The sequence below is a fragment of the Carassius auratus genome, chromosome 34 (assembly GCF_003368295.1).
Source record: "Carassius auratus strain Wakin chromosome 34, ASM336829v1, whole genome shotgun sequence".
Classification (NCBI taxonomy): domain Eukaryota; kingdom Metazoa; phylum Chordata; class Actinopteri; order Cypriniformes; family Cyprinidae; genus Carassius; species Carassius auratus.
In genome coordinates this window covers 7182970-7284340 of record NC_039276.1, presented here as the reverse complement: position 1 = coordinate 7284340, position 101371 = coordinate 7182970, and the positions used below count along the sequence as shown (strand labels likewise).

The 101371-nt window shown below is 37.2% G+C and overlaps 2 protein-coding genes across 13 annotated transcripts; one reads left to right on the top strand and one right to left on the bottom strand.

The window, feature by feature from the left end:
* The first annotated feature begins 749 nt into the window (after nt 1-749).
* On the top strand, nt 750-87436 carry LOC113053035 (microtubule-associated protein 2). 12 transcript variants are annotated; one of them, XM_026217634.1, is made up of 19 exons: nt 750-824; nt 32478-32550; nt 42695-42765; nt 53553-53799; nt 62451-62555; nt 65340-65414; nt 67263-67478; nt 69325-69612; nt 70729-73455; nt 73651-73851; nt 74349-74486; nt 75358-75416; nt 76177-76362; nt 76579-76723; nt 77240-77296; nt 78190-78509; nt 84531-84612; nt 85608-85720; nt 85804-87436. In XM_026217634.1, the coding sequence occupies exons 4-19, from the start codon at nt 53586-53588 to the stop codon at nt 86017-86019; spliced, it is 5142 nt and encodes a 1713-aa protein (XP_026073419.1). In that variant the 5' UTR covers nt 750-824; nt 32478-32550; nt 42695-42765; nt 53553-53585; the 3' UTR covers nt 86020-87436. The 12 variants fall into 12 exon arrangements, with proteins under 12 accessions (XP_026073419.1, XP_026073418.1, XP_026073422.1 ...); XM_026217633.1 differs by having other exon boundaries at nt 69322-69612; XM_026217637.1 differs by lacking the exon at nt 62451-62555 and having other exon boundaries at nt 69322-69612.
* Nucleotides 87437-88230: 794 nt separating this feature from the next.
* On the bottom strand, nt 88231-93286 carry LOC113053034 (myosin light chain 1, skeletal muscle isoform-like). Its single transcript, XM_026217632.1, has 6 exons — nt 93057-93286; nt 91937-91964; nt 89796-89939; nt 89408-89581; nt 88877-88954; nt 88231-88722 (listed from the first exon to the last, which is right to left on the bottom strand). Exons 1-6 carry the CDS (start codon nt 93183-93185, stop codon nt 88694-88696), a joined length of 582 nt encoding a protein of 193 aa, XP_026073417.1. The 5' UTR covers nt 93186-93286; the 3' UTR covers nt 88231-88693.
* Between the last annotated feature and the right edge of the window lie 8085 nt (nt 93287-101371).

The window sequence follows — 101371 nt, the reverse complement described above, 5'->3', positions numbered from 1 at the left end:
GTGACTTGAATATTCATCTCTACCTCACATTAAACTGTGGAACGGCTTCAGAACACTTGAAATACAGTGCACAAAAACTTGATTGTGCTTTATAATGTTTATATGGCTTTCGTGGGGCTTAATAATAACACAGAATACTATATACACTATATATGATTTAGATCGGTCCCGATCCAGCAGAAAAGAACAGTATCGGAGCGATACTGATACCGAATATAGCATCTGCGCACCTTTAATTCTGATATGCTGATTTGGGGCTCAAGTAACATTTCATGTTTATTTTTTTTTTTTTTGTGGAAACCTTGATATATTGGTTTTCAGGATTTTGATTTATTAAAATTTGAAAACAACAGCATTTATTAGATTTTTTGGTAACATTTTTGTAAACATTATAGATGTCTTTACTGTAATGCATCCTTGCTGAAAGAAATTATTTATTTTTTAAAATTATTTTTTATTATTGAACATTCAAACACAATTGTTATTGAAGTTAATGAATATATATGTAGTAGGCTGTGTGTACTATATATTTTTTTACTTAATTATACAATGATATTTTTTTTAAGAATGTTTATTAATGACACCTAATTTAGCGTTGCTATTTTGCCTCGATACATTTTATATAGTATTTCTCTGGATGTCCATATGAAACACACCACACTGCAGCAGTTACATTGGCTCGTCCACACTGTGATTTACGGTAATTATTCAGTAGTGGGCGGGATTACGCGGCAGTGGGCGGGATCCAGTGTGGGCGGTTCCTCACCACCGGCGTTCACTGCGCTCAGAGTGGAAGCCTGCAGCGGACGCAACACGCAGAACAGGTAAAGCACTATGTTTCATTATTTACAGAAAGCCATAATATCGAGTTTAAACAGTCAGCATGATTTGCCTATGCGCATTTGCATATTCTCTGAAGTTTTCTGACACGTTGCTATTTCAATTCCTCTAATCCGTGCTTTTGAAGATGGTAACGGGACAGAAAATCCTTATAGCTTGAGAAAGGACGCTTTGTTCCATTCACTGCATTGGTGCTGATAGAGACTGTTTCAGATTGCTAAGATATATCTAACAGTCCTTATTCCCTTTAGATACATTGCTTAACTTTTGAGAATGTGGGCCAACTTCAAATGATTCTCACAGGAGTACTGAATTTCTTTACTTTTATCCGTTTAAAAATGCTTCTTTGTCCTGAAATCCCTTGATTTTTTATGTTATCCTGTTTGTTTTTAAGGGAGTGTATTATTAATAAAACTGATCTGACCTGCTTATGAAAAGGAGGAGACCTGATCAAAGACATGATTTGGTTTTGTCGCAGGAGAGATTTTGCAGTCCAGCAGAGATGGTGCTGAAACAACAGCTACCAAGTATCCGAGCACTGCTGAGTTATTCTGCACCTAAACATCCTCTTATTTTTACCAGTGCTGATTTTGATGTCCTATTGTTTAACGTTAATGTCTCTGCTGAAATGTATGTCTATAACAGCTGTTTGTGATTACCTTTGATCAGTGTGTTTTCCCCATCTTTAAAAACCTGCCATCAAAGGTTATGCTCAAAAAGATCAGAATCAGTTTGTGCTTTGCACACCATTGCCTTGAGACTATGTAAAATACTCCATCAGTGATGACGATGCTGTTTCTGATAAGACATGATGCATTCCTGCATTGGCAGTATGCCGGCTCATGCTTATTCATGAAAACAGAGCTGTGAGGTTTAATGCAGCACCCTGCACTGGATAACTGATATCTGCTCAGTCCTTGTGTCCCTATATCCATAAGTCCATTGGCATTCGAGTGTTAGCATGTCTTCATGCCACGCCACTGGTCAGACATTTTGACCATCTGTTAGTAGACTGTTCTTTTCGTCAAATAGAACAACAACCTGCATTCACACACACACACACAAACACACACTGGTAGGGACTTTCCGTTGACTGCTGTTGCTTTTATATCGAGTTAATGATTTTCTCTGTTCATTCTATTAAACGTAACCCTAACACAAATCTTTATGCATTTTTGAGATTTCATTAAGATGCTATTTTATCTATGTTTAATAAGCAGTTTCTTCATAAGGACGCTTTCCAGGTTTACTTCATTTATGCAAAACAGGACCCACACACACATTTTTTATTGAATAAAAAAAATGTGAAAACAGCAAATATCTTAGATATAGTCTAATCCATTAACTCCCACTCAATAATATGTGTACTGCGCAAAGAAATGAAAGTCATAATTTGCTCAGTCTTGTGTCGTTCTTGTGTCGTCTTTTTTCTGTCTAGCACAAATTTGGATATTTTGGTTGTATATTTGACTATAATTATTTGGTAATTAATTAATGTTGTTTGGAAAATTTTTCAAATAACTTTTTTATGGTTTGCCAAAGAAAGACGACATGAGAGTTGGTAAAATATTAGGATAATTGATTACATCATTCTTTAAGCAGAAAGGCAGAAAATTAATCAATTAAAATAATAGTGCTATTAAGCATGGCACTAGTAATGCCAAAGTCATAGGTTCAATTCTCAGGGAATGCAAGGACTGATTTTTTCTTTTTCCTTGAATGCAGTAAAAAAATCTGCCAAAAACATGATTGTAAATGTAATTAACCTCATGACTTTTGTATTTCCTTTTAAAGGAATTTGTGTGAATTCTATTGTAATATAATATGCAGTGAGTCAATTGTCACCCACACTGTTCATTTTTTTTTTTTGATTTTCTTTATTTAAAATATTAAACATAATACAAGATTATATCCAGTGTTATATCCAGTGAGAGTTAAAGAACAAACAAAGAGATCCAAATTACATTATTACAACCTTTGTGCAAACAATTGCTCCGCCTCCACTTCAGTGAATGTTATGATTACATTAACATTTTAAAGAGAATGGTCATTGCCATTGTCTAGTTTTCTGTTTTCAGTTTTCTGCTTTTCCGGGCTCAGAGAGCACCTTTGTATGACAGCCTGTCGTAGTGGAGTCGTTATTGTGTCCTGGTTTTACCTGTTGTGCACATGGCAAAGGGCTGGATATTGGAGCACCACTACTAAGTTTCAAACCGTTTTTTGTTAGTGAATTATGTAAAAAAGCACTAGCTGTGTTATTCAGTAGAGACAATGAGTCATAAACTCTTGCCTGATTAGATTTGCATGGTATGATGTTGTGATCATTGATTTCCATTGGTTGCGAACGCTCTGAAGACACAGGTATGCCTAACGCATCTCAAATGAAATGGTAGCGAGGCACTAATCCCAGCCACCTTCCCAGGACCTCATGCTCCCTGGATCATTGAGGATGTAGGTTCTAGAACATTCCCTGAGTCAGGTGGACACGCTCCGCTCAGGTCCTGACATGATGGGAGCCTTATATTCTGTTAAAAAGTTTAACTTCAGGACATATGTTTGTATGTCAGTTGCTTTAATTACTCTGATTCTAAAGCAGAATCTGGCATGTGGTTTTTAACTTGCATTAGCAGAGCTTGAAATAAGTGAAATAATGGGGATTTTGGTTAATTTGCCCTGATTGCCTGCTGCAAATAAGATTTAAATCAAAGCTATTTCTACTATACTATTTGAAGTAAGGAAAATGCATTGAATGTTCTTTGGCATTTTGTGTAATACATGGCTTTCACAGCTTTAACAAGGCTTTGTGTCTTTGACAGGTTTGACCTTTGCTACCAGATTAATTGACATATATTTTGAGCAGGTACAGTCAGTGTGTGAGAGCATGAAGTTCATTCGGCTTGTGTAAATGAGCACAAGTGTGTTCGGAGGGTATAGGCTCTTACTGGAGAAATGTTAATGGCAAGTGAGCTGTGGAGCTGTGGACCCTAAAACAATGATCTCACTGTTTTCCCCGTGGACTCCCTAAAAGCAGGTCACTTCTACACCCAATTACTGCAAGCATCTAACACTAGATAACACACATTCCACAAATGTAGAATAAGTGTTGCCTCCGCAAACGTTACATTTTTTGTTTCCATTATAAAGAATTGAATCGCACAGGAATAGATTTGAAAAAAAATTTATCACTCCGCTCTACACGTTCAGATACTACTGCTACTACTACTAATAAAAACACCAACAATACATATTGTTATTTTAACAATGATTTTGCACATATAATATATTAGCTCGAATTGTTTGACTAACAAAAATATACAGTTATATTTAAATGCAGTGGAATTTTATTCATTTATATTTTACGTTTTTTATTTATTTATAAGTGATTAAATCTATTGAATATATTACTTGTATTAATATTATACAGGTTATATTATTATTATTATTTTAACAATAATTCAGCATAGTATATCAGCTCAAACTGCTTGACTAATCGAAATAATGAATTTAAATTACATATATTTTTATTTATACTTTATTATTTGTATAGAATATTTTATTGATATTAATAAAACAGTATTATTAGTATTATTATTAATTTATAATTTTATAATTTATCCTCATATCATAACATGCATTCATCACCTATGGTATATTTGATCTTATTGACTAATTAGAAATATATGATTAGCAGTTAGATTTAAAAGCATTTACGGTGTATTTATTATATTTATTGAATGCATTTATTAATTATTATCTGAATATAATATATTAATTATATTAATAAAACATAATATAATATAATATAATAAACATATAACATTATAATATTTTATTATTGTTTATTTTTATTTGATATTTACATTAATAAAAATAATCATTATATACATTATATTTTATTTATTTATTGATGTGTGTGTTTATTTATCCATTGAGAAAATGTTAACTGACCTTGTGTGCCGGATGGAAACTTTAGTGTCTCAGGTTAGATGTTGTCATTGCAGATTGCCTTAAGCTGTCTAGTGGTGTAATCTGTCTGCCACTGTTTGACTCTGAGCCGTCCATGGGCTCTTCTTCATCCGTAACCCTCCCCCACTAAGCTTCAGGCAGAACAAAGGACTGGCATCTTTCTCTATACCTTGAACCTACACTGCAGGCAGCTGAGGAGGAGGAGGCCGGTTATCAGCAGGAGAACCATCACACCATCTGATCCATATCCCTATAATTTCCCCAGGGTTGGAGGGCAGCGTTAGCAATAAAGGTCCTTCACACCCAGTTTATAATAATTTTATGTGCCTGATCTCTGAAGGAGAACATTTCTTTGCAGTGCTGGATAACAGTTTCAGTTTGGACATGATGAATGGGTTATTGTCATAAAGGCAGATGTTCTCTGTAAGCTCATCTGCCTGAAAGATAAATGTGTATCTGGGAGTGTTTTAGTGTGCATGTTTCACATGGTTCAATGATGTATTGAGCTGGGCAAATGTAGTGCGTGATTCAGAGCTAGGCTGATGGGAGAGTAGGCATGAATGTGTTTTATCAATCTGAAAGTAGACTGATGATCACAAGCTACTGTATGTTTATGAAAGTTCAGGTTCAAGACTTTTAAAGGGACATTTAATAGGATAGAAAAATGAACACTCTGTAAACGTTCATGTTTTCCCAAACCTATGTAACATTCTTGCTTATATGGAATATAAACAGGGAATTTTTGAGGAATATCCTTGCCACTTTTTATTTTTATTTTTTATACATATATTGAACTGGAGCTTTCAAGCTCCAAAAGACAAAAACACCGTAAGTATATAAAATAGTTTCTAGACTATACAAAAATTAGCATTACAGTTAGCTGAACTTGAAAGTCATATCAGACAGATTCATAAAGGAGGAACTTCTGATTCAAAATAAAGATTTGTTCATTAATTGGGCATTGTCATTTCTTTCATCAACATAAAGCTTATATATAAGTCTAAAAGATCGGGAATATAGAGCTTAAATAATGTCATTTTCATGCTGATTTGAATGTTATTTTTGAGTTTGACAGCCCCAGTCCCCATTTACTTTCATTATATGGAACTGTCCACGTTATTCACTTAAAAATTTATATTTTGTTTGAGATAACGTATCACCCACTTTAAAAATGCCATTCAGGATTTTCATATTTTATATGAGAACACAGCCAGTGTAGAGTTGCTATTAATTCTCATAAAATATATTATGTCACTTTTCATTGCTTTCTTTGAACTTTTTACATGCCTTGAACTGACTACCGTACCTCTTCATACTGTTAGACATGTGACTGCACTGTTACTCCATGTGAAATAGGCACAAATAATGATACTCGTATTAGTTACGGAAGTGTTTGGGTGATGGTGTTAATTGAGTCTGCTGTAGGTCTTGAGTGGCAGAGTGAAGCTCTCTGAAGATGCTTCTGTCTGTTATGTACAGGTAGCACGTAACGTTTATGGCACAGATTTACGTAACTTGTGATGTTGACGAACAGCTAATCCATGAACAGACACTCCCCTCTCTGTATAACTGCAGCCTCAAATGATCCCTTTCCCTGCCAAAGCCTTATGTCATGCAGTCAGTGTGTGTGTGTGTGTGTGTGTGTGTCCCAGACCAGGATCTGCTCCAGAAAACATTTTTAGAGAGACTTCAGGAGTCACCTTCTGAATAAATTAAATAACTGTCATCCTAGAAAAGAGACTTAGGTGGTTTACATTACAAGCATGACGAGTAAGAAAAATCCATCTTATCAAACAAGAGGTGAAAATGAATATCTATTTTTATGCTAATCCTTGAAAATGTAATGTTATGTGACATTTTATAAAACTGTAAATGGACATATTTTTTTTAAGAAAAGTTCATTTTGGCAAGCCAAAGTTTCTCCCACTTTTAAAATTACCACTGAGATGGTCATACAATATACAGTTAAAATAGTAATATTGTCAAGTTTCATATTTTAATACATTTTAAAATGTAATCTATTCCTGAGGTGGCAAAGCTGAATTTTCAACAGCCATTACTACAATCTCCAGTAACATCATTCTTTTTTTATTATTAATATCAGTGTTGATAACGTTTGTGCTGCTAAACATTTTTGTGTAAACCTTGATACCTTTTTACGATCCTTTGATGAATAGAAAGAACATAACAGCTTTTAAAACTACTATATATATAGAGAGAGAGAGAGTAAAAATTTAAAAGTCTCTGCTGTCACTTTTGATCAGTTAAACACATCCCTTCTGAATAGAAATGTTAATTTCAAGTGTAGAAATGTGAGATATAGCATATTCTAGTCTTTCTTCTTTTAGCTCCCTTTCGTTCCTGCAGTGGATACTGGTGGTTTATGGAGCAGTATGTGGGTGTTGGTTTTGCTCTAGCAGAGGAGCAGGGTGAGGCAGAAGCTAAGCCTGTCAGAGTCTGGGCTCCAGACAGCTGTATCTGGCTGCTTCAGCTCAGCCTCGCTGGCAAGGCGTTTGCACGCAAGACCTCCAACTGAGCTGTCACTCCAGTCAGTGCTGAGGCCAGAAACATACTATAGGCTAGTACACAAATGCAGATGCTATTACTTGGCCAAGTTGCACATGGATAACGTGCACTTAATACTCAAGCAAACCTATGCACTCTCTAAGCATCTGAGGAGAGTTACAAGATATTCGGTTGTTAAGTGATGATGTAAAAAGCGCTGTTTCCGGGTCCAAGCCTCAACTCGCTTCACTTGAGAATACGACCTCAGCAGCCGTTTATGAGCACTGTTTATTCATATTAATCATTTAAGCTAAATGCTTTAAAACTTACGGTATACACTACAGTTTCCGTGCTCACAGCGTCCCAAACACAAATAATTTTTATATATAATTTTTTATATTTATATTTTCATTGTCTGCCTATCTGGGACTTCGGTATGAAGTTAAAGGTTAAGATTATAACTTTTTCGCTAGCATTCTATCACATTGTGAGTTTATATTAGCACCTTTTGTTGTTTTCTCGTGGTAACTGATAGAGCGTTTGGACACGGAAGCGCTGCTATGTGACGTCAGACTTAACAAGCAAATATCATCTACAGATAGCTTTTTAATAGGAATTAATCATTTCATTTCAAGAGAATGCATTCAACTGATCAAAAATGACAGTAAAGACATTTATAATGTTACAGTAGATTTCTATATGAAATAATTCCTGGTCTTTTGAACATTTGAAATATTCATCTTTTACACGACAAAAATAAATTACATTTTCTACACACATAAACAGCACTTTTAAATTGTAATAATATTAAAAAAAATTTACATTGTTTTTGATCAAATAAACACAGCTTGGGCGATCATAAGAGACTTCTTTAAAAACAATAAAACATCTTACTGACTCCAAACGTTTAAACAGTAGTGTGACCTACTCAAGATTCTCGTTGACCTTAAGAAGCCGTATACGCTAATGTCTGCCTCTTCAGCAATGATGGAAATAACTTGCATTGCTTATGCATTGTGCTGATACATTTTGGAATAGAAGTGTTATGTAAATATCATGTTAATAGTATAAACAATGATCTATATTAATGTAAAAAAAAAATTGTGTTAACTGTGATAAAACCGTGGAATGAGAACAACAATAAAACAATATATATACAAAATAAAAGCTAAAATCTGAAAAAAAATATTAATGGAACATTTTCTGTTACATTGTCAGATTTCCCATACCAGACTCTTGGATATCTCTATTGTGTCCAAAAGAACCACCCAATTAGATTGTGTCTGACGATAGAAGTTAAAGGGGGGTCAAATGCTCGTTTTCACTCAATATCCTGTTAATCTTGAGTACCTATAGAGTAGTACTGCATCCTTCATAACTCCAAAAAGTCTTTAGTTTTATTATATTCATAAGAGAAAGATAGTCCGATTTTTCCCGGAAAAACACAACCGACTGGAGGCGTGACGTGTGGGAATCACGAGCGCCAGTAGGCTTTTGCGTTGAGAGCGTTTGGAAGCTGTGACTTTACCTTGAGGAAAAAAACATCATCCAAAACAAACCATGGCTAACAGTCAGATTCGGCCTTTTATTTATGATCCAGAATCAGATCCCGAGGCTGAAACTGAACGAGAGCAGCAGCAGCAACGACTCGCTCCGAGCGGGGCTCGAACCCAGGTCTCCGGCATGGGAGGCGGACGCACTAACAAGGAGGCAGAGATATTTTAAGCAGTTTTACTCACCGCCTGCGGTTCCAACACACGACCGTGACCCTTTTTCGTTGGGATTGCATCATCCTTAAGAAATAAACGATACGCAAATCCGGCGTCAAACTGGGCCTTGTTTGTAAAACAAGCATCTTCGAAATGCAGGGAACAAACACAAACACTTGCACAACTCCGTTGATGCTCTGTAAAAATAAATTCCGTCCAATTTTTTTTTGGTAATCTGTGCAGGGTTGTCTTGCCCTGGCAACCAAAAACACACTCCTTTTGTGACATTTCGCGAAGCTCTCACTCTGATCAGTGAAGTCTGTTGTGCTCTCAGTGCTCTGTTATACGTGAGCGCGCGCTCTTCCGGCAGAAGTGCCTCAGGACCCATATAAGGAAATTCCGCTCCATCTAACGTCACACAGAGCCATACTCGAAAAAAACTTTCCGAAACTTGTGACAAACCGGAAGGAGTATTTTGGGAACAAAAATACTCCTTCAAACGTACAACTTAATTTTTGAAACTTTGTCCATGTTTAGCATGGGAATCCAACTCTTTAACAGTGTAAAAAACTCAGTATGCATGAAATAGCATTTCACCCCCCCTTTAAGTAAAAATTACTCTAAAAATTGGAAAAACGTAAAATATTTAATATTAATAGCAATAATAACAACATGTATGAGAGTCTAATGTTGGATGTCTCTGTGTGCGTGTCTGCATACTGAATGGAACACAATATTCTGCTGTAATCTCCTCTTTTGGCATTGATAAGGGTTAATAAAGATGTGTGAAGCTCATATGATAACATTGCTGCGTTGCGTTTGTACATTTTTTTTTCACCAAACAGGCATTCGATTGAAGATTCCTTCCTGTTTGACTCTTTTCATTTTGTTTGTGCTGTAATGACCTTGTCCAATTATTTGTGTTTGTTAATTATCAGCCTCCATTGAACACACATTCTTTCCGTTCGGCTGGTCAGATCTTTTAGCGGTGCACTGAAATGCACTCAACAGCTGTGAGGCATGAAAACCACGAAACTTTAAAAGGAATTAGAAGGAGCATAAAACTTTCTTCTTTAAATGAAGCCTTTTATCATATAAGCATTAGTACCATTGGTTAATGGCGCAAAGCTCTAATGGTCTGAATGTATGCGTCACCATGGCAGCTGCTGCCATGGAAACAGTAGCCATGTGACTCTAGAGTAATGAAGACTTTGGAACACACAAAGAAGCCTCTACAAAGATGTGTCCATGTGGAAGAAAACGGGTGAGGTCCTGGCATCGCAGTCCATTTAGGTCGCAGAGGATGGCCTGGACTTTCATTTCAAGTGCTAGATTGGCTGCTGGGGAAATCCTGCTACTGAAGTGAAATGGGGTTAAGGCGTAGTATAACTGACAGTTGTGACCCACTGAGAAGCTAACATTGCTCATTTATAACCTAGAGACTTTGATTTTAATAACAGTCAAGCTTCGTTTTGCAGATATGATTGCTATTCTAGCCCTACTGCACCAGTTTTTCTGTAAATGCTAGTTGCCTTGCACTTAGGGATGGGAATGTTGTTCCAACACTCATCAGAGATGCTCACAAGTCTCTGAGCTAGAGTCCAAGTCAAGTCTCAAGTCTCTGAGCTAGAGTCCAAGTCAAGTCTCAAGTCTCTGAGCTAGAGTCCAAGTCAAGTCTCAAGTCTCAAAGCTACGCTGACTTATGTTATTCATACAATACCTACTCACAAATAAACATCAAAAACAAAGCCGGCTGCAATGAATTTCTGTGCAAAACAGCTTTTACTACTAACTCTTCCACACAAGAACATTGTTATCACACAAGAACATTTTGATAGAGAACCAAAAATATTTAAAGTAGATAAAATTAGAATAAATAAAATGGAAATGTCTACATACTATTACTACTGTAAACTTTGCAAATAGGACATCAGCCCCTTCAAGTCAATGAACAATAACAAAGTGGGCTGCAATGAATATCTGTGCAAAACGTCATGGCTCCGCTCCTACCCAATGACAGAGGCACGCAGGTTTTTTTCCACTGGAGTACTCACTTGAAGGATGCGTGCACAACTAATAACTAATATCATCACGCTATAAAGGGTTGGCCTGCGCTGGGTGCGCCCGTCCCCCTATAACTGTTCTGTCTCGCGGAGGAGCTCATTTGTGTGCATCTGTGTGAAACACGCGCTCTGAAACACGCATAGGAAAAAAGAGCGACAGAAAGAACGGCTCCCCTCCAGCCGTGACTCGGCTCCCATCGTTCATGTTTATGAGCCGTTCAAAAGAATCGGTTCGTTCGCGAACGTCACAACTCTTACAGCGAGCTCATCTGACGTTTACTAAAAAATAACATTGTTCACGAGTCCCGGAGCTCGAGTCCGAGTCGAGTCTGAAGTCTTTCGAGGACGAGTCTCAAGTCAAGTCTGAAGTCACTGTTTGTGCGACTTAAGTCGCACTCGAGTCCGAGTCTCAAACTCGAGTCCCCATCTCTGACACTCATTTACAACTTGTAAGTTACTTTCCATTAAAACCAAACTCATATTCTTTATTAATAAGATCAACAACAGGAACCAGTCTTCCTTCATTGAAAAAAATATAGTCAGTATCAGAAGAAATGTGGTTTCTTGTTGTTTTTGGCAAATAAAGTCACCACAAATTGGCACTTTATGGCTGTTTGAGACCTGTTATGGTATAAAATTAATGATGCAAATAAAATAAATGTATAATACCAAGGTCAGAGAAGGCAAAAGCTGCAGTATACAGTTGAAATGCATGACTTGTGGCGATATAGATCTGCTATTGAGTTTATATGATGCAGTATGAGACATAGCCAAAGGGCTGCTTTATATGGCAGCAAGCACTCAATTTCGTGAAGCTCTGTTTTATAACCTTATAACATGTTGAGGTTTTCTTTGCTTCTGAGAAACAATCGCCTGATTAAATTTCAATTGTGACTTCTATTGTTAGGATTCCTTTTAAAAAACAGTTTTTGAATGAATGTTCCTGGTTTAGTCGAGATCTGCTCTGATCTGACAGAGATCTGACAGCTTCTGTGGCATCAGTGTTCCTCTCGCAATTTGTAAAAGCAAACAAAAGCAGCCTACTTTTTAGTAACTTACTCAGCTGGGCATCCTGAAGTGTTTAAAAGCAGAAACGTGAAGAGTGAGAATAGTAATTCATTCATACAAAAATGTTTGTTATGATTTGGGAAATGTGAAATGGGAGCATTTAGAATTTGTTCCATGCAAACAGTAACAAACTTAATGGACAGACTATATATTTTTAATTGAATTGTATAAACCCCAAACTTTTGAATGGTGGTATGTACAGTATAGTACATTGCTATTAGTTGGTCACAATGGGGCTCTTTCATATTAGTAATAGCAAGCAACAAAAATGTATGTATAATTAAAGAAACAGTTTTATCTTTTTAAAACGTTTAACACACTTCTCACTTTCTCACAAAGCTTCATTATGTCCAAAAGAGTGATTGTTTCTCCAAGGCAAGAAGAAGACAGCGATTAAGAAATATCTTGCGTCTCTTTTATGAAGGAATGCTTTTACTGTGTTGTGTGACAGACATCTGAGAGACTGCAAGACATTTGAGGAGCAGCCATGGCAGGCGTAGGATGTACCTTGAGCAACTGCTTGATTGTGTGTGGGCTGAAGACAAGTGTGTGTATGTGTGTGTTGGAGGTGAATGTGTGGGCTGAAAGACGTTAATGTGTGTTGCGTCCTCTGTGTGGGATGTGAATAGGTGCAGGTAGGTAGGTGGAGCCGAGGGGTACAAAGTGACCATAGTGACTCATTTTGCCATTATCCAGAATTCCACACTTTTTTTTTTGTCTCCAAACAGTGTGGCTAGAAGGGGTGTCAGAGCTGTGCGGGGAGATGTGACGCCCATGTGTAGGCAGCAGTGTGTGGGCTGCTGCTCTGTAAATGTGTATTGTTAAAGAGCCAGGCCCGTGAGATCGCTCTTCCCTCATCTGTCGGGGGTGGAACACTCTCAAGCGTGCCACAAGCGCAAGGTGGCTCGAGGCTTCTGTGAATCGTGACTGAGTTTTCAGTACAGAGTTTCTGACCACAATTTGGGAGCACAAACGCTAGAAGTTTCACAAGCTTCCACTGCAAAATGTTTTTAGCTTTATTGTGCCTAAACTGACCAGAGACATTTTTTGAGTTTTATTAGGTATGTTAAAGCAATGGTTCAGTCATTATGTTGTACCTGTAAGATTTGTATTTTTTTTCATGTAAACAAATATTTGAAGAATTTAAAATGAGAAAAGTGGCATAAATGTAGTCTATAGAAGTTGTGGTCCAAATTCCATTTTACTGCTGCCATACAATAGTTTTTGTGAGAGGACAGATTTAAATTGGATCAGTGAACAATTAATTTTATGATGCGGTTCTTTTCTGTGTTGATTCGATTCACAAATCAAACTGATTCAAAGTGATTCAGTCATGAATCAGAAATATTATAACAATTTAATTTACCATCCAACAATTTAAACGTTTTCCATTTGAATACATTTTAAGACTATAAATAATAGATTTTTAGATTGTAATTTATTCCTGTGACTGCAAAGCTGACTTTTCAGTAGCAAGTATCCCAGTCTTCAGTGTCATATAGTTCTTAAGAAATCCTTCTAATAAGATTTGGTGCTCAAGATTTTATTGTTACATTTTATTTATTTTTTGAAACGGATGCATTTTTTTTTCATGATAGCTTAATAAATGTAAAGTTCAAAAGAACAGAATTTATTTGAATATGATAACATTATAACATTATAAAGTCTTTGCTGTCATTTTTGATCCATTTAATGCATTACTGCTGAATAAATGTATACGTTTCATTAAAAACAAACAAACAAACAACAAAAAAAAACTTTACAGTTTTGTATTTAAAATCACAAAGCAGGAAAAAGAGCAAGGCAGTTCCCCGTGTTGCAGTCCATACTCCTTCAGTCACAATGTATGTCAACATTTCCAGTAAATAACTGCCTAAATTCTGTTATTTTATTCTCACCCAAATCTATTGTATTAATTCAGAAGGCTTGAAATATAGTACACAAGTTGTATGGATCACTTTTTGATTCTTCTATGGTGTTTTTATTTTCTTTCTGTGGTTCTGGAGGAACAAGAGCCATCACTTGAATTCATGTTTTCATCCCCTGATGTTGGTGCTGGAATAGCGTATAATGAGAAGTGACAAAAAAAACGTCTCGACTGACTTATTTTGCGCTCTTGAGTTTTTTCCCCATATTGAAAACAGAAGCAGCTTTGTTTTTTTTGCAGTGTCAGTGCTCTGTTGTGCTTATCCAAGGCACAAGTTTCTTGAGGCATCTCTAGCTGTCTATCCAGATGCCAGAGGAAGGAGAAGTCCTGAGAAAAACATGTTTGCATTTCTTCCAAGTCAGCAGCTGTTGACAGGCCATGCTTATGAAAGTCTTTGAAATTAACTTGATTTAGGATCAAATGGATCAGTATACAATGGCGTTTTTGTATATGTGTGTTTCCCCTCTGAACTTGATTAAGCAGTCCATAGTTTCTCCTCACACAATATTGATTGTGTGGTTTCTGTGGAGCGGAGTAGTTGAACCAGTCAGAGTTGCTGGGATGTTTCAGTGGACTACATCTAAACCCCCCCATAAGACAAGCCAGGAATATGAAATTTCCCCAAGAGTTGGTTCTATGTGGCTCTATGAAGAGTGAAAAAGCTGGCCTGGAAAAGACAAGTGAGTCTGGAGTGACTGAAAGAAATGAGGTGAAAGCACAATGAGATTAGCTGTGTTTACCTCAGAAATAATCTGCATCAGTTTATGAATGGACGTGAGAATGTATTTAAGTCTGTAAAGTTTCATCTTGTATGTGATGCTTAAATAGATGAGGAAACAGTCTATCATGGGACAAATAAACAGACTGAAAAAATCCAGCATACAATAACACATCATATTGTAGACCAGGGGTATTCAGTAAGATGTCCGGTCTCTATATTTCCTCTATATTTCCTTACCAATAGAGTGTGTGTATATATATATATATATATATATATATATATATATATATATATATATATATAAATAAGCAGTCCATAGCGATACAGATAGATTTAAATAATTATATGTTCGTTTTAAATATGCTTAAAAATAAAGTGCATCTCTATTCGACCAAAAATTGTGTAAAAAAGATCAGTATAGTCATTTTCCTATATATTTTTACTTTGTGTTCCACAGAACAAAGACATGTTTTGGAAGAACATGAGTGAGTAAAATATGACCGATTTCCATTTTTTGGATCAACTATCCCAATTAACAGAGCCAAATGCATAAACACACTTTTTAAACCCAATATTTTTGGTGTTTCGCATAGTTGTGCTCATTCTGTGGGACATCCTTTGAAAAATAAAAACATAAAATCCTTTTACATTTTGCACTGGTAAAGCTGCTGGAGTCACTGCTTGGTTTCCTGGCTGCGGTTTTCGACATATGCATCCCAGAGGTTTGGAGTTTGACTGCCATGAAAGACTGTCCTACTCATGGAAAGAATAGATCTCTCAGTGGAACGCTTTTTATTAAACTGACCTGACGTCATGACCTCATTGACCTGTTTGGCTCATGCATGCTACCAGAAGAAGGTGTCAGGCAATGGCCTCCTGTATTGGTCCTGAGACTGTATTAAAGCAAGAGAGTAAATAGTTGCTTTTAAATTGTTTTCTCTTTACAGTTCTACAGCATGTTAAATAAGATTTCATGCACAGTATATAGTCACCTCCATTGAAAGAAGTCTTCATCAGGGTGCAGAGAGAGGTCAGAATCTCATGAGGTACATGAACGCAGGTGATTAACGACTAGATGTGAAAATTGCTTCAGACCAAAGCACCACAGAGGTAATTAGCAGTAATACAATTGTGAATTTTTAATGGCCATGCTGTTCCTTACAAATGGGCGCACAGGAACCTTAGACAAAGCATTACTTTGGCTTTCTATACAAATATCAAGGGATAACCACATTAAATACATAAAAATACATTAAAAAATACATTTAAATTTGTTGTCTCAGGGTTGAGCAAAATTTGTAATCAATGAATGAGTTCCTTTTTAATACATTTTGATCCTTTTATGAAAAAATTTGTTGATTTTCTATTAATTTGAGCCCTTCATCCCTTTTCATTGTCATTTTGAATCAAAATTGGCACACTTCACAAGAGATTAGAAGGAAATTTGAGGCAAAAATTATATATATTTATTCTACTTCCTTTCATTTAAATTTAAATTGTATTTCTGCAGCCAATTTCAGGCACCAGATTGGATTTCAAAAGCCATTCTCAATACAATTCTGAATGACATACAGCCCTGGAAGGCTGAGATGCCCTTTCTGTTAGATGCAGGTAGTTCACAAAGCACTGTGGATTGTGAAATCGAAACAGATTTAATATACAGGATTTGTGTAATAGCAATGGCTGCTACAGTATATTTATCCACCCTCTGAGAGGCAAAGCATCAAAGTGAGTCATCTGAGGGACATTCAGGGCCCAGGAGAAACTACTGCCGGTGGTTTTTGTTTCCATCCGTCTCTTGAAGGTCTTTCTAATGCTGTTATTTGTTGCCATGGAGACTGACTCTCTGAGTGTTGCCCTGGTAACAGTTCTGGTTGCCAGCCACCCACTGCTTGAAGCAGAAGAGTCTTTGCACAACCCGCTTTGCTCAGTATTTAGGAAAGGGTTAGTCAGCTGCTAAGCTGGCCAAAACAAATACCACAACGTGTCGGTTTGTGAAAAGGAGCGAGATCGTCAACATCTTATTATTTTGCTTTGATATTATTGGTTTCATTTGAGGACACATCTCATTACTTCTCATTGTTCATTGCCTTAGCATTTAGTTATTATCATGCTGGAAGGCTTCACATTGTTCAGCAGTCACTTGTTTCTCCGGAGACATTGCTTTGAATGAATAGCCTAAGTGAAATTAAATGAGGATGGCTGTAGACAGGTGATGAAGTTTAGTGGTTTAGCATCTGGTGCTGCTGTGTAAATGATATCCCAGCTGGGTCTGAAGTGAAGATGTGGAGAGCCGCGGCCGCCGCATGGATGGGAGGAAGTCATGTGTGATTTTGATGGTTATGTATACATCCTGTACCTTTTAGCTGTCGGGAAGCTGCTGTCAGTGGTCTCTTTCCAGATGAGGTGCAGATCCACTTTGTCCTCTTGTGTAAAAGGACACAAACTTCTTAGTGGGACATCTGTTAGTTGGCCCCAAAATAAAATTATGTCTGCATACACAATTAAAAATACTACATCAATTTCGGCAACAAAAACCACAGACTTCATTGGTTTCCACTAGGGCTGCAACAAATGATTATTTTGTTAATTATTCAACTAATCGTCAACTAATCATCAATTATTTCACAGATTAATCAGTAGGGTCTGATAGATTATTCAGATTTTGGGATTAGTTAAAATATTGGCCACTCACTGGACACTTTATTAGGTACATCTTGCTAGTACCAGGTTGGACCATCTTTTCTCTTCAGAACTGCCTTAATTCTTTGTGGGATCGATTCAACAAGGTGTTGGAAAGATTTCTCAGAGATTTTGGTCCATATTGACATGATAGTTGTCGCAGTTGCTGCAGATTTGTCGGTTGCACATCCATGATGTGAATCTCCCGTTCCACCTCATCCCAAATGTGCTCTGTTGGATTGAGATCTGGTGACTGCATGCCATTTGAGTAAAGTGAACTCATTGTCATGTTCAAGAAACCAGTCTAAGATGATTTAAGTTTGTCCATATTTTTTTTTTTTCATTGCTGTTGTTGTAATATCTGGGAAGCCAGAATGCCCATCCATCAACAGAAACATTTATTAGCTGAACCCTATTTGCTTTACGTGTTATTTATAGCAAACCATATTAAACATGGTTCATATGGTTCAAGTAGAATGCCATCCCAGTGTGTGCCGAACCGTGTGTAGAGAACCAGACAGTTATATTTTTTCAGTGATCCGTCCCATCCCTAAAATATACATATAAACCACTGTACCGTGCTGCTTATATTTATCATGCAAAAGAAAAATATAAAAGCCCCTTCCCATGCCCAAACCGTGCTGCCTGTGGATGAGCATCTTGAGTGTCCAGCTCCAATTCACTGTTGCTGAGTGAAAGGAGAGTTTCATAATGTCAGGACACGCATTTATACAACACTTTATTCAAAAGGAAGAGCTGTGCGTAATAAGTCATTACGTTATTTCTGCGTCATTGCACATGCGCAGCTGTAATCAGGCCATAAAAGTTAGGCCCGACAGGACCTGAGCCCGACCGGTTCCGCAGAGCTCCATCACAGCAATGTGGTAATGTTTAGGTTCTTTCTACGAGCAAGTGGCAGTTCAGTACCCCTGTGAATGGTCTGGAATCAAGAGAAGCACAATGGGAGAGAAGTTCTGAAGTTGAGTGAGAGTGAAGTGATTCATCCTGGCAGACAAAACTCCCCCTTCCATGTGTCTGTCAGAATCTTGTTCAGGCGCTGTTTATGTGAGTGCAGTATTTACAGTATGCTTCATTAATCTGATTGTTTGTCAGGATCCATCATTTATATCCATTAATTAGCTCTTAAATAAATAATTCAGACATGGATCATTGCTAATGAAGGTTCTTGTGGATCCAAAGTATTAGGTTCCACTGGGAGGGTCCTGTAGCATCTAAAGTCATCTGGTTATAAATGATGATCGTGTGGTTAACTTCTTCAGGGCCTGTAAAACTTGACCTTAGGGTTCTCAGCCATTATGAAAAATGACTTGCCACACCATGTTGCATTCCACTTTTGCCTGTTTACCTTTATGTTCACACAGTAGCTGAGGTTGCAAACTGTTTTGCACTTTTTATTAAATTCATTCTCCATGGAAGTACACCGCGTTCAAACGTTTGGGGTTGGTATTTTAAAGTTACAAAAATGTTCTTTAAAAAGTTATTTGAAGTCTCTTAAGGCTGCATATATCTGATCAAAAATGCATTAAAACTATTATGAAATATTTATAACTACAAAATGTTATTCTTTGATGGCAAAAATAAGTGTTCAGTGTCACATGATCCTTTAGAAATTATTTGAATAAACCTTATAAATGCTGATTTGGTGAGCAATAAAATTTCTTATTATCAGTGTTGAAAATAGTTTTATTTAAAAAAAAAATCTAAAAAAACTTTTTTTTTCCGGAAAAAAAGAAATAGTGATATTTCTAAAAATATTTGAAATAGTGATAGAAAAGATGTTAAACATTCTGTAAATTTAATGAATGCTTACTGAATAAAAGTAGTAATTTATTTAGTGTATATTGTCATTTTTAATTTTCCAAATGTTATCTATATTTGTTGCATGCTGTGTGAATTCCATGCTTTTTTCCAGGCCTGCTCTTGTTTAGCTGCTGTAACACCTGCATTTCCCTAAATATAATGAATGAAATGATCACTTAAGAGGAGTCAGCAGTAGTCAGTTTGATTTCAGTGGCATTGTAGAAACTAATTTCATCTGCTTTGATCACCTCTCCACATCTACAGCTGGAATCTGGGACTTCTTCTGTCAGGAGTGAGCTATAGCTAGTGAAATCCTCTCTCCCTGGATCTGTGTCTGGGGCTGTTACCATAATGATCTCATGGGGCTTTTTTTTTTTCTTTTTTAGGCATGTGAAAGTGAGGGTGATTTACAATTGGGGAGGAATACTTAAACACATTCACAGACTGCTGATCAGTTCTTTTTGCTGTTGTATTCCATTGAGCCATTACAGCTGGTCTGAACCTGTCTCATGTAATGTAACGATTTTCTTCCTGAACTGGTTGTATGTGGACAAATTAGCTGATTATTGATTACCCCTGCATTGTTAGTGTTGAGCAACATATATATGATTAAATTTAGTCATGACGGAAGATTATAAGGTATAGACAGATCTGGACGAAAACAAAACAGGTTAAAAACAGTGCTATCCTCCTTCTGATTAATTTCCCCTAGCACAAGGATACTGTCAAGTTGAATTTTAACCTTTACTTCTTTAGAAATGCCCCAAGCTGCTATTGTCCTTGACTGCCATCTTAAGTAATTTTGTTCTCAATTTCGGTCTTCCTTTCTTCTTGTTCTTCTTTCAGTCATGTCTTTCTGGATCCACCCCCTCTCTTGTAAATCTTTCACAGCCTCCTTCTCATTCCCTGTGGGGGAGTCCATATGTGAGGAGGATATTAGAGGAGCTGGGGGTGGAAGCCCATTTAGTAGAGAAGCACGGCTGTTTACGAGAGGAAAACAGACCCTGTTGAAAGGACCATTGTCTGCTGCAGTCTGTGTGTGTGTGTGTGTGTGTGTGTGGATGTGGCTGTTAAACCATTGCAAACTATTTTATATACTCCTAGAAACACACATGAACAAATTGATGCAGGGAAAATCATTGTATAGCAATTAAACTATGATTTGGCCATCTGGTGTCCGGTATCTGTGTTTTCTGTTGGACTGGAGCTGGGAAACGGCAGCTGGGTCGGGGTCACATTTCCTGCTTTATGACTGAGGGTCCTTCAGTACAAAACATGCATCACATAGACAAAAAAATCCCAAATTTGTCTCCTGAAAAAAGAAAGAAAATTCCTTGCTGGAAAATCCATCTTAATATGGTGGCTTGTACATGCAGCTTGTTTGTAGTTGTTCCAGGATGGTCATTTGGTGGCCATTACCTGGTGCATGGAAACAAAAAATTAAAAGTTCAATGTAATAATGGATAATTTGCCAAAGTGGCCAGGCTGGTATTTGACTAATGACTTGCTTAAACCATGCACTGGCAGTCTGGCGAGTTGAAAAGACAAGTTTTGTTTGCAAACAGTATGTGTGAAAGATGAGTCAGTGCCATTAGATTGCTAAAAGCCGGGAAGACACCTTCATTATGGATGCAGTTTGCAGAGATGAAGGATTTTGCCTGTGGTGTGTCTTTGAAGTACTCCAGGTTCCTTAAGAGAAGAGGACAGACCTTTTCAAATCTCTGAATGAAGGTGAATGGGAGCAAAGAAAGTGAGAGAAATGTGGAAGAGAAATTGCACAGGAAAGAGTCAGACAGTGGCAACCAGAACAGAGAGATGATCAATCTACAGCTTTAAGCCAGATACTTTGTTTACTTTGCATTGAAGAAGACAAGGCTGTATCTCTCTGTACTTTCTTTCCCTCACACACTCTCAGATGTAAAACTTAAAGTAAACCTAGTAAACTGCCTACCTAGACATTTTAAGTCATCATGTAAAAATGTAGATTTCAAGGCTTTCGATATTTTACTGTAAAAGTAAAAAAAGACTAAATTGAGATTTTTTTTTTCAGTGTGCATCCTAAGATACCATGATTTAAAGGCACATTTTGAGGCAGAATCGCATGTCTCCTATGCAGATAATTATATCCTAGAATGCATTGCTACGAGTTCAGTTAAAAATGTCTCCAAGGTGGATATGCAAACTTTAAATATACATATGTGAAAATGTCAACTGGAATGAGATGTCCGAATAGCTCTCAGAGGTGAACTGGAGCTTTTCGGACATCTCATTGCAGTTGTCGTGCTGGTGTAGAAGTGGGATCTCTTTATATGGAGCTAATCAAAGGGAATGTCCTGTTATGTTAGTTGTTGTGTGCAGTTGCAGGTCGGGCCAACTGGGCAGTGTTGGGCAGCCGCACCCTGGAGTTCAGTGATGTGGGCAGGGTAAGCGTTGCTCTGAGCCATAACAGGGCTTGGTGCTTTTTCCATTCTACTTGAATGCTTTGAAAGCAGCTAATGACCTCAGAAGAAAACCTTTTCTGGTGAAAAACACAGATTAAACCATTAAAAACTAGTTAGCTGGTCTCAACCATGCTGAGTCCCATTTATGCTATCTTATGATGATGAGTAAGTGATGATCAAGTTTTCACAAGTTTTTTTTATCACTTTAACTTTTTATTTCTGCATGGTTTATATCAGAGTTTTATATGTCATGCTGTCTATACACATTTCATTTATATTAAGGTAGTATTTTTATCTTCATGTTTTACACAGCTTTTTCTGGCCTTTGTCATCACATAAAATCCAGTTTAAGTTGCTATTTATGTGTTTGGAAACATGGTACCTGATTTCTAACTGGCTTAAGGAGTACTAGCTGCTAGAACATCTTAGACCAGCAACAAACCAGGTTATGTCATTCATGTTTTTGAATCATGGTAGCCAGCTTGCTTTATCCAAAACACAATTACCAGTTTAAACTGTATTTTCCAACAGGAGTCCCTTTCTTTCTTCAAGAATTGCCCCTTTTTACAGTCTCCCACCCTCATATGTATAAGTCTCTGCAATGAATCTGCCCATGGGATGAGTATTTCACTTGAGAGGAATTTCCTGTGCTCTTCACAAAGCAGAACGGAGGCAGGGAATAAAAGGCAGAGATGGGGAGAGAGAGAGAGAGAGAGAGGAAATAGGAATTTGGAGCTCCTTTTGACGCCTTGACTTGAGCTGACTAATTTACTCCAGCTAGATCTTTACTTCTCTCCTCTCTCTTCTCTCTCTCTCTCATAAAGTGTAAGGTCATAAAGTGTAAGGTCATAATTATATGTAGGTGCTTGTGCTGAATAGACAGGTTTATTGCGGAAGCCTGTTGACTTTTGACCGGTCAGGTCTCCACTGGTCATCTTTGGTTCTGTTTGCTTTTACACCCACTCAGAGTACTGCAGTGTTGTTACATCTTTGACTCTGTGTGTCTCGCTCAAATTGCAGTGCATTATTATATTTGCTTCTGAGGCATTTTCTTTGCTGCTTTAGTGTAGTGGTTAACAAACTGAGCTGGTAATCTAAAGGTTGTAGGTTCAAACCCTGCAAGGGGAGATCCATAGAGTGTCACATTTGTACCCTTGAGCAAGGCACTCAACTCCTCCATCGTGTTATTTAATATGGACTATCCCGGAAATGCCATTTTAAGGAGTGTTTACTCTGAAATTATTCTGCAGAGACAATGTGTAAGAAAGAGAGCCGCACTTAATCCAGATCGAGTTGATAGACTGGTGTTTCTTGCAAACAATATTAAGAAATGAATTAGGCTAGGCTATATACTTTACTCCTGCTGCTGTTTAAGTTGTCACGTTATTGTTTGTGCCTCTTCTGAATCGTTTTTTTCTCTCTTTTAATTTAGCCTAATGTTGTGGGATATGCATGGTGGCACTTAATATAAGTTGATATTCTAAATTTATAACCTGCTGTTTGAAACATTAAGTAAAAATAATAATAGTCCAGATAGTCCTGTTTATGACTCACTGTTAAACATTTGTGATTGAATCTCTATTATGCTATGGTGTTTTTCTTTTTTGTGTTTTTTTTTTTTATGCGCGGGGAGGAGGGCACGTAGATATTCAAATATATTCAAATACATTTCATGATATTCGATATCCGTTTGAATTAAATTTTTCTCAAAAGTGAAAGCCCTAATGACAATTTGATAAGATGTACACAGTGGAGAAATCGTGCTTTGCTTTCCTTTTGACCATACATTGCACATTACTTTATAGCTTGATACAATTAGACTGCAACTAATTCATTGCAATTAACAGTAAGCATGCTGTGATGACTTAGTTAGTCTTGGCTAGTGTGATATGACACCATGAAGGCTTTTATAAATAAATCACTGTTGCAACTAAAGTGAGCCGTAAGAGTTATTTTATAATCAGTAACTGTAGTTATGAGTCTCACACATGAATAATAATCATGTTATGGTAATGCTTGTGATCCTTCTGGGTGTTAAAGAGTGGCAGTTGTATGGTATTTTCCCTTGTCATGTCTGTCATGTGATCTGACATCATCCTCTGGCTCCTTGGAGATTTTTTCCGCAGCTCTCAGGCTCGACTGTGGGCCATTTGTCAGTCTTGATGTTTATCTCTTTAGAGCTGAATCTCAGAGATGGCAGGACTCCAGGCAATGAGATGAATGACCCAAATCCCAGTGGTTCAACTGTACTTCTGCTTCACAACTAAATCATTTTTTCTTTTGTCAAAAACATAAACAAACATTTCAATGCCATGGACCCACAATTAATGATTCCCATTGGGAAGGATCACATTTAAATTATAAAGGCAGATGAAAATTCTGTCATTAATAACTCTCATTATCTCACCCTCACGCCGTTCCAAACCCATAAGACCTTTGTAACTTGTTAATCTTTGGAACACAAATTAATTTTTTTTGATGAAATCTGAGCGCTTTCATAGATTATTGATTATTATCGTTATTTATTGATTTACTTTTAAAACCCCTGTAATAGACAAAAGTGGTTAACTGAGAAGGAATCTGTTTAACTAAAGTGGGCATTTCTAACTGATCACATCAAGCTTAAGTCTTAGTGAGAGATGTCTAATACCTGCTGATAACATCTGACAGCTGTGCCATTGGCCATCTGCTGTCCAGGAGGCTCTCAGATAGATCCTAACAAGAGGCTGCCAAACTGAAATCATTCAATCAATCTATCCTTCCATCCATCCATCCATCCATCCATGTCATACTAATTTGTTTGCTTTTAGATTTGCTTTTCCAGATATTAATCCTGATGTGAGATGTGAATATTTTTCAAATTAAATCCTCTAATTAATTCTGTGCTGTTCATAACATCTAATAATCATGAGCCTGGGTAATTTCACTTCTGAGCTCAATGATGAATAGAAACTGAATAATCTTTCCAAAGTCTGTTGGAATGTTTGGCCCATTTTTCAGTTTTTGTCTGATTTGAAATGCATGGATAACATTGGATTTGGGCCTTGTGAGCTCTCTCTGAGCTAGCTTGAGTTTTCAACTGTCTTTGATGCATTTCTATATTTTAGTTTTTTTCTTAGCAGCTTAGCTTATCACTTAGCAGCTGCGCGCAGACAGCAGTCATTTTCTAGTTGAATTGTCCAACAGTGAAGGGACACCCAGCAATCTTTTGAGAATAGAAGTATGTTTTTACGAAGGAGGGAGAGGTATCACTGAGCTCTGCTACATTAGTGCTATGGTCACTAGTCTATGTGTTATCATGATATCCTACTTAATTGAGATGAGAAATAACCCTGCCGAGAATCACTTGTTTGACAATTTTTATAAATGCTTTAGTTACAGTATGGCTGAGTTTGCATTCAGTGATTACCTCACCTGTCAATGTACTTCACTTCAGTTCATTTCAGTTGGTCATGAAATATTTACTGTCCCTCTTACTCAGGGTCTAATCATATAAGCTGTCCCAGAGGTTTTTTTTTTTTTTTTTTTTTTTTTTTACAGCATAATATCTATCATGACAGTGTGGTTTTTCTTCTTTACAGTAAATTCTCTAATTCCATTATGTTTTGTTTAGCATTGAACAACAGTTAGTTTTGGTTTATTTATTTATTTATTTGTTTGTTTTCAGGCTTTATTTTGTGTGCATCGTGGTTGGAATTGTTCAATCTATTCGCAAGTTATATTGTTATTTAAGTAGGATGTGACGTGGCATTCCTATTGAATGTACTTGATTATTCTATCAAATGACTCATTATATAAGTTACATAATGATTCATTCAGGAATGAAGCAAGTGAGTCATTGAATCATTTACTCTAACGAATAGTTCATTGATTCATTCACTTAACCAATTTGTTCAAACACACTAATTCATGCAGCAATGAGTCTGTTGTTATGAAAGAGTCATTCACTCAGTCTGTTCATTCAAAAACACTGATCCGTTTCGTAACCCCTCTACTGTTTGTTTTTCAAAGAAAATCATTTCTTTGGAGCTATTTTCGTAACACAACAGACAAAGCAACTGGCAGTATGTTGCCTAAAATGTAAGTTACTTAGTATTTACTTGTATAAAAGCAATATCAAGTTTGCAGTCATGCTGTTGGTTTGTATGTCAACATGGCTGTGAGTCAGCCAATGATATTTGGTAGAACTCTTGCTCCTGCGATGTTTGTTTAATGTGATATCGCTTATGGTTTTATCTAATGCACTTCATAGTAGTCAGTTACTCCAGAGTAATCTCTGAGTTTGTTTTGCCCCAGGTTGCAGATTTTGTGGCTGATGGCAGCTGTCGCTTGCACGATTTCACACTGTAGTGTGTCACAGTGTGTCTTATGATCCCACTGACCACTAGGATAAACCAACATGTTTGAAAAACTCACTGTGTTGTTGTAAATCTGCGTGCATGTCCTATAGACTTTATATCCTAGTGCATCTAGCAGTAAATCAATTATTCAATGCAAACCATACGAGTCAGGTGTTAACTCAGTGACCCATGGTTGTTGGAGAGGTGATTATTTCACACCCTGTTAAAAGATTAAGGTCAATGTTGTTGTCAGTGCTTCTACAAACAAGAGCTTGACAGAATTAGTGTCCAGTTCAGGCACCTCGCGGGTTTGTTCTATCCCATATTTCTCAAGGATTACAGTATATTAGGTGGTCAACACTTTAGAAAAGGGTTCATCCAAATGACCATTGGCTGCACTACTGATTTTTATAGTAATTTTATATTATAACTGTCATTAAAAATAATTTTGCACCTCGGCATAAATTCAATATATAACAAAAAATAAATTCCAAATGTAAATATGTGCTGCAAAACTACATACAGCTTTAAAGTTTGTATTCTTTTAAATCAAGTTAAGTTCGTTCAATGCTAAGAGGTCATGTTGTCACATATTAATCTTCATCACACGTCTTTACCTGATATGAATTTGTAGGTCAGAGTTCACCACTCCTTCATACTGTAATTTGGCTTATATTTCTCATAATTTTGTTAATTTCTATACCACACAGCAATTTAAATACTAAAATCTACCAGAGTTTGTGTGAAATTGTTTGAATAATGTTGTTTGTTTCAGTCTTTGTGCTCTTGACTTTTAGCCAATTAGAGCGTGTGTTTTGTGCCTGTGCATGTATTATGCAATTTTGTGCGGTTAACCTGCACATATTGATTAAAGGCCTGGTCCAGATGAAAGCCCTGTTATGTTAAAGTTTCTTTTTTTCCCTGCTCTGCTCTTAAGATCTTTAGTGGTGAAACACCTCAGCCTCTCTCTCTTCATCCATCCACATTCGCTCGAGACCAATTAGTTTGTGTGGAGACTGTATGTAGATGTGCTTGTGGGCTGTTTTGGAAGAAAACTTAGGGGATAGTCTTGGCAGAAAGCTTAATTATTGTGTGAATATGACCACTGTGTCATTTAGCCCTATTGTCCAGAAGCCAAGCTATTCCACTTTAGCAGGTCACTTTATTTAGGGCTGTCACTTGAAAACACAGAGCAGAAAAAATGGCGGAATTGTGCAGAAATTATAGTAAAATGTGTTTAATAGAGTTCAAATTACCCTAAATATTTATGAGGTGGGCCGTTCGGCTCTGTCTAGGTGTTTTTGTTGTTTTATCTTAGAATGCCAAAGATTTTCTGGAAATTTATTTTAGAATTTCAACTGAAATGTAACAAGATATATATTCATGTTTGGAGATCGAGGTACCATAAAGAGACGTCCAACCCCAGATTAAATAGACAAATGTACACGAAAGCTTGTACATGCTCTCTGACTCCCGATAAGCATTTGTGATTTGCATTTTACAGACACTTTTATTCAAAGCAATTTTTTCTTTTACCAGTATATGTGTTCTCTGGGAATTGAACCCACAACCTTTTGTGCTACTAACACAATGCTCTACCACTGAGCCACTGAACAGCATACGGAGAAACCTTGTTGTACCTTCAGCGGTTTCACCATAAGATTAGACCTCAGCATCAAAGACAAGATAGTTTCTCATAAGAGAGGAGAGGCCTAAATTGCCACTTGATAACAAATACACCAGCTTTGTAAGCAGAAGTGTGTGATATAATGAAAAAGTCTGATGTTTGTAGGTCTCAGGTGGGAGTCCTGTCAGTTTACTCATGTTTGGCGGTCTTGAGGCTGTGTATAGAGAGGGGATTAGATCCAGGGTGCAGCTGCTGTTTGCTGGATTAGAGGATGTCTCTCCTCTTCACACTCACCCCACAGGAGGCCTAACCTTAGGGCAGCTTGTCCTCCTCGATGCAGTCTGGAGTTTGTGTGGGGTGGAATAGCCATCAGGCTAATTAGGATTGATCCACCATAGCAGAGGCATGGTTCAGTCTGTATACATGAGCATCTGCTGTGGGGACACTATGATATGCTGGTGTAGGGAAGATTATGACTAGATCCTGCTTGGGAGGAGATAGATTTGTTGTTCTAATGACTGAGAATAGATGTGGGTTGATGTTCAATACTTCACGTTATATTATTGCTTGATATTCATTGAAAGGTTTTTATAATTTCACTTAAAAGTCATTATAATATAATGTCATATATTGTAATACCATGACATTACAGTTTCATTGAAATGATAATATTTATTTATTTATTTAAATCATATTTATTTACTTTTCATTTACTGGGTTTATTAGTAAAAAGAAGAAAAAATATCATTAAATAGATTTTTTTTTACAGTATTATTTGGATGTTATATTATAGTATATTAAATATATCAGTGTAGGGAAAATGGATGTGTAAGGCAACATAGTTTCCAAATATCAGATTTCTGATTTAGCACTACATTAAAGGAAGGAATTCTTAGAGGAAATTCTGTTATCATTTATTCATCCTCATTTCATTCCAAACTCATTCTGGATGCACTGTCCCTTTGAGAAGAACAGTGCCTCCTTTATTTCTAATAGGTCTCAAACGATTGATTGGAACTGTTTAAGGTTGGAGGCCTTGTTCTTAGCCATCACTCTTGGGGGGGTTTCTATTCAGTCAATATGTGGATAATCATGTCCACAGTTTGAACCGCTTTGCACTCTGCAATATATGTTAACAAAATTACAAACCGCTGTAATTGTAACTCTTTTCTTATTTGTGTACAGTTTTGAATGCACTATATGAAATAAAACTCTATAAGAAGCAAGTCAGTGTCTAATCTTCTTAATTATATGAAATGTTATATATAATTTATATGAATATAAAATCATTTCAAAATAATTTAAATCATTATTATTTAGTTTATGTAAAATGTATATTATGTCCTCACATTTGAAACCCCTAATCTTTGTAACTGAGGTGAACTACAGATACCCCCTCCTCATTGTGTAGGAACCACATGAATTTTAATACAGCTTAACACTTCATTAGGGAAGACAGTCAGGGAAAACAATGCAAATCAGTATGCAGACAAATAAGAGTGCTCATGTTTGCTTTACATGGCTCAGACATACGTGTTTTTGAATTATCGTGGCCCACCCTCATCCTACTCTATGCGGCGCTGACACACCACACACGGCTAAACCCATCAGACACGCTATTTCGGGAAGGCAGACACCCATGTTACCAAGAAAATGCATGAATATGAAGCAGGCCTCAGAGCCTTGGAAGCTATGAGCATGAAAGAAGATTGATTCAGTGGTCGGGGGACAATCATCTGTATGAGGTTTGGGGTGGGGTTTTTAGGAGGGTTAGAGGGTTCTCTGCCCATCTGCAGTGCCTTCAGAATCCCACATTTGTTGAGATGATGATGATGATGATGATGATGGGAGAGAGCATGAATAGCCCAAGGGGAAGGATGAATGAAGACAAATCTTTGTTCTGCCCTAATAATGACGGTCAGCAAAATATTAGCAAATTGAAAGAGAGAGAGAGAGAGAGAGAGAGATAGAATTGGGCTGAAGAGAATAATAAGAAGTCAATGTTTTGAAAGAATAAATCAAATGAAAATGATTTTTTTGTCATAATTTTTAGCACTTTTAAAAACTAAAAAATTGTTAGTTACTGAAATAAAGCTGAAATAAAATATAAAATTAGATGGAAAAACATAAAATGAGAATTAAAAAAAAAAATCTAGTCAAATTGCAAAAAGCTAAATGACCAAAACTACAATTAAAATATAAAAATGAAAATATAAAAATAAAAGCTAATTTTAAGCATTATAAATATTATAATAATATATAAATAAAACAAAACACTGTATGCTGTATTTTTTTTATCATTATGTTTATTTATGTTTTTATGTTTGACATTTCAAACAAAGATTGTAAGATTCTTCATACAGCTCTTTTCCATTCAGCCAGATTTCATAGTGACTACGGATGTCAAGCTCAAAAAAGGACACAAATATAGCCATAAATACCATGGTCCAAATTATTATCTATATTCCATGTTTCATAAAATAAATAACAGTATATGGGTTTGAAATTACATGAGGTTGAGTATAAAATGACAGAATGTTCATTTTTGGTTAAACTATCCCTTTAATTAAACAAATGGGGCACTATAAATTCCAGCTGAATTAAAACCTGACTTTAAATCCTTGATGGTTCGGATCCAATATAAGGATAAGGATAAGAAGGATGAGAAGACTTGTTCATGGTTGGTCTAGTGTAAATGTGCAACACTGTAGACCCAAATGTTGTCTTTACTTATATGATAAGGTAATGTTGACTAAACATTAATTACAGTTTTATGTTTTGGGCACATAAATCAAAAACAAAATAATTAGATCATTAGATCATTAGAATTAGATAATTACAAAAGACTAGTCTCTCTTCGTTTTGTCTGTAAAACAACAGATAAAATAAATTATAAGTAAATAAAAAATACCAAAAAATAAATAAAAATAGATCTCTCAAGGTCTCAGCATCTTCAGTTACCAGTTTGACTTTATTTCATACAAAAGAGACTAAGATGTTCATGTTTTAGTGAAAAGTAAAAGTTTAGTAAAGTTTGGTGTCACCGTGATAGAGATCATTGTTTGCTTTAGTTGGGCTCTTGAACCTTGATTTCTTAAGTCTTTCTAGAGCATATTCCATAAAGCAACAAAAGCAAGAGAAAATCTGATCAGATGATATTGGTAACTTATTGTTGATGATACAGTCATTACTTGATTCAATTGAGGGAACAAGTTTATTCAATCAGTTGAGTTGAGTCAACTTATTGAGGGTTCAGTGTCGAATAAAGGCCTCATTCACCTTCACTAGTAAACAGAGAGCTGTTTGGAGGACTTAATGCATTGTGCATGAGTCAGCGAGGGGAGGGAGTCAATATTGAGCCCATCTGAACACCAGCTTCTGTCATATTTCCAATCAAAGTTTCCTGTCTGCATTGCTCTAGTATTTCATATGGTCTGTGACAATTGTGGCCAACATGGGAATAGTGAGAGAAGAGATTCTGTAAAGCTGAAAAAAAAAGAGAAGTAAATTAGATTAAATAGATTGGAGCTCCCTGCTGTGTAAAAACAACAAAGTGCAACAAATTGTTTAGCACACTTTCATAAATATTCTTACAGAAGGACTGAGTTGGATCTCCTCAACAGATTTCTTTTGCTATTATCAGGGACTTATTTATTAAAGTACACTATCTATCTTTCTATCTATCTATCTATCTATCTATCTATCTATCTATCTATCTATCTATCTATCTATCTATCTATCTATCTATCTATCTATCTATCTATCTATCTATCTATCTGTCTGTCTGTCTGTCTGTCTGTCTGTCTGTCTGTCTGTCTGTCTGTCTGTCTGTCTATCTATCTATCTATCTATCTATCTATCTATCTATCTATCTATCTATCTATCTATCTATCTATCTATCTATCTATCTATCTATCTATCTATCTATCTATCTATCTATCTATCTGCCTGTATGTCTGTCTGTCTTTCCGTCCCTCCGCCCCTCCGTCCTTCAATCTATCTACATTTTTGATAAAGGAATGTAGATCCCACCTTACAGTTAAAAGCCTGACATTATATTCTTGTTTGTGATTGAAGCTGAAAAACTGTTTATGATGCCATTATTGTCAGATTTTATTTTGAGAGCTGTACCTGTATGGCTATAAATATTGTCCAAGGGTTGTTTCAAAAATGCTTGCCAAGTGGACTTACTTGCATTTGAAGAATCTTTGGTTTGATGTCAGCTTCATGACCAATGGTGTGAGTTTTGGGTGGGGCTGTGTGCTTGTGTTTGAGTGAATATCAGATTGTTTGGGAAAACCTGTTTGGAACCTATCATTTTCTTTAACTGTTAAAATGTAGAGATACTGTATTGTTGAAAAAGCCTTCATTGCCTTTCTGCAATGTCATTCTTTAGTTCTGCACTCCGTTATAGCTTTAGAGCATTTGAGCTGGTTCTGGAACATTCTACTCACTCACTGGGTCATTAATTTTTTACTTTGCTCTTGGTTACAGTCTATAAGGCTGTTAATTATATTATCATCTCACAACTCTACCTTTCTCTCTCTCTAACACACACACATATCCCAACCCCCCACTTATACTGCTCTCACACTTGTTTGAAGGTGGCAGAATGAAAAGCACATACTAAACTCACACATGTGCATCTCTGTCCATCGACGAGAATCATGTGTTGTAGCTGTCGAGTTCACGTGAATTAAATTAGGCAACTCTGAGGACACCTTGAGCTCACCTGCTACATTTCTTTACTTTTCTCTCTCTCTCCAGGTCCATCTGTGTTTCTCGCTCTTCCTCTGTGCTACACGCTGAAGAACAGGATCCTACACCCAGATCTCATCAGGTAGGCTCTTTATCCTTTTTTGTCGCTTTTCTTTCTGTCTCTCTCCTGTTTCCTGCCTCTCTGCTCACCGTGCTGCAGAGATGCTGCATCACTGTGTGTAACGCTCTGGCACATAAGGTGTGTGAAAATCTGACAGGCTGAAATGGGCAGTACCAGCATTCTGATTTAACAGCCCTCTGTATATTTACATTTCCTCCTCCCCTCTTTTTTTGTGAATTAACACTTAATTTATAAATCATTTGTCTGTGTATTGTTTTCTGCAGTTTTTCAGCAGCATATATGTACCCATTAACTATTCATGCTCTTGTAGCTCTACATGCTTGACACATTGAAGCAGATGTGTTTTATGTGTGTCATGTAATTCTGTGTGTGTGTGTGTGTGCATGTGTGATTGCTGTTCAGGATAACATGCTTGTTGGATTCAGGGTGACGTGATGATGTTTGTCTAGACACCTGCCATTAGCATCATCAGACTGTCTAGGTACATAATGGTGATGGTGGCAGTGATTTAATGATGATTTAGGTCACCATGGGTTGGTAATATAACAAAAATCATATATCACACTCTGAGTGATTGTATATCATGATAACTGTATACATACATACATGTATACACTCACCTAAAGGATTATTAGGAACACCATACTAATACTGTGTTTGACCCTCTTTCGCCTTCAGAACTGTCTTAATTCTATGTGCCATTGATTCACCAAGGTGCTGAAAGCATTCTTTAGAAATTTTGGCCCATATTGATAGGACAGCATCTTGCAGTTGATGGAGATTTATGGGATGCACATCCAGGGCACGAAGCTCCCGTTCCACCACATCCAAAAGATGCTCTTTTGGGTTGAGATCTGGTGACTGTGGGGACCATTTTAGTACAGTGAACTCATTGTCATGTTCAAGAAACCAATTTGAAATGATTCAAGCTTTGTGACATGGTTCATTATCCTGCTGCAATTAGCCATCAGAGGATTTTACATGGTGGTCATAAAGGGATGGACATGGTCAGAAACAATGCTCAGGTAGGCTGTGGCATTTAAACGATGCCCAATTGCCACTTAGAAGCCTAAAGTGTGCCAAGAAAACATCCCCCACACCATTACACCACCACCACTAGCCTGCACAGTGGTAACAAAGCATGATGGATCCATGTTCTCATTCTGTTTATGCCAAATTCTGACTTTACCATCTGAATGTCTCGACAGAAATCGAGACTCATCAGACCAGGCAACATTTTTCCATTCTTCAACTGTCCAATGTTGGTGAGCTCGTGCAAATTGTAGCCTCTTTTTCCTATTTGTAGTGGAGATGAGTGGTACCCGGTGGGGTCTTCTGCTGTTGTAGCCAATCCGCCTCAAGGTTGTGTGTGTTGTGGCTTCACAAATGCTTTGCTGCATACCTCGGTTGTAATGAGTGGTTATTTCAGTCAAAGTTGTTCTTCTATCAGCTTGAATCAGTCGGCATTTTCGCCCACAGGACTGCCTCATACTGGATGTTTTTCCCTTTTCACACCATTCTTTTTAAACCCTAGAAATGGTTGTGAAAATCCCAGTAACTGTGCAGATTGTGAAATACTTTGTGAAATCCTAAATGCATTGAACCAACTGCCATGAGATTGGTTGATTAGATAATTGCATTAATGAGAAATTGAACAGATGTTCCTAATAATCCTTTAGGTGAGTATATATATATATATATATATATATATATATATATATATATATATATATATATATATATATATATATATATATATATATTAGTGGTGGGCCGTTATCGGCATTAACTTGCTGCGTTAACGGGAGACTCTTATCGGGCGCTAAAAAAAATATCGCCGTTAATCTATTCTCAAAGTTGGGTTGAGAGTTGGGTCTATATTAGGGGAGCTATGATGACTTTCACCTTGATATTTTAGTGCGGATGTATACCTAACCGAATTGCAGTGTAGGGGGCGAGAACGAGTCTTTGAACCTGTGTGTATGCCTACAGGGCTTGGGCGCCGCGTTACTTTCTGGGACGTGGCGGCCATGTTGATGGCTTCGCGAATGTAAACATACAGCAAGTTGAACGAGAAGAAGCAGAGTTGGGAGAAACAAAAAGATGTTAAAATCGCAGAAAGGTTGTGGGATTTATAAGGATAAATAGGGATGCCAGAGACCAGTATGTGGACAAAATCGGCACTATTAACGGTTTGGATCCATATGAAATTCCCAACAAAGTTTGGAGTACCGACGACGACTTGCTGCCGCACTTTTGCATTACAGATATCCTCGGCTACCTTGTTTGTTTTGGGAGCGCACAGTGACTCCAAGTCACTGGAGTCTCATGTGTGGTTCACAAACGGATGGGTTTAGGAGCTGCAGATCATAAAGCCGGCAAACAGTACAGTAATCCGGACAAAGGTAAGCTGCGCTCTACCTAGCTGCCTTAGTAACTGTTAGTGCTAACAACCATTCACACATGGTCTTTTAACTATGTGTTTCAAAAGTGTAGTTAGTAGCTGTCAACCCTCCCATTTTTTCCGGGGTTCTCACATATTTGAGCTCTTTTGCTGCTGTCTTCCCGTTTTAGTATATTTTCCAGTAAAATATCCCGTTAGCCCCTCCATCATACCTGTCAAGTCTCTGTGCTGTTGTCCTGTTGCTACTCCTTGCCCTTCCAACGAACAGATGTTTTCAAAGCATCGTTTTGCTTACTTGAAAGCAACCTTAGCGTGATGTTGGGCTTTTTAAGATAACAGCGTGGTTGTTGTGAGAGCACGATTTCATGCCAATCTGTAAGCAAAGTCATGTCAGACCTAGCTTCACAAATCGCTTAACGCTAGTTAATGCAGCAGTTTTGTAATTCGGATTTCTGCTGTCAGCAGAGGGTTAGCAACAGGAAGATGAATGTTGAAATTACCCATATTTTGGATGAGTAACCCAGGAAATTTCCCTTATTTTCAGTGTTCAATGTTGACTTAAGCTATATAAATGAATATTCAGATGTTATGGTCTCCGTGGTCGCGCCTCCAAGCAGGAAAGCAGTGGAAAGTTAATCCATTCTCATTTTATTTTCCCCATGGCGATTATATGTTGCGCTGTTACACCCCACAATACAGCAACGGTTTACCATGGTTGAAATAGATTTTTAAATAATCAAATTAAGACACACGGATGAGAGGGAGTACATCTAAACACTGCACAGGAGTCCGAGTAGCGGTAAAGGAGGCCATCAACATGGCGGCCACGCCAAGTAATGGTGTCATGACTCCCAAGCCCTGCTGGGTTTGCTTCAGGGATTTTTTTTTTAATAAGCTTCCCAATGGAAACCATTTTGGAAACAGGAAACAACCCCTTGTCTAATGCACCTCCTGGCTTTGGAAACCCATTTTAAAAGACTTACTTTTAGTCATTTTTTTATTTGGGTAGCACACATTCTGAATGCCTTTGGCAGAATTCAAATGAGCCATTTTAATCTAGATTCAAATTCCAAGGTTACAATGAGATTAATCTAGATTTAAAAAATGAATCTATGCCCACCTCTAATATATATATATATATATATATATATATATATATATATATATATATATACACACACACACACACACACACACACACACACACACACACACACACACACACACACACACACACACACACACACACAGATGCCATATCAGAGTTGAAAGCTGCTCACGAGCTGAAATATTATCAGAGAATAATAAGACATATGTACAGTTACTGTAAAGAAAAGTATGGAGCCCTGCACACATGACATGCAGGAAAATAATAGTAGCCTAAATTGGTGCACGATTTACTAATTTGTTTCCTCAATGTACTAAAACGTGCACACGATTACTATTGTGTCCCGTAACCGTAATTTATCAAATCGAGGGAACACAATAGTAAATTGAGGGAATGCAATAGTAATCATGTGCACATTTTAGTACATTGAGGGAACGAATTAGAAAATCATTCACAAAATATATTTATTTTTTCTTGCATGTCATGTCCGGGACCTACTTGAAAATCCTGACTCTCTGGTACATAACGGTCAATCTCTCTGGTCAATCAAAATCCCAGGATGTCTTTCGAAAAGAGTAGAGGTGTGACCATCATGGCCTCCTAACAATCCCCATATTCGCTGATTGGCTTCATCACTCTGTCTCCCCTACACCAGTAAGCCTGTGTGTGGTGGGTGTTCTGGCGCAATATGGCTTCCGTCGCATTATCCATGTGGATGCTGCACACTAGTGGTGGATGAGGAGACACCCCCTGTCTGTGTAAAGTGCTTTGAGTGCCTAGAAAAGCGCTATATAAATTTAATGAATTATTATTATTATAAGTTGGATGGACTATTTTATGGTGCTTTTTATTCAATTTTGTCATGCCACCAAACAGAATGAGGTGCAGTGTATTACATCTGTAGCTGTACTGGAGTGCTCGCTGATCTCAGAATCTCACAAGAGACCATTTTGTCACCGAAGTTGACATTGACAAGAGAGTTCTTGGTTTGTTATGTTGTTAAATTCAATCTTTTATTTCTTTGCCCACCCCTTTACCAATCTTTGTGGTCATGACGGAAAGCATGAATCAAATGCAACGTGACCTTTTCTCATCCATTTATCTGTGTTCCTCTTTCTGAATAAGGTCAAGATACAGGTAACTGTAGTCTTCATGCATCATGCCAGAAGGCCTGTAAAGCAGAGGAAGAGTGTTTCACTTGCTGTCTGTCTTGTTGATATTTTCTTTTGCCTATTGTCTTCATCAAAAATACTAAATTTGAGTTTGATTATTTTAAACTGTTTTCACAGCTGCCATTGCAGCACAAACTCCAGTCATTGCCTGTTTGATAGGAGAAGCACATGTGCTTGTTTCTTAATGGATGTGTTTGTGCATCCTTTTGCAATTTTTCAAGCTAAAAAAAAAAGAATAGTGCACTCAAAAATGAAAATGATAAATTTACTCAAAATATTAATTCACACTCATGTCGTTCTAAACCTTTTATCAGATCTAAATCTTCCGTGGTTCACACAAGTTGAATTTTTGTCCTATGAAAGAAATTATATATGATGACAGAATTTTGGGGCTGAACTATTCCTTTAAACATGCTCTTTATTGAAGAAAATATTAAGAGCTTCTGTTCTGTATGATGCCAAACATTAACTGATGGGTGCACATTTTTTATGTTGCTGGGTCATTCCATGTGTCATTTAGGATATATTAAAACGCTCCTCGGTGCGGTGTAGAAGCATGTGAAGAGACAGAATTGTTTACTTGGCAAGCACACTGACTCTTTCATTGGGAGGCACTGCAGCAGGGAAAGAAATGATGTAATGTCCAAAGGTGGGGGGATTGGTCACCCCCTTCTTCTCTGTCTGGCACGGGCAGAAAAGACAGACAGGAAGGGCACGGTTCTCAACCTGCTGATCGAGAGAGACTGATACTCTGTTAGCGTTAAGTGAAAACTACAGTCACAGCTACCGCTCATGTCAGGAATGGTGTCATACCAGGTTCTGATCATACTTAGCTATTCAATGCATTCCATGAAATTATACTGTGAATGGTTTCAGAGCATTCCCATACTTATATTCCATACTTAAGCTGCTTGATTTTAAAATATCTTCTGTGTTCAGCAGAAAAAATAAAGCCATACTGAATCATGTTTGGATGGATTATCCCATTAATATTTATTTGATATTTGTATTCATACTCCCTTTTCTCATAATCGGAGCATAATTGATCCAATCCCATCTGTCACCAGGATAGATTATCTAAGAGACTCAGTTTCAGGTATTTGTCAGTTTTGACGATGCGTTGCATTTTCCTTATAAAAAAAAGTCGGATTTGTTGTTGTTAAATTTGTTGTTAAATCCATGAATATGAGACACAGAATGAGAATTTTCTCTCATACCACATTAAAATCCTCACTGAGATGATCACCGCAAAAAATGTCAAAAAATGTAAAATAATTTTTGATAAACTTTGCTTTGTCTGTCTGTCCATTTAAATATTTAAACAGTCTTTTGTGGGGAAAGCTGCCACTTAAAACAATCCCACATTGTCTTGATTTATCAGCAAATCTACACAGAGATGTGATATTTATTATTCCTTGCTTGTTAGCAAATAAGTATTCTTTAATAGAAGAAAGCTGTCTTCACATCTTGACAATCTCATAATTTAGATATTACGAAAGCCCATAGCTCAGACAATATTACAATATAATGAAAGAAAAATTCAAAGTGCATCTAATGAGATTGTCATTTTTATTAGTATCTTACCAAGAGAGTGAAATAAGATGACTGACTTTGAGAAAAAGGCTGTTTAATATTGGTTTAGTGATATTTTTATTATGATTGCAATTTTCTGATGCAGTGAGGTCTTTTAAAGTATGTCTAAGAATACAGTGTGATCTTCCCTACGCTCTGTAAACAGCAAATCAGCTGCGATCATCCAATCATGAATAATTTTTTACATTATGTTTTGCTGATAGCAGTCTTTGAAGGATGGAATTCTTTAAAGTCGATATGAAATCCAAATTGACCTTACTTATTTTCATAGAGGAATAGTTTTGGAAGGAATGACAATTTGAGTTTGTTTCTTCTTCAGAACAGATTTAGAGAAATTTAGCACTAGATCACTTGCTCACCAGTGGATCTTTTGCGATAAATGGGTGCCGTAAGAATAAGAGTTCAAACCTCGGATAAATACATAAACACAATAATCCACAAGTGATCCGCACACCTCCAGTCCAAAAATGTCTCGTGAAGTGAACAACTGCATGTTTGTAAGTAACAAAACTGTCATTAAGGCATTTTAACATTCTATTGTCGCTTCCCACCAAAATACCAGTCCATAATAACGCTTCCTCCAGTGGTAAAAAGTTCAACAATTCACCTCTTTTTGCTAGCAAACAGTTCTTGATTTGTGCCTGTTTCTCTTCTGATTCAGACAAGAGGACTTTTGGATTGGAGTAAGCAATATTCTGGATTTTAGCCAGAAGCAACAGTTTGAAGTTATAAACATCTTAATGATAGATTTGTTTCTTACAAACATGCTTTTCGCTTCACAGGACGTCAGTTGATGGACTGGAATCATGTGAGGTAATTGTGGATTATTGAGATGTTTTATCAGCTGGATTTCGTGTTGACTTTGCTGCATACATTAAATTACTAAATGCACCAGGTGGTTGCTGGAAGTGTTTTCTCATGGCATGAGCTGAACCGAATTACAAATGAGAGCGAATAATGGAGGGAGACCCACTCTATCAGCTTAGATTTTTGTTTATAGACATCCTCTCTGAAGATGTTCCTCTCAATCTCTCAGTCAGGAAGACGACAGGCAGATGAGCACTAGATCAGGAAGTTCTTATCTCAAAGCGGTTAGGTGAAGTCTTCAGAGACTCTTCGCTCTTCTATGATGCCATTTTATAAACCACTAGCTCACTTCTGACATATAATGCTGAAGAGCAGTAAGTGAGGGAACATACAGTAATATAACACATGTTCTGGTGTGTATAAAGAACGTATGCTGAATGTGTCGTGTTCATAAACCATTGTGCTGGGGTGAGATAGCAGTTCAGCAGAAGCATATTTATGCCATCTGCCAGTCTTCCTGCTTTAAACATGTAGATCTGATCTGAACATTCAGCCATAAAGCAGCATGTTGTCACGTGTCTATTTTTCACTCTGGCTTCTGCCTTTTTCAGGTTTTTGAAAAATGTGCTCATAATTTTCTGTAAAGTTGCTTTGTAACGATTTGTATTGTAAAAAGCGCTATACAAATAAACTTGAATTGAATTGAATTTGGAGTTTCTCCAAGTTTATACAGTTCTTTTTTTTCTCTCTCTCTCTTTCTCTTTTTGGGTTGTGTAGTGAGTGAGTTTAGTTGAGGGAGGCACAGGGCTAATTTAGACACTGCTTGCTCTGAAAATCACATAATGACATCCTGAAAAGAAAGCGAGATGGCCACACCAGAGCCTGCGGTTAGCTAAGATCTTTTCCAGAAAGCACTGGGCCCACCCTCCTCCCTCTCGCTGTCCTCCCCTGCCTTCACTGCTTTATGCAGGGTCCAAAATTAACACTCGACAAGTGCCAATACCAGTAAGAATTGGATTTAGTAAGTAAATTCAACGACCATTCATTTTAGGAAGGATCTGCAAAGTAATACATTCACTGCAAATAATAATAATAACAACAACAACAATAATAATAATTTTATTTTTGAAGTAAGGTACAGTATATATTGAACATTTTGTATAGTTTATATTTAATTATTTTATGGCAACTTTTCTCTTGATTTATCAGTCTTAGTTGCTTAGTTGAATGTATCTTGTTGTAGGATTTTATTTTCTGTGCCTGCTAGGGTGGTATCACTCTGTCTCATTGGAGTTCTTAGTGTGAACATGCTGTGAAAAACCCCCATGTTCATGCATTATGAGTCAGTGCGTAGAGCGCCTGCATATTATCTGGTGGCAGAGAGAAAAAACGCTGCATTTTCCAATTCATATCCCCGAAAGCACAAACAGAAAGTCAGAGTTCTGACTTCAGAGTTCAGAGTTTGACCCTCCAGAATAGGATACACAGTGTAGATAGATGGATAGATAAAGGTACTTTTAGACCTGCATTTTGTATTATTTTGCCAAATTATTAACTTTTGTTCATGCATTTTCTAGCATTAATATTTTTTTAACCTTAAACTAAAATAGCCAATCAAAAAAAAAAAAAAACATACATTATAATGTTGTGATGACTAAATTAATTTGTAGAATTTAAAATGATTAAATGCAAATTTAAAGGAATAGTACACCCAAAAATGACAATTTATTGAAAATGTACTGACCCTCCAACATGTAGATGAGTTTGTTTCTTCATCGAATCAGTATTGAAGAAATTTAGCATTACATTACTTGTACACCAATGGATCCTCTGCAGTGAATGCACGGGTGCTGACAGAATGAGAGTCCAAACAGCTGATAAAAAGATCACAATAATCCGCATGACTCCAGTACATTAATTAACATTTTGTATGGTGAAAAGATTTGTAAGCAACAAATAATAATACATCCTCCATCCATCCATCCATGCATCCCTAGCCTGATGCCACCATTGCAGTGCTGTTTTATGGGGTTTATGGATTATGGATATACAGTATACACCAGTATATCCATTGTTTCTCATCAAGCTTTTCTAGGAGTTCTATTACTGAAGACACTCTTTATAACTCAATCACTCGCACAAACAGTCCCAAAAGCTAATGGGATTATGGAGTTGTTCATGTTTATCTGGAATCAAAGCTGATGTATAAGTACATTATGCTCCATAATAAAGAATGTTGAAGCACTGTGAATAGAGTAAAGCAGAGGTGACTGTTGTGTCAGAGCCGCTGTCATATGCTGATAAAGAGCTCTTTATTTAGTTCAGGCCTTTGGAGATGTTTTCTTGTGCCTCCATCAGAGACTTGTGTATGCCCACAGATGGCTTTCAGGATGATGAAGTGAAAATCTATGTCAGGCTTTCTTTATGGCCACGGAGTGTGTGAAGGAGATAAACGCTGTTTCAAAACCTTTGACCTGTTTATAGTCTATAAAGGCAACTTTATACTAAGGCAGCGTCTTTAATCATGAGTGACTGATTTTGAATAATGGGTTAAATAACAGATATCGAGTTAACAACATTTACAATTTGGATTAACTATTAGTATGAGTTCATTTTTCTGATCAGTAAAACTTTTTTCAATATTTATAAATGTTTCTTAAGCAGAAAAATAGCATATTAGAATAATTTTTGAGGGATCATGTGACACTGAAAACTGGAACTGAACATTCAAAGCATGATAAGCATTCATATCGATAGCATGCATATGATGAACATATTGGTTGTGTAGGCAAAACAAGAGAATGTTTTGTTTTCTATAGGTGTGCCATTTAACACTAATGTGCGTGCTATAATCTCTGTGGTTTTTCCAGGTGTGTGTCGTACGCAGTTGTACGCTGATTACCTTGGTTGTGATCTCATTAAATTCTGCGTTAGTAACAGTCCCATGTGTTCTTCCTCACACATTTATACAAATATTTTCTTTATCAGTAACAGCCTTAAAGTATTATGTATATATTTTGCAGCTAATGGAAGTGTTTCTGTGATCTGATCTGTTTGCAGGTGTTCAGGTGTCCTGAAGCCACCTCCTAGATACACCACCAATAATCGCTGGAGTACCACCATCTAAACAGGTACAAGCCAATCCCTGCAGCACATCTCTAGCATGGATGCACACAAATAGCATATCATCCAGGCACTTTTTGCGTACTAGTAATTTCAGAAGTATTAGTTCTGTTCTTACATAATGTTTACGATGCACACAGCAATGAACACCTTCAGCCCTTGCACTCCACCTCCACATTTTGGTGAAGTGATTGTGCACTGGCAATAGCAGTGATGAATGGCATAGTGTGGTGAAACCTGCCCCAGTTTGGCCACAAAGGGGATGCTTATGAAGACCCTTATCAATAAAAAAGTAACAAATCTGACATATAGTCCAATTAACATTAGAGAAACATTTCAAATGAAGGTCATAAAACTGCAAGTCCCTATTCTGCAGGGCCCTGTTCTCAAAGTCAGGGTGCACAGGATTTTATCAGTCTACTGGAAGCTGTGTTTACAAGTTCCCAGGTGGCTACAGTGTTACATCTGATTTCAGATTATTCTTTTCTTAAATGTCTTGTTAAAAAATCAAAGTGGGATTGGTAGTTTTCCATGATTCCCAGACTGCTTTATCTTGTCCGATGTCTAATTCACACTGCGCTAACCAAACTACATTTTTATTTTTGTTGGATATTTTGCCTGGTCTCTCATTTTTTATTTTTCACTAAATGCTTCATATATACATCCAAAAACCTTGCAACCCTGAAATTTTATACAGCTTGTTGTATTTACAGTAGCATATAGTGGTGGAGAGAATGTTTTCAGTCTCCAGTACACAGGAGCTGTGAGTGGGTGTAGAGGGAGTCAGAGCGCCCTTCAAGCTGCTGATGAGCGTGACGCACACCTGTGAAATACCAAAACAAAAGCCAGTTATTAAGCAGTGCTTTGCTTTTCTCTCTGCTTCTGTTTTCATGTGAAGCTGCAGCAGAAGGGCTTTCATTAGCCTTCCTCTCCCTGCTTTTGAATGCACATCGGGCCCATCGAGAGACGGAAAAAGGCAAAGGCTCTTCCGATCGGTCTAATGAATGTTAACATGTTTGTGTTGATGGGTAGGACGTCGCTTGGCAGGTCAAAGTTCACATGTGTGGACGCCCACCTTAGAGACATGTGAAAGAGATGAGGTTCCTGTCGTTTCTGTCCCCCCTCGGTTGAATAAAATACGTGCAGCTGTTGATTTTTGCAGATGTTTGCAAATGAGTGTTTACATGTTGATGAACATGTGTGCTTGTTTACAGAATGCATGTGACTAATCTTTGCCGGAAAAAAAAAAAAGGTTTAATAAAAAGCTAATCTTGTAATATTTTGGATTAAGCCACCATTTTTATTTTTATGAGTCAGCCAAGGGTCACACATTAGAGGATACTCCAGCAAATGTATCATGCTCTGTGAATGAAGATTTTAAACTAATTTGGCATCTATACACATCATAATTTAATAAGTTTTTCTTCTTTTCTGCGTTTTCGCTAGCGTATAACCCTCGCTGCCGCACTAGCATCCATATCAAGTGCAGAGCAGTTCATCGTGTCACGACCACACTTATGCAAGCTTGTTTTTAACAGGTTTCACAGCAGATGTGTATTCTAGCATGCAGGCTTTAATTGCACATGTACAATGCTATAGCAGTATCATTCGCTTCGCAGATTTGAATCACTGTGAATTTTTTAACTACTCAAACTCCTGCAGCAAACAATAATAGTTTTACATTTTAAAATAAGAGGAAAGCCAGAGGGAAAACAAAATAATAAGGTGTAGATAGACACTTGTCATTCTCCTGTGGTGAGTCTAGATGAGTGATGTTACTGTTGCTAGTCCAAAAATCCAGAAGAAATGTGCAGAATTTCTAATGGAATTGTCTTAAGGCATCCTAAGAATCATAAAGGATCCTCAAATCACCTGCTATGTATCTGAAATTCTGAATCAGATATACTGAAATCAGACTTTTAGATTATTCAAAAGGATATATGGTTCTTTGGTTATCCCATTAGGATCTTCAATGTGGACATGAAATGGCATTTAGAACTCATTTTTTATTCCATAAAATGGGATTCAGCTCTCATTTCCACTGGCATTAAGAACTCATTTTTACTTCAGAACTCATTTTGTATGTAATTGTATCTATAAGGAGTTGACTGGATTGTGAAAAGTGGGTCTCCTTTCTAAAATTTAGCTAGACCTCAATGTGAATTGGCAGTGAATTGTTGAGATCTACCCCTTTTCCTGAAACAGCACGTGATACAAACACTTTTGAAAAGTTTTGTGTGGGACATTGCATCTAAACTTTTATTTGAGATTGTCTTGATATGTCTCAATGGACTTTGTCGTCTCTTTTTCAATTTGACTTTTTGATATTGTTGATGCAACTTACGATAATAACATTCATTATCCAGCCATTGTGTGTTACTTAAAGGCAAGATTTTAAAATATGTGCATTATCTGCATAAGCACTCTAAAATGATACCAAAAATGCTAATTGGCTATAAAAAAAGGTTTCAGAGATGGAGTTTGTATAGAATATAAAAATATAAAACATAAAGTGAGTTGTGTGATAAATCAGACCAAAAATGGACAACTTTCAATAGATATACTGTAGTAAGAGCAATGATGCAGACTAAATGCCTGAATCTTTCAAAAACCTTGGTCCTTAAAGACACTGTGGGTCAGCCCTCTCCACATAGTGTAGAAACACAATAAATGTTTGACAGGAGACTGAATGCCCAGTTTGGTAGATTTCTGTCAGTCGTGAGTGAATAATTCAAGAGGAAACGGTACTTCAGCTGTGTTTCAGTGGAATCACTCTATGTTGCCCATTCCTCTTTGGATTACAGACAGCCTCTTTTTTCAAATAAAACGCACAGGTTTATGTTAACCTCTTCCTGTAGCTAATAAAAAGACCTGTAAAAAAACCTGTATCGGTGTACTCATTTTGCAATACTGTGCAGTAACACCTGAGGACTGCTCTCAGTCCACATCTAACGTAGTCCAGTTGCTATTCCTCTGCATGTGTGAGCCGAGAGCTCTGCAATGTATGGAGCTCTGCAATGTTATTCCTCTGTATGGAGAGAGGAAGAGTGAGGGAAGGAATCAAGGATAATACCTATTTAACCTGCAGTTAGCAGCAACTGCCAGCATACTCTTTATGTTCGACACACTTTCAGTGTGTAGAAGATCTTCAGTACTAGACTTGGCAAGCTGAGTCTTTTTAACCACTTGACTTGGAATTTGGCACAAACCCATGCATTGGTAGTGATGCATGCAATCTGACTGACAAAAAAAAAATCTGACTATTAGGGTTTGACAGTACTGCACTGGAACACTACCCAGCAACAGTATACCTTTATACCTTATCTGCTTCTAAAGGATGCATATTAGTACCTTGAAGGGATAGTTCACTCAGAAATGAAAATTCTGTCGTCATTTGTTCACCATCACGTCATTCCAAACCTGTATGGCATTCTTTCTTCTGCATATAATAAAGGTCAACATGTCTATTATTGTTTTTAACCTCATTTACTTTAATTACATAGCCATACAGGTTTAAAATGACATGAATGTTTATTTTTGGGCGAACAGTTCATTTTGGGGTACATATTAGTACCATTTAAGGGTACTGTCCTATCCCAGTGACAAAATGGCCTTTTACACTGCAGGAACCTTTCCATAGTACCAGAACTAATTGTGGAACTACCCACTTTTGGGCATTTTTGCACTGCAGGAACTAGATGTTTTTAGTACTTTAATGCTTTAACTTTTTGGAGAACTAAATTAGCTCCTACTCCAGAGCAGGGTCTAACCAGCACAAGTTGTACTTACCATGACATAAGTAGACATTGATTGGCCAGACACGTTCGAAAACACCCTTACCCGCCCTTTTATAATTTAAAATGCAGTGTCACGTCATAGTACACATGGTAGGTACGAATGCAACCCTTTTAAATGGTACTGGGAAATTGGTTCGCACAAAATCGTACCAATACTTTAGTACTGTTCATTTAGTTCTGGAACTAAGGCGGTGCGAAAGGCCCTAAATATTGTACCCCTAAAGGTACCTTTTTTCCTCCTGCATTTATAAAGTTTGTTGTTCTCAATTTGTCCATTTCGATCACTTTCAAACATCTTGTCAGCTGCAAAACAGCCCTTACTCTTAAAGGTTCCAAAAGGGGAGTTCTGCTGTGATAGAAGATCAATTTTGAGTTTCCCAACAAACTTTTCAATTAGTAGTTCTTAATAAAGAACAGTTTTTTTGTGTGTTGGAATGCACTATACAACTTTGAAATCAAAAATATTTGAAAACACTAGGCCTCATACACTTGCCTATTTTGTAAATGGTTACAGAGAAAAAACTGGGCATCTCACACCAAACGAATGAGGATCACAGATTAACAGACTTTTCGAATCATGCTACAAACAACTTCTAGCAACAAAACGTGACTCATTGGTACGAGACTCCTGACAAATGAAAGTGACATGTGTTCTAAAATCTGCTAAAAATATCAAACCTCTTTGACTTAATAGAATCAAAGTCTGAAGCTAAAAAAAATAAAATGTAGAAATTGGTGAATTCAACTTATAAGCATTTCCATATGGATTTCATGCATTTCCATATGAATTCTACTGCATATTTTTTGCTTGCATATTTGTCATGCACGTTCGAAACGTTGTACAAAAGGGTTTAAACAAGGGTTTGAGTCAGGATTTCTACTGTTGTGTGGGTTCGGATTTAATGTTCATCCAGATGCAACTGCCTTTTTCATTTATTCAAATATTGTTTACTGTCAATACGTGCCACATTCCAAGGATTAATCCTAGCTGCCGTGGTGCACCTATTCAAATTTGGGATCTATCACAAGTTATTCTGAACTTTTGGAATAGAAAAGTTAAAGTCTTTGAATGTCAATGAAACTGCTCATTTTCTTCTGGGGTAATTTAATGCCATGCTCAGGAGGGAGTTCTGACAGCATGAACAAAATCCCTACCAAAACTGTTTGGGGCTTTGACTTCACAGCTTTACAGACACCCCTAAAGGTTGCAGGGTTTGGATAGGGTGCACACATCTCACTGTCTGCTGAGGGACGTGTGAGTGCCAGGGGCAGAGATGTCTGCCAACTGGCTCTGGTTCACCCAGGGAGAGGTTGAGATTTTTTTTTTTCCTGCATCCCTTTCTGGGAAAAAAGAAGGTCAGAGCTGTCACTTCCATCTGGGTTGAAAGAAATGGCTCGTCCGACTGCCATCCTCTCTCAGCCAATTAGAGCGTGATCCTAAGCACCACACTTCATCCACCAATCGCAGCTGGACTGCATGGGGTTCAATTTTGGCATGGCACTAGCTACAGGCGGATTATCAGCTACAAGTTTGGTTTCTCTTTATGCAATGTGACAGCTGCATCAGCAGGTGATATGAATCATCTAGGTTCAGATGCATTACATTTATTAACTGTTTATGTGTCTTTTTGCTCAGTTTTTCAAATTTGCTCAAGAGTCAAATGACAAATTTAATCTGGTAGGTACTTGGTAGTTTATTATTACAGTTAGATTTAGGCAATAAATTAACTACACCACGGTCGTGGGCTCACAACATCACAATCACAAAGCTCCCAACAACTCTTTTAATCTTTATTTAACTTTGCAGGTAGAATGTTTTACAAGAGTGTGATTAAAAAACACAGAGAGGATTTAAAAGCAGACTAGTGAGTAGATGAGTTTTCATGAGAGTTTTGATGTGGCCAACATCCTCTGTAGTCCCATTTAGCCACTTTTTAGCAAATTTATTTTTCAAGAGAAGTAAAATCTTCCACAAGGGAGTATTACTGATATTCTGTTTCATGGAATAAAATGCAAAAACTACTTTGCATTTATAATTACCACAGACCTTTTTGAAGCATTTAACTAGAAATAAATTCAAAAAACTGATTGACTTCAGAATGATGGAACAGGAAGTGATAAAATCCTAACTTGTTTCTTGGTTTTGGCCTACAAAATAGGCCATCCCTGCAGTACTCTATGCAAACGTGAATTCTAGAGCAATAAGACAGTGCCTTTAGCAATAAGACAATTGGCTCTTGGGCTAAAATGTGGGACAACTCTTTTATTCTTCTCTGCATTTTTTCTCTGCTCTTGTTACCTAATCAAAATGTATAATATATAATATATAAATGGCTCTGTGACAAATTGCTTATGCTCCTAAATTGGAATTTGAATAAAAGCATTTGCTAAATGCATATATGTAAATGTGTGTTGAAAGTTTTCTCCCATCCATTTTTCTACAAGTGGTCTGTTTGTTCCTCTTTACACAGTCTTTGGCTTCATTAAGTCATCACAGTTGTTTTGGGAGAAGTACTCTGGACCTGGCTTCTGCATCTTTGCTAGTAGGTCGGATTTGTTGGCTGGCCTTACGCTTAGTACTTCCACGGTGCCAGAGAACAGTGATCAGTGTTCAGAAGCCTGGTGCTCAGGACTGGTACCATGCCCAGTGTAGCACACCTGCTGTCGCTGCAGTATGTGTTCAGACCCCCTCAAGCTTATTTAGTGTAACTGCCATTTCTGTCCACCTGAGGGTGCTGTTTTTCAGATTAATATTTTACTGATGCTGAGACTGTAATGGTGCTCAATTTATGCCTTGTTGCAGTGAGATTGACATAATTGTGTATTTATGAGTACGCCTGTTTTTCTAAAGGCCTGATGCTGGTCTAAAAGTGACTTTGATCATGTACAGACTGTGCAGTGAGAGAGAAAGTGAAAGAGTGATATTGAGCCATGACTTGTTTACTGTGGGCAGTGCTATCTGAATCTGACATTGCCAAATAAAAAGAGTCCTCGTCAGTCCCCAATAAATAACTCAAGTCATGAGTCAGAGGTCTTCAGCTGCTGTGAATGTCTATGTGTTTCTTTGTCACTCTGAAGAGATGTTCACAGGTAGGCCTACAGTGATTTGCAGCAATAAAGTGATGAAGTCATTAATCTATCTATGACCTCTCTGTGAGATTTTGGTAATGCTTTACAGCAAGGTTCAGTTTGTTGTCATAAATTTAAAAAGTATTTTTTTTTATTGCATTTATTAATCATGGTTATTGTTAATTTATACTAGTGCATTTCTAACATTATATGTTGAATAAATAACCTAATGCATTTATTTAATTTGTGCATATGCAAAACGTTGTCTCCATAATGCTAGCATGTTGTGATTGATATTCAGCATGTTACTGTGTGGTTGCTAATCAACAGGAACATCTATACATGTGTGTTTTTAATCATGCAGGAGTTTCTTTCCATATTTTTCTGTGACCGTTTTCAAACTTTGTAAAACAGTTTTCAACTCCACATATCTGAAACAGTGCCAGTGGGAGTGCTGCATTAGATTGAATTTTTAGTGCTAGGTTTAATGCTTTCCCACAATTCCCTAGTTAATCAAATCGAACTCAGTTGGGTTCTGTCATGACTGTGAGACATGAAGCTATCAGACTGTAATCTCAGTGGTCTTCAGCAGACGAGGTTTGCTGTTACATGATTAGAAATTCAGCATATATGACTGTGATGATATTGCTGAGTCACTCGTGCGAGTCTTCATTGCCCTTGGCCATGGCAGTTGGAAGTTTAAATTAAGCTAAATTTCGTACATCTGAAAATTTATGTCACATCTGCAAAATGATTGTACATTTGTGTCTTAAAATTGCTGTAAATACAATTACTGTAGGTAGAAGTCCCATTCTAAACAAATATCTCTGATATCAAAACCAGGCATTAGAATCAGAATTAGGAAAATCATTTTATGAATATTTTGATTTCATCCTTTATTTTATGTATATATTTTGTAGCTTTTATTTTTATTTTTATTTATTATATTTCATTTTACATTTGATTTACTTTAGGCATATTCTTGTCACTTAATATGGCTTGGGTCCCTTCTTCAATGAAAGTCTATGGGTTCTTTTGCCCATTTTGTGGTCTGCTTAGTAATAGCACATGCCTCCTCATAAAACCAAATGATTTTATGTCTGCTGGACATGCTGAAATGCAATAGTTAGGGTTTGGCGATTTGTCCGAATCCCTATGTAACCCTACATATGAGCAACGTGATGCTTGCCTTAGCAACACCACTAAATTAAAGGAACATAATACATAATTTTGGATTTCTTATCTGTTTCCTTCCACCAGGAATCAAAGAGGTTTGATGAGGAGTTACTCCAGGCAATCAGGCAGAAACTTTTCCTATAATCAACCAGTGGAAATAATCCCAAAAGCCTTGAGGAAGACCTCCAGTAACACTGAGTAAGGGATTGAGATTGAAAGGGAGCGAGAGGGAAGGAAGGCGTCCTCCCTCAAGGAGTTACTGTCAGTCAGAGAGAAGGAATGAGTCGTGTATGATCAAAGCCTCCATTAGCAGCACAGACAGACTCCCCTCCACCAGCACACACTGAACACTTGTGCTACCCAACAACCCCACAGAGCTATTAAAATATCATAAACCTTTCTGGGGACAAAAAGTCATCTAAAAATCCACTTCAGGGTGAAACGGAGAGCAAGAGAGAATGGACAAGAGATAGAGGGCAGAGTTTGGACACGAGCAGACACAACAAATTAAGATTTACAAGCTACTGCTGCACTTTAAAACTCCAGATTTAATTTCTGGCACACTGGAGCGGCCTGCCCTGCCCTCTCTTTCTCATTTTTTCTTTCTTATTTATGAAGGGAAAATGCCCTTGTTGTGGCATACATTGTATCTTCATTTCCCATGTACCTTACATAGCCAACAGGAGATGGTGACATTTGCTATTACCCACCAAATTCAGTGGAAACACATGCTCTGTCAAGTGTATCATCAAAACACAGGCTGCTCTTCAATCCTTCACCCTTATTTTTCATATATGTTGTGACAGGTGAGGAAGATGTGAAGAAATCTGCTTTCAGAGTGTGATTTTTCAAGTTAGTACAAATTATATCTGACACCTACCAATGTTGTCCTGTTTGCAGCTTAACAACTGCCCATGTAGAAAGGAAGAGACTGATGTGTCAACCAAAAAATTTTGTTTTTAAAGTTGAAATTGATTTTATCACTTTAATTTACTGGCATGGAGAAATTCAAATAATGGCATAGCAGTCCTGGTTATAAGGAAAATGATTAATAGCATCTCTTTATTTTCCCATTTTTCTAAAAATTTAAATTTTAAATAACAATTTTAAAACAATTTAATGCATATAAATAAAAATAATGGTAACACTTTAGAATAAGGTTCCATTAGTTAATGTTAGTTAACTACTTTCGTTAACATGAACTAAGCAAGAACAATCCTTCTACAGCATTTATAAGTCTTAGTTCATGTTAATTTCAACATTTACTAATGCATTATTTAAATCAAAAGTTGTGCTTGTTAACATTAGTTAATGCACTGTGAATTACCATGAACTAACAATGAATAACTGTATTTTCATTAACTAACATTAACGAAGATGAATAAATACAGTAATAAATGTATTATTCATTGTTTGTTCATGTTAATTAATACATTAACTAACATTAACTAATGGAACCTTATTCTAAAGTGTTACCAAAATAATTAATACAATGAATATACTGTATACTATATTTATGTTAATGTTACACATTTTGGGTTTTGTAAGTTTTATTTCTTCTTATTTATTATAAGACGGTCAGCTGGAGTGCTCTGGGAATCCACCAGAGGGCACTCCTTTTTTTACATCATTATCATTGATATGATACACCATTATGCTTCTGCATTCGGATCCCAACCTTCAGCTCCCTTGCAGTCTCATGACAGGAGATTTCACCACTTTATGGATCCACCAGTTAAGTTAATACATCTCCACCAAGGAAACTGCTCGATTGAGAGCTATGTTCCCCACATAGCTCTCAAACTTTCTTGAACTGGCACATCTAAAACCTTATGATGCTATGTCTTATGATATTTTTCTGAGGGTGGCTTTCTAAGCGGATTTGTTCCCTCATGCCATTTGCTGAGTCTGGTTGGTCATTAGAGCAGTATATAGATTTGGTTTTACCACTGAGCGGATCGCAGAAGAGCAATGCAGCGAGACTCGAGCCAGAGCTTTCCCTATCCAATCTTTTTTTTCTTCGTTCTAAAAACAAAATCCGTAAACACGAAGTCGTCTCAAGGCTTTTAGCCTGATAGCCAGGATTGCTCTGTTTCCTGAGCTTCTTACTATGCCAATGTTTGGACTGATTTTGTGTATGACCTCATGCCTCATGTCTGACTACAATTGTGGATTACTCCTTTTACACCATTAAACGTCTGCATTTGGATACTAACCTTTGCCTCCCTTGCAGTTTTGTGACAATCTTAATATATTATAAAATATAATTAATTCCTGTGACAAAGCTAAATTTTTTGGCAGCCATTGCTTAAGTCTGCAGCGTCACAGAACTCATTCTAATATGCCGTTTTGGTGCTTAAGAAACACTTGTTATTAATAACGTAAAAAAAAGAAATGCTAAATATAATAAATAATTCAAACCTTTTAGAACATTACAAAATATACTGTCAATTTTTTATCAATTAAATGCTTTCCTTGAATAAAATATTAATCTAAAAAAAATACTTACTATACAGCATATGAGATTCTAAATAATAAAATCTCTCAATTTAACACACAATTTACTATAATATTGTCAGTCTTTATTGTTAATATATTATGTACACTGCATTCTGATATATGCAGTGTATACTATGCAATATTTAGTTAGTAGTAATCTTATATTTCCGAATATACCTTCATTCATTGAATGGTAATCTTCCTAAAAGCTGTTCAGTCAGTGTATTAACATTAAGCATTTTTCTGTCTTTCAGGAGTAAGGAGTGACCCCCTCTCCTCTGGTTCAGATGGCAGATGGTCGGCAGCCTGAGGACAGTGGCCCCCAGTGGTCATCTCCAGGAGCTCAGGGCTCATCCTCCCCAGGTGGGCATGGAGAGAACGGCTTCTCCTCTACCTACAGGACTTGCCAGCCTGGCGATGCCCATGCTGGTTCTGCCGGCTCCTACGCCAAAGAGAATGGCTTCAATGGAGACCTCACCTCTGGACACGCTGTGACTGCTGGTGAGAACCAGTGCATTTCACATGAGCTTGTGTACACAGGCATCTCTGGGACTTGTATGACTGATGCCATCAATTAGTGCTGGATGATTAGCTTCTGAATTTCCGATTTTGTACACTGCATATGAAGTGAAAGATGTTAAGGATTTCCTTTCCAAGTTGTCATATGATAGAAGTCAAATAGTCTTGTCTAGGCGGACGTGTGACTTGCGGCGTAGCGTCTGGTCCATATTGCTTTTGTCTGGCCAAAAACTGCCCAGTAAGACAGGAAGAGGCTGTAAGACTGTGAATGTATGCATATATCTGTGTGTATGTGGCCTGTTTTTATTTGCTGTTTTAGGGTTTCAGTGTTACTTATAAATTAAACTACAATAATAGACTTGCATGGAGAAAAAATATAATGGAATGTGACTCTCTTTGAGTGGATCAGATTGAAACTGGTGATTTCAGCCAGCAGTTGACATTTTTTGTGCAATATGCACAGGTCAGACAGTCTGTGTGTCCACTGGGTGAGTCGTCTGAGGTTGAAAGTAGAGGTCAAAAGGTTTTTTGCATGAGTGAGAGCGTAATAAAGTTACAAACTCATAAAGTTTCTATTGCTGGAGGCTCTACATGATTTGAAATGTTACAATAGATATAATAATTATAACATATACTGTAGTTCAGAGCAGCCAGACTACATATTGTCTGCAGATGGTTTATCTTAATATTTCATAAAGCATAACACAAGCTCCCTGGATTCCATTGTGCATGACAGCTATTAATGTAAAATAATGACATAATGACAGGAATGACATAATTAGCCAAGAGTGAAAAATTATCTCTGGTTTTTCCCATTGTAATGATAGACTAGGGTTAATAACAGTGTGTTGCCATTTTAGGTCATGATGTGTCATACACTTGAACTTATATCTCCAAAGCAGCTTAAACTTGTTTTTGAGAACCAGAAAGTATAGACGACTCTGGCATGGAAGGAAGTAAGTTAGGCCAGAGCTTTTCTGTCTGGGTTTTTTTGAGCCCTCGGGGTGTACGAGGAAGAAAATGAGGAGGCGCTTCTCTCATGTCAGCACAAAAAATGTAAAAGGAAAGATTGCAGGGATGCTGAACAGAGGTCTGGCAGAGTAAATTGCAGGGGAGCAGCTGCCATGGCAACCCTCTGATAGTGAGAGCTTCTGCTGTAAACCCTGCTCGTGGGGAGGGAGTGCTGCTTTTAATGACCCCTGATGGATCATAACTGCCTATTACACACACAAAAACAATACTGCCGCGTTGCTTTAATTTGTAAAGGTATATAAATCAATGTTAAAAAATTTACTTCTGGTAATTGTTTTAAAATATTTAATACTTTTATTCAGCAACTATATATTCAGTTAGTCAAAAGTGACAGTAAAGACATTTTAAAATTGTCATTTTTTAAACTTTTTATTAATCAATAATCTTAAAAAAAAAAAAATATATATATATATATATATATATATAGGAATCTATTGATTTTATGTTCAGTTTATGGCAGTTTACCTTTACTGTATGCCAATGCTGATAGTTAGGTGTACTGTACAGTAGGCAACATATCATATATTTTTCTTAGCAGTGTTTTGTTTGTTAAATATCTGTGCTTTTCAGTAATCTCTGTTCTCTGTATAAATCATCACCGTTCCATTGTCCCCTCAATAAATACTTAATACAGCGTAAAGCCTGGCAAAAAGCATCACCGCACCGATCCCTGACAGTGAGTGATTGATATGGACTTTCTGACTCTAACTCTTATGATCCTTCAGCCAGGGATGTGTGTTAAGATTGCTCATGCATTTCTCATTAACAAACCTGCTGTTATAAATCACTGTGAGGCAAGAAAACAACTTGTTCCTTTTACTTGCGTCTATGTTTTTAATTAATGATTCCAGGTTGTGTCTTCATATTTCTGAGTTCTCTATCGACGTGAGCAAAACTGCTTGATTCTAAAGAGCAGCTCTAATGATGTGTCCCTGTGGAAAGAAGGACCTTCCCTGAAAATAGTTTCCCTGTCTCTGTGACTCTGTGATGGTGAGATTTTCGAGCCGAAGGTCATTGGCAAGGCCAGCAAATACAAGGGCCCTTCAGACACATAAGAGGTGCTAGACTGAGATACTGACAGTGCGACATACGTGTATGACTTTGCTTTGCATAAAGAACAGGACACTTGAGAAGCAGAAAGGTAGAGAGATTGCTTACTGAAGCAGCTGCTAACTTAAATTATAGGGGCTGGACTGAAAAGCGTTTATTTAATTTTATTAAATTTAATAAAAAATGTATTACATTTAATAATAAAAAACTTTGACACATAAGTAGCCATAACATAGTCTTGAATTATATCTCGAATACTGAATCTTTATTCAGGAATTCATTTATTGTTATGTGTTCATTAATCGCTTTATTTTATTTTTTCCCACGTAAAATAGATAACATCATACATTAAGATTTAATTTATCAACCAATCGCAAACAAAAAGCAATACTTTTACTGTATTACTTGACAACTTAATTAAAAAGCTCAATTTACAGTGCACTAAACATTTTTATAATTTCAGGTTGAACAAGAAGGAATCAACAATGAACAGTAGTATAATTATGCATATTAATATTAACCTACAGTAGATTATAAAAAAATAATTTATGGTTAGTTCATGACACCAGATGCATAAATTGAAATGAGCCTTATTGTGAAGTGTTGCTTTGGAATATTTCATGAACTACAAGCTATGTATCAGCAGTTTGGATCCACTGATTTAGAGAAATCATGAGAAAGCAGCACAGGTGTAGAGAGTCAGAATATGGCTGTTTGTCACTCACACACTGAGGGCGGCAAAACCCACAGCCGAAGCATGCTGAGACCATTCAGATTGGGCCCAGGCTGTGTGTTGCTATGGCAACAGCTCTGCTCTTTGGCGGGGGAGTCCTGGCATGGAGTACCACCCGCCCCCCTCCTCCTTCCCGGCTTGCTTTTGGCAGGCAGACATGACTAAGAGTGCACAGGGAAGCATTTGTCTCCAGACAACCAGATAACCGGCACTTACTTTTTGGTAAGAGCTTTGCTTTTTCCAATGGGATGTTGGTTAGAGGTTCTTTCTAGGTTTAAGTGGCATAGGTGCATGAGAATGGTTGTTGACATATTTGTACTTGTGGTTTAGTACAGATTTTGTGTGTCTGTATTGCATGTTTGCTAAAAGTGCTGGCAAATAGATTTGACTCGGATTTCTGCAACCTGTCTAAGGGCAATTTATGACTGTCCATGTGAATAATAGATAAGTACTATGCAATATTCTTCATTTTCTTGTGTGTGGCTGTGTTTGAGCAATTTTTTGGGGTATTTACTTATTGTGTGTGCTGATGTCTCAGGGATGTGAGCTATTGTGTGCTGGTGGCAAACCCGTCTGATCAGCAATCCGAGCACATCTCTTGCAGACGGGTGTGGACAGCGCAAGGGGGGGAAAGAGGGGGATGCTGGGTAGACACACAAGCACATCTGTCAGACACAAAGACGCTGATAGACTGGTCAGATTTGGCCTGAAAGTGAACCCATAGAGACACTTACAGACATGGTGTAATGATAAAGTAGGTGGACAAAGAGGGAGAGAACAGAGGGGTATACTGAAAAAATATAAAGTGAAAAAGATGACAGGCCGTATAGTTTCATCTGTTTTGTCATTAGACTAGAAAGAGCTAGATATATGTATACAATGAATCAATTCACTCGGTCTCTGGTCATGTTCATATTTTCTGTCCTACTGTTGAGTCATACAGTAATTAGCTACAAAGATCAGCTTATGTAATTTGTTATTTTCAATTAACCATTACATAGTAAACATCTTTTTTATGCAGTTATGCAATTTATCAGATTTTAGCAGCTGTATTTGTAGATTAAAAAAAAAAACTCTTGAGTGAAGGAATAGTTCACTGAAAAATTCTGTCATCATTTATTCACTCTGATGTTCCAAACCTAAATTTTTTTTTCAAAGCACAAAAGTAGAAGTTTTTGTAACACTTTACAATAAGGTCTCATTGCATTTTCCTGTTAATTACTGTGAAGCTGCTTTGAAACAATCTGTATTGTATAAAGCATTATGTAAATAAAGGTTACTTGACTTAAGTTGTTAAAGGGGTCATATGATGCGATTTCAAGTTTTTCTTTCTCTTTGGAGTGTTACAAGCTTATCGTGAATAGAGAAGATCCCTAAAGTTGCAAAGACTAAAGTTTCAAAACCAAAAAGATATTCTTTAGAAAAGTTAAGACTCAACCACACCCTCTTAAAACGCCTTGTTTAAAGACGACCCCACATGTCTACATCACGATGTGGGAAGAATTGCATAATGCCACCCAAATGTTTACCCAAAGAAGGCGTAACTTTTATTCTCACTGTTGCTGCTGTGTTTTGTTATGAAAGTGAAAATACTTTATTTGGCCTTCCAAGAGAGAACACAACTAGAATTAAGTGGTTAAGTTGTCTTTACAACTCTGTTCCAAAACAGTTCAACAAAATATTCAGATGTGTGTTGCACATTTTATAGAGGACAGTTTCCTGATCCTGGGAGAATAGACTACAATGCCGGCTGTTCTGACTCACAGTCTGTAAGTATGTTTTAATATTTAAAGAATTTGCCACTGATGATTTTAATGCAAGTTTTAAGCAGAGTACAGTAGCACTTGTTATTTGTCATTTCTTCGATCAAAAATGCAGACATGGTTTTATATTTAAGCATTACAATGCAACGCCATGTGTAAAAAGACAGCATAAATCATTATAATCTGTAATTATGTCCCTACTTAATGTGACAATTGCCTTGTGTGCAATGGGTTTTATTGGTTTTGTCTTATTGTGCCAGGAGATGGCATCAAAGTATGTTAAGGGGCGTAACATTTCCGTCCCACGCTTGAGGAATTTGGCCAATCACAATGCACTGGATAGCTGGCCAATCAGAGCAATCCCACGTTTTTCAGAACAATGAGCTTTGTAAAAATGTGTGCATTTCAGAAAGGTGGGGCATAGAGGAGAAAAAATTGTGTACTGTATGTGGAAAATAATGTTTTTTAAATGTTAAACCGCATAAACACATTTCAATACACCAAGTACACAAAATAATGTTATTTTTAGCAGCATCATATGACCAATTTAACCTTAATTAATTAACTAACATTAAATAATAATGAAAAATAGATTTGTTACTGTACTTATTATTCCTTGTTAACAGTAGTTAATAACTGTTCATTGTTAGATAATGTTAGCTCAGGTCCTTTAAAAAATATTAACAGATACAAATTTTGATCGTAATAATGTACAGTATTAGTAAATGTCGAAATCTACATGAACTAAGATGAATAAATGCTTTTTATTGTTATTGTTTGTGTTAACTAATGTAGTTAAATAATGTTAACAAATGGAACCTTATTATGTAGCTCTTTTCCTTACAATGAAAATTCAGAAAAAGGAATATCATTAAAAATTTTAAATAATGAAGTAGTCCACATGACTCATGCACTATTCCAATTTGTTTAAAGTCATACAATGGTTTTTGTGATTTAAACAAATTAAATTTGTTATTTTGCTGTTCTCGCAGCTCTCAAATCTCATTTTCAGCTCTCTAGGTTTTATAGAAAAGAGCTGCATTAAAGATTGTGTGTTGTATGATTCATCTATGAAGTTCAACAAAATGATTCAGTGACACACTGCTCTGTGAAAGACGTTCAGTGTATAATGACTTATATTTTATTCTGTTCATCACATAAAACTATTGCATAATGTCAGAAGATTTGTAATATAGTCAAAATTACTTTTCTGCTAGTTCTTTAATATTTCTTTTGCCTTAGAAAATAAAACATCAACCGGACTTTATTTAAAAATTCTGATTTTAAGTGAAAAAAGCAACTTCATACAGGTTTGGAATAGCATGAATGTGATTAAATAATGACAGAATTTTACTTTTAGAGTGAATTATTTACTGTGTAACTGCGGGTTGATGCCGTACCGCAAATTCGAGTCTGGTGGGTGAATATTATTCTAATGGGATCTGAACAAAACTCTTTTCCCTTTCTGTGCATGTGTGTATGTAAGTGGGTAGGCGGATGCCAGGGCTGTAAGTGGGTGGAAATAGTGCACAAGAAACAAAGGCGGTGCATCGCTGACTCCCATCATGCAGTCTGTTTGCACTGGAGAGAGAGTGGGAGTAGCAAATGACCCTTAATCACTTCGCATCACTTCAGAAAGCTTTGACGTAAGCCACGCTGCTAGTTTTTCTCTGTCGGTGCGAATGTGTCGGCCTTGTGTCTGAGCACATGTTAGCTGATCATTGCAGCACCAACTTCAATTAAATCAAAATACCTTGTCTTGTGCTTGCAAGTTAAGAGTTTAATATTGCAAATACAACAAAGATTTATGGCTGTTTACTAGATTATGGGACACATTTAACTCATACTCCTACACAGTGCGTACACTGATTTGTAGGCACTGTCTTTGACAACCTTCAGCTTTGGGTAGCCTTTGCAACACCATCTAGATCCGTCTTTAGGTTCAAATTAGAACTGAAATGTATGTGTTGTGTTGTAAGAATGCAGAAAGTATGTTAGTGTCTTAAAGAGCCAAGGGATACTGTTAATAGCACTGTTTTAAAGCAGAATCTATCCCTGGATGCATGTTGCCAGCCAATCCGTGGGCTGTATTCTGCCTACTGCTTAATCGGTTGCAGTTTCTTCTTATACCTCGTCAATCTGCCGTTACCATGACAATTTACTCTCTCTAAGTGTTCCCAATTTTTTTTAGCTTTCTGCTTTTTTTGGTTTAGTTAGAGGTTTAAATTAATATCCTCTGAATGGACATAGATAAAACTGCACATTGGAAGTAGGTGTGAAATTATATTTAAGCAATTGTAGAGAAGAATAGTTCTGTAGACTGACTCAGTCTTTAATAATGTGCACTTATGCATTCTTTTTGTCTAGCTGCTGATATTACATATATGTATTCTCTAACACTGTTTTCTAACGGAAGTGACAAGCGATAAGAAGGGAAGTTCCACCAACAGTGAATCTTATTGGTCCACTGTGTATTATTAAACATCAAAAAAAAAAAAAAAAAAAATTGTATTAGCTGTGATTGTCACTAGTCATTGAGCAGCAATCTTAACTTAAAAGTGATAAATTATATGTCACTGTAATTTAGTAAAAAGTTGTATGTTAAAAAGTAATGTTACAAAAGTTGCTGAGTCCTCTTGTGGACACATTGGAATTCCTGTTTTTGAAGCACATGTAAAAAAAACTCCTGCCAGCGGGCACCTGGCAGTATAAAAATGCGCCTGCTGAATATGTCACCAAATGATGTTGTCTTCAGGAGACGTTTGTTTGTTAGCAGTGTGACTATATGGCTGAAAAATCAGGACACAAGTGTTTCAAGAAGTGCGTGCCTCCATGTCACAGGCTCTTGACACCTGAGGACATGCACGACTTGTCTGTGATGTAACTTGGTGAGGAGCCCTTCTCTCGAGTGCTCGAAACTCTCGAGAGATATCTGTCACTTCCTTGGAAATCCTCACCAGGTGGTCAGGCATATGCCTTGGCATGGAATAGTTGCCATTTCATTCCCCAATGTGTCCACAAGAGGACGCAGCGTAGGTTCCCTAGAAGGGGAACATCTCATGTAACCATGGTTCCCCAAGAGGGAACGAGATGCTGCATCCCTTCACCATGCCTTCGGCCTGCCTGTTTCACATCTCCTTCAAACAGCTAATTTGGTGATAAATTCAGTAGGTGCCCTTTTATACTGCCAGGCACCCGCCCATGATGTCACGGGCTACATGGACCAATAGTATAAGAGTTTTTTTCACACATGCTTCAGACACCAGTCCTGCTGCTATCATTCCCCAATGTGTCCACATTAGGATGCAGCATCTCGTTCCATGGTTACATGCATAACCTGAGATGATTTAAAAAAAAAAAATGCACAAATGTTAAGCAACACAACTGTTTTCAATATTAATAATAAGAAAGGTTGAGTGCAAAATCAGTATAGTAGAATGTGACACTGAGGACTGGACTAATGGCTGCTGAAAATTCAGCATTTCATCACAGGAATAAATTAAATTTGAAAATATATTAAAATAGAAAACATCTATTTTAAGTGTAATAATGTTTCACAGTATTATATACTATGTTATATAACTATTTTACTGTATTTGTAATGAAATAAATGCATCCTTGCTGAGCATAAGAGACTTTTTAAAAACAAAAAAATTAACCCTAAGTTTTTAAATAGTAGAGTAAGGGTATTATATTTTGAGAGTTGCTTGTTCTCTGTCTTTGTTTATGGAAGGCTCTCATTAATATTGTTTCAAATCATTTGATATTTATTATTAATGCCAAAAAAAGACCTTGATTGTGTGTGTGTGACAGTGTGTGGGTCACCATATGTGTGCACAGCGGTCTTATAGTGTTCTGACAATGTAATACAGTCTCATTCTCATTTCTTTTCAGCCTTTTGTGAGGACTGCATGGATTATTTGATTAGTTCATTATAATGAAAGAAGTGATGAAAATTTCTCTGGATTGATTTAGAAAGTATGTGTGAATATTTGCCTGTGGACATGCTCATGTGGGCATCTTGATGTATGTGTGTATATGTATGTGCCGCACAGAGCAAGTATCAGCGCGGATCGTGCAGGAGGTTACAGCCGAAGCAGTAGCAGTACTGAAGGGAGAGCAGGAGCTGCATCCGGACACTGCCGTCAGGCTGCCATCAGGTAGGCCTGCAGGAGAGCATCTTGGGATACTGGAGGTTGGCAACAATCAGCCCTGCTCTTAAAGGACTTAAATGGGTTGGTGAGACATGCAGAGAAGAGAAGATAAAAATGGAAGGCATTGGGAACATTGAGGTTTTCTTTTTTTCCTGACTCAAAGGCTTTTGCAGAAGGAGCAAAGTGTTACGCAAAGTCTACGGAGATTAGTCACAAGTATTTTTACACTCTATAATCACATAATCCTGGCTTTTGTGATTTATTTTGACACTGAAGGTAATTTAGAGTTCACCTAAAAAATGAAATTTGTCACTGTTTAATGATTTTAAACTAATACTTAAAATACTCTTTGCCAATTTGTATTTCTTTTTTTCTTGGAACATAAAAGGAGAGTTCTGAATAATGTATGGTTTCCTTCATTTATGTACACTACAATTCAAGAGTTTGGAGTCAGTAAAAGTTTTATGAAATCAATACTTTTATTCAAAGATTCATTCAATTGATCAAAAGTGACAGAAAAGACATTTATAATGTAACAAAAGATTTCCATTTCAAATGAATGCAGTTTTTTGGGGGACTTTGTCTTCAAAAACTGAAGGAAAACCCACAAAAAATATTAAGCAGCTCATCTATTTTTAACATTGATAATAATAAGAAATATTTATTGAGCACCAATTCAGCATATTGGAATAATTTCTGAAGGATCATGTGACTAGAGTAATTATGTTGAAAACTCAGTTTTGCATCACAGGAATAAATTACATTTAAAAATATATTATAATAGCAAGCTTTTGAACGGTAGTGTTCTTTTACAGTTATTACCAACTGTTGCATTTACATTTTTAAAAAGGATTCAAAGGCACCATAAAAGTATAAGAAAAGCAGTCCAGGTGTCTTGTTCTTTACATTGCAAGGATTCTAAGACCATACAATACATTATGTCATGAACATACCAAAATATAAGTTATTAATTGTGTATTAACAGTGAGTTGAACTTGAGATTTGGATCATTCAGATTGTGAATGAATCATTCAGACAGGCTTTGTTAACTGTATCAACTAATTTATTAGTAATAGCTAGATACTGAAATAACTCAAATCAGACATCACTACTTCTCACACACCAATGAGAGCTAGTGCAGATTTCAAGATTTTCAGTTCATTTTCTTTTTCAGGTGATCTGTTCCTTTGAATGTTTATGTATTTTCATGGTTGTCAAACACAACATGGAAAGACAGCACTCAAATAAGTTTTATTTTTGCTTTCCTATCAGTGCATGTGATCATATCATATCATTTGTTCTGTGTGTCTGTTCCTCGCTTTGTGTGGAAACCATCAGGAGGGTGCTTTCTTTTCCCTCATAATGGCATTTCTGCCTTGACAGCTGGCTTGTCCCAGCTTCTCTCTGCTTGATTTCTGTACCCACCAGCCCCTGGCTCTTTGTGTTTGTGTGTGTGTGTGTGTGTGTGTGTGTGTGTGGTGCAGAGAGGGTAGAGAGGGTCAGCATTAGGATGAGCCCTTAGCCCTCTCTGTCCTCTACGGCTTCCTGGAAAAAGGGGTGGACTTTTTTTTCCTGGTTTCTGTGGTCATGCTGCATGTCTTTTGTGATGTGGTTTTGTCTGAGCTTTCTTGATTTTCAATTGTTCATTTGTGAGCATGTGTTGCTACTGTTATAGCAGTTTCTGTGTTTTGACAGTGGCATTCTGAGGACTGTGCAGCATGCTGGTGACGTTAGTTTATGAATTTATGTAAACTTATTGTAGTACTTCATGTGATAATGCAAAATTTTTCACTGCTATTAGAAAGCTAAAATAGTAGAGATGCATTGCTTATAATGGCACACATGAACTTAGATCATTTACAGTTTTGCTAATTTGAAGTTATCCTTTATTTATGTTACAAATTCAGTCCAAAATGATCAGATGCTTCACTGTCAGACTTAAAAAGAAAAATTAAATAGAATCTATAGCTCCAAGTTTCCACTTGCTGTGGCAGAATTAGTCAGCAAAAATTAGATAATGATTTCTGCACACTTGATGTTGAGTCAGTCTGTCAGAAGAGCTCAAAGAATTAGAGACGGCAAAGATTTCAGCATACCAATCCTGAGCCCAGACTCCTCTCCGCTCAGCAAATCCTTAGAAATACTGTAACTCTCACATGGGGGGGTTTACATTAAAATCTATTGTTATTAAACTCCTTGCCCCTTGGAGTCTCTTTATAAGCTTATACAAGCTAATTGCATTTTATGATACAATTTTATCCATTCATGAATCTACTTTTCCTTGTTAAAACATGACCATTGGGTTTCACATGGTTTCTTTTTCTTGTGTGGGCATTAACAGAAATTTAGCAAAAGAAAATGTCACTTCTGAGCTGCAATACACTTTTAAAAGTTTGGGGCCATTTCTCTTCAGCCATCGCTCCACTCTTCAGTGCCACACAATTTATTTAAATAGAAATATTTTGCAATATTATACATATATTTACTGTGACTTTTGAGCAATTTAATGTGTCCTAATTGAATTAAAAAATATATATAAAGACAGATCCTAAACTTTTGAATGGTAGTTTATATATGCACAAAGATCGGAAAGGAATGTGAAATAAATTGCACAAAAATATTCGGAGGAAACTTAGAACTTTACTTCAAACCTCTTATGATGCCTTTACATTCTTGTTTCATAGGCAATCCACTAGGTTTTGGAATAAACCCATAATGGGATGCCCAAACTGTAGATGTGTTGATCTTGAACATTGCCTTGATTTCTTCTTTTCCTCTGTTTGTTTGTAGTGGAGGACTCTGCAAACCTGCCACCCTCACCTCCTCCGTCCCCAGCAGCAGAGCATTTTGGGCCTTTGGATCCAGGTAGGGTCATGCTTGATGTGTGTATGGAGAGAGGTGAGGTGAGAAACAAACTGAAAGAACTTGAACACCTTTTTTCCATGAGTATTACAGTCAGCCTCTGACCCTGGCTTGAATGAGGGTGTTCTATTTGGGGACACCTGCTAGTCCCATCAATTCCAGGCTGATTTCACCCCTCTCACAGTGCCCTACAGATGTCCACGCTCTGCTGATCTGTGGGACTGGTCCAAAGATTGATGGAGTTATGTGTGCAGGATCAACTTTGCCTCCTTTGTTGACATCATTCAAGTCAACCTCCTCTTCCTCATCCAGCATCTCCAGCTCTTAAACATGGCCTCATCTTCATCATTGCTAACTCCGGGAGCTTGTCTTGATGAAAAACTCATGCCAAAGTGACCAGTCCTCCTAAGCAATCAAACTCAACCCCTCCTTATACCCCGCCCGACCATGGATTTTGACTCCGCCCTGCATGAAAGCCTTAAACCTTAAACTGAATGCTGTGCTGTCTCACCTGCAGCTGATATTTCCAGGCTGTTGTTGAAACTGTGTGGCATTCAGGTTGCCTGCTCATCCTCTCTCCAAAACCAGATCTGTTTATTGCTCCAAATCTCTCCCAGTTCCTCTGTGCGTCCCTGTCTATAGTTTTGCATGTTGTATCGTAGGTGCTGTTGATGTTGTGGGCTTGTGCTCGTTCGTCATTTTGACTGTGTCCGTCTGTACTGCCTGTGGTAGGTCAATGCCATGCTCAGATCACTCTCTGAAGCTACTAAACTAAACGTTAATTTCATTAACACAATCACTAACAGCCTTCAGGAGGAGCTACGCCAGTCATTAAGCACCTACTTAAAGTCAACATGAAATCAAAATTTACATTTGTTTCTTATTTTTTATTTATGGGTTCATATTAGGTTTATAATGGCCATAATCGAATGTTTATTTGTATTGTTCATGTTCACCTATTTTTATATTTAGGTGTTTTATCTTTGCTGTCATATAAGGTTCATTTAAAGGTAACATTAAATTCACTTGTAACATTTAAATTATATTAAATGTATATAATGGACCCAGAACAACTTTTTATTTTATTTTATCAAGTACAATTAATCAGTTGATTAGAGACAAATTATTAATTTGTGTTTTTTTTGTATATATATATATATATATATATATATATATATATATATATATATATATATATATATATATATATATATATTTCTGGGGTTTTTATTTTCCATTTTTTTTATGCCATATCATATTGAATTTTAATAATGACCAATCATCAGTTATTGTTTAAAAGATGAAAATAATGATTTTCTTACTGGTATCAGCTAGAATTTGTATATATATTTTTATTAGTGTTTCACTCATACATATTTCATATTACAGAAGTAAAATGGTTTGTGAATGTTGATTCACGTTGACTTTAAGCAGACACTTAATACTGATGCGGTTTCATCTGTTTTAGACCTTCCTCACACAAAACAAACCTATAAAAATTAATTCAAGATGTTCAGAATCTGGTTATGGCATAGCACCACTGCAGTCACAACTTGTGTTTCTTGACACAGTGTTTGTGTTCGGTGTGTCTTTCCCTTTTTCGTACACATACTCCTATATTGTTTTCTTCTCTCCACTTGACTTTTTAGCTCTTTATTCTCTCTCTTTCTGGCTCTTTCTTTACCTCCTCCCTTCCTTTCTCAATTTTATCTTATTTTGATTCACCTCCTTTTTTACTCTCTTCTCTTACTTGCTCCACCCTTTCTAGCTTCCTTCGTTTTCCTCTCTTTCTCTGTCTCTGTCTCTTTCTCCAGATTTCCCTGCAGTTCTTTTCCTTTTGTCTATTTGTAGATGTAGGGGATGAGGAGGAAGCAGGTCCTCTCCGCTTCTTCCAAAATTCTCGCGAGAGGTGCAAGTTCCTCGCCCCCTCCATCTCAGTGTCTGTGCCTGAGGATGACCCCTACCACTCTGACGAGGAATACTATGAGCACCCTTTATTCAGCCCAGAGTGGACGCGCTCTGGCTCTCGCCCCCCAGGGCAGGCCGCTGCGTTTAGACAGATTGAAGGTGAACCTCGCATGGTTCCTCTCTGCCATTCTCTTTCCTCCCCTCCTCCTTTTTCTATCTCTTTCCTTCTACTTCTTTCTTTAGCTCAGCATCAACACCTCTCTCTCTCTCTTTCTCTCACTCTTGCTCTCTCTCTCTCTCTCTGGTCTGCCTCTTTCTGTCTTTTGTCTCTACTGTGTCGTGCACACTCTGATGTGGGGGTGGTGTCTGTTTTTGTACCTTGTTCATTGCAAGTCATTTGGATTTTGCACAACTTTAATGCCGTGTGGTAAACAGGCACAAGCTTGCTTTTAGACAAAATCTCTGCTGCTGTGAGGTGCTCAGTTTAAGGAGGAAAATCACTGACTCTGAAAATTAAATCCAAATGACTTGCAACATCAGCAGGACATTTGTGCATGCTGTGCACATTTTTTTCTTTGCCTGTTTGCCGTCTTCTTATCTCTGCATCTGTCTGCCCGTATGTTAGCCTGTTTGTCCATTTTATATTTTTGATTGTTCCTCATTTGGCCCAAAACGTGCTCATCCCAACTGGCCCCTCTCATTTCTCCAACCTGCTGATGTACACATGCTGTAGATCACAGTTAGACTTTCAGCTCTTCACATGGTGGCCCACACACACACAAGCATCTCTGACCTTATTTCATCGGTGAAGAAAGGTTAATCACTTTCAGCACCAAAATGATTATTTGCACCGTGGGTTGTGTTTCCAATTGAACTAGGGTTGGGGAACAAGAACTTAGAAAATACTGGAACAAAATCATCTTTTTGTGGTATCATAACATCTTCATTGCTTAAAGGTGTGAGCTTGCAATCTGAATTGAATGTGATGAGAAATATAATGTACAAAATAAGACAATAAACTGACAACACACTTTATGTTACAGCCTATGTTGCAGTACAATTAATGACTGAATTGAATGATTGAAGTAGGGCTCGTTTTTGTCCTCCTCTCCATTTTTCTCACCCTCATATACTGTCTTCTCTCATCCCTCGTTCCACTGTAGCATCCTGCTGAGATATGGCCTGGTGTGGTCTGCTTCTCCATATCTAGCCTGGCTCCCAGCAGAGACTGTTGCTGTTCCTCATCTCTCTTTCTCTCTCTCTGTCTCTCTCTCTCTCTCTCTCTCTCTGTCTCTTGAACATATATAAAGGAGCTGATGTAGAGTATTTGTCATAAACTTTTGAAATAAGCATTAATAATGTAACTGAGAGGTAAATTTTTTATATAAATAATCAGTTTCTTATGAGTTTTTAGATTTTTTTATTAATTAATAAAAAAATAGAGAATAGGGAAATAGGAAAGAACCAAATGAAAAACTGATTTAAGCAATATCACAGAAGCAAGCTTGGTTTTCTGCTGAAAATTGTTGTTGGATGTAGGTTGCAGTTCTGCAAACAAGTTTAATTTTAGACAAAATATGGCCAGTATTTTGTCTTTTTTTGTTCCTCTAATTAAAAAAATAATTCCAAACAAAGCCAAAGAAAAATTAACTGATGCATATCACAGAGCAAATCTGTGATCAAAACGTATTGTTTTTTTTTTGTCAAATACATTACTAAACAAGTAGGTTTGATAAATTAGGTATATTGAGGAAGAACAAGTTTAATGAGAGTTTGGTTAAAGTGCACGAACATCTTCCTTATTCATCTTCATTTAACACCTCTTCAAATACTCAAGGTCAGAGAAAACTGCACAAATACATTCTACAAAAGTCATAAACGCCATTGGATTTGTCCTCATAACTGATAGAGCTGAAAGTGTCCCACCTTTTTTATTCCCAAATAATCCAAGTCTGTGTTGTCTATAGTCTTGATGTTTCCACTTGTCTCCCTCTCTATGAAGAAGAGGAGACCATAGAGAGTCTCTCAGCTGCGGAGGAGGAAGAGGAGGAGAATTCAGAAGCCGCAGCAACAGCAGCAGCTCTAGAGGAAGAGGAGGAAGAGGAGCAGTGGAGTGGAGAGGAGCCTGAGCAGGAATCTCCAACTGAGCTCCTAGAGCGGGCAGAGGTCATAGGCGAGGCCCAGGCTCTGCCCGGCCTGCAGGCTGAGGTTCACAAACAGACAGCTACTGTTGCTAACGAGGCCCCTAATGGGGGAGCTGAGGAGACAGGGGGGCAAGAAAACCTTGCAGAAGGTGTGTCCATCCTTCTCACAACCTGCATGTTTCTCTCTCCCGTCAAAAAAAAAAAAAAAAAAAAGGCAAAGCCAAACCACCGTGAAAGCTTTCTAAAGGATTGTGGGTGAATGGCTCAAATATCTCCTCTATCTGCTGATGCTGCAAGGCAACACAGGCTTGATGGTGACCAGCTTCTGTGGCCCGAGCTGTGTGTCTGTCTGTCATTGTCTTTCTTAATTTCTTAAATGCTTTTCCCATAGCAACTGCTGTCTGCAAGCTATTTGATTAAGCTTTTTCTGAACTTTACAGCTTGTTTCTCTGTTGATGCTATTGCTGCCAGGTCGACCTCCTCCATATATTATTGTCCATTGCTCAGTTAATTTTTATTTGCCAGCTACATTGCCAGTTTGTGGGTGATTTTTGATGCATGCTTCAACAAAACACCTGTGTTTTTACATGTGGGATTCTATGAGAATCCTCTCTTTTTGTGAAATTGTGATATTTTGTCATGCTTCATTTTCAAAAGCATTTGAAAAGCTAAGCTTGTTGATTTAATTTAAATTGTATTTCATTTTTTTCATTATTTTCAAAGCATTGTCATTTCACATGGTTTACATAAGTGCTTTTTATTCTCTTAATTATGTGAAATGCAGAAAATTTTTGAATATTTAATAATACTGTATTATTTCAGTGGCAAATTAAGACATTTATAGCTAAATGTTTAAGTGTAATATCTGATAATATGAAAATGAAAATCAGATCCACTATGCATTTTCCATAATCTCTGAATATGCATTTGGTAGATGTTTTTAGATGAGCTATTCCATCTTACTGCTGGTATACTGACGTCAGTATTGTTTGGACCACCTCCTTGGATATTCCATCCTCATTTTCTGGACCTCATCCACGCGACATTAAATGTACTGGGTCTGCATGCTGGTCCTGTCATATCCATGCCATCACTCCATCACTGAATTGGTATGTGTGTCTCATCGGCTGCTGCTATTTGAAAGTGGAAGTTCATTTGACCAAGAGCTTTGCCTTTGTCTGTGCGGTGGTTGGCCTGGCAAATGTATTGTACTTTGAATTATTAATAATACAATACAATGCAGACTACTTGAGATTTGCTTTCAGCTGTGAAGATGGAAGCAGAACAACTAGACAGTGAGAGGACAGATCCCATTGGCATGGACTTCACTGAATCTGCAATGCATCTAGATGATGATCTCCCATCTTACCAGAGCCTTGTCAGAGACACAGATATGCCGGAAAGCGCCTTTGCTCAAACATGCCCCGTGGAGGACTTTGAACTCCCTCCAAGTTACCAGGTTCATGACACAGAACCTTGCGAGCCTCCAACTGAAAAGCTGGATGGACAAAGCGGTGCTGTAAAAGAGACATCAACCGAAACGTGTGATTCCAGCAATATCCTTGAGGTCAAATCAGGGCAGATTCAAGACAAACAAATAGAAATATCAACAGATGTGGACATGAAAGAAAAATCTGGCATGTCTGCTTATTTTGAGACCACTACAATTAAGACAGATGCCTCCGGGTCTCAAGGAGAAGGGTATTATGAGCTAAGTACTACATCAGAAGAACAAAAGGACTCTGTTGGTAACCTACAACTTCCTGAAATCAGCTACAGCACCTTGGCTCAAGCACAGTCTTTGGAAGTTCAACCAGATATTCCAAAAAGTAGTGCAGACACACTACAAACCACTTCACCTGTAGACAGAAGAGATGAATGCAGACTGTCTCCTGGAAAACTGGCTCTAGAGCAAAGAAGTTACTCTTTAAATATCACCATTGGGGCAATGGATCATGGTGATGCCCAAGGGCGTCCAAGAAACTTCTCTCCATTAGCCACTGACATCATGTCTCATACTTGTGGGAGCCTTGATGAATCTGCTGATTACCTTCCTGTCACCACTCCCTCAGTAGAGAAGCTTCCTCAGTTTCCGCCACTGATTCTGGAGACAACTGCCTCTGCCACAACTCCATCATTTTCACCCCCCCAGACAACAGTCACTAATGTAAAGACAAGTCCACAGACGGAGTCTCCAGAATCACCTGTCCAAGGTAACAGCTGTTACAAAAACGGCACTGTCATGGCCCCCGACCTACCTGAAATGCTGGACTTGGCAGGTACCCCATCAAGGTTGACGTCTGACAACACAGACTCAGAGATTATGAGGAGGAAGTCCGTCCCAATGGACATGTCTTCTCTAGTAAGTGATTCTTTTGCACATTTGTTCAAAAGTGACCAGGGCCAGATGGCTACAAAGAGAGAAATGAAGTTGGAGGAGCAAGGATATTGTGTCTTTAGTGAATACTCTGGTCCCATGCCATCGCCTGCAGATGTGCACAGTCCAATGGACTCTTCTTCTCAAATATTTAACACTGTGATATCAGAGGAGAAGGAAACTGGTCTTGTTGCATTTGGACAACAGGAGTGTCTATCAACTGAAGATTTGGAAGCAACAGAAGTTGTTACACCACAGGCAAAACCAGAAGAAGGAAAGCCAAGGAATCAAGATTCCATTCAAATTGAAAGTGCACCTTCTGAAAAAACTTCTAGAGAGACCAATCAAGAGGAGTCTGATCTTTTGAAGACCGAAACTTTGGAAGAAACCAAGAGTCCAACTTTACCTGATAATGAGAAAGCACAGTTAGACAAACAAGCTGAAACCTTTATCACACCAAAGGTGACGGTTACTCTTGATGAAGCAAAGCCTGATATTGATTCAGGTTCCAAACTTGCAGCTGAAACTGAAGCTGAAATAGCTGACTATGAGAGGCAAATTCGCAAATTGGAGATGGAGGACAGACCTTTGAGTGTAGAGGAGGAACGGGAGCTCCAGGAACTCAGGGAGAAGGTGAAGAATAAACCAGACCTTGTACATCAGGAAGCTTATGAAGAGGTGGATGCAGAGGATGCCTACCAGCTCACTGGAGCTGCAAAGGACAGAATTGCTCGGCCTATCAGACCATCCCCAGCATCTTCTGTAGAAAGTGCTACTGACGAAGAGAAAATGCATGTTGGTGACACTGAAAAACCTAGATCACCAGGTGAGAAAGAGTCTCTTAAAACAGATCCCAATAGGCTATCTCCTGTTGGGTCTTTTGAGAAATATTTTAGAGAGGAGAGACCTTCTGAGCAAGAGGTAAAGCAGAAAGACTCAGTGCAACTCCTTAAAGATAAAGTTGCTGAGGAGAAACCTCAGCCATCTCCTTCAAAGACAGACGAGGCTCCTCTTGATACCATGGTGATTCAAAAAGTAGAGGAAGAGGTAAAGCTTGCTAAGGAGCCGGATGAGATCATGCCAGAACCAAAACCAGCTCTTAATGTGGAAGAGAGGCTAGTTGTAGATACAACTGAACCAGATGAGGATGTAGATGAAAATGAAGGGGGAAAAGTGATTGAGAAAGAAGAAGTGGAAGACGAGGAAGTGTTGGAAGGGGCCAAGGCTGCAGAAGACACTGTTGAGCCTAGAGCTGCGATTGAGTCAGTAGTGACAGTGGAAGATGATTTTATTACGGTAGTGCAGACCATTGATGAAAGCGAAGTCTCTGGACACAGTGTACGTTTCTCAGCTCCCTCTGAGGATCAACATCCACAGCTCCTCCAAGAGGAGGAAGAGGAGGAGGCGGCTCTGGAAATGGCACAGGAAGTAGAGATAGAGGCTCCCAGTTTGGAGGAAGTCGTAGATGTTCCAGAGCCTGTTGAGCCTCCTGTATGTCCAGCTAAAGAGATAGAAGTACCAGAGAGTGAGGCCCCAACTCAAAGTTATGATGACTACAAAGATGAAACTACCATGGATGACTCCATCTTAGACAGCTCCTGGGTGGATACACAAGGTGTGATTTTAATATCTGTTTTGCATGAGATTTGCTCAGCAAATGACAAAACCTTTCAGCTTAATCTGTTTCCTATCTTTTTAAGATAGTTAAAACATTACAGTCAGATTGTTTCATTTCTGTGAGGGCAAGTAAATGTATGTTTATGTCCTGATATAAGAGTAGCTTGCCTGTTTTACCCCATGTACTATGTAGATGATGATAAGAGCATGGCCACAGAGAATATTGAGCCTCTACCCAGAGTGATGAGCCCTGTCAAGAAACCACATGTAGAGAAATCAGCGAAACAGAGGGCCAAAGGTGGCAGGGCCAGAGGACGAATGAACACGCCTGAACGCAAACCTGTTCGCAAGGAGCCAGTACCCATCCAGAAGGATGAGATGAAGAAGAAAAAAGGTTTTTGTTGCTGGAAGTGAAATTTAGTTTTGTTTTATATGTTCATTTTCTTTGCATATTCTGTATTGTTTTTACTATTATGACATTTCCATATAGCCCTTTAATGTTTTTCAGCAAACTAAATGTTTAAATGTTTATGTTTAAATGTTTATTTCCATTTTGGTTAGATTTCATGCATCAAATCTAAAACTTTGTATTAAGTCAAATTAAAACTTTTTTATTAATTAATTTGTTATTATTATTATTATTATTTATTTATTATTATTATTATTTTTTGAGGCAAATGAAAGTGTGCATGCAAAGTACATGCAATTTTAGATATATTATGATTCATGATTCTCATGCTTCAACCAACTTTTTTTTCATTACATCTATGTTAAATAAGTCTTTTAGTAAAACATTATTTGTTCATTGATAAGGTCAGTGACTGTATCGCCTGTTGTCCTGAACTGTATTACTGCTGTGCCTGTCCTTGATTCTGTGTCTCCCTCTTGTAGCTGTGATTAAGAAGGCTGAGCTCACAAAAAAATCTGATATTCAGACATGCTCTCCTTCCCGGAAGAGTGTTTTAAAGTCTACCGTAAGGCATCCTAGACCTACCCAACATCACCCGTGTGTTAAGCGGAAACCCACAGGTGATCTCTGTCACAAGAAGCTGTTTTGCAATGTGGCTGGCAAACATGGGCATTGTGGCATGTTATTTTAAGAATGATGCTTGTCATTCGGATTTGTTTTTCTTTTTATGTATTTTGTATAGCAGATTGTATTAGTTATGCAAGTTGTATGTGCAGTGTTCGTAATGAGGCCCACTGGTGTTTTAGTCAATACATTTGTTTATAACAATACATTTGTTTTCAGTTTCTTATAGCTTGACCTTTCTTTTTGTTTTCTGCATGTACAGTATTCTCTGTTTCCATGCTTATTTACACTTAGCTTTCTTTTCAAAGCGTTGCTGCTTATCGAATATTGTGAAAATGTGGTGCATCCAATCACTCTTTGTGTGTGTGTGGAATATTTTTTTAGGGATGTCATCTTGACCTAAATGTGTTAGACAATTTATGAGTTGCAGCATCACTATTCAAGTCATCATTATTTCCTTTCGTTTTATAATATTTCTATTTTGTTATATACAATATTAAGGGACTAACTGCACTGGTTGCCAGGCAACTGGTGGTTTGAGTGAGTTCCGTGTGCAGAAATCTAGAGGAAAGGAACTTACTGTGCCATAATCAAGTTCCAGTGTTAGCTTTCAGGGAATTGTGCTTGAATTTATGGTAGACATCTGATACATTGCTGCAATGGCCCAGTTAGCCTTTACTGAACAGCCTCGTATGTAATACAATTAATTTCTTTTTTATACAAGATTGCTTCTGCAGTGTATTTGATTGTGTGTAATGTTCGTTTGGTTTTATTTTAATTGGAGAGCATATAACTCAGTGGTCTTGGTCATAGTCACAGTATGTATTTCTTAATCATTCTCAGCCTCTCTTCTCTTTCACTCTGCAGTGTCTGCAGATGGTCGACTGCCCTTCAGTGTGGCCAGGCCCTCCAGAGACCGGGCATCTGTAAGCATCATGTTAGATTTCAATCGTACAAATATGATGATCCCTATTCAAGTCTAAATCTAGGTTATCAATACGTTGTCAGTAGATAGTAAAATCTATATAATAGAGACCTGCTCAAGCACTCAGAAATAACAGCATTAATGACGAAAGACACAAATTGTGGCTTGGTTTTTGTTTTAGTGGGAATCATTATTATCATTTTTTTAATCAACTTCAAAACCTTTCACAAAAATCAATAATATTGACAAACGACACACAAACATACCAAAGGTCCTCTTTTACATTTTTGTCATTTGTAACAGCATAATTTTTGGTGGTACCAAGAATTCAATATATAGATGTATTTTTGGACCTCAGATGCCTGGCTGGTTTCCACTCTTTGTATTGCCTGCACATCCCATCTTATATCTGTTTTGTGTTTGTTTTACAAGTTTGCATGACCTTTTTGCCTTATTTCCTTTTAACTTTAAATTGATACATTGTGCCCCCCCCCCCCAAGCAGTTTAATGGCCCATGTACTAATACTACATTTAGAAGATCTAGATACATTTTATTCTTTTTTACTTGCTCATTTTTAATTCCTGAGTGGTTAAATGCCTGGTTAAAACTCTGGTAAATGCCCTTGTATCCCCGAATGTGTGGCCATATGTTGCTCATTTCATTTGGTTAAACATGCTGTCATGCTGATTTTCATATCATTTTTTGGTTTCATTTTCACTGTGCATGAATCACTCATCTGTCCGTGTTCCTCTCATCATAGACCTCCAATCCCACAACACTAACAAAGATCCCCACCTCTAAAATTCGGGCGGAGGCTTTGCTGCCAGCCCGGCCGCACTCGGCCAGCTCCTCCAATAAAAGGAGCCCATTGGTGGAGGTAGATCTTTATGAGCCCCGCCCTTCTTCAGCAGACCCAAAAGTATTGCTATATTCATGTGCTGTAAAGGTAAGCAGGGAGTGAGGTTTGAAAAGCTATTTGGTTCTGCACAATACTAACTAATCTAGAACTTTCAAAGAACATGTCAAATAAAGACTTATTTTCCATAACATTTTGATAATTTGGAAAAAATAATGAGGGATAGTACAGTACATTTTAATTTGTGGGTGAACTATCTTATTAAGTTTACCATGATTACAGCAAGATTAATGACTCTGTCCTCAGGATGGTGGTTCTCGGAGCCCAGAGAAGAGGTCGTCCCTTCCACGGCCAGCATCCATACGAACCCGCCGCCCACACATGGCTGATCATGAGGAGAGTTCCACTTCCATTACCAGCTCTGGGTCAACAGCACCACGCAGACCCACATGTGAGAGGCATTCTCTTGTATCTGTAAAATCATTATGTATTTTTTTTATTGTTTCTGTCTCTAGATAGAATGATAGAAATGTAATGGACACTTAACAGGTTGTTTAATGCACATCCTGGCATCTATAATACTTCTAAAATTGGAATAAAGTGGCTTATAAGTCAAAATAACTAGCAGATAAGCAATATGCATCTTTAATTTTTAATACAAGTACAACCACTTTATAATAATAATAATAATATTTGACACTGATCGGACTTAATTATGGCTGATTTGATTGTACACAACTTACTACTGTAGAATCAAATTAATCCAAGAAATGTGATCTATATTGCATGTTTTTATTGCAAAAGCCAGTATGTGCTGGCAAAATTATTGAAGGAAGCACTAATCTAAACTCTTTTCATGAAGTGCCTGAAGAATTTCCTTAAAGCTTTCCGGACACATTTGGATCTATTATGGGACACGTTCAATCTTACTATATACTCACCCCTTCTCTTCCCCCTGCTCCTGTAGCTTTCCGTACTGAAGTCAAAGCACAGCACAGGACAGGCAGGTCTCATAGTATGACAGGTATAGAGTATTAGTCCCTAATGTTTCGATCTGTTTGTTGCCAGTCTTTCATACTTGCCGTCCTGTGCAAGGATACAGTCACCATAAAAAATACAGTGCCATAGAATATTATTCACCTCCATTGCATATTTTTACAGCGTTAGGAACACAATGTTTATCAATCACATCCAAACTTACTAATCCAAAAAGGTGAATAAATTTTTATGGGTACTGTTATATTTTCACTTTTTTGTCTATACCTTACCTTTCCCATTATGCATGAGAGTATAATTCATTTTTCTTTGTGTTTGTGCCATTTTAGGCCCATTAAACATTTTTGTATTCAAAATTCAGTAATACGATTTCATATCTATCATTATCATCATCATATAAAGTGGGGACCAAAAGCCTGCAAGAAATGCAACAAATTACTTTTTAATGATCCTATGAATGGTCTTCTTTTACTTGTTTTCCAGTAAACAGATCTAAAAATCTTTAAAGAAAAATGCACTTGCATGAGAAGCAACATTGCATAAGATATTAACTCAGTTTTATTATTTTATTAAGACTCAGACTTATTTTCATTATAGATATATATATGTTAAATAATAAATATCATATTTATTTTATTTATTTATTTGCTGATTTTGTGCTCAAGAAACACTTCTTATTATTAATAATGATAACAGTAGTGCTGCTTAATTTTTTTGTGGAAACAGTCTTTTTTATCGTTTTTTTTTTTTTCAAATTGATATGCGGATAAAAAATAAAAAAATAACAAATGCCAATGGACTTTAGACTCCACTGTATATTTTCTGTGAGGACATATGAACACGTCATCTTCACATTCGTTTTTTGTTGTTGCACTTCCTGATTTTGAGCGTTTAAGCTGAAAAGTTCTGTTTCCACTGAAGGCGCAGAGACTACTCGGTCCCGCTCGGCCCGCAGTGGCACCTCCACACCCCGCATGCCCGGGTCCACAGCCGTCACCCCTGGAACCCCTCCCAGCTACTCCTGCCGTACTCCAGGCACCCCCCACACACCGGGCACCCCCAAATCTCTCAGCCTGCTGTCCCAGGAAAAGAAAGTGGCCATCATCCGAACACCTCCAAAATCCCCGGCGACTACACCCAAACAGCTGCGCCTCATTAACCAGCCACTGCCTGACCTCAAGAACGTCAAATCCAAGATCCGTTCTATTGACAACATCAAGTACCAGCCCAAGGGGGGCCAGGCAAGTCCAAATGCTCATGATTCATTCTGATTTCACCTCAGCTGGTGCATATAGCCAACTCTCTTTTGCCCTCCCCATCTGTCTTTCTTGCTGTTGTAATGCACCTTCAGGGTCGATTCTGTCCCTTGTGGACACATTGTCTTTTCAAGTGTGCTTTACTGTGTCTCGCACTCATCACTATTGCCAGTGCACTGTGTGCATACTAATGGAGGCACATAATAGCTGTCAGGCCAGTTCACTCATCATAGAATGGCTTGTTCCTTCCCTGACTGGAAGGTAATTTATTCTTATGACATGGCATTTATTCTTATGACATGACACAAAGCATGCTACAAAACTTTACCTCATTTTTTTTAAATCAATTTAAATATTTACTCTAAATAGCAAAATTTCATTCTGAAATGAATCGGAGATAATCGCTAGAACACTTTTCATTTGTTTTATACATTAGTTTGTCAAAATCATGACATTACATTTATCTTTAATGTTATATTTCATCTGTGTATATATATATATATATATATATATATATATATATATATATATATATATATATATATATATATATATATATATATGGCAAGACGATTCAATTAAGTGCATATTTTTCTTTTTTTATTATAAATAATTATTAAATTGACACTCCTAAATATATATTAAAGTTATATAGTTTCAATATATACAGTAAATGTGTCATTTATTGCATTATATTAAATTATGTGTGTAAGTTTATGTTATATTGCTCATATTTTTACTGTTCAAAAGTTTGGTTCAGTAAGGTTTTTTTTCAATAAATTAATAGTTTTATTTAGCAAGGATGCATAAAATTGATCAAAACTGACAGTAAAGATATTTATAATGTTACAGCAAAAATATTAACATCATGATTGTATTATATTTATATTATTTTTTTAAAGACATTTCACCATATTACTGTTTTTGCTGTATTTTTGATTAAATAAAAGAGAGTTCAAAACCATTAAATCTTACTGACCCCAGACTTATATGTAGAACAACTGGACTGCATCCTGGGATTGTGGAGAATACATGTGTACAGATATGCACCAGGGTGGTTTTTATGTCTAGGACATAATGGTCTCTAAGGGAAAGTTTGTTTTCCAGGTTGAACAGAGTTCAGCCGGGACAATGAGGACATGCTTGTGATGTAAACACTCCTTGTGTCTTTATGTCATTTCATGCAAGCTTGCTGTAATGTCCAGGGTGTAGGCTGCGTGTTGGAGTGACATATTTATGTCTGGCTTGTGGCAGAGTGCAGCGGTGCATGAGATTTTGAGATTACTGGGGTGGGAGACTGCAATGAGAAACAATAAGGAAGGACATTAAGTGATGTGTTTGTCTTAGACACTGTGTAAGATTTCAGTTCTTGAGAAACTGATGTGTGTTGTTTTTTAATGGGGGAAACTCTGGTTTTCTTGTACTTTTGAAGTAAAAACTTTGAGAAAGCAGCTCAATATTAAAACAAGTTAATTTTTCAGCAGTATTAAATGAAGATAAATGTTGGTCAGGACTTTTTTTCTATCATGAAATTATTAGATTTGGATAAGTTGGAAAATTTGTACATATACATTTGAGAAAATTTCTATTGAGTGTGTATTTGTTATGTTACTTTTAAAGTCTTTTCCCCCCATTGAAGCCCATTTATAATGTTAGTGGAGTTTTTTTTTCCTCCAAATATTTTTTATATATATAATTAAGTTATGTTTACTTAGTACAGTGTGTACAACTTTGATTTCATATTGAATTTATACATAAATAAAGAAAAGCTAATTTCTGTCCAAATAAATTCTAAAAGTCAAATAAATTCAGAGAGTGAATAGATAATATTATGATAATATTAATAATAATGTTTAATAATGTTTTTTTTTCTTCTTCATCAGAACAGTCATAATAATTAAAAAGCCCTTTACAAACACACACACACAAAATGTAAATTATGTGTCACCCCTTGTAAGCAATGACAAAAAATACTAAAAGGCAACATTGAAATCATACTCACTTTTTAAGTTTGTCGCTATAGTTTATGAAGTCCTTGTGATTCCTGTAGACTCTACAGTGATGAATCATCTAGTAATAAATGGCATTGGAGTTCATTTTAGGGCACTCAGCAGTGTTGTATAACCTCTGCAATGGCCTGAATCTGTCTGGGCCCAAATGCTCCCTCACCCTTGGATGACAGCCGGTGTCTCCCCAGCATAGTCACTCACAGAAAAGGTCTAAGAGACAGTGACATGAACCACAATCTCTCAGGGTTGAGTGACCGGGCATGTAGCGGCCACTGCCAGTCTGTGTTTGCCCAAGGGTGAGACTGGGTGAGGGTGCTGTGCTTCTCTGTGCCTTAGTGACATAATATGTCTACTGTGGGCCACTGAAGCAGACAAGGACAGTCTGAAAACTCAAAAAAACAAAAAACTCTTTGTTTGTTTAATAATGTCAGAACTCTTCATTAAAATTGATATACTAAAATATCTAAAAGCTACATAAATTCTAAAGCTGTGTTATGTAGATGTTTGCATCTGTTCTTTTTCAAACACATCTAAAATATTTTTACTTTACATATATGCTAACTAATAAACTTTATAATTTAATTCATAATTTTAAGAATGATTCTGATTCCCCCCCACTGTAATAAATGTAATGATGATATTTAATAAATACTATTTGGACATTCCTGTTGAGATAATATCATACCTAAATTCTTAAAATGTAGTATATAAGACTTAAATCATACTTAAGGAATTTAGTTTATAACCAGAAATAAATAAATAAAGAGTCTGTTGGTGACTTGACGAGCATTGTCGTTAAAATGTCATTTAAATGATTTTTTCTTTTATTTTATTTGACAGGTCATACAATTACACACTGTATTATTTTATGATGTGAAGAGAGAGAAAAAGTTACTATTACTAATCTATTTTGTCAAATAATTTGTTATTTGTGTTGAAGCAGCATATGGGGTTCTAACTGTTGGAAAGAGTGCCAACAATGAGTACTGCTGTAGTTTGACCCTTCAGTGGGGTGTTCATGGTGACAGTGATCAAATCACAACGTCTCTGCACTGCTGGTTGCTGGTACTGTAGGCAGACATTTCTCTCCAATGCTAAATGGTAGTCGCTGCATTGTGTTACTGCACATTTGCATAAAGTTGACCTATGCTCAACTTTGTTGCTTCGTCAGTGCTTCACTTTTATTGCTGGTATTTCTTGGTTGATTTTTGGCTACAGGTGCTGTGAGCACATCGTCAGTGGGATCAGGTCCATCTTCGGTTGGAGTTATGGGATGTCTTTGAATACTGATCTGTCTCATAAGTGCATGGCTATCAGTTGTCTGTATGTGCGTGTGCATGTACACATATCTTTGTATTTTTTAGATTGAAATTTTAAAACAAGAAGCTGGACTTACAGTCACATACAGTCAATGTGTGTACTGCTTCCTCTCTACAAATGTCTTTTCCAAAGCCAATAGACCTTCCGTAATTTTGAACCTTTACTCTGTCCATTAGGATTAAATATGAACATTTTGCTTCTCTTCTGGATCTGAAGATCCCAGACTTCCAACTTATAAATGTTCCGGACTAATTTCTGATGAACGGGATGCTCAAAGCTACAGATAGGAAAAGATGCCTACCCTGGCAGAATCAAACATCATATAGATGAAATCTCAATGAACACACACATCAGATATAATATAAAAAACCTGTACATGGGATAATATACAAAACTGGAGTCCCTTCTTGTTGTTCATCTTGTGAAAATATATACACCCCATATGCATTTATTTGTAGACTGTAATGCAGGTGTTTTTATGTTGACCTATCAACACTTGTGTCAACTGTATAGAAGTCATATCAAAACAAGACAACACATCATCAGCCCTTCTTTTCAATATTTCCAATTTCTCAGAGTAAAAAAACTGTTAATTTATATATTTACAGTTTTGCTTAACAGACTGTACCATGGAGTAATTCCAAAAACCTTCATGGCTTCTCATTCTTGTTTTCTTTAGGTTTCAAGGTCTCCTGTATTATACTTACTTATTATTATTTTATTTTTTTCATAACCTAATAAGCTACCTTCCTGTCTTCTGCCCACATAATTGAGATGGAAACTCTTAACTGTATGTCTACTATGTAGACTGCAGTTTACAGTTCGGGGTCTCTAAGATTATTACCCTTAACTGTTTTGAAAGAAATTTGAGTGTCATAGTAATTTTCAACATGCATGTTAATAATTGACATTATCCTCTTACTTTGTTTTTATTTTTTAAATTTTTTTACTAAGTATGTTGCAGTGAATTTATGGGATTGCTTTTGCTGACTCACAATTTGACGAAGGCAGCTGTATAATTATGCCTAAAATATCCCAAAGGGCTTTGGTGCTACCTAGTCAGCTCACGCTGTAGTCTCTCTCTTATTTCCGATTGTGCTTATTGCCAACACAAATGACTTAACTGGTGTTTTCTAAATGTCAGAGCTCGTATGTGCTGAGTCATGTCTGTGCTTCAATCAGATTTGCTTTTTCTTCCTCTCGCAGCAGCAGTCAGTCACTGTGAGTGACTATTACAACAAAGCAATAATGACCACAAGGTGTAAAGCATGATGCTAGCAACACCAAGGTCATGGGTTTGGTTTCCAGAAAACGTTACTTATGCTGTCTGCTTAGTTTATTGTACGTTGATTTCCTTAATGTTATGGCATCTTCAGCATATGGATCAGTTCTGCTTGATTTGCAGCTTAGTCAGGATTGCCAACACTGGGGGAGGACGATCTCAATCCAAGCTGAATTTAAAAGTTGGAATGTCTGGCATAGTGAACCACATTTAGCAGTGTAGTTCTCTGTGACTTTTTAACTCATCATTTATTGCTCAGTGTATATATATATGGGTCAATGACATGACGTGTATTTTTTGTGTCCGAATTCATTATTTTCCTAAAAATTATTTGAATAAATACATGTAATACATCAAATGGATCTACAATATGTCCTTTATAAGAAACCCTTTTCATTTTATTGAAATTCAATAGATTTTTTTAGTTTTGGTGTTTGAAAGACCAAAAATGTCAGGTGGTGAGACCGTCCGAACATACAAGCAGAGAACAAAACTGATAAATAAATGTTAATTTTCTCAGTTAAATTCCTAATCAAATATTTTGGCATGATTTTATGTTAAATTCCTTATAAACGAGGGGAAATACTGTATCGGTGTTATTTCAAAGCTATTCTATTACTTTAAAAACTTTGGTCCGGAAATTTTACTTCTACTAATGTCAGGGAGAGCGACTGACATAAAAATGCAATTTTATGCAATGTTCCTTTAAGAAAGCCATGTGATAGCATATGACACACAGAAGACTCCTGATGACCCCTTATTGCAGTAACAAAGTTAGTCACCCTCCCATAAATATTAGATAATTTGACATTTTTGAGTAATGATGAGGTTGATTCAAACAATCATGTCAGGTGGTATGACCCCTGGAAATCTTTGAAAATGTGTTATTATAAAAATGTGTATTTGATTTAAAAAATGTATCTATAACCATGAGCACAGGGTCAAACATTTCTATAGGCATCCAAGTTAATGCCTGTTAGATTTGAATTGAGTTTGAAATGTCAGGTGTCGCGACCAGAGTTACAGTTAAACCAACTAAAAAAAGTCATGTTAATTCATGTTTTTGAAAATGTTTTAATACATTTTAATAAATATTAAAAGCTTTTAAATTGTTTAAAGATACAATCTACATATGTATATATATATTTGTTTATTTTATTATGGTATGAGTCCTATTCTTCAAAAATATTGGACTGTATAATCAACATTGGTAGTAAAACAATTGCAACTTTAAATTATGGTCTAATGGTCAGGTGGTGCAACCAGCAAATTTACATTTAAATGTATCAATTCAATATAAAAATTCAAAAATCAATATATATATAGCATGATATGTGAAGAAGATATTCAGTTTCTGTTTTATGTTTTGTTCTCAAACTCTGGTGTTTCTCACAGGTTCAAATTCAGTCTAAGAAGATTGATCTTAGTCATGTGACTTCCAAGTGTGGATCATTGGACAACATCCGCCACAGGCCAGGTGAGCATGCTAATGAGTTCTGGAAATATTAACCACAGACCCGAAATTTGCAGTGCCATGCAGGTTGCTTGTAAAGCATGTAATGCCTGAGCTAGAATATTGGATGATACATCAGTGCCACCTTGTGGTTTTTAAGTAGTTAATGCCATCCTTTGCCAAAGTAATTCGGCCATTTCAGATTATGAATGTGAAATTTGTGAATTTGTGAATGTGAATCTTGCAAGACCTTTCCAATGATGAACACTGGACAGCGATTGTAATTTATATATATATATATATATATATATATATATATATATATATATATATATGCATTCCCCCATTGAATTTTAAAGAACATAGATTTTATATAGGTCTATTTTTAGACTTTATAAAGATTTCATAAAAACACTGCTGTTCAAAGGTTTGGAGTCATTAATGTTTTTGTCATTAAAGTAATGAAGGAGGCATTAAAGTGATTACGGCATTACATTTATACCTTTTACATTTATAAAAGTGATTTAGATTTTATTTATGTGTTAAAAGCTGTTATTTGGAGCTTTCTATTCATCAAAGTATTCTGAAATAAATGTATCATGTTTTCCTCAAAAAATATAAACCATGCACATCTGTTTTCGGCATGGATATTAATAAGAAATGTTTCTTGAGTACCAAATCAGCATATTAGAATGATTTCTGAAGACTGGAGCAATGGTTGCCTGTTAACAATTTAGCTTCACTGTCACAGGAATAAATTGCATTAAAAAAATTATAGTATAGAAAACAGTTCCTTTAAATAAATGTAATAATATTTCACAATTTGACTGTTTTTACTGGATTTTTATCAAATAAATCTAGCCTTGGTGATCATAAAAGCCTTCTTTCAAAAGCATTAAAAAAACATTTAAAACTGTAGTTTAGATCTTTACCTTCATAAAAAGTTCAATTGTTTTGTTTTTTTGAGCAGACAAAATTAGAAATTGATTGATTGTTTAATGACTCTGTCTGTGTCTCAGGCGGTGGTAATGTACGCATTGAGAGTGTGAAGCTTGGCTTCAGAGAAAAAGCCCATGCGAAGGTTGGCTCCCTGGATAATGCCCACCATACACCTGGAGGAGGACATGTACAGGTGAGTGCACAAAAGCAGATGTTCATACTATCCCACATCATACATGAAGACCGTCTCCAACTTCCTGTTTCCTGCTTCCTAAGATCGAAAGCCATAAGCTGATGTTCCGCGATGTGGCCAAAGCACGTGTGGATCACGGAGCAGAGATTGTGATGGAGGCGCTCAGGCTGTCGGGTGGCACCTCCCCTCAGAGGCACAGCCACATGTCCTCGTCCGGAAGCATCAACATGCTCGAGTCCCCGCAGCTGGCCACGCTGGCCGATGATGTGACCGCTGCCCTGGCCAAACAAGGCTTGTGAATTCCCCAAAACACCTCCGTTCGACATTCCCCTCTGCTCTGTCTTCAGTAGTCCCCATCAGTGGTGTCACAGTTCACCTTTTCTCCCTCTGGTATTTAAGGAAGACTACAGATTCACTTCCCATATTCACACTTCCCTCTTCATCAACCAACAATCTCGCAGAGCCCTGTTGTGATTATCTGAATTGGAAAAAATAGATTTTTTTGATGTTGTTGTTCATTTGAATGAATAATGACTTAGCTAGAGGTACCAGTGCTTTTTATTACCCATGTTACGTGTGACTTTTTATGGTTGTGTACAGACAGTGGCCTCAAATTCTGGTTTAGGGTCAGCGTCAGGTGTGTTGCGTAAAAGTCTGTCAATCAGAATTTTTTATATATTCGGGAATGTGGCGCGACAATCTCATGCTGCACGTGTTATTTTGCCCATTCAGTGCATGGACTCGAAAACATCTCAACGGAGAGTCACGTAAGATCAAACACGAAATACACTATAAGGGAATATATTTATAAATATGCCAGCTCTTTGTCTCAACATCTCATGCTCAATCAAAAAAAAAAGAAAAGAAAAGATTACTCCTTAGATAACTTATACCTGTAAAATTACATAAAAATGAAACTAGGTAATATGGCGAGCATGTATTCTAGTACACAAAAGAGGCTATTTTCTATTTCAAGGGATTTTAGTAAGTTATTTGCTGTAACATTGAATAAAAAGAACACATCATGTTTTGTAGATACTAGCGACGATGTTTAGCTTGTACATTATTTCGGATGACCTTCGCTGTAGTTAAGAAACCGTTGCTTCCGTGGATCTTTGTCGGTACACAGTTTAAGCAGATTTGTGTTGCGACTTACACAAAACAATGATATTACGGTTACGCAAAGACATTCAAGGGCTCCAGGTATACATGAATCATGCAAGATCTGCTCAAAATTGCTCAGTCTTGAAATGTGAAACGTACGGCCATTTTTCAGTTGGGACGGATCTGTCTGAGCAAGATGGGTGGTCCTGCGGCCCTCATTTGATTCTTGGGAATCTGTCGGTGTGTTAGGCCCTGTGTTTGTTTGCCGGTTCCTGCTTGGATGCTTAGTTTTCTGTCTTAGGAAGTGAAAAAAAGAAACACACAAATCGCAACATTAAGAAGGTTACTCACTTCGCTTGAATCTGTTTGTACTCCAGTATATTTTTTCTCGTCATTTGTGGTTCTCCCCTGCCCCTTTTCCTCTAGAACAGCTGTCATTCGTAGGCTTCTGTGTTTTCTCGGCCCCTCTGAGCCTTGCCCACCCTTTCCCCGATTCCTTCAGCTGCTGTAAATGTATTTAAAAGGTCACATAGATGTACGCAGTTTTTCTCCTGTTGGTATGATATGGATTATAAATGCCCTTAACAGTTATGACAATAAAAATACAGAAAATGGACAAAACATTAGTGTGATCTATTTTTATTTTATTTTTTTGGACTTTGTGCTTGTGAAATGTGTAATGACCTATAGTTATGGAATTATTGCCTTGTTACAGGTTTTAAAAAAGCAATAACAGTTACAGTATAAGCTGTGCATTTTAGTGATTTTAGGAAAGTGGAAATCTATTGTGTGAATGAAAGTGTCCAGGACAAAAATGTCTCCTTAGCTATAATAATAATAAAATCTCTTTAGACTTAATTGACATTTTACAACATTTCATCATTTTTTTGCAGACCTCATGTTGTGAACTCTGTGTTTAATAAATTTCTGTTGAAAGGTTATGTCTTTTTCTTAGTTTGTCCGGTGAAATTACAGTCAATTTTAGCATCAGGATATGGCTAATATATTTATATACATACATATAATTTAGCAGAGCAACAGTGAGATTACTCTAATAATATTTATGCCTGTCTCAATATATTTGCTTTTATCAGTGTTAAACAATTGAACTTTTTATTTTGATAAAAAACTGAAGGGAAATCTATATTTTATTTTGGTGAAAACTGATGATTTTTAAATGCATGATTGTTGTCTTGTATTGCATTTTTAATCCAGGCCAAAATGTGACAAGATTGCATATTTGAGTTTCTTAGCAGTTGAACCCTTTAACTTTCTTGGTACACCTTTCTGGACTTATGTTAAACTTTTATTTTATTTTTCATTATCCAGTCTTGTTAACCTACCTGTGCCACTTGCCTTACTGCCTCGAGTGTTGAGTATGAGAACATTAATCACAAGAAGACACATACTTTGTGAAATGTTTATTATGAGAATTGACAGAGGCAAAAAATAAATTAAGACTCTGGGGAAAGGGGAAGGAGGGTTTTCAGCCAGTCTATTAATGGCAGTATATTTAGCACCTTTGACTTTATGATCCAGACAGTGAGGGGTCAAGGTGGGTGGTTTATACTTTTGTGTAACTACGATGACCCACCCCCCACCAACTGTTCCGCTACGGAGAGCCTTGTCCCGGCACGAACAACACCAAGAAAATTAGCTGGAAAAAAATATCAATGGCTTCCAAGAATAGACAAAAGAAATAGGAGTCAAGTGGACGAAAAATAGGAAACACAAAAACTAAATAACTGTTTATGACTAACATCCATGTCCCTTTCATCCATTTCTGAGTTGGTTTTGGAAATACTGTGTGGATGTCCTGACATCATGGAATCTGGAGAAACGCTTCAGTTTCCTCACAACTCAGACTTCTTACACAGACATGATGTGTTTGACGAAAGCTGTTCAGAATGGAGAGATTGAAAGAAAAAGTACAACTGGAATTTAGAATTACAGGACAACAAATAAATATTAATTCTATAAATCAGTCTGCCATTAAAACAATTTACTGTAATATATATTTAGTGAGACAAAAAAGAAAGGATCATAACTGACCCTCATAGTTCACACAGCCATTTTCATCCTCCTGGCCTTGCATGAGGGCATCGATCTCAGTTTCATTCATTTTCTCACCTGCAGGAGAAGAGAGGAAAATGGGTTGTTCAGGTCATTAAATAGATGGAAAACTGATGCATGCCATAAAAATGCATTTAAACTCAGATATAGGTTAGTCAATGAGCTGTTTGAGGGGGAAACAAGATTATATATATATATATATATATATATATATTAAAATTCATTTTTACTGTGATAATTTTGAATAAACAAAGACTTTTCTTTCAATTTCTAGCATGAAAAAATTATGTTGAAAGATACCGTGCAAATAGTGAATACATTTTAAATAAATTTGAATAAATTCTCCTAATTTTCCCAAAATGTTTTATGACAGATACTGTTTAAACTATTATAGCTTGAAAATAGACTTGATTAGAATCATAATATTAATGGTTCTCAACTACACTGAAAAAATTGTAGCATCTAAATTAAATGGTTTATTCAGTTCAAAAAACACTTCTGGCTCCTTACCCAGTGTTGACAAGACAATACGCAACTCGGCACCCATTACTGTTCCGTTGCCCTCCTTATCGAATACACGCAGACCCTCAACGTAGTCCTCGTATGTGGCCTTGTTTGGGCTGTTGACCACAAACTGCAGCATGGGCAGGAAAGTCTCAAAGTCGACTCTCTTGTTTGCCATATCTGTAAACGGGGTCAAAAGTGAATGGAGGGGTCGCAGAGGGCAGATGCTCTACAAGCACCTGTCACCACATCAACCTTCTACCAATTACAGTTAAAGAAACAGGCATCTGAAATATGTCATGGTGAGAGCTTCTGAGAGTGCTGATGTTGACTAAAGGTACTTTTGGGAAAGCTAATTAAAAGTTTAAAGAAAAGGAAAAACAAATCCGCTTACCATCAGCTGTAGGGTTGCCCAGGATCTTTGTAACCTCTTTGTTGGTTGGGTTCTGTCCCAGTGCACGCATGATATCTGCAATCTGGTTGTAGGCTACTTTGCTGTCCCCAACTCTGTCGAAAAGTCCGAAGGCTTCCCTGTAATCTGTAATTGTGAAGAGACTATTTTAGTTAAAGGTGAAGTGTGTCATTTCCAGTGTTGTGCTGTAACTAGTTACTGTAATAATATTACCTTTTGCAGTAACTAGTAGTGTGACTAATTACTAATAAGATTTCAGTAATAATATTACAGTTACCATCCATAAAACAGCTAGTTACTTAGTTACTTTTGGTGCCTCAACCCCCACTGATTTGAAATCCAACAATCCAATAAATCCTAGATTTATTTTCATAATTTTCATGACTCAAACAGGCACATGAAGTCACCAGTGCATCAGGAAAGCTTGGAGTATGAAAAAGCTTACATTCAGGGGATTGAAATATTGCCATTACACCAATTTTGTCAGGAGAAAAGGTGATCTGAACACAGATGTGGAGGTTGTAGCATTACTTTACTCTGGCATGCTCACCCACATCTCTCTGATCCCCATATAAATTATGTTATTATAATTACAATTGTAGTAAATACTAGCCCAAAACTGGTCATTTCTCAACACACTACTTTCAGACATGTTTCATGAACACATCCCTGTCTGCTATTGGTTGATCAAACCGATAGTCCCGCCCATGCTTCCAGTTATTTTAGTTGGACAAAAAAAGTCTGTAATCATATAAGCTGGTCTTAGTTATCATATTATTATTTTTTTGTCTGTTTGCTGCACTTTTTTCTAGTTGTTTGCCTAACCTTATAGTGGTAATGAGTCTGAAGTTTCACACATTCACATGAAAAAAGCTTACTTCTCTGCACAATTTTACGCATTTTAGGGATCAGTTTTATTGTAGTATAATTTTTGTTGATATTATGAACTAGATTTTATTTTCATATTTTCCACTTTTTAACTTTATATAAAGTTTTTGTCATTTTTATTAGTTTTTGTTGTTTTTAATTGTCTGTTTTAGTTATTTTTTATTTTATTTTTTATTTGTTGCTTTTGACGAGGTAGTTTCAATGTATAATCATATTCATATAATTATATAATTCATATTAAATGAAAGATCATGTAAGTTTTGCCTATAGCGAAACTCATTACCTTGGAAGTGAGAAAAATAGCTTTTTTATTGATTTGAAGTAAGTTTTCACTCTCAGTTTTATCTAGATCTATTACTCTAAATATTAAGATAAAGTTGTCTAATCAGATTATCTCAGTTTTTATTTATTTGAGATTTTTTGATACAACAATAATAATAAAAAAAAGTACAGTTATTGTGTTTTGCATTTGTAGACCATATATTTTATTTGGATCTCTCAAGCTAACATGCGTTACAAAATATCAGGTTCCCTTGTTAATCACTACATATCAATCTTATTAAATTCTGCTAATTTAAACCAAAAATGAGCAGACTGAATAATAATCAGTGCTCACTATTTCAATGGACGTCATGGCAATGAGTCTAGTGGTTCACTGGAAGATGATCTGCTAAAAGATTAATAGCTTCATCTGATTTCCGCACAAAGTCAGCTGCCACCAACGATGTGACAGGGGCGGGGGGAGACATTCAAAGAGTCATCTTGGAATTGATATGCTCTCCCAAGAATATAACTCCCTCCATATAAAGGCAGTACCATGTGAGGCCAGAATGCTGACTGCAGAGTAACTCACACCCAGGCTGCTGAAAGCTCCCCCTCACTGAGCAATGACCACATTCTTCCACATAAGACGCAGGCCTGGACAATGGTGCAAGTTAACTGTGAAGTTGCATGGAACTGCTTGACCTTTATACCACAGAGGAAGTAAATCCCAGAACACTTTGGGAATTTGACACAGGTTGCTTACTTCAAACCACTTAAAACGTTCTAAGCTTTTGAATTAATATTGCTAGTGCCATTACATTCAAGCCTAAAGGCATAGTTAGAATATTTCTTAACAAAATTTTCTTCTTTTTTCCCCTATTTTATTCTTCATTATTTTAAGCACCGCACCCCATGCAAATTCAATACAATTTGTAAGCACGGGTCATGGAATCTATAAAAAATAATCCTACCTTCCAACTGGTCCTGGTTGAAATCGACCTGCAGGGAAACAGAGGTACTTTTTATTCTATCCTACAACTCAAACTTATCATAATATGCTTAACATAGTATATTATGTCAATTCAAATAAACGGATCAACATTTCATGACAGCTTTGTTTGAATCTGCTTTATACTACAAAGTGTAGTTATCAAAGTCAAATAATTATAATAATATACTGTCAATGGTAAAGAAATACCAATTTTGTAAAATAATATTAAGTAATGCAAATTAATTTTCCACAACATAAAACAATGAGACTAATGCATGGCCTGAAGATGATGAATTATTATCTGGACCTGAGAAAATACATTACATCACTAACTTCGTTATGACAGGTGAGTCATTCACAAACAGCTGCTTTAATAGAAAAATAAGAGCCCCATCTTGGCATGCTTAATTTAGTCGCTCTGCTGCTTACAGAACAGTAAGGACCTCCATGTTTGGCCATGTGAACCTACTCCACTTTTGGCTATCTGGGCCAATCAGAAAAGGGGTGTGACGTTCGATTGTAGTTACGCAGAAGAAGAAGAAGAAGAAAAAAACATCCTGAGCTATCCGTGGTGCTGAATCATCCGCCAATAATAGGTATTTTCTGCAGTCATCGGACACAGAACAACCTTAGGCAACTGATTATAAGGATTTAAGTAATTAACCATTATAATATGCGTAATACATCAGTAGGTTAAGTACATTCAAATATATGGCTCAAACTTTTATTACAGCTCCAAACGAATCTGCAAAACACATTATGAAAGCAATTATAAAGTGTAACGCAACCTTCATGCAGACATTTTCATAAATAAAGCAATAATACACGAGAGGCTTTAGAATACAAATATAATGAACTATAATGAACCTGACGTGGATGATAACAAAGCATTATTCTGGTGCAGAGTTGGAATTTATGTAGCTTACTAACCAGACAGCAATTCAGGACCTGTTTATTTTTATTATTTTTCGTTATTTAGTAAAAACTGTAAATCTTTAATTTCAGCTAAACGGAAAAAAATCGCTTTAAAGTCTGAGGGAAAATTCCATTAACTTTCACAGCACATCTATCTGTTTGACGTCATGTATCACAGTGGTTACCTTCACACCGGACAGATCTACTGCTGCGGGTTTCGGTGCGGCCTCGGGGGCAGGCGCGGGCGCTGGGGCAGGTGCGGGCTCTGCTTTCTTGGGAGGCTCTGGCTTCTTAGCGTCCTTCTTAGGTGCCATTTTGTTATGTAATTTTTTTGTCTATTTGTCCGCCGGGAAGGAATCAACACAGGGAGTGGACCACGGCTTGGAGGATACTCGGCATTCTCAGGGTAAGTATAGACGTTTATATACGCGTATAGTTTACTTCAGAGTTGATGTCAGACTGATGCACAATCGGATTGGGTCGTTGGTTTCAGAGGGGAGGGCTCGCGCGCCGCATTTGGAGAAGGGGGCGAAGCGCGGGGACAGCCAAGGGTCGTAAACCGCATTTCAACTTCAGGGCGAGACAACAACCCGGGTATTTTCTTTAATATTGATTGTATTGTATATATATATATATTTTTTTTACGCGTGCGCCGTTTCCTTGGAGACGTACGTGCCCACAGTTTACAGGTTGCTTTTTTAAAATTATTATTATTATTTTACTGTAGTCATATTCCTGTTGAGGTAAACGAAAGTCACTTTAAGGATATTCTATCTTTGGGTAAACGCGTAAACATGAGTTCCCGTGTAACGTTGGATGTAACCATAGCAATAGCGAGACGCTACAGCAGTTTTCTTTAGAGTCATCATCTGGCTGAAGTTTGACAAAACAAACACTTTTTATTTTTATTTTTGGAAAGAAAAAAGATTCCATCACCTGCTGTATATTCATAGTAATATATTCTCTATAACATATTCATAAATAGTGTTTTGTTTGAAACTTGATGATTGATTTTGACTTTTCCTGCTAAATCAAAGTTTTATTTAAATAAAAAAATGTCGAACCCTTCTCTTATAAACTTACCTGTATTTGACAAAATTATTTTCCACTCTTCGTCCCCGATTACATTCCCAATGTCCTTTTCCCATATTGTCTTTAAACTGATGCAGTCATTGCTGAACACATGGTTGGTCATCCCAGTGAAAATGACATGACAGAAACCAAACAAGGAAGTTCTCTGCAAAGCATCATTGCTGGACTAATATAAATGTTCTAAAAACTACAACTTTGATGAGAGTGAATGAAAGGTGGTTTCTTTGTTGATGCTAAAATATAAGATATAAATTATACAGATATAAACTATATTGTTTAAGTTTTAATTTCTTTCAATTTTTTGGTTGCTATACATATTTCTCATTTACTTAATTTTTTTGTCATAACATTGTTCTACTATATTGTGGATATTTTATATTCTACTCTTCTTTTTGTTCCATTTTTCACTTTCATAAAAAAAATATGGAATAAAGAATAAATAGAATCAAACTTTAATTGGTGATGTAAATCCATTGTATGGGTGTCCAGATTACATATTTCAATCTATGTTGTCTGAATTTATTATATATTATTTTAAGATGTATTAATTACTGAATGCAAACTATGTTTCATCCGACTTATCCATGACTACATGCTCAAAGGCCAGGGGTTTTCTCAGTTTTGGGTTATCTGAGCAGAGAGAGAGATGTTTGTCAAAGAGTGGAACTCTTCCAGCATCGAAATGTGTCAGTGTTCATCATCATGTGGTGACCGTGGAAGTGCATGAGCAAAGTGCAGACAGTTTGAGAAATCAAACTGTGAAGTGAATGAAATCTGATAGTGACAATGAGTGATAAAACGTCTTTCTTCATCTCAGCCTGGACTCTTGGGAAAGGGAGTTAATGGAGTCTTGAAGTCTTGAGGAGACCTCAGCTGCTGATGCCCGTTACCCCCCATTACCCCGCACAGAGTTTGTTTTCTCTTTTCTCTCCCATCTAAATATGTGTTGTAGGCCCTTTCCACACCCCCAGAGGTGGGCCAGTAAGAGAGACTGGAGATATTCATTCACCCTTCTTGACCCCCTGCTTTCCCCTTGGACCTGCTTTCTCTGACCCCCTTTCAGTTGTAGCCCCCCAGCTGTCATCAGGGCTCACCCCTGCCATCTAGAAGCACCTTCTCTAAAAACCTACCCCCTCCCGTCCCATCCACCTGCCCACCAGAAGTAACAACCCCCTCAGCTCTTAATGATTTTAGCAGCTAATTTACTTTTAGCCTACTTGGTTATTTGGTATGGTTGTTTTGTTGGTGGGGAGCCATTTAATGACTATTAAATATGATGGACGACGAAACATGTCCTAAAATAACTTTTCTAGTATGCGTAAGGTTTGGCGTAACAGAGATTTTTGGCCTTCATTCCCAACTTGTATGATTTACCTGGGTTGATTTTTAAATTTTTGGGTCGACTTATCACTTTAAGGATGTTCAAATCTATCAGGAAAGCCATTTTTTTTTTTTGGTGAAGGTGTAACATGTGATCTGCACAAGAATATCCTGTTTTCCACAGCAACCTGAGATGGAGCTTTCCAAACATCAGTGGAGTATCAATATAAAACTTCTGCATCATCATAAACATGCTACTCCAACTCATATATAAAAACATCCTCATCTGACTCTCCTCAGACTACACAAGCTATACTAATGAGGTAAGCGTCCTTTCGCCCATCATACAGTTAAAACCCTGCAGGGTGTCATGTTAAAATGATTATCTTTTCAAGAACGCAACAGGGAAGACGTGCCAACCGTGAGGGAGGAGACACTCCAAGGTGAAAAGGTCTACGGTGAAACACTTCTCCATGTTTGGCTGAGGAAATCATCATGTTTTTCTATAACAGCAAATGTTTTCTAGCTGCTAAATAACATGCTGCTTTATTAGTTTGTACGATTTTTGGTTAAACTTATCACTTGGAGTCATTTTTGATCCTAACTTAAGTTCAAATCGTATCCATGGCTAAAAAAAAACACAAAAAGTTAAACTGATTAGTACAGAGTGTCTTTCCTGTGTCTAAATATATTGAAAACTATTTGAGGCATTAGTCATGGGTGTCTTATTACATTAAGAGACACAGATATGGGTCAGTGTTTTCAAGAACAGCTCCTCTAGTAGTTCCCTTTCGAAAGGGAACTCCACATTGCATCCTCTAGAGGGTGCTATGGGAATGCTGTCAGCATGGCCTATGTCTGAAGCATGAACGAAAAATGACAATGAACTTGACATTGGCAGGCGGAAGCCTATGACCTAAGCAAATGAGCGACTACGGAAATAAAAGGGCACCTGTAGAACACATCATCCTCTTTTTTGTCTTCAGGGTCATTTGTTTCTGAAGTGTGAATGGTAAGAATAGAAATGTCTAATCTTAGATGTTTTAGGAAGTGTGCAGATCAGTGTCTGCGCAATTTGAAACCAGATGACGCACACAAACTTTGTGTTATGTATTTGGGATGAGGAGCATGCGCATTCTGCTCTCGAGGGAACAGAGTGCGTTTGTTTTGAGCATTTCTCATTGAGGAAGCTCTGATCTCATTTGTCTCTTTTTTCAAGGGAATTGGGACAATCAATTAGCCCCCCCCCTGCATACAATGTCTGTACTGCAGGCGTAACAGGCTGATTTGCTGAAGGACCTAGACCAGGGTCAGGGGCTCTCCCCTAAGGCGGTAGTGGAGTTGCGCTGCAACAGAGCTCTGTTGGGCCAACAGAGAGGCACCAGTGGGTGAACCTGGTGCACATCGGGGGGAGATAGAAAAATGTTTTCTTCTTGATACAATGGTTTCGCCCTCTCACATACATTGAGATGGTGGTCGGTAAATTCAGGTAGGCAAAGTGCACCCAAGCATGAGGAGGGACCTTGCCCATCCTGGTCTGTGGGTCAGAGACAGGGCCAGGTGGCTAGTGTGGCTACTCGCGGTCCTCCTCAAAGGAGAAGAGGTGAGTGCAGAAATAGAAGGAAGGAGCTAAAGGGACAGTTCCAGTCTACATAAGGCCAGGGGCAGAAGGGCTTAGAGAAGGGACCCTGAGGCTTGACCAATGATGAGAATCCAGTCTGAAGGTCGGGAACCAGGTTTCATTATAAGTAGATTTTGTTGGGTGAAGGTGTTGTGGCTTCCTCTCATTACTAGAGTCGTTTTGCTGAAACTCTCCAGAGCGCCGCTTAGACAGTTTGGTATGCATGCTAATTTTTTATGCAGCGTCGCTCCTTTAGCGTTGTGTGTTGTCAGGTCTCCTCTCGCTTTACAGAGTCATTATACTGAGACCTCAACTTTTAAGAGCTCCCTTACCAGGGTTGAGTGGTGATAGGTTTCCTCTCATTTTAGAGGGTCATCCTGCTGGAGTCGCCACTCCCCAGAGCTCTGCCTAGGCAGTAGTAGGCTCTTCTAATTGAGCCTCACTAACTGCCTTTGACACTGAGTGTGGCTAGGTCTCCTCTCGCTTTAGAGAGTCGTTATTCTGAGGCCTCCACTCTTAATAGTTTCTCTAATAGGGTTGAGTTATAGGCTTCCTCTTATTCAAGAGAGTCATTCTGAAGACTCTGCTCTTCATAGCTCCGCTTGGACAGTACTATTGGTAGGTAGGCTCCTCTTCTTTTTGTTAGACTCCCTAACTGTCTTTAGCAATGAGTGTAGTCAGGTCTCCTCTCATTCTAGAGAGTCGTCATGCCTTCAATCTTAAGAGTTTCTCTAAAAGGGTTGAGTGCTAGTCTTCTTCTTTATTAAGAGAGTCTTCCTGCTGAAGCATCCGCTCTTCAGAGCTCCGTCATGGGCAGTAATGTAAGTAGTAGGCTATTTTTATTTGAGCCTCACTACCTACCTCTGCCGTTGAGTTTAGCTAGGTCTCCTCTTGGTTTAGAGAGTCATTATGCTGAGACCTCCACTCTTAGAGTTCCAGACTCTGTCGGGTGAGTTAGTCTATAAAGCCTAGCAGTTTCACTAGCAGAGATGCTGTTCCTTAAGTCTTGACTTGGGGAAACAGTTACCTGGGCTTGTCCTTCAGCATGGCGGTGTTGGTATATTGTTCCCATAGCACCCTCTAGAGGACACAGTGTGGAGTTCCCTTTTCGAAAGGGAACATCTCAGGTTAGGCATGTAACCATGGTTCCCAGAGAATAGGGTACGACACCCTGCATCCCTGTGCCATGCTTCAATTTCATGCCTGTATCTCCTCAGACAAAAAAAGAGGATGATGTGTTCTACAGGTGCCCTTTTATATCTGCAGTTGCTCATTTTCTTACGTCATAGGCTTCGTCTCCAGGGGCGTCGGACTGGGGGTAAAACCAGTACTGATTACCAGGTCTCCAAAGGAAGAGATGGCCCTTGAAAAGTCTGGAATATTGGCATTAGGACAGCCTATGCATAGGGCCCCGGATCTTGTGCAACGCCCCTGTTCGTCTCTCAATGTCAAGATCATTGATGTTTTTTAATTCATGCTTCAGACACCGGCCACGCTCGCTAACAGCATTCCCATTGCGCCCTCTAAAGGATGCAGCATCTCATTCCCTATTCTCAGGGAACCTGAGAGATTTTTTTTTAAATATGCTTCTTCCCACAGGTCTTTTCTCTCCTTGACAAAGCCTCATAAATTACAGTACATTCTCACATATTTCAGAGACAGTGTGTAATAGAATTTATGTGTAATGTTTAAATACTATATGTAAATAATTTTAAATAATAAATATGTAAATAAAACAGTCATGTAGCATCTGTAAAAATACCTGCGCATTCTGATTGCATGTTATCTTGTGTGTCAGTCTTCCTATTTTGTTATTCTGTGTCTAAATGAGTAATGGTCTACAGTATCAGCTGACTTTATATACTGTAGGTAATTGGTTCAGAGATAAAGCTGTCACTTCCTGTCTAGATCAGGAAAAAGTCTAATATTCTCATGATGTCATGTTGAGTGTGACTCAAAGTGACACAAAATTATACAAAAAATCCTCTGACAACTTAAAGTTAAGTACAGCTGAGCGTGGGCCTTTAACTTTCCCCTGAAAAGCGCTTTTGTCCTTCACAGTGTATAACCAGATATATTTGATATAGCGCTGATAGATACAAGTATGCATATGTGGATATTTTCTCAAATCCTACATACTGTATAAAAAATAGTGTGAAAACATATTTACCTTAGTTTATGACTTCTAACTAAGAATTAGAATAAGAGATATTGAAGCACAAACTGCATTCTGGTGAGCAAACGTGGTGCTGCTGTCTTAAGAATAGAGCAGGAAGTGAGTGGCGTTATTTTCAGATAACCTTAAGGCAGAGCAATAAAAGCATTCTGACTTAGAGGTCACAGATTCTGCATAGTTCAGACCTCAGTGGTTCTGATGTGAGCCCCCATAACTAACAGTGCCACTCACCCTCTTGGACTCCACACTAATTCCATAAGGAATGGGATTGTAACTTAGCCCTTGGACAGATGGGCCTTATTTATAGCCCTTCCTGAAGAGGTGCAGAGTTTTCTTGGCATCTTTCTGGGGAGGGGTTAAGGGGTTTGATTCAGCGTCACCTGCCTATGCCCTTAAAGCCATATCAGACAGATTATAAAGGGTAAAGCTAAACAAAGCAGCACACAGCCTTGGAAAGTGGCTGTAACTTCCAGTTAGGGTCTCCAAGCAACCCTTGCTGTAAAAGAATATCTATTATAGTTCCCTGGAATGGCTGAAGTCACAAACACACGTCATTAAAAAGGCCTCCCCATCACTCCTGGTTCAAGTGTTGAGATGGAATGAAATACAAAGTAATCATTTGCATATCCTTGAGGCTGCTAGAATGTTCTGCATTGGTTATGAGATGTGGATAAACTCTTTAGCATAATGAAAGAAAACAAAAATTTGAAAAAAAAAAATGGAAAATGGAAATGAAAATTATTTATTTTTTATTACAATGTGAGGCCCAAAATCTCACTCATAAATCTAAACAACTAAATAAGAAATGAATATAAACTATTTATGTATTTATTATTTAGTTTCTGAAATGGAATCTTCTTAAATGGCTATATTAATTTTGAATACATTCATTATTTTATTGTTCATATTAATTAAGTTGTTGCTTGGTATTAAACATTTGTCTTTTATTTTATTCTGTTGTTATCAAAGGAGGGGAGACATGCCTTATAAGCATTTAGACAGAGACCAACATGGCCTTGGTTATTTTCGGACCCTTGTATATGGCTGTGGATCTTTGAAAACAGCAAATGGGATCCCCACCAAAATCCAGAAGAAGAAACTCACTGTGTTTAAGATGCCTCTAGAGTGTAAGGATGCAGAGCCGAGCTGTTATAGAAAGCTATGCATTTCTAAAGCACCACCATACTTACTAATCACTTAGCAATTTTCCGTCTTATTATGCCAACAGACTCTTAGAATAGAAAAGGAGCACAGAAGAATCAGAGGCTGTTAAGACCGGAATGCTTTTTCCATTCATTTTCTTTTGTACTGTAGACACAAGGATCATATTACAGGAGAATTTGTTAATGTAAACATGATGGTTTGATCCCATAACACATGGCTATTAAAGATATTTCACCCTGATACTGAAGCACAATGCTGAATTTATGCACTGTGCTACTGTACATTATGACACAAAATATATATTTACATATGTAAATTAAGTGAACATCATTATAATAACTCAGTGGATAACATATTCTTGATTTTAAGTTTTTCCTCATTATAACAATGCCAGCTCAAAAATACTGACTTCATTTTAATCATAACATAGAATTCATTTTACAGATTTGTCTCAAGGAATCTCAACAGAAGGTGAGTTTTCACAGGATGACGACTAGAGGGCAGTGGAGTGGACTGTATAAAACGATGGTTCATGGTTTGGCTGGTTATTTTCTACAGTAAACCTCTGCTGGTAGAGGCCGTAACTACACGATAGCATATTTCTTCATTGACCAGTGTTATTTTAGTACACACACACACACACACACACACACACACACACACACACACACACACACACACACACACACACACACACACACACACACATATAGGATAGTGTTACAAAACAGCATTCCATAATGAAATAGGCCTACATAGCTCTAAATAATGTCCACGATAATTACACAAATATACAAACTTAACCATAACTAAACTAATACACAAATTACAGTATTATCTTTTCTGACTTGAAAGGGTATTATTCAGTTAACTTGTGGTGTGGCATGAAGCCAGAGCCAAAACAAATTGTGATTGTACCTAGAAATGTTACAATAACTCCCTTAGTTAAGAGTTGATTTGGACATGAGTAAGTGAACAGAAAAACCACAAAAATAGAAAGTAGGCTGATTTGAAAGAGTTTAAAATCTACATTAATTATTTAATTATAGTGTAACACATAACTGTTAGTAGGATCAGTGGATTTTATTATGCATTGCACTACACACACATACCATGGTCTAATTTGT

Excerpts from the sequence above, each read along its gene's own strand:
- LOC113053035 (XM_026217633.1), top strand. The coding sequence starts at position 53,586 with ATGGCAGATGGTCGGCAGCCTGAGGACAGTGGCCCCCAGTGGTCATCT. Across the intron at positions 53,800-62,450 it reads TGGACACGCTGTGACTGCTG|AGCAAGTATCAGCGCGGATC; the intron begins GTGAGAACCAGT and ends TGTGCCGCACAG. Across the intron at positions 78,510-84,530 it reads ACCAGCCCAAGGGGGGCCAG|GTTCAAATTCAGTCTAAGAA; the intron begins GCAAGTCCAAAT and ends TGTTTCTCACAG.
- LOC113053034 (XM_026217632.1), bottom strand. The coding sequence starts at position 93,185 with ATGGCACCTAAGAAGGACGCTAAGAAGCCAGAGCCTCCCAAGAAAGCA. Across the intron at positions 89,940-91,936 it reads CAACCAGGACCAGTTGGAAG|ATTACAGGGAAGCCTTCGGA; the intron begins GTAGGATTATTT and ends TCACAATTACAG. Across the intron at positions 89,582-89,795 it reads GGGCAACCCTACAGCTGATG|ATATGGCAAACAAGAGAGTC; the intron begins GTAAGCGGATTT and ends CCCCGTTTACAG.